At 42.4% G+C, this 119,239-nt stretch overlaps 2 protein-coding genes and 1 pseudogene across 3 annotated transcripts; 2 read left to right on the top strand and 1 right to left on the bottom strand.

Moving 5' to 3' along the window:
* The first annotated feature begins 25,567 nt into the window (after positions 1-25,567).
* On the top strand, positions 25,568-81,965 carry LOC115790035 (apolipoprotein B receptor). The gene is made up of 4 exons (XM_030743683.1): positions 25,568-25,715; positions 69,267-70,846; positions 74,485-74,988; positions 80,936-81,965. The coding sequence occupies exons 2-4, from the start codon at positions 69,487-69,489 to the stop codon at positions 80,956-80,958; spliced, it is 1,887 nt and encodes a 628-aa protein (XP_030599543.1). The 5' UTR covers positions 25,568-25,715; positions 69,267-69,486; the 3' UTR covers positions 80,959-81,965.
* A 5,782-nt stretch (positions 81,966-87,747) lies between these two features.
* Positions 87,748-87,922, top strand: LOC115791315 (uncharacterized; annotated as a pseudogene).
* A 4,301-nt stretch (positions 87,923-92,223) lies between these two features.
* LOC115790268 (transmembrane protein 87A) lies at positions 92,224-116,884 on the bottom strand. Of its 2 annotated transcripts, XM_030744051.1 has the most exons (20): positions 116,689-116,825; positions 114,643-114,751; positions 110,543-110,615; positions 110,176-110,273; positions 108,197-108,310; positions 107,689-107,727; positions 107,421-107,550; positions 106,542-106,603; positions 106,137-106,320; positions 105,955-106,054; positions 102,825-102,918; positions 102,658-102,735; positions 98,852-98,960; positions 98,710-98,768; positions 98,213-98,316; positions 98,057-98,130; positions 96,731-96,792; positions 95,937-95,989; positions 95,800-95,830; positions 92,224-93,037 (listed from the first exon to the last, which is right to left on the bottom strand). In XM_030744051.1, exons 5-20 carry the CDS (start codon positions 108,296-108,298, stop codon positions 92,996-92,998), a joined length of 1,323 nt encoding a protein of 440 aa, XP_030599911.1. In that variant the 5' UTR covers positions 108,299-108,310; positions 110,176-110,273; positions 110,543-110,615; positions 114,643-114,751; positions 116,689-116,825; the 3' UTR covers positions 92,224-92,995. The 2 variants fall into 2 exon arrangements, with proteins under 2 accessions (XP_030599911.1, XP_030599910.1); XM_030744050.1 differs by lacking the exon at positions 114,643-114,751 and having other exon boundaries at positions 116,689-116,884.
* Between the last annotated feature and the right edge of the window lie 2,355 nt (positions 116,885-119,239).

The raw sequence follows: 119,239 nt of genomic DNA on the forward strand, positions 1-119,239 counted from the left end.
ATGTGGTTTCCATTCTTGTACACAGACTAATATTAGATCACAATACTTAACATTTAGTTTTGACATCATTTAGTTTTTGGGGATGGGTGATGAATAAGGACTGTATTTCCGGGGCTTCTTGCGTTGCTCTCCACAACACTGCAAGCTGCGGAGAGGCCTTAGGTTGCAGTTTCTTTAACTGTCATTCAAAGTTAGCTCAAAGAAAACTCTCCTTGAGAGAATATGGAAAACTCACAGCTTTGATCACAAAAATAATCATTGAAATCTTTATTCCAGCAGGAAATTCCAATCTCAGATCCTACGTGGGGGGGGGGTCTTCTCAGAGGCCCACACTGACTTAGACAACATAAGCAAAGGGCAACACATACATGACACATAGTGCTGAATTAAGTTAAACTTCAATTTGGAGTCATAACATGCTGTTTTAGACTAATTCTGGTTGCTTGTTTAAATTAAAAAACAATAATTTGTGTCAGAAAATGTTTCCTTTTTGTGTGCACTGACATACAATTGTCCTTTTTTAATGTGTTTACCAGTAAAGTGCTTGCCTTGCTTGTATCAGTTAGGTAAAAAGAGTCCAACCGCTGTGTTGAGCTGCAGAGTTAGTGTTGAATCAAGTGACACTAATCTCAAACTTACCCCTTTATCCAGGTTAAGGCTTACGTAGAGGTTATTTGATGCCTCCAGGAAGCAGCTGGTGGCTCCTTACTCCTTTCACCTCAGCTTCACCCAGAATGAACTTTGTTGCTTTCCAGGATTTATGACATCCCTGCAGATATTTCTACTGTCACTTTGCAGGATATAGAGGATTCAGACAAACAGCACAGGTAGATGCATTTATGGAGGCCAGTGATGATCCAGGAACTCTGTGAATTTAAAGCTTTGGGGGCACAAAACACTGAACAGTGGATAACACAGATGTGGGATTTTTTATAACTTTGGAAATCATCCCACCAGTGACCAGTCTTCATGGTTGAGCAGCTTCCAAACTGAGAAACTTGATCAGCTTGTAAAGGCTGCCATGTCAACCCTGTTTCTGGGTCCAAGAGTCTCCTGTGTTGGATGAGGCTCTTGTCTTTTTGTCTTCTGCTTTTTAATAACAAACACGAACCCCCAAAACCATTCAAATGTCACCCTTGGTCTCTCCAGCTTCTTATTGACATTATTCATGTGCAGCACATCTTTAAGCTCAGTTTTTAAAAACTCCATGTTCACTGTGTGATGTGGACACTTCAGAATATAATTGCTCTCAGCTGACTAAGTTTTCAGTATAGACATTAGGTTTAGGACAGTGAACGTCAACTGGCGGCCCATGGACCACATCTGGCCCGCCAGAGCTTTCCTTCAGGCCCCCTGAACAGTACTGCCACAGGTACTATACGCCAATCAATCATGTTGTGTCAAATACCTGTTAAATACCTGTCTCTGATAGTATGAGTTATCAAAAGCCCCCAAACACCACTTCCCATTGCCCGTAAAAGCCTCCATGTCCCTAGAACCAATCAGAATGCAAAATCAGACCATGTGACTTCAAGTATTTTCAGCACGTGCAGGAGGCTTTTGTTGGTGCTGATCAGATTGTCAACACAGCTGAAGGTGAGTCTAACCTTGTTTTGTGTTGAAAAAATGTTCAAACTTGTCTAACTAAAGGAAGTAAAAGTTGTGATGAGATTTCCGTCGGTGAATCTGCAGAAGTTACTGGCTGCCGAGCATACTCCCCGGCCTGCATGGGGCTCCCATCTCCTTTCCTGTGAGGGTCTCTCACGCGGTCTGCTCACGGGGGACAGGACAGGTTGGTGGCTTAGCATGTACCCACATGTGGTCACAGCCCCCCAAAATGCATCCGTCCCTCGGTTGTCACGAACCCCGCAGCCTAGTATCTACTATTCTGTTATTGTTAAAATAAATGTGCTGCCATTATGTGCCATGCAGTTGTACTGTGGGACTCTATGTCAAAATCTCTTTATCATAGTCTGATATTTGCACCTTTTGCCTTCATTCACACTGGGCAGAGGACAAACCAAAGATTCTGCTCTTTTTGCCTCAAAACAAAATATCATTTATTAAAAAATAGGTAAATTATTATACTTAAATTTTTGAAAAAAAAAAGACAACCCACCATTGCCTGTGAAATGCAAGTACTAAAATTTATAGTAAGATCCAGATTTAAAAAAAAAAAAAAAAAAAAAGCTCTTTTAAAAGAAAAGTGTCTGGGCAGATTTAGATGGTTTTGCATCTGAACTCTTCATGTTTTTATATTCATTAAAAAAAAAAATCTACAACAAAAATGCCTTCTGAAACGTAGATTGTGCATAGATAAACTCATTGCTCTCGTAAAATATTTTATTATTTCCCATGCTCATTATATCTATAATGAGAACAACTACACACAATTGCAGTGTATCCATAACAACCATCAACATAACAGAGCAGAACATGTAAGTGCAAGATTTGCACATCACATCATTAAAAATAGTATAAATTTGAAAGGAAAATTGATATATCAAATGATAATATATTACTTAGGATAAATATTCATTTTATTTTACTTTACAAGAGCATCTGGCCCTCACAGGGTCTGCTGAGAAAAATTCTGGCCCTTGGACAAATATAGTTGATGACACCTGGTTTAGGATCAGTACTTTTTCATAGCGAGTAATCCAAACCATGCAGCATATTAATGACTAACCTCCCGTTGTGGATGGATCATCTCAGATGAATTTTCTGTGCAAAAGTCTCGAGACATCCTTTATTTCTTCATACTTTGCAGGAAAATGGGAAGTAGGTGCAGCAATTTACAGAAACATGTGCCAACATACATGAAAACACCATAAGGCAAAACCAGAGTCTGTACAATTCTAATGAGTTTGAAATTCAATATTTGGTTTGACCACCTTTATTCTTCCTCACAGCCTGAACTTTCTCAAGCAGTTTTCTTCTCATTTATTTAAGTAGTCTTAAGAATCTTTAAGCTCTTCTTTGGATGTTGGCTACCTTTTGTTCTGTCAAGATGATCCCACACTGCTTCAAGAATGTTGAGGTCCGGGCTCTGGGGAGGCCAATCCATGACTGATAGTGTTCAGTTGTTGTGTAATTTGGCATTCCTCAGTATTTTTTTCTCTAGTTCCCATCTTTAAGAATGGCCTCTTGACAGCCATTCTTCCACTGAGACCATTTCTGGCTTCAGTGAACAGTAGATGGATCAGCTGAAGGTCCAGATGCAGCTCTTAGGTCCTGTGTCAGGTCTTTGCTTTAGATAGTTTTTAGGCCTGTCACTTCTTCTTTAGTCCTCCACTTATCCAGTTTCCTCATGCTGAGATATTTTCATGGCTAATAGTTTTTTAAGAATCAAACTATGTAAATGATGTGTTTTTGTAACAAGCAGTGCAAAGATAGGCAATTTATTAAATTATCTGTTATGTGTAGATGCCTTTTTCATGCTTCAATTTCCATTCAATTTTCAATGTCAGTTTATTTATAAAGCCCAAAATCACAGCAGTGGCCTCAGAGGGCTTTCCATAATAAAATGAACTAATAAAACAAAGAAGCAGTATTAACTGTACGTTCACCCTTGATGTTAAATGTCCTGACCATAGGCTTTATCAAAAAGGAAGGTTTTAAGTCTGGTCTTAAAAGTAGAGACTGCGTCTGCCTCTTGAACATGAACTGGGAGTTGATTCCATAAAAAAGGAGCTTGGTAACTAAAGGCTTGACCTCCAACTATACTTTAGAAACTCTGGCAACCACCTGTAAGCCTGCATTTTGTGAGCGAAGTTCTCTATTTGGACGATATGGCGCTATAACATCATGAAGATAGGATGAGGCTGTACCTCTTATGACCTTGTGAGTCATGAGGAGGATTTTAAACTGAACTCTAAATTTGACTGGAAGCCAGTGAAGGGATGACAATACGAGGTAATGTGCGCTCGTCTGTCAGTTCCCGTCAGTATTAGAGCTGCTGCATTGAACATGTTGCAAAGATTTCAAAGCACTCTTAGGGCACCCTACCAGCAGAGAGTTAGAATAGTCCAATCTAGATGTAAGAGGTGCATGAATAAGCGTTTCAGCATCACTTTTGCATGGCATGTTTCTAATTCTGTCTATGTTGCATAAGTAAAAAAAAGGCTGTTTTACATGTTTGACTTATATGAACTTTAAATGATAAACCCTGGTCAAATAAAACTCCAAGGTTTATTACTATAGAACTTGAAGTTATATTGATGGGTGACTATGTGTTGCATAGAATATCTTTAGTATTTTTGGCACCAAGTGTAATAACTTCTGTTTTGTCAGAGTTTAGGAGAATATCATTTACAGTTATCCAGGTCTTTATGTCTCTTGCACAGACACTAAGGTTGTCCATTTGCCCATTCTGATAAGGTTTGATTGATAGGTACAACTGAGCATCATATGCATAACAGTTGAAATAAATGTCAGGTTTTCTTATTATGATTTCTAAGGGCAGCATGTGAAGTGTAAACAGAATAGGTCCAAGTGCAGAGCCCTGTGGCGCTCCGTAGGTAACTTTAGTGCACTGTGAGGATTTCTCGTTTACATTAACAAATTGGTATCTGTCTGATAAATCTGATTTAAACCAATGGAGGGCAGCACCTCTAATCCTTATGTCACATTCTAATGTGCTAAGATGCTGTGATCAATAGTATCAAGATCTAACAGAACCAGGACTGAAACCAGTCCGTTGTCTGCAGCCAATAACAGGTCATTGGTTACTTTAGTTAATGCTGTTTCTGTGCTATAGTGGGGTCTAAATATAGACTGAAAGAATTCAAATAAACTATTGTTCTGCAGGTTGATGATTCATGGGTCGGTGTGAAGTGGCTTAGCAAACAGAAAAAAACATTCCTGTGAAAATGGTCAAGGACTGGACTGAAATTGAGTGAAAAAGCAGCCAATGTATAAAGAAAACATTTGAAAGACCTTCAGAGAGCCTGGAGAGCTACTGGTCAAGTGCACTTTTTAAAAAATTAGAAGAAAGCCTGGCTCTTTGGAAGAAAACTAGAAAGAAGTGAGGGGTGGTTTGCGACATTTGCACAGTACTGTACTTCAGTCAGAACATGGAACATCATCCTCAGACAAAAACCAGCTAATTTTCTACCAACTTCTTATTCAGTTAAGCCTCACAAATGCCACACTGAGCATTTATTGCAGCTGAAAGAATTTGAATAGTTTTTAACTCTCAGTGGAGTCTCATTGTTTGTTTGAAGGAGCATTTGGACCTGATAATGGATAATGACGTCAGACTTAACAAGCAGATAGGTAGCACATTGGTTTGTCATTATCATGTTAGCAAGGTGACATTAGTGTTCAACCCAGTGCAGCTTTACAGAGCTGTGGCTGTAGGCTTGTAGTCTTGTTTCTTGTTTCTATCCACCATAAATAATTAAACTCAGTCCTTCCAGGTTCTGTGTGTGAATGAGACTCCAGAGATTTAGAAAGGAAAGAGAAGCTGGAGTTTATAGAAAATGAGGGAAATGGCATGGAATAGTGCAGAAAGAAGAAAGCAAGGGACAATACAGAGAGGACGAATGAGTAAGGAAAGATAAGGGTGTAAAATTAAGAGAGAAGAGGAGGAAATGTAGAGGAAGGAGAAAAGGAAATGGAAGAGGAAGGCCAAGGAGGAGAGAAAAAGATAAGAGGAGGAAAGGAGGTAAAACAAGCTTCAAACCTAATTACACAGATTAATGTGGCGTGAAGAGAGCAGTTACCCAAATGGACTAAAAAAGACCGAATGAGAGAGGGGGGGTGAGAGAGAGAGACTATTAGACTGCATGATGCTCCAGACTCTAATGTTAATAGATGACTTTCCAACTCTCCCTCTCTTTGCTTCCTCTACCTTTCAACCTCTCTCAGTCATTCTCGTTAGACAGGATGTGTCAGCACTATACTTTATAATCTCTCCCACTTTTTCTAATTTCCCCTCTTGTTCTTTCTCAGTTCAGTTCAATTCAATGGCTTTCAGTGAAATAAAGTACAGTTCAGCGTGTAGCATGGCTGATCAAAATAACACCTCATGGAAATGACTGAAACGATCCTGAGTGGGCAGATTTTCATTGACTTTTAAAGACAGATTAACACTTTTCTATTACACTGTTTCTTAAACAAATCACTGACATTACCAAGAATTGGAACTAATGAAATAAAAGCTCCAGAGCGTCCCATTTGATGGATGGATCCGTGAGCTTGAAGGCTTCTCAGATGCCGAAAGGCTGCACAGAAACTGTTTACAACTCCGGAGAGTTATCACTGCTACGGCTGGTTTATCGTCTGTCTCAGTGATTCTGAGGTAAACAGTAAATTTGGGAGCTTTCCGCTTCCACTGCTGCAATTTTCACCATTCTTTTATAATCCCTCAATTTTATGTTTATATAAAGTGCAACATTAAATCAGTGCAGAACTTTCTGAAATAACTTTTTCCAGTATTTTGTTATTGTTGACAGACAGCAAACACTGAGGGGTGGGCTCCTCACTCAGAACAGCACTCATTTTAACATTAAAAAAAATCAGTTTAAAAGACCAGAACTTACAATGTGTGTGCAACACCTCACAACAGCTTACAGTGCAGTACAGTTTTTAACTCAAGCTATGAACTTTTTTTTTTTAATCCCAACCAATTAGTGAATAAAAACCAAGCCTCAGTTTAAAACAGCATGTGCCTTGAACCTGAGTTGCATGGCTAAAACTCCCTTGGCCACTCAAAGCACAGACTGGAGTTCAAATCCCCCAAGGAGCCAAAGATTTTCACTCTTGGCTTGGTATTACTGTACACTGAAGTTGTGGTTTCTTTTGCAGTTTGGTTGAGTTTAGGCACCAAAACTACAGTGTTTATTTAAAATAGCTCATTTTTAAACATCCCAACCAACTAAACTATCATAAAGTCTTAAAAACGTGAAAATTATTGGATTTTGTTTTGCTGTAAGACCGGGTAAGACTTAAGTGATTTCTGTAGACTGCACATCACGTGAAACTCACCGAGGAATAAAAATGATTTATTGCATTATCAGCGAAAACGTCAACACCTTACATTTAGTGCCTAAAACTTGTGCACAGTATTTCATACACAGGTAATAAAACCTTGAAAAGTAGTTTTATTTTTCAAGGTTTTATAAACAGAAGAGCTCACAAAGCCCCCCCCCCCCCCCCCCCCCCCAACTTTTCATTCTTCATTTCATTTCGCTGCCATTACCTCACCTTGTGTGTTGTGTGTGTGTGTGTGTGTGTGTGTGTGTGTGGTGTGTGTGTGTGAGATGAGTCATACTCTTATTTTGTGGCAGTCTTTAGTTCCAGCGGATGGCTTGGACTGCTCGGGGTGACAATGACACACACACAGCCTTTAATTCATGTGAATGGGGGGAGTTGTGGGATATTTGGGGGTGGAGGCGGATGACATGCATCAGCGCACAGCCACTGAAAGGAGACCAGCTCCCCCTCTGTCATCGTCCCTCTTTTTACTCCTCTTCCTCTCTGCTCCTCCTCTTTTTTTCCTTTTTGCACTCTTCTCTTCAACTCCCTTTCCCGTGTTCTCCACCTCTTCCTCCTCCTTGCTTCCCTCCTCTTCCCGCTGTTGTGCTACCAGTCAACATTGATTAGATATTGAAGTTAATCTCAGCTAAACTCCTCCGCTTATAGCCTACATGTTTCGACCATTCAGAGAGCAGCTTGCTGCCAACGGGGGCTCTAAACTGTATTTGTATTGGCCAGCAACAGCTGCATCCCGCTGCACGTGCTCACCACACATCCAGAAATAAGCAAGCGGGAAATTAATTTGACAGGTAGCGCACACACGCGCGCGCGCACACACACACACACACACACGCCATATACATGAGCTCACTCATGAGTGCACACACACACACACACACACACACATACACACACACGTAGTCGAGCATGAAGGTGTGCACAAACGCCATACGTTTGAATGCAAAATGTGAAACAGCAAAAGAATCTCTTTGTTCATCTACACAAACACAAACTGTTCTGTCTTAGCACAACTTTGTGTTTCAAATGTAAGAATGTTTCATACCTTTTTTTTAGGCTTCTCTGAGAGGATGCATCACCACAGCAACCTAGAAAACAAAGGTCTGAAAAAGTGTCAACTGTTACATTTTGATCCAAACCATGATCTCTTTCCTATCACCAACCAACTGCTTTTTAGTCCAACATGTGTGTGTAAGCGAGAGTGTGTGAGTGAGAACGTCTGTCTGTGTGTCTTTGTCATGAAACATACTTGATAATGAGGGTGAGAAGCTGAAACAATGCCCCCCCCAGGAGTCAGAGCCAGACAGAGAAAGACCCAGGAGACCTGGGCCATCCACAGCCCCCACAAGAGCACTAAAGACCCGAGGCCACACATCCCGATGGCAACTGCATGTGCACCCAGCAGGAGGAGGAGGGAGGCCCCAGAAGGAGCCCTCACAGACAAAGGGCAAGAGCACCAGAGAACCAGAGGCAGCAGGCAGCCTACCCCGCCAGAGGCCGGCCATCCCGGCACAAGCCAAGAACACGGCCCGAGCCACCCAAGAGCCACCCGGCACTTCCTGCCATCCAACCCATCCACCTTCATTACCTCTACTCCACCCGTCTGTCATGTAACGTCTGTGTGGCAGGCAGGAAGGAGGACCCCAATGCAGGACACGTCAGGCACAGGTAAAAGGTAACTCGTCTTTATTTTTAGGTGCACAACCAGAAGGCCAAACTAGCAGAGCTAGTGACAAAACACAGAGCAAAATATGAAGGCAGAACAGGACACACAGCAGGAGACATAGACGACGACGCGACAACAGGCACTGAAAACACTGGACTTAAATACACAAGAGGCCTGATGAGCGAAGAGGAAACAGGTGGGAACACAGGTGACACTGATAACACTGACGAGACCAGGGGAAGCAAAACTAAACACAAGAGACCAGAACTGGATGATTATCAAAATAAAACAGGAAGTAACACGATGGAACAGAAACGCAGACCTGACACAGAATACAGAGAGAACACCAGGGACTAGAAATAACAATTAAACCTCACAACCAAAAGAAATCCCAAAACAGAACAGACAAAATGAAGCAAAACAAAAACACACGGGGTCCTTTGGACCCCGGACCATGACAGTACCCCCCCCTCAAGGGCCGGCCCCCGACGTCCCAACCGAAACAAACCCAAAACAAAACAAAAGCAGACCAGGGCGGGAGGAGGGGGAACCGGACGGAGGGACCGAAACAAACCAAACCCGGGAGACAAAACAGAAATCAAAAACAGTTCAGGGGGTCTGCCAGGGAAGGGATAAAGTCCAAAACAAAACAAAAACACAGAGCGAGAACAACAGGCGGCAGCCCAAGGCCAGATAAAGCAGTCCAAAACAAAGTCCAGGCGATTAAGGTGGAGACAGATGAAGCAGTTCAGGAGAGTCAAGGAACCAAAACAAAAACACAAAAAGCCAAAACAAAAAAACAGGGCCCAAACAAAAACAGCACAAGGCCAGAAAACAGTCCATAATGTTCAGGGGGCCGCCCCGGCCAAGGGGCAGAATTCACAGGCCAGGAAAAAGAAGGGTCCTCAGGAGGCCGACCACGCGCCCAGCGACTGCGGCTGCGAAGAGACAGGACTGGAGGCCGACCGCGCTCCCAGCGGCGGCGGCGGCGAAGAGACAGGACAGGAGGCCGACCGCGCTCCCAGCGGCGGCGAAGAGACAGGACTGGAGGCCGACCGCGCTCCCAGCGGCGGCGGCGAAGAGACAGGACTGGAGGCCGACCGGGCTCCCAGCGGCGGCGGCGAAGAGACAGGACTGGAGGCCGACCGCGCTCCCAGCAGCGGCGGCGAAGAGACAGGACTGGAGGCCGACCGCGCTCCCAGCGGCGGCGGCGAAGAGACAGGACTGGAGGCCGACCGCGCTCCCAGCGGCGGCGGCGAAGAGACAGGACTGGAGGCCGACCGCGCTCCCAGCGGCGGCGAAGAGACAGGACTGGAGGCCGACCGCGCTCCCAGCGGCGGCGGCTGCGAAGAGACAGGACTGGAGGCCGACCGCGCTCCAGCGGCGGCGGCGAAGAGACAGGACTGGAGGCCGACCGCGCTCCCAGCGGCGGCGAAGAGACAGGACTGGAGGCCGACCGCGCCCCCAGCGGCGGCGGCTGCGAAGAGACAGGACTGGAGGCCGACCGCGCTCCCAGCGGCGGCGGCGAAGAGACAGGACTGGAGGCCGGCCGCGGGACAGGACAGGAGGCCGGCTGTGCTTCCAATGGCGGCGGCGACAAACAGACGAGACAGGAGGCTCGGACTGAGCGGGACCCTCCAGCGTGGGCTCTGGATGCGCAGGCTGGGGCTGCTTTGCAGGGCGCGCAGTCGTCTCCTCCGACGGCTGGGGCTGCTTAGGGCATTGTTTGGGTGAGTCCGATGGTGAGGATGATGGTGACAGGGGAGCTGACTGGGACTCTGACTGGGAGACTAGAGACTCTACAGCAGCCGACGGGAGAGACTGGGGCTGAGACAGGGAAGCTACTGAGACTGATACAAGGGGTGCTGGCAGAAGCTGAGGGGTAGCTGCAGCTGGCCGAGACTGAGGGGAGACTGCCACAGCTAACACTGAAGACTGTGAGGTACCTGGTAGTGCTGACACTGGGGACTCTGACTGTGTGGAAGCTAACAGAGATCTAGGGAGAGCTGACACTGGGGAAGCTGACGTGACCGGAGGTACAGAAGGAGCAGGAGCTGACTGAGTGCGAGGCAGAGCGACTTGACCAGGAGCTGACTGAGTGCGAGGCAGAGCGACTTGACCAGGAGCTGACTGAGTGCGAGGCAGAGCGACTTGACCAGGAGCTGACTGAGTGCGAGGCAGAGCGACTTGACCAGGAGCTGACTGAGTGCGAGGCAGAACGACTTGACCAGGAGCTGACACTGTGGAGCGAGGCACAGCGACTTGACCAGGAGCTGACACTGTGGAGCGAGGCACAGCGACTTGACCAGGAGCTGACACTGTGGAGCGAGGCACAGCGACTTGACCAGGAGCTGACACTGAGGAGCGAGGCACAGCGACTTGACCAGGAGCTGACACTGTGGAGCGAGGCAGAGCTACCGGGGCTGACACTGTGGAGCGAGGCAGAGCTACCGGGGCTGACACTGTGGAGCGAGGCAGAGCTACCGGGGCTGACACTGTGGAGCGAGGCAGAGCTACAGGGGCTGACACTGTGGGTTCTGACTGAGTTTGCTTGGGAGCTGCTGGAACTGACTCAGACTGCGGGGAAGCTGACAACATTGACTGAAGTGGAGAGAAAGCTAACCCTGGGGGAACTAAGGGAACCAAAATTACAGAGGGAGCTGAGACTGAAGATAGAGAGACTGAAGATGAGGAGACCAAAACTACAGAGGGAGCTGGAGCTGAGGGCACTGGGACTGAAACTGGACTGACCGGAGGAACCAAGGGGGTTAAGGAGCTAACTGAAACACACAGTGTGGACCGAGGGAGAGCGACTGGAGCTGGAGCTGACTGAGAGCGAGGGAGAGCGACTGGAGCTGGAGCTGACAGAACGGGGCAGAGCGACGGGAGCTGGAGCTGGAGCTGACTGAGAACGGGGCAGAGCGACGGGAGCTGGAGCTGGAGCTGACTGAGAACGGGGCAGAGCGACGGGAGCTGGAGCTGGAGCTGACTGAGAACGGGGCAGAGCGACGGGAGCTGGAGCTGGAGCTGACTGAGAACGGGGCAGAGCGACGGGAGCTGGAGCTGGAGCTGACTGAGACAGGGGAATAGCTGCAGCTGTTGCTACAGGTGGCTTGGAGCGTGGCTGTGGCTTGGGGCCTGTTGCTGCTGCTGCAGGCGGCTTGGTGCGTGGCTGTAGCTTGGGGCCTGCTGCAGCAGGCTGTAGCAGCGGGGGCTCAGCTGCTGCAGGCGACGGAGACTGAAGCTGGGGCGGATGCTTAGCTGCTGCAGGCGACGGAGACTGAAGCTGGGGCGGATGCTTAGCTGCTGCAGGCGACGGAGACTGAAGCTGGGGCGGATGCTTAGCTGCTGCAGGCGACGGAGACTGAAGCTGGGGCGGATGCTCTGCTGCTGCAGGCGACGGAGACTGAAGCTGGGGCGGATGCTCTGCTGCTGCAGGTGTGGATGGCTGAAGGCGAAGGGTGGTGATCAGAAAGTCCTTTACTAACCCATGTAAGGAATCCAGAAGCCAAGGAGAGTTATCAACCAGCCCTTGAAGCTTGGCTGCAATGGCTTTCTGTTCTTCCTCACACGGGTCAGACAACAGTTCAAAACACAGAGTGTCCACTCTCCGAATGATTATTTTTTTCTTTTCCTCAAACAGGGCAAGAGCCGCTGAGTCCATAGCTTCAGGGTATGATATGGTTTCGGGTTTGTCCATGTGAGCCTTGCTAACAGTTTGTGGTTTAATAGTTCCTTTTGAACCCAAAACAGACTGACTCACTGTGTTGGTGGGCTGAGATACTGGTGGTGCAGACGGCGGGGAAATCTGCGGCGGCGATGGTGGCGATGAAATCCGCGGCTTTATACCGCACGGCGCCGGAGGGGATCCTCTCCACCGCTGCTGGGAGTCTAGCTGCCTGCCCTCCGGAACAGGCTGAGGCGGCAGTGAAGAGAGTGAACTGGGTGGCCAGGGACCTTTATATCCCAGGTACCGGGAAAACGCTTCCTCTGGCGTCATCCCACTTGGCTCCGGAGAAAACTCCCTCCGCTGCCGCCGAGAATTCCTCTTCCTCCGTTGTTGCTCTGACTGCGAGAGGGAAGAGGGGCGAGTGAGCGGAGAGGCAGGTGCGGGAGCGGCTGGAGCCAAAAACAGTCCGTCCCCATGATAAACCTGCGGCTTAGGCTGTAGAGGTGAGCGGCGTTGTCGGGGACCCTTCCAATATCCGGGTCCCCCCAGAGCCAGGCGAGAGCCGCTGTACACCTCCATATCCACGGGGTCCATTCTGGTCGCGTCGTTCTGTCATGTAACGTCTGTGTGGCAGGCAGGAAGGAGGACCCCAATGCAGGACACGTCAGGCACAGGTAAAAGGTAACTCGTCTTTATTTTTAGGTGCACAACCAGAAGGCCAAACTAGCAGAGCTAGTGACAAAACACAGAGCAAAATATGAAGGCAGAACAGGACACACAGCAGGAGACATAGACGACGACGCGACAACAGGCACTGAAAACACTGGACTTAAATACACAAGAGGCCTGATGAGGGAAGAGGAAACAGGTGGGAACACAGGTGACACTGATAACACTGACGAGACCAGGGGAAGCAAAACTAAACACAAGAGACCAGAACTGGATGATTATCAAAATAAAACAGGAAGTAACACGATGGAACAGAAACGCAGACCTGACACAGAATACAGAGAGAACACCAGGGACTAGAAATAACAATTAAACCTCACAACCAAAAGAAATCCCAAAACAGAACAGACAAAATGAAGCAAAACAAAAACACACGGGGTCCTTTGGACCCCGGACCATGACACCGTCCCCTTTCTTCCACCTGCCTCCCTCTCATTCACACACGTGTTCTGTTTTGTTTCTACTGACTTTCATTCCTCTTCTCTCCAGAGCACACCTCCACCTGTCCAGGCTCTCTACCTGCTCCCTGCACTCACTGGCTAACTGAGTACTTGATTTGCCTAAACTAACCAAGCTAACCAAGTTACTGACAACTATTAATGCAATTAGCACAACGGATGAGTGAAAAACTTTCTCATGAGGGACTCAAATCTGGTGTCTGGTGTGAGTAGCAAACTGATTCAGGGAACCACCTTCTTCTTCTCCCTTTGGGGGTGGTAACAGTGAATCAGCTGCCTCCATCTACGCCTGTCCTTCCTGCCACAACAGCTCTGCGTGTCCCCCTTCACTACACAACTTAACCAGCAGTGAATGTGTTAGTACATGTTACATCTGTTAGATCAAAGTCAATTAATAAATCTTGTATCAAGCGTTCTGGGCATCACTCCAGAGTCCAAAATTGTATCCATCAAGAGATTTGAATGTCTTTAGTTTTTGTTTGCAAGATTGCATAACTGTCGCCTTCTGCCACCAGTTCAGCTCCGCCCACATGACGTGTCACCCGAGCCCACAAACATAAAAAAGGTCTGTGCCAGCACTGGAACAGTGTGGTGGGAGGGGCCTATCCAATTACTTTTTCCTAACAGTTTGCCATCCCTAAGACCACTGACCGTTTCTAACACCATTTATCAAGCCTGTCTGTCTCTGTCTGTCTGTCTCTGCTGTATCCATTTCTTTCCTGACATCCCAATGACTGTTATTTATTATCCAGCAGTGTCGGCTTTAGCCGAGCATGCCAAGGCTGGGCGCTCTGTCCTCAGGCAAACTCTCTCCCTCTTTCATTACCCATCTTTCTCACTTTATCGATGCCACCCTCTCCCTCTCTCTTTATTCCACTGTCTGGCACATTCTGCATCTCATTTCTTCTTCCTCTGTCTTGCCGTCTGTCTGTTGTTATTCGCCTGTCGTTCTCCATCCTCTGTTTGTGTTTTTTCTTCCATCGGCATCACTGTTTGCACACATACAGACAAACACTGCTGTCACCAGAGGCAGGAGGCTCTCTCCAGACACCTCTCTGTCTGGTGACATCCAGACGACATTGGGCAGTGTGTGTTTGTCATGGGTCTGTGTCCGTCCTCCTCTCTTTAATGAGACAGATAGATAGATAAAAGGGAAATAAAGGATGTTTTCACTCATTAGAGAGGGGATGTGGTGATGGAGAAATGAAAGAATGGAGTCAAATTAGGTTGTGATAGAGAGCAAAGGGAAGCAAGAGGAGATGCGAGAGAGTTCACAAAAGTGGGATAAATGTGGAGGTGTGGATAGAAGGAAGAATGAGGGGAAGAAGGAAAAAGAGAGACTTAAGAGGGAATTAAAGATGAAACCATGTTGGCATGTTTGTCAACTTTGCCCTAAAGCTGTGTGTGAGTGTGTGTACAATTACAGCCACTTACAGCTGCGGAGCCCTAATTAGCCGTCAACACACACTCATTAGTCTACAGTGGAAGACCAAAAGAAGGATAATCTGGGCCAAAGTGGGATGGTCCCTTCACCATCAGAAGGTCAAAGTGGGAAAGTCTATTCTGCTCTAGAGGGGAACATCCTAATGAATGCAGCCAATTAGGATACAATACTTTTACTCATAGCATGCCAACCAATCACGACACAGCAGACATCATTCAGAGGCTTCAGGGTTCACCACAAAGAGGATTGAAATTATTAGAATAACAAGGATTTATTCTAATAACAAGGAATAACAAGGACATTTTTTCCTAAAATCGTCTGCTGCAACACTGACATCAGAGAGCTGCTTGAAGAGGACATGAAAAGGCCCAGAAGCATCAACCTTTCAGGGCTGATGAGCAAAACCAGCTTAAAATGCCAGAAACTGCAGTTCCTCTAATGTCCACATGAAGCTCCGGAACCGAGTCAGTCCCCATAGACTCCCATGTAAAACTGTGCAGGCTTACAGCAGAAATAAACGATGTTTACAGCCTGATATAAAAATTGTTTTGGTCACTATGGATACTTTCCCCCTTCATAACAACTGGACGGGGGTCACATGTTTTTATAACTCTTCCTTTTAAATCGTATTAAGGCTTAAGGTTTGAATTACTCACTGTAACTCGGTATAGCAATCTTTTGCTATAGTGAGTTAGTTTTAGCTTCTCCTGCTACCTTGAAGCCAGCTGTCTTCTGATTGGCTGCCCCTCATGTCCCCAAGATGACCATATTAGGGAGACTGCCACTCTGTGACATCATCCTGATACTGATTGTTTGGAGCAGTTTGAAGCCTAAGCTTTTATCTGACACAGATTACTTGTACATGCACTGACCTCATTATTAGAAACGCAGGCCATGTTTAATATGAACATCTACAGCTGGAACAGGAGGTTTGTGACAGGAAATGAGGAAATGCAAAATAGGTCCTGTTTAACAAGTCACTTGAAAACAGAGGCATTATGACCTGTATTAACTCTACCCAGAAGTCTGCCAGAACCATAAGTTTACCATATCTTGATGATGTGTTGGTGGATCCTTTTTCTTCCCCAGTCAGTCCTTCCAGGAATCTTCAATCCTGAAATCACATGAATGGAATTCATCATTGCCCCAGTTTTAATCTCCATGACAAATCTACACCTCGAAACAGTTTTTGTAAGTTGTTCTCATTCCAGCCCACAATAATACAAGCCTAAACCTCAACAAACCAACTTCATTACAAATACATAAACACCTCAGGGACTTTCTTCGCCCTGAAGTCATTTTCTCAGACACAGTGGAGTGCCAGACTGTGCGTCTCCCCGACTAAGTTCCAATTTAGATCTCACCTTATTTACTTTCCTTACCCAACAACTTTATTGATTGATTTGGTTTCTTGGGAGCCCGAGCATGAAACGACCCCAAAATGTTGATTATTTAAAGTGATTATTTAAGAAAAAAAAATCTAATTCTTTGTTATTTTGTATCTTTCTGGTGCTACTTTAAATCATAAGAAAGGCAGCTGAGAAATTATTTGAGTACCACAGAGCCGGTTGCGACCACAGACAGTTTATTTTACACAGTAAAACAAACATTTTGTCCATCTGAACACTAATGGAGACCATAACTGAAAACAATGATATCCCACTGTTTTTAATAAGACTAGTGATTAAAATCATATATTCAACAAGGAAGTGTTTAGTGAGGTCATCAGTCAGGTGAGCTGTTGGGTCGTTTTCTTACACGTCTATACAATCAGACAACCAGAGGAGTCGCCCCCTGCTGGACATTAGAAAGAATGCAGATTTGAGGCACTTGAACATTTGCTTCACTTTTAAGACCCCAAAACAACATTTCCCTTAACTGGCAGTTTTTTGCTTTTGATGCATCCTTTACGTTGTAAAAAGATCATTTTTGTTCAGTAGTTTCAGTGCCCAAATCTAACTAGACAGTGACCGAAAATGCAGAGTCCAAAACCAAAGAAAGACAGGACAAAAAAAAAAGTTGTTCCCGACTTGACTCAGACTTCTGGCTTTACTTTAAAGGTTGTGTGATTGTGCCTCCCACCACACAACAAGCCTCTTAACATGGACCTTTGTAGATTTTGCGGTCCCTCGTGTGGAAAATGAATGCTAACGGGGTGCCTTGCTGCTTTTTTGGAGCCAGAAATGACCACATGTGGATCATAGGGTCAAAGTTATCACTAAATTACTAATGCTAAGTTATCAACTAATGCTGACTTTTGGTGCTTTTTGTCATTTTTCTCATTTGTAATCCACATAATGGGTTATCTTTATACAAGGACAGAAGTGGCCCCTGTTGGCTATCAGAAAGAATGCAGGTGTAACGCACTTATGCAATGGCGTCCCTTTTAAACACGTCCTTCTTTTATATCCCGTGGGTTTAATGTGTCTTTTACATCCTGAAAGGTTGTTTTAACAAAAAGCATGATTTGTGCACCAAACCTAACAACTTCATTTGCCGTCTAATTTAGTGTTTGTTACCAGTGGACCCCAACAGGTTTCTGCTTGAAGGTTGTGCACCTGCGGCATCCACCGCCCAACCTGCCTCTCACTGTGGACTTTTGTAGGTTTTGTTACTTCTCATGTTGAAAATTAGCACGAAAGAGAGTCGCCCCCTGCTGGCCATTGGAAAGACTGCAGCTTTCAGTCACTCATATGGTGCAGAAATGGTGACATTTAAATATATTACTTCCCCAAAGATAAGATACAAAATCAGCCTGACAGACAGAATGACTCACATCTGGAACCTGGCAGATATTTCTGCCATAAACTGGTGCACAGAAAAGTAAAAATCGGTGCAGGAATTTAGGTTTCTGACACTCCAAATATTCTTAAGTAGGTCCTCCAGATTGCCCGCTTAAAATGCCCATCCCATTGCTCAAAGGAATCCCATGGTGCTAGTTGTGTACGGAGATTGCATGTGAAATTACACAATTACCTGAAAGCATCAGTGCCTATTTATGTGTGTGTGTCAGTGGTCTGAACTCAAAGGCTCGTTAGGTGAGCATATGGAGTGATCAGTAAAAAAAGGTCTGCTGGTGATGGGGAGCAGTAACAAGCCTGACTCAGCACTCCAGCTGCTGAATTACACCTCCATGTTTTTATCTCTCTACTTTTAATATGCTGAGTTTAGTAGAACACTAAAACTCGCGTGACTTACCTTCAGATATCTGAGATTTGTTTTATTAGTCTGCAGAGCATTTCATGCAGTCTTTAAAAAGGTAGAAATTAAATGGTTTTAGTTTGCCTTTTAACCTTTTCTTATATATAGACAGGAAGTGTCCTTCGAGTGGGAAGAACGTGTTACTGTGGGTCGCTGTGCAGGAGCAGTCAGGTGAAAATGATTTTTCCCCAGTTCAGATGGGGATTTCAGCATGCTGTGACCCTGCAAGCAGTCTGAACTACTGGTAATAAAATGGAGACACATTAATTCCTGAAATGTTTCGAGATATCAGCGCGTGCAGGAGAACATCAATATATCATTACCACTTAAATGTTGAGACAGCGGTGTAATTACTGCAGACGAGAAAGCTGCCAGCCTCTATCAGTTCAGGAGATGTTTATATTCCCTGATGAAGATGCCGGATCTTGAGAATGTGCTGTACATTTTAACCCCTTAAATTCTAGCCTGACGTCTTTCTATCATTATGCCAGATGGAGATTTAGAAAACATAAAGCAAAATCTGACATTTTTAACTCTGCCTGACAAAAAAAAAATGCAAATAAGACGGTTAATAGCAGACGTATAACACTCAGTAATCACTGAGTCAGTAATCACTGATGATACTGAACCAAAATTCTGGACTCCCACATTTGATGCAGCAAACGACAACAAAAGTTCCACCCATTTTAGCCACAGCAGTGTTAGGCAGCTGTTTGGAGGTAAAGTGTGCCACACAGATTAACTTTTTTGTTTCCTGTCAGGTAATTTGATTGCTCAACCAACGTCACACTAATTACGCTCTCCCCGTTTCACACTAAGATAGTGTATTACTTCTTAACAGCAAGGTTTATTTCTTGTTAGCGACATAACAGCCAAAGGAACACACAGCCTTTCTAAAAACATGAGAAGTTGGCTAAACTTAAAAAAAAAAAAAAAAAAAAATCATGCAAACTTGCTGCTTCAAAAAAGCATCCTCAACTTAAAATTCTGGCATTAAACACGACACACAGATCTCTGCAAAACACAAGTTAATTTTTAAAAAAATGACACAAAACTCATTGCCTCAAAAAAAATTAGGCAACCTTTATTTTCAAGGGGCAAGCTAGATGTACTTTATATTTTGAGTGTACATACATGCATCAGACATTTTATTAGGTACATCTGTTCAACTGCTCATTAAAGCAATTATCTAATCAATTCAATTCAGTTTTATTTATATAGCGCCAAATTACAACAGTCGCCTCAAGGTGCTTTATATTGTAGGGTCAGAGAAAACCCAACAATCAAACGACCCCGACAAGCAAGCACTTAGCAACAGTGAAAGAAAAAAACTCCCTTTTAACGGGAAGAAACCTCAGGGAGAACCAGGCTCAGGGAGGGGCAGTCATCTGCCGCGACCAGTTGGAGGTGAAAAAAACTTGCTGTGGAAGAGAGACAGAGATTAATAATAATTAATGTTTAAATGCAGAGTGGGGTATTAACAGAGTGAAAAGAGGTGAATTGCACCGTAACTAAGGGATGATTCAGGGTCATCTGATCCAGCCCTAACTGTATAAGTTTAATCATAAAGGAAAGTTTTAAGCCTAATCTTAAAAATAGAGAGAGTGTCTGTCTCCTGAATCCAAGCTGGGAGCTGGTTCCACAGAAGAGGGGCCTGAAAGCTGAAGGCTCTGCCTCCCATTCTACTCTTAAGTATCCTAGGAACAACAAGTAAGCCAGCAGTCTGAGAGCAAAGTGCTCTGTTGGGTTGATATGGTGCTATATGGTATTTGAGATAAGATGGGGCCTGATTTATTCAAGACCTTGTATGTGAGGAGAAGGATTTGAAATTTAATGCTGGATTTAACAGGGAGCCAATGAAGTGAAGCCAGTATGGGAGAAATATGCTGTCTTTCTAGTCCCTGTCAGTACTCTAGCTGCAGCATTTTGGATCAGCTGTAGGTTTTTCAGGGCGCTTTTAGGACAGCCTGATAATAATGAATTACAATAGTCCAGCCTAGAAGCAATAAATGCATGAATTAGCATCACTCTGAGACAGGATGTTTCTAATTTTAGAGATATTGTGCAAATGCAAAAAAGCGGTCCTACATATTTGTTTAATATGTGCATTGAAGGACATATCCTGGTCAAAAATGACTCCAAGATTTCTCACAGTGTTACTGGAGGCCAAGGTAATGCCATCCAGAGTAAGTATCTGGTTAGACACCATGTTTCTAAGATGTGTGGCGTCAAGCACAAGAACTTCAGTTTTAACTGAATTTAGAAGCAGGAAATTAGAGGTCATCCAGGCCTTTATGTCTTTAAGACATTACTGCAGTTTAACTAATTGATGTGTGTCATCTGGTTTCATGGATAGATAAAGCTGAGTATCATCTACATAACAATAGAAATGCTTTCTAATAATGCTGCCTAAGGGAAGCATGTAAAATGTAAATAGAATTGGTCCTAGCACAGAACCCTGTGGAACTCCATAAATCAACACTAGTGTGTAAAGAAGACTTCCCACTGACGTGAACAAATTGGAGTCTATTAGCAATCATATGACAGCAATGCATTTAGACATGGTCAAGAGGACCAGCTGAAGTTCAAACTGAGCATCAGAATGGGGAAGAAAGGTGATTTAAGTGACTTTGAATGTGGCATGGAGTATTTCTGAAATGGTAAATGGACTAGTTCTTATACTGTATAGCACTTTTCTACTCTGAGCACGCAAAGCACTTATACAACACATTTACATTTACCCATTCACACAAGCACTTCCATCTGAAACTAAACGCTTTTTACTGTCTAACATTCACACACGTTCTTACTCCAACGCCTGCTTCGAAGAGCAACTCAGGGTTCAGTATCTTGCCCAAGGATACTTTGGCATGCAGCCCGGAGCAGCCAGGAATCAAACCACCAACCTTCCGATTAGTAGGTGACCTGCTTTACCTCCTGAGCCACAGCCACCCCATAAATGAAAGTGATGTTTGACTGAGATTTTCACCATACATTCATCTCTGGAGTTTACAGAGAGTAGTCCAAAAAAAGAGGAATTATCTAGTGAGCAGCAGTTCTCTGGGAGCAAATTACTCATTGGAGCTGATAGGTAGTCAACAGCAACTCAAAAAAACCACTCATTACAATCAAGGTATGCAGAAAAGCATCTCTGAACTCACACCACAACCAACCTTGAAGCAGATGGGCTACAGTAGCAGAAGACCACACTGGGTGCCACTCCTGTCAGATAAGAACAGGAAACTGAGGCCAACATTCACACAGGCTCACCAAAACTGGACAGCAGAAGATTGAAAAAACACCATTAACACAATCTTGATTTCTGCTGCGACATTCAGATGGCAGGGTCAGACCTTGGTGATGTTATCATGTCAATATGGACCAGAATGTCTGAAGAATCTTTCCAGCACCTTGTTGAGTCTTTGTCATGAAGAATTAAGGCATTTATGAAGGCAAAAGTGGGTCCAACCCAATACTAGTGAGGTGTACCCAATGAAGTGGCTGGTGAGTGTATGGTGCATGTGGAAGTGGTTAAAGCCAAATAATACATCTCCATCAGGTGGTTCTTTTTAAACTAAGGAAAAACAAGTTTGATTTCATCCACCAGTATCCTCACTTCTCCTCTGTAGTTTCTGCCTCATCTTAAATCTCCTCTGTTCTCTGCTTAGTTCTCCTCCTTTGCCCATCCATTCATTTCCCATGCCTCCTCTCCTCAGAAGCACAGAGGAGGGATGAGGGCAGAGCAGAGGTAACAGGAGGAGCAGGAGAAAAGGAGGCTGCTGGCTGTCATGTCAAATCATCATCAGAATCAGACTGCAGACTCAACGGTACGCTGAGTGACACATCTCTTTTCTGCTCGCTCACTCTCTCTTCCTCTTCATGTCTCTTTTAAGCTCCTTTCAAAGGGTCAGTGTTTGTGTATACTATGTTTGCAAGTAAAAATTAACTGAGTCCCTGCTATTGTGTTCCGATGTTTTAAGCTTCAGAATAAACAGCTACATTTCTTCTTCTTCTTTGCCCTTCATTGGTCTGCAAACAACAAAATGTGCATCACAGTGCTGAGCAGTGGAGCAGACAGTCTGGTTACTCTGCAGAGTCTCAGCTGGTTAAATCTCTGCTTTGTCCACATCTGCTCAGGATTTGGTTGTTCTTGTTTGCATGTTTTCAAACAGGATTTATTTTTCTCATTCCCAGCTCCTTATTTCAGCTTTGCATGATTCGTAGTTCTTCTGATTGGCTGTCCCTCATAAACAACAGGTGGGTGGGGATTCTGTGTGCCTGAGATGACCCAATTAGGGTTACCCCTCCTATATGACATCACACAGAACCAAGAGTAGAAAAACCTGCATGAACTGTGTGATTTTACAAATCACTGTCAGGGTGAGGGTACCATTTGTTCTTGTGCAAGTGGTCTTGGCATGTTTTAAGGAACATTAACATAGCTGGGAGTGCTTCACCATTTCATCCACACTTCTGGTGAGAAAATAGAAGCAATAAAAGTTCATACAGGAAAAAATCTTAACAGACACAGCAGGGTCATTGACTTAGGTTATAGTGGACATATTGTTATCAGTTCCAGCTCCATATTTTCATTCTCTTGCTACTAGAGTAGCTTTGAAGCATGAATCACTGTTCAAAGGGCCTTGGTGCAGTCTTAAATAAATGGTTTTAGCTCCTCCCACTTTAAGTCAGTCCTCCCTTTAAACCAACTCTCTTCTGACTGGCTGTCCCACATAAACAGCAAGTTTGAACAGCAGGTGGGTGGGGCTTTGTGGTCTATTCTTAGGGGGTAACTGCACTCTATGACATCATCCAGAGCCAAGATTTTAAAAAAACAAAAGAGTGTTCAACAATATTCATTCATATCTGTTATGTTCAAATGATTGCCACTTATTTTCCAGTTGGCATGAATTGAATGTTTAGCAATGACTTTAATTTGGTTTCATCTCAGCATAAATTCAGATTTGTGTTACCAATTAAGTCTGTGAAGCAGTTTTCTCATGAATTTCCTACATAAAATAAAGCTGAGGTGTCACACTACTGCAGTAATTACAAGAAGTAAAGTGCTGTTTATTGCTCTGCAAAGACATTTGAATTGCTGTAAAACCAAAGTTATCATCAGTGAGCAATGCTACTGTTAGTCCTGCATCTTCAGAGTGGTTACGTCTCTAAAACTCAGAGTGTTTCAGTCTCAAAGCAAAATGTTAAACAATCATTAAAAAGTGATGTTTGTGTTCATGGGCAGAAACTGTCAAGTTCTCTCAAAATGATTCACACCACCATAAACCCCTCTGACCTCTACCCTTTAAAAGTGGAAAATAATCATTTAGTGTACATGAATGTGAGAGTGGACAAACTACAAATCGTGTGTGGGGACATGAAACATGAATTAATAAATTAATGAACTGCTGTGAGACTATATTGGATATCACCCCTTGTACCACTGTTATTAAGTTGACACTACCCTCGGAGTATCAGGCTGTAAGCATGTTTATTTCTGCTGTAAGCCTGCGCATTTTTACATGGGAGTCTATAGGGACTGATTGAGTTCTGGAGCCTCACGTGGACATTAGTGGAACTGCAGTTTTTGGCGTGGAACACTGGTTTTGCTCATCAGCCCTGAAAGGTTGATGTTTCTGGTCCTTTGCATGTCCTCCTCAAGCAGCTCTGATTTCAGTGTTGCAGCAGATGATTTAAAAAAATGTTCTTGTTATTCAGATAATTTAGATCCTCTTTATGATGAACCCTGGATGATGTCTGATGTGCCTTGATTGGCTGGCACACTCTAAATAAAGGTTCTTCCTAGTTGGGAGAATAGACTTTCCCACTTTGGCCCAGAATATTCTTCTTTTGATGCCAGCCTAATGCTTAATTTATGGTACCACAATTGTGTCCATTTGCATGAGAATTATCCTAAAACAAGAATGAAAAAATTAATTAAAGAAAATGTCGAGGCTCGCGAAGTTGTGGGCAACAGTGAGCACAGGAGTGCAATAAAAACAGAATTTCGGTGAGAATGCGCGCGCAGGAAGAAAGAAGATGGGGGGGGGGGGGGGGGGGGGGGGTGGCGGAAGGGGGGGTCTTTAAGCCAAAGAGGGGTTTTCAACCATCACAAGCATGCTCCCGCGCAGTCCTCCAAAATCCCAACAGCACAGTGCTCAACGTGGATGACGCTGTGCATCAGCTGAATGCTGATTGGACCGTGGAGTTCACCAGCAATGGGACAATGAAACTAAAATAATGCAGCATGAGAAGCACAGACAGCAGCTGCAGTGGACACTTTTCATTGTTAACACTCGCTTTCACTTCAGCTCTTACTCTTCTGCACAGCAGCAGCACAAGCAAGAGTGGCCCACAGACCAGCTGCACTACATATTTTTGACACTGCACCCTTCAGACACTCTGCAGGTAGACGTGCAGTCCGTATCTGCCAATGGACTGCCAACGAGCTGCCACCACCGAACCATAATTTCCCCTTAAAGTGGACATTAGAGGAACTGCAGTTCTGAGGTTGCCACTTGTGCTGAAATAAAAACTACACTCATGCTGCACATACAGTAACTAATGGAGTATGGACACAACTCCTACACAGTCACACAAAATGAGCAAATCCAGAGAACATCAGGAGTTGTTGTGCAGTGTGGTGAGAATAAAGAAAAATGTGCATTTTTTAAATTTACGATGAAGGGGGCCACCTCACCCTACTCCCTCCCCTCCTCATGCACCCCCCACCCCCTTTCTTGCATTGATGCTTTGCCCCCATTGTTCTCTGGCCTTCACACACATACACGCACACATACACACACACAGAGAGAGAGAGAAAACAATGCCTGAAGCGTGAATGGAGCAGCCACCGCAGGGAGAGTTGTAAGCTGCTGGCGCGCAGAGGAGTGCTGCTGACTCTCTCACTCCATCTGTTCCCTCTATGTCTCTCACTCATCTCTCTCTCTCTCTCTCTTTAATTTAAAGTTTGCACGCGCATCACTTGCTGTCCTCAAAGGCGGCGGGAGGAGAGAGAAATCATTTTTACATTTTCTGTGAAAAATCTTTTGGGGAAAAGGGGGGGGTGGAGTCGGGTGAGATGGTGGTGGTGATGGGGCTCCAGGACATGGGGCGCAGAAGGGGCGGTGGTCTTCATGGTTGCTAGGGGCAACCATATACCGTTGAGAGGTGTGTGTGTGTGTGTGTGTGTGTGTGTGTGTGTGTGTGTGTGTGTGTGTGTGTGTGTGTGTGTGTGTGTGTGTGTGTGAGGGGAACCTGCCAGCGTCCCGCTGCTGGACCGCTCGCGCCAGTTTCATCTCACACAATTGGCTGACAGAGAGAGAGAGAGAGAGGCGACGCAGGCAGACGCGCGAGCGAGCAACAGAGAGAGAGAGAGAGAGAGAGAGAGAGAGAGAGAGAGAGAGAGAGAGAGAGAGAGAGAGAGCGAGAGAGGAGGGGGGTGGCTGGTAGGATTTAGCCCCGGCAGCGTCTTTTCCCGTCCAACACAACAAGCTTATTACCTTTCTCTCCACGCGCCTGGAAACGGATTTACGCGCACGAAAGAAGGTTTGTTTGGCTCATTATTTTTCTCCACTCTCACCATTACTCGGCTGACTGCTCTCATCTCTGGCATTTTATTCATATTTTTCCTCCTCATCTCTTAATGAGTGAAGGTTTTTATTTCGGCTGCACTTGAAGGCTACAGGTCGCGGGAATGTGTTTAATGGCGATTAGTCGGCGGGTAATTAGCCTTTAACGGTCATATTAACCTGGTAGCAGCGCTGGAGGTGGGGCAGTGAGGGTGCACTGATTTGGGGGTCCTCGTGCGAGAGCTTGTTTTTGTCGGCGGTGACGGTTGCGGAGGGGGACAATGAACGGGGGCTGTTGTTTGGCGACGGCGCGCGGTTGTGCCCCCAAAAAATTGTTGATCTCACTGTTTTCTGGAAGCAATGAATAAACATGCATATAAACATAAATGTTTTTTTTGCATTGGAAAAAATGCAATCGTACAGGTTGGCTCAGGGTTTGTGCTTGGTGTATTTCTGTGACGTTATGGAGCGACAGAGGAGATCAGTACTGGTGTGATAGGTAATAACATTCACGCGTGATATTTTTGCTGTCATATGGAGCTGTTACAGTGTTTATGCTTACACGCTGCACGGAGGGCCGTTTGTTCCTCTCTGGGACAGACGGTTAAATCTGTCCCTGTGCATCTGACATGTGTGTCTGTCATCTGTTCATACATGCGCGCGCGCGCGCGTGTTGAGCGCGTGCAGTCTGGAGAATTATCCTACAACAAAAATGAAAAAATGAAAATAAAAAAATGTCGAGGCGCGCAAAGTTGTGGGCAGCAGTGAGCACAGGAGTGCAATAAAAACAGAATCTCAGTCAGAATGCGCGCGCAGGAAGAAAGAAGATAGACGGGAGGGGGGGCTTTAAGCCATTTTCGATGAAGCGCGTGTTTAAAAAAAATGGTGCGCACATGGTGACAGACAGACAGAATCACATCACAATCACAGCCAGGCGTGCGTGTGAGAGACGTAAACGAGGTCAGCGCGAAGAAAGCAGGAAACTCGCTTATTTACTGTTATTATTTGGTTTTTTTGCGTGATGTGTGGAGGCTGGGCGTTTAAAGTGAGAAGTATGCCATCCTTTTCTTTCTACAACAATAGACAACGGGGCTGCTTGTTGGGAATTTGGCGCTTCACTTGTTTTGCTCAGTGATGGCTCCTCTGTGAACCCCTCTCACTGTTGTTGAAGTTAAAGCCCGCCATGAACCCCCTCACTCGCCGCTGCTCATCTTTATCATGATTATGATTACCAGATGATGATTAATCGATCATTTAACGGTGTTTTGGGTGCCCATGTGCAATCTCACTCAGCCGTCCATTGTTTACCGTGGAAATCTTATCATAAAGACACATTTTATGTGTCCATGAACGTTTGCATGATGAAAAGCTGCTGATGTTTTTATATGTTGTTCCTACATTGATGTAAAGTGTGTCTGCAGCTGGTGGAGTAAACAGTGAAGCCTGTTGACCTCTAAATGATCATGTTTTTATTCCCTCTTCATATTTCTGCAGTGGAATTTCTGTTATTTATATAAAAGTTGCAAAATATCCTTTAAAAACTACAATATCATGATAGGATTTTTTTTTTTAATCCTCTTTCCTTTTTGGTGTGTTTGTAAGGAAAGACGAAGGGACACACGAATAAAAACATGTCGCCATATTAGAAGCTTTTTTTGCCCCCCAAAATGGAGGGGGAGGAGGCTCGGAGAGGAGCTCATTAGCAATGCAGATTGGTTTTTTTCTCTTCGTTGGGGGCTCGGGCACCTGCTGTCTCGAGCATGCGCGCGGCTGGCTGGCTGGCTGGCTGGCTTCCTCCCCTCATCCTCCTCCTCCTCGGACCTCGTGAGCGCGCATCCCTCCCCGCCTCCTTCTCATTAGACTTATGTTCCATTTTCTAGGGCGCGTACACGCTGCAGGAGCTTTGACGAATAAATAAATAAAATAAGAAGGAGTAGAAGAGGAGCTCATGCAGTCCTCTCTCTCACTCTGTCTGCAGCTTCTAGCGTCACAAAACATGGTGGAAATAAATGAAGGAAAACGGGGGAAATAAATATGTGAGGAGGGAAATTCAAATAAGGCAAGAAAAGAAAGAAGGGGAGAAACACGAAGCACAGGAGAGGAGAAAAAGGAAAGAAAAGTGAAGAAGGAGAGAGTTACTTCAACTCACAAATTTCACATTCACACATGATAAAGTGCAGATAGCTGAGGTATAACGCAGATTAGTTTATCGGCTTGTTGAGTCTGATCTCATCCATTTCTGGAAGTGAAAATGCTCCTTCAGGTCCTGAAATCTAACTAACCCTGAGGCAGCACTGAGAGTTAAAAATCTCCAAACTATTTCAGCTCCAACTGTGTCCTAACAGGGATTTAAAAAAAAACAACCTAAAACCTATAGCATCAATGCAACTCAGCAGATGATCAATGTTATCGGCTCAGCATTGTTATCCATTGTTACACACATGTTTGTTTATTTTAAGATGCCGTCAGGTGGTCTGGTGCGCTGCTCCCAACTAGATGGTGCGAGGACAGCCGAGTGCTTCGTGGTTGTTACAGTTCATTCAGAAAACTCACATGTGAAGTGACTGATTTATTACAGCAGCAGATTAAAGTTCCGTGTGATGACTTCATGCTCATCATTTTTATGGTACACATAATAATTGGAGAGTGATGAGTAAAAATCTTCATGAAGGCTTACAGGGGGACGCTGGAGTGGTGGAGGGGTTAAAACAAGTCAGAGAGAAAACCAGAGCAAACTGCAGTGTGTGTGCTTGGTCATGTGAGGAGAGTGAAGTGTGCTGTGATGCGTCTTATTTTTCATTCATTTTTTAAAAATTTCTCAGTGTGTTTATCTCTTTATTAAAAGTAAGTTTTAGTTTGTTTTTCATTAGTTTGATGGTAGATGCCATTTTTCTTGATTATTAGATTACAGAGGTGATGATACAGTGATGCTGAATAACCATAAACTGAACCCTCCAGGCTTGCTTTGGTGATTAAAACTAAAACTGTTTCTGTATATTTTTGTTATATTTATCTCTATTTTTCTTATTCAGTTAAATTATAGTATTCTAGGAACACAACATTCAGTTTACAGAAGTGTTTTATTTTATTAATCTCAACTTAAAGGTTTTTAATAACCAGATTTAAGTTTTAGTTTAGTCTCATTTGGCTAGATTAAGCTTCTCTCACACGTAATGAAAAATGAAACAAACACAAGACGTATTTTGATTCTGTACTAAAAGCAAAGAAGGAAATAAAGCAGAACTGCTTTGCTTTCAGACTTGAGCTGTACTTTGATCAAGCTTTATGTTTAATAGATTCAATTTTTATCCAAATAAGCATTTAACACACACCAAATGTGAACAAGTGTAATATTTGCTCTGAAAGTTCAGTAAAAGTATTAAAAATCATATCTGAGATCTGGCTTTTAATTAAATGTTTGTAGCTACATTTTTACAAGTTCTCTATGAACATGATTTGCACTGATGACGTGTTTCAAAAGTATTTGATAGGGATGCAACAAATATATTGATCCAATGTCAATAAAATGACATTTGCCAGTTTTAATGCACGATATTTATCTAATGTGACCTGGATTTTGTGCTGGTTATCAGCCCAGTTTGTGGCAGTTGGTGAATTCATATTTACATATTACAAATAGTTATACACAAAACCTGTGCTGTCATATGTGCTCAGTGGAATTAATCTGATTCTACCTGAATAATGGTATTATTATCGATAAAAGAACAGATCAGATATCAAAGGATGTCAAACATTGGTATCGGCCTTGTTGACTGATATTGGCAAATTAAGATTTACTGATGTCAGTAGCTGATATTTATCTGTTGTGTCACAATAATTTCACCCTTGATAAATATTAAAAGATGGTGTCATGAAAAGCTAAAAAAAAAAATTCAGCTAAATTTTACATAATGAAAAAAATAGGAATGAATAACTAGAGAAACAAAAGAAACCAAAAAATATTGGCACTGGTTATCAGTCAAATTTTAAATATCACCTCTGACCCCAGACTTATAGTATTTACATATCACAGATTTATTTTACTGATGCACAATGGACAAAAACTGCTGTAGATACCAATATAAATATATTAGCAGAATATTTGTATGTTGACTTATAAGTAACTGATAAGTGAAGAATAAAACTGATGTCAGAATCCAATATTTATCATCAGTTTTCATGAGCAAAATGTTTAAAGATCTGAAAAAGCTAAACTATTTCAATTAGATTTTACATAATGATCTAAAGGAAGAAAAAGGAAACAAATGTCATTGGCTGTTAAATTGTTGCTTTAAATATCAGCACTGATACAGAATTCACTGTAAACACTGAATCACTGATGCAGAGCAGGTGAAAATGTGGGGCCCGGTGCATTTAACAGTATTGGCCTTTATTTAACTGTTTCTCTGCAGGAAAGGAAGAATAAATAACTAGAGAAACAAAATATACTGTATCAGCTATTGGTCCAGTTGTGATGTTACAATCCTTAGTTCTGATTTCTTTTACTGAAATTTGAAATGTGTCTGTGTATAACAGGTCTAACATGTAAGTTTGACCTCTCTGACCCCAAACATAAATGTTTTACACACTCTGCTTTTCTTGGTCTCTGAATGAACTTTGGGTCTACTCGTCATCGCACAGCCAGTATAACGTTTAAAAACATGACATATTTCAAGTTTTGGCTCAGTACCAACAGGATATGGTCACCTTCAGCACACATGCAGTCCCAGCTTGTGTCAGAAAGAAGACTAATTGGCTGATAACCAAAGGTTAATGGGCTGAATGATGAATGGGAAATATATGAATGAATACAGGAGATGAGAAGACTGGGGGGACAAAGATGGACGATAGGAAAAAAGACAAATTATTGTTGAGGTTAAAACAGTGAAAGTAAGAAGAGAAATAAGCAGGCATGAAAGGAAGAAATGATGATGAACAAAAGGATGGATGATGCCTTTAAAGTGGAGAAACATGCATAAAGGAAAGAAGAGACAGAAGGAGAGGAAGGCACAATAAATTAAAGAGACAAAAAGAAGAAAAGGGTAAAAATAAGGAGAAGAAAAGAAGTTAAGAAAGAGGAAGGAGACACAAAAGGAAACAAGAAGATGTTAACAAAGAGAGATAGAGCAAAGGGAAATGAAGGAGCAGGCAGTAAGTGAGGAAAGGAGTAATGAAATGAGAGAGAAAGAAGTCAAGGGCTGCAAATGGAGCTAAAGAGGAAGGGGGGAATGAGAAGTGGTTAAGAAGGTCACTTTTAAAGGAAAATTAAAAGGCAAGTGAAAGGATCAGACAAAACAATTGATGGAAAGACTGAAGATGAGATCAGATGAAATATAAAAAAAGGTAAAATTATATAAGAGGCAGAAAGAAAGAGATAAGATGGAGGGAAAATACTGAAGTTCTGCGGCTACTCTAAACTCAGTGAGACAGCATTCAGCATCATGTATCACAGTTAACCGTAAAAAATCAGTGAGGGAAATGGATGTATAGATGCCAAACATGGCGGCCGCGCTGGGACCACAAAGGAGGGCATTGTTTAGGAACATACAGTGTGTTTCCTCTTGTCACAAGTGGATCATGTGGGTATTTAAAATTCAATGAAATGCGTAACCTGCATGTGCAAAGTATTCACTTTACTGTCATGCATGTTTACCAGGAATCCACGACTTTCCTCATATACGCTCATCTGCACTGTTAAAAGATCACGCCAGAGATTTTCCTTGGAAATTGTTTAGCATAGATGGGAAATCATTTTGATACAGTTGCACCCTGATTTCTGATCAAGTTAGCCACACTCATTTTTCAGATTTCTCACCTTACAGCCCAATTTTTGAGTATGCCCAGGAAATGTGTTTGATTTATGGAATGTTCTGCATGGCTGCTGTTAGTCTGAGATGAGAAATGATTGTAATGATGTACCGGCAACATCGCTCTGATCGCAAACACAGACCTTATGACGCCAAGGATTATGCAGTATAGAACTGTCTGACCAATACTGGATTTTTGGGTCTGATGCCAAGTATTGATATATTGGCTTATGCATTCCTTATTTATAAGGTATATTAGAGTAATTGTGTTTGCCAACTAGCAGGCACAACACACTCATCCTGAGGTGTGGCGTAATATATTTTTTTGTCAGACATCACCTGTGTCTTACCAAAGGTGTCAGCTGGCACAGCTGCATTGGATGCTGAGGAACCTACAAGGTCCACATTGGAAAACTGTAGTAATGGTGAGGGTGCACAATGTTCTGGTTAAGTTGTGGGACTAAAACCTTTGCGATTAGGTGGAGGAATAGATTGTGGCTGTATATAAGAAATGGACTAGTTCTTATATAGTGCTTTTCTACTCTTAGCTGAGCACTCAAAGCACTTTATACAACATGTTTGCATTTACAAATTCACACAAGCACTTCCTTTTACAGCTGAGTGCTTTCTATCTAACATTCACATACATTTATACTCCAACTCCAGCGCTGTCACTTGGTGTTGGCTCTCACTGCGGTATTGTATCACTTCCTGTTCCTGTTTCGGAGCACAGTGTTTTGCTGTCTGTTAGCTGTTATATCTGTATAACTCGATTTATCTGAATAATAACACATTTTAGTGTAATCTTCACCTACTTTAAATAGCATACTCTTTGCTGAATCACCTGTATTCACATTACTCACTTTATTTGTTTTTAGAAATTCGCTAGCTTAGCTCAGCTAGTAGCTTAGCCCTTAGCCGACTCACTACCAGCATGGCTTCTTCTCCTGTCTCTCCTGCACTTTCCTGCTCTGGGTGTCACATGTTTAGTTACTCCTCGGCCTCCTTTAGCAGTAACGGTACTTGTAATAAATGTAGTCTGTTTGTAGCTCTGGAGGCCAGGCTTTCTGAACTGGAGACTCGGCTCCGCACCCTGGAAAAACCTACATCTAGCCAGGCCCCTGTAGCGGGTGCGGACCATGGTAGCTTAGCCGCCGTTAGCTCCCCCCCAGCAGATCCCGAGCAGCAGGGAAAACAGGCCAGCTGGGTGACGGTGAGGAGGAAGCGTAGTCCTAAGCAGAAGCCCCGGGTACACCACCAACCTGTTCACGTCTCTAACCGTTTTTCTCCACTCGGCGACACACCCGCCGAGGAACAAACTCTGGTTATTGGTGACTCTGTTTTGAGAAACGTGAAGCTAGAGACACCGGCGACCATAGTCAAATGTCTTCCAGGGGCCAGAGCAGGCGACATTCATGGAAATTTGAAACTGCTGGCTAAGGCTAATCGTAGATTTGGTAAGATCATTATTCACGTCGGCAGTAATGACACCCGGTTACGCCAATCGGAGGTCACTAAAATTAATATTGACTCGGTGTGTAACTTTGCTAAAACGATGTCGGACTCTGTAGTTTTCTCTGGGCCCCTCCCCAATCAGACCAGGAGCGACATGTTTAGCCGCATGTTCTCCTTGAATCGCTGGCTGTCTGAGTGGTGTCCAAAAAATGACGTGGGCTTCATAGATAATTGGCAAAGTTTCTGGGGAAAACCTGGTCTTGTTAGGAGAGACGGCATCCATCCCACTTTGGATGGAGCAGCTCTCATTTCTAGAAATCTGGCCAAATTTATTAACCCTCCTAAAAACTGACTACCCAGGGTTGAGACCAGGAAGCAGAGTTGCAGTCTTACACGCCTCTCTGCAGCTTCTCTCCTCCTGCCATCCCCCCAAAACCCCATCCCCATAGAGTCGGTGCCTGCTCCCAGACCACCAAAAACCAAAGCTAAAATCAGCAAAAAGCTATTTAAGCATAAAAATTCAAAAACAATAAATAATACAGCTTCATCAACTGCACCAAAAAATAAAACAATTAAATGTGGATTATTAAACATTAGGTCTCTCTCTTCCAAGTCCCTATTAGTAAATGATTTAATAATTGATCAACGTATTGATTTATTCTGCCTTACAGAAACCTGGTTACAGCAGGATGAATATGTTAGTTTAAATGAATCAACACCCCTGAGTCACAGTAACTGTCAGAATGCTCGAAGCACAGGTCGAGGAGGAGGATTAGCTGCAATCTTCAATTCCAGTTTATTAATTAATCAAAGACCCAGACAAAGTTTTCATTCTTTTGAAAGCCTGACTCTTAGTCTTGTCCATCCTAATTGGGAAAATCAAAAACCTGTTTTATTTGTTATTATCTATCGCCCACCTGGTCCCTACTCAGAGTTTCTGTCTGATTTCTCAGACTTTTTATCTGATTTAGTGCTCAGTTCAGATAAAATAATTATAGTGGGTGATTTTAACATCCATGTAGATGCTGAGAATGACAGCCTCAACACTGCATTTAATCTATTGTTAGATTCAATTGGCTTCTCTCAAAATGTAAAGGAGCCCACCCACCACTTTAATCATACTCTGGATCTTGTCCTGACATATGGCATAGAAACTGAAGACTTAACAGTATTCCCTGAAAGCCCCCTCCTGTCTGATCATTTCTTAGTAACATTTACATTTACTTTAATGGATTACACAGCAGCGGGGAATAAGTTTTATTACAGTAGAAGTCTTTCTGAAAGTGCTGTAACTAAGTTTAAGGATCTAATTCCTTCATTGTTATGCTCTTCAGTGCCATGTGCCAACACAGTGCAGAGCAGCTACCTAAACTCTGCTCCCAGTGAGGTCGATTATCTCGTCAATAATTTTACATCCTCACTGCGTATAACTTTGGATACTGTGGCTCCTCTGAAAAGGAAAGCTTCAAATCAGAAGTGCCTGACTCCGTGGTATAATTCACAAACGCACAGCTTAAAGCAGATAACCCGAAAGCTGGAGAGGGAATGGCGTCTCACTAAATTAGAAGATGCTCATTTAGCCTGGAAAAAAAGTTTGTTGCTCTATAAAAAAGCCCTCCGTAAAGCTAGGACATCTTACTATTCATCATTAATTGAAGAAAATAAGAACAACCCCAGGTTTCTTTTCAGCACTGTAGCCAGGCTGACAAAGAGTCAGAGCTCTGTAGAGCCGAGTATTCCTTTCACGTTAACTAGTAGTGACTTCATGGATTTCTTTACAAATAAAATTTTAGACATTAGAGAAAAAATTATTCATAACCATCTCAAAGATTATTCTTCATGTTCGGCTGCTTTCAGCACTGCTGGTATTTGTTTAGACTCTTTTGCTCCAGTTGATCTTTCAGAGTTAACTTCAATAGTTACTTCCTCCAAACCAGCAACATGTTTGTTAGATCCCATTCCTACTAGACTGTTCAAAGAAGTCTTTCCAATTATTGATGCTTCAATCTTAAAAATGATCAATCAGTCTTTATTAGTTGGCTATGTACCACAGACCTTCAAGGTGGCTGTAATTAAACCTCTGCTTAAAAAGCCATCACTTGACCCAGCTGTCTTAGCTAATTATAGGCCAATCTCCAACCTTCCTTTTCTCTCAAAGATTCTTGAAAGAGTAGTTGTAAAACAGCTAACTGATCATCTGCAGAGGAACGGTTTATTTGAAGAGTTTCAGTCAGGTTTCAGAATTCATCACAGTACAGAAACAGCATTAGTGAAGGTTACAAATGATCTTCTTAGAGCCTCTGACAGTGGACTCATCTCTGTTCTTGTCCTGTTGGACCTCAGTGCAGCTTTTGATACTGTTGACCATAACATTCTATTACAGAGATTAGAGCATACTATAGGTATTAAAGGTACTGCACTGCAGTGGTTTGAATCATATTTATCTCATAGACTCCAATTTGTTCATGTAAATGGGGAGTCTTCTTCACACACTAAGGTTAATTATGGAGTTCCACAGGGTTCTGTGCTAGGACCAATTTTATTTACATTATACATGCTTCCCTTAGGCAGTATTATTAGAAAGCACTGCATCAATTTTCATTGTTATGCAGATGATACTCAGCTTTACCTATCAATGAAGCCAGATGACACACATCAATTAGTTAAACTGCAGGAATGTCTTAAAGACATTAAGGCCTGGATGACCTCTAATTTCCTGCTTCTAAATTCAGATAAAACTGAAATTCTTGTTCTCGGCCCCACAAATCTTAGAAACATGGTGTCTAACCAGATACTTACTATGGATGGCATTACTTTGGCCTCCAGTAACACTGTGAGAAATCTTGGAGTCATTTTTGACCAGGATATGTCCTTCAATGCACATATTAAACAAATATGTAGGACCGCTTTTTTGCATTTGCGCAATATTTCTAAAATTAGAAACATCCTTTCTCAGAGTGATGCTGAAAAGCTCATTCATGCATTTATTACTTCTAGGCTGGATTATTGTAATTCATTATTATCAGGCTGTCCTAAAAGCTTCCTGAAAAGCCTTCAGCTGATCCAAAATGCTGCAGCTAGAGTCCTGACAGGGACTAGAAAGAGAGAGCATATTTCTCCCATATTGGCTTCTCTTCATTGGCTCCCTGTTAAATCTAGAATAGAATTTAAAATTCTTCTCCTCACATACAAGGTCTTGAATAATCAGGCACCATCTTATCTCAAAGACCTCATAGTACCATATCACCCCAACAGAGCACTTCGCTCTCAGACTGCTGGCTTACTTGTGGTTCCTCGGATACTTAAGAGTAGAATGGGAGGCAGAGCCTTCAGCTTTCAGGCGCCTCTTCTGTGGAACCAGCTTCCAGCTTGGATTCGGGAGACAGACACCCTCTCTATTTTTAAGATTAGGCTTAAAACTTTCCTTTATGATAAAGCTTATAGTTAGGGCTGGATCAGGTGACCCTGAACCATCCCTTAGTTATGCTGCTATAGGCCTAGTCTGCTGGGGGGTTCACATAATGCACTGTTTCTCATTCACCTTATTTACGTTGTTTATACTCCACTCTGCATTTAATCATTAATTGATATTAATCTCTGGCTCTCTTCCACAGCATGTCTTTCTCTCCCCTCAGCCCAACCGGTCGCGGCAGATGACTGCCCCTCCCTGAGCCTGGTTCTGCTGGAGGTTTCTTCCTGTTAAAAGGGAGTTTTTCCTTTCCACTGTCGCCAAGTGCTTGCTCATAGGGGGTCGTTTTGACTGTTGGGTTTTTTCTGTATTATTGTAGGGTCTTTACCCACAATACAAAGCGCCTTGAGGCGACAGTTTGTTGTGATTTGGCGCTATATAAATAAAATTGAATTGAATTGAATTGAACGGTTGCATCAGAGAGCAACTTGGGGTTCAGTATCTTGCCCAAGGATAATTTGGCACACAGGCTCGAGCAGCCAGGAATCAAACCACCAACCTACTGATTAGTAGATGACCTGCCCGAGCTACAGCCACCCTAGACAATGGAGACATTAGAGGACCTGCAATTACTTCAATTTTCAGTGGTTACTGCTTGCTTAAAACCCACCCCTTCAGTGAAAAATGATGAGTTTGGAATGACAGCTCTGTCACCTTTACTCCCAAAAATGAAAACGGGCTCGTCATCAACTTAAGGTGAAGACACAGCTTGACTCTGATCATGGTCATCTGAGCTGTGCTGCAGACAGAGTTAAATGCATTGAAATGAACAGACAAACAATGTGACGATGCTACTTCTGAAGTACCCAAATAATAAGGGTTTTATACTGGTACATACTGCACAACATATACACTAAGTATTTTATGGTCTTTACCCTACAATATAAAGCCCTTTGAGGCAACTGTTTGTTGTGATGTGGTGCTATATAAATAAAATTGAACTGAATTGAATACAATGATGTAACTGGATATGGGCTATAAATAGAGTATTTTCAAAGCTACAGAATATATTACTGAAGAAATATTTAACCTAAGTATCCAAGTCCAAAACTTAATGCCTTTAAGGCTGCTCTGCTGTATTTAATGAACATCTGCTGCACGTGGTGGTGCACATGTCCCCGAAGTCTGAAATCTTAATAAGACTTCAGGTCTTGGCTATAAGCTGATTGAAGAGGTAACATCTAGATGGACCAATATTTCAGTCACCATCCATTTATCCATGCAACAAAAACATCTGGAAACATGAGCAAATGTTAAACAAAGTAAATAAAGATGTTTCCATGATAAATTGATGCATAAAAGGTACAAAATTCACCAGAAATGTCCAAAATTTCTTCCCAATTACTGCCCCCCCCAAAACAAAACAAAACTCTCAAATAATACCTTTGCCTGTAAACACAACTCTACTTTAAGTTCTTGATTTTACCTAAAAATGCACAGTGTATCCATGTGAACGAGCTGGAATCATTTTTATCTCTGGTTTTGCAGCTTTTGTTTCTTTTAATAGTTTTGGTTTTTGAGACCGTTCATCCAACAAAACAAGTGATTTGGGAAAGTTTTGACATTTTACAGAACTGTGAATCAAAAAATAACTAAAACAACAGCTCGCTGCACCTCTGCACTCATTTTTGGATGACTGAGGTGGTTGTTTACTTGCGTACAGTTACCTGTATGTGATCTAAAGGCTGCATTCAAGCTTGAGGTTTGATGCTGAGTGGCAGATATGAAGAGATTATTTGACCAGAAAATAAAATATGGAGAAAAAAAAAAAAGAAAAACTCTGCTGGAAAGACTTAAGAGATAACATCAAATCGGTATTAAGCTACACTGACAGATAGCGCTGCCATGGATAAAATATTTAGCTGGATTTCCAAATCAGCCTTTTCCCCCCACAGTACTCTGTGTGCATGTGTGCGTGTGTGTGTGTGTGTGTGTGTGTGTGTGTGTGTGTGTGTGTGTGTGTGTGTGTGTGTGTGTGTGTGTGTGTGTGTGTGTGTGTGTGAGTGTGTGTGTGTGTGTCCGTCCCCCAAATCTTACCCAGCATGCCTGCAGAGAACAGGGTCAGGCCAGAGAAAAAAGAAAGAGAGAGCGAGCACATGATGGGCAGATAAAGGCTCGTCTGTGTCTGAGGGAGAAGAGAGTGAGGAGGATGAGAAGAGGAGGAGGAGGAGGAGGAGGGCAGTGCGATGAAGGGGCCTCTCTGTTGAAGGAGGGAGTTCAGGCTCTATAGAAATCTCCCATGGTAGACAGAAACAAGGCATTTAGTCTGTGAGTCGGCCTCTGGAACGCCATAATAGGCTCTTATAATGATGCCACTATGGACAGGGAGGAGAAAACACAGAATATCCCTTTAAACTGAAGTTATTGTGAAAAATGCCTGTAGTATGAAGGAGGTGGATGGATTTGAGGGCTTGCACTAACACAGACTCAGTCAAAGTGGACCTAGTCTGCTTTTATTTACTTCATGGCCAAAGTTTTAAATAATGAGGTCAGAGTGTGTACAAGAGACTGAAGGTGAGGCTTCACACTGCTCTAAATACTTAGTTTTACACAGTTTTGCTCTTGGATATGTATGATGTCACAGAGACATCATACATTTCCCAACATGATCATGTCAGGCCCACCTACTGCTCAGACTTGTTTACGAGGGGGGGCAGCCAATCAGAAAAAAGGGGGAGGAGCTACACCAGCTCATTTCGGTCATAGGATAATCTGCGTCAAATCATGCAAAGCTACTCTAGAGGAGTCCAGGAATCAGAACAGATGGAGCAGAAAATGTCCATGCTTGTGTTTTTTGATACTTTTATTTAAGCTTCCTGTGAAATCTTAATTAGCTGCGATATTCAAGTTAAAATGTCAGATTTGTCTCACAGGATTCAGAGTTTAGGAAAATATGTGAATTTTTTAAGTATAGATGCCTGACAAATGAGTTTTGAAGTTACAGTGTGGAAAATGTCACCACTAGATGTCAGTAGATTGCAGGTTGCAGTCAACAGTTCTGTTTTCGTACCACTTCGAATTTAAGTGCATAGCCCTATGGTGGCTGCTGTAGGACAAGCAACTCTGGCCACCGTTCATCTCTAATGTCAGTTGTCAGCTCGCCGTTTATCTCAGCTGTCAGTACCTCGGGTGTCCGAGTCTATTTACTTTGCAGGAGGCTGTAAAACTTTGTGAAATTAGTCCAATATGGGTCGATGAGTCAGAGAAGCTCACTTCTGACCAATGACAGAGGTGATACTGAGGTGAGCTGTTGAGGATATCTCTGGAGCTTGAAAAAGGCGACTGGACTTCTTTTTGTTTCTTGAAGACGTTTCACCTCTCATCCGAAAGGCTTCTTCAGTTCTCAACCAAATGGTGGAGAGACCCAGGTATTTAAACCCCTGTGGAAGTTTCAGCCACTCTCTCCAGTGCAAGACTTCCTCCATCCAACCTCACCATTCAGGAGAAGAAGGCCATCACAGCCCTAAGCAAGGATCAAAACATCACCATACTGCCAGCCGACAAGGGGAGGTGCACGGTTGTGCTGAATTCATCGGATTACCACAACAAAATTACTACACTCCTCAGTGACAACAATACTTATGAGGTCTTGAGACGTGATCCCACAAGCAACTACAAGAAAAAAGTTGTTTGCTGCCTGCAACAACTTGAAAAGGAAAAAGCCATTGACCGCCCCACTTACTACCGCCTGTACCCTGGAGAAGCCACTCCATGCATTTATGGACTCCCAAAGATCCACAAAGAAGGAGTCCCACTTCGACCCATTATCAGCAGTATAAACTCGGTCACCTACAACATTTCCAAACACCTCGCCACCATCTTATCACCGCTTGTTGGCATCACACCCCACCACATTGAAAACTCTACAGATTTTACTAACAAGGTCCAGAATCTTGTACTGGATCCAGATGAAACCATGGTGTCCTTTGATGTGGTTTCACTTTTCACTTGCATACCTACAACTGAGGCAGTGGAGACCGTCAGAAGACGACTACAGGAAGACGATTCCTTACTGAACAGAACCAGCTTCACCCCAGATCAGATTTGTGCACTTTTAGATCTCTGCCTTACCACAACATATTTTAAATACAATGATGGATTCTACAGACAGAAGCATGGATGTGCCATGGGCTCCCCAGTGTCTCCCATTGTAGCCAACCTTTACATGGAGGAAGTGGAAAGTAAAGCTCTTGGTTCTTTCAAAGGGATGGCACCTAGCCACTGGTACAGATATGTAGATGACACCTGGGTCAAAATCAAAACCCAAGAAGTAGAAGCCTTCACTCGTCACATTAACTCAGTGGATAAATACATACGTTTTACCAGGGAGGACACCAGAGATAACAAGTTACCATTCCTGGACTGTGCGGTGCTTATCGAGGAAGATGGAAGCCTCAACATTGAAGTTTACCGGAAGCCCACACACACAGACCAGTATCTCCTCTTTGACTCCCACCACCCTCTGGAACACAAACTTGGGGTGATCAGGACCCTACAACACCGTGCGGAAAGTGTTCCCTCTAAGGCAGAAGGGAAGCATAAGGAACACACACACATTAAGAAAGCCCTCAAAACATGCGGTTACCCCAACTGGGCCTTCATCAAATCAGCTAAGATGCACAGGAATGAAGGCCAAACACAAACTACAGAGAATGGGAAGGACAAGAGGAACAACATTGTCATCCCATATGTGTCAGGCTTGTCAGAGAAACTCAGAAGAATTTTCTCCAAGCATGACATCTCAGTATACTTCAAACCAAGTCACACCCTAAGACAAAAACTGGTTCATCCCAAGGACAAACCCGCCAAACACAAGATCAGCGATGTAGTGTATGCTGTTCAGTGCAGTGAAGAGTGCTCGGACCTCTACATTGGTGAAACCAAACAGCCTCTTCACAAACGAATGGCACAACATAGAAGAGCCACTTCGACAGGACAAGATTCAGCAGTACATCTGCATCTGAAGGAAAAAGGGCACTCTTTTGAGGATGCCAATGTCCACATTTTGGACAGGGAAAACAGATGGTTTGAAAGAGGAGTGAAAGAAGCCATCTATGTCCACTGTGAACGACCATCATTGAACAGAGGAGGTGGATTACGTCACCAACTTTCCCCCGCTTACAGTGCTGTCCTGAGCTCCCTTCCCAGACGTCTCAACCCCCATTCACACCTTTGTTCCAGTGACCTCAATAGGCCACAGGAAACAATGGAGCGGAGTCCTAAGTTGGTTTCAACTGAAACCACTGATTAAATATGACCCACGCCCCCTTCACACCTGGGCACATGTGTTCAAGCACATGATCAATAGAGGGTCATAACCACCTCCAGGGGACTACGCCCACAGGGGTTTAAATACCTGGGTCTCTCCACCATTTGGTTGAGAACTGAAGAAGCCTTTCGGATGAGAGGTGAAACGTCTTCAAGAAACAAAAAGAAGTCCAGTCGCCTTTTTCAAGCTCCAGAGACTACTATGACCTGGATAACTGAGAATCTACACAGACATGTTGAGGATATCCTGAACTTTTTTGTCAGTAAGCGCTGCTGTTTATGCTGCTGTTAGTTTGCGTTAGTCTTTGAAGTGACTCTAACGTTGTTGTATTCTGACAGTGAATAAACTCTTATGCAATGTGAGAATCTAATCAGTTTATCAGAGGGAAAGTGTGATTTTTAGGATACTTGCACCTAACATTAGCTGGTATAACGTTAGCTTATAACCAGCTGTTGTTGTTGGTTAGCCAGGAATAAATAAGCATGTTTATGCACATTGTGCTCATGTGTTAGAGCCCTGACTTCAGTTCAGGAGATGAGGCTTGAGGTGAGGAGGAAAAGGATGAGGTTTTATCCTCTTTCCTTCACATTTGCCTCTTTGGTGAAGGGGACCCCTTCTTAGATGATAAACCATAGATATGATGCTTCGTATAGAGAGTCTGAAGGTGCAGATGTGAGCCTACAAGTTCTCTTTTCCTTTGCCTTTGGCATAATATGTGCACTATATTGCCAAAACAGTGTGTAGAGAGCTTCATGGAATGGGTTTCCATGGCCGAGCAGCTGCATCCAAGCCTTACATCACCAAACACAATGCAAAGTGTCGGATGCAGTGGTGTAAAGCACACTGCCACTGGACTCTAGAGCAGTGGAGACGTGTTCTCTATAGTGACACTCTTCTCTGTCTGGCAATCAATAGATGATTCTGGGTTTGGCGATTGCCAGGAGAACAGTACCTGTCTGACTGCATTGTGCCAAGTGTAAAGTTTGGTGGAGGGGTGGGTTATGGTGTGGGGTTTTTTTTTTCAGCAGCTGGGCGAGACCCCTTAGTTCCAGTGAAAGGAACTCTTAATGCTTCAGCATACCAAGACATTTTGGACAATTTGATGCTCCCAACTCTGTGGGAACAGTTTGGGGATGGCCCCTTCCTGTTCCAGCATGACTGCACACCAGTGCACAAAGCAGCTCCATTAAGACATAGTTTGGTGCAGAAAAACTTGACTGGCCTGCACAGAGTCCCGACCTCAACCCGACAGAACACCTTTGGGATGAATTAGAGTGGACGGTGAGCCAGGCCTTCTCATCCATCAACAGTGTCTGACCTCATAAAAAAGGCGCTTCTGGGAGATTGTTCAAAAATTGCCATAAACACTTCTAAACCTTGTGCAAAGCCTTTCCAGAAGAGTTGAAACTGTTATAGCTGGAAATGGTGGGCCAACATCATATTAAACCCTATGGATTAAGAATGGCATGTCACTCAAGTTCATATGCCTGTGAAAGCAGATGAGCGAATACTGTTAGCAATAATAGTGTATGTGGCTGGTCTCTGGACATAGTATACTTTTTTCTGTTTTTTGTGAGGTGCAGCCAATCAGAAGACAGGTGGCTTAAAGGAGGAGGAGCTCAAATACCTTGATTCACACAGAGGATGAACTGTGTGTAACATAATAGATTATTTTGAATGGTGAATCATGCAAAGCTGCTCTAATAGAGTCCAACCATTGTTTGAGGAACTCATCACTTAGTTTTGTCATTTTGTTTAAATTAAAAAAAAAAGTAAATTCAGACATGAGTTTTCATTTATTCACTCATTCAGTGAACATTTGTCCGTTATGATCCAAATTTTAATTCAAGAGCCTGGAATGATGGCTCATTCCCAAAGAAGTCAGTTACACTGTACACAGTTGTTCAGGGAAAATGTGCCTGTGCCTGTGTTGAGCCTTGAATTACTTATGAATATAAATGGTTTGGGCTTTAAAGAAGTGAAGCAGAGATGATGGTTAAAGAAACTTGCCTATTGTTCAGATAATGTGGGAAGTGGTTTCACAGTTGGAATCAAAGTGGATGTTTTTCATTGTCCACGATGCATCTGTGCTTCCAGTCGCCCACGCTTCCTTCATGCCAGCTTCAAACAGTAGACGCTGTCTTTTTTAGTCTTTTCTGCAGCTTTAGCAAACTCGAGTTTGAACATAAAATAAAAAAGCTGATTACTGAGAGAACATGACATCAGTACAGTTTGGATTGCAGTGGATTCATTATTCACTATTTTGACTCTGATGGTGATCATGTGGAAATACATGCTTTTAATTTGGAAATACTTGAATTACCTAGTTTTAGCTGTTAATTATGTTGTTGGTCAAAGAACATCAGTGGATTCCAAAGAGTGGTCCGTGAGGAAAGTCCAGGTGTACCCTGAGATTTTGTGACAACAGACATTATTGTTATTAGAATGCACAAAAAGTGATGAATGAATCTGTATAAAAAACCTTAAAGAACTTCTGTCAGAGGGAACCCTGGTCTGAGGTCTGGTTGTTGGATGGTGGAAATTATGGGACCATGACACTAGAGGTGTAACGGTTCACAATGGTTAACCAAAGCCACGGTTCAGTGAACTGAAACATGAACAATTCAATTCAATTCAATTCAATTTTATTTATATAGCGCCAAATCACAACAAACTGTCGCCTCAAGGCGCTTTGTATTGTGGGTAAAGACCCTACAATAATACAGAGAAAACCCAACAGTCAAAACGACCCCCTATGAGCAGCACTTGGCGACAGTGGAAAGGAAAAACTCCCTTTTAACAGGAAGAAACCTGCAGCAGAACCAGGCTCAGGGAGGGGCAGTCATCTGCCGTGACCGGTTGGGCTGAGGGGAGAGAAAGACATGCTGTGGAAGAGAGCCAGAGATTAATATCAATTAATGATTAAATGCAGAGTGGAGTATAAACAAAGTAAATAAGGTGAATGAGAAGAAACAGTGCATTATGTGAACCCCCCAGCAGACTAGGCCTATAGCAGCATAACTAAGGGATGGTTCAGGGTCACCTGATCCAGCCCTAACTATAAGCTTTATCATAAAGGAAAGTTTTAAGCCTAATCTTAAAAATAGAGAGAGTGTCTGTCTCCCGAATCCAAGCTGGAAGCTGGTTCCACAGAAGAGGCGCCTGAAAGCTGAAGGCTCTGCCTCCCATTCTACTCTTAAGTATCCTAGGAACAACAATTAAGCCAGCAGTCTGAGAGCGAAGTGCTCTGTTGGGTTGATATGGTGCTATATGGTATTTGAGATAAGATGGGGCCTGATTTATTCAAGACCTTGTATGTGAGGAGAAGGATTTGAAATTTAATGCTGGATTTAACAGGGAGCCAATGAAGTGAAGCCAGTATGGGAGAAATATGCTGTCTTTCTAGTCCCTGTCAGTACTCTAGCTGCAGCATTTTGGATCAGCTGTAGGTTTTTCAGGGCGCTTTTAGGACAGCCTGATAATAATGAATTACAATAGTCCACCCTAGAAGTAATAAATGCATGAATTAGCATCACTCTGAGACAGGATGTTTCTAATTTTAGAAATATTGTGCAAATGCAAAAAAGCGGTCCTACATATTTGTTTAATATGTGCATTGAAGGACATATCCTGGTCAAAAATGACTCCAAGATTTCTCACAGTGTTACTGGAGGCCAAGGTAATGCCATCCAGAGTAAGTATCTGGTTAGACAACATGTTTCTAAGATTTGTGGGGCAGAGAACAAGAATTTCAGTTTTATCTGAATTTAGAAGCAGGACATTAGAGGTCATCCAGGCCTTAATATCTTTAAGACATTCCTGCACTAATTGATGTGTGTCATCTGGCTTCATTGATAGGTAAAGCTGAGTATCATCTGCATAACAATGAAAATTGATGCAGTGCTTTCTAATAATACTGCCTAAGGGAAGCATGTACAGATCACAAGGTTATTGTACCGAAAATTTGAAAAACATAAGAAAAAGAAAGATCTAAATAAATTCAAGCTCAGTGTTTTAACCTACTGTACCCCATAGTGGCTACCACAGACCACCTTCTGGGTTCCCATAACATCCGTGGCCGGCCGGCGTGTTTCTGTTACTGTTTGTGTATAAAAACGTTTTTGTTCAGACTATATTTTAACATTTTAACAATAAACACTTGGCAATAAATCAGGAATAAAAATATTTTCCGTTTTTCCTCCCAGGTTCCATCAAACACTGGCTGGTGTTGATCTAGTGCGTGCAGACTGTAAGATCACTGTTTGCCTCATGAAGTGTCCGCGTCTGTTTACTGTGGAGTAGGTTGTAAAACTTTGTTACAAGACTCCGAAACGAGTTGATGAGTCAGAGCAGCTCACTTCTGTCCGATGACAGCGATACTGAGGTGAGTTGTTGAGGATTACCGGGACTTCCCTGTCGGTAACCACTGCTAGTCTAACACTGCTAGGTAACACTGTTAGTCTGGATTGCTGAAACTTCGAGGTGGGTCGAATGTTGTGGATGACTCAGACACTTAGCAAATACACTCTCATATGATGTGAGAATGTAATCAAACTGTTTATCAAAGTATGATTTTTAAGACACTTGAGCCTAACATTAGCTGGCATAATGTGAGAACAACAACAACAGCTGGTTATAAGCTAAGTAATTAGTTTGTTTTAGTCACTCGATCCAGAAATAACTGTTTCATATATGCCAATGAACCAAACTGAAATTCACAGAACTGTTGCTTCTGTACTGCAATATGAACCAAACCATGGAATTTTGTACAGTTACACCCTTACATGGGGGGGGGGGGGGGGGGGGGGGGGGGGGGGTCAACCCAGAAATAACCACTGGTGCAGACGATCCACTGCCTAAAGAAAAGAAATAGTCATGCCCATAGACATTAAAAGCAAAAGCTACAGTTGGCCAGCATCATTTATCAGGAGAACCTGGCTAGGGATGCTTTGATCTGATATTTGGATAGGATATCAGTCCGATCCTGACTTGAAAATTTGGATTGATTTGCATTATTTCACTTCATTGCCACAACATGTCTGTGAGGAGCAGCAAAAGGAGGTGAACTCAGACTGAGAGGAGGAAAGTCAATAACAGCAATCTCCAGTTTCCTAATGACTCTCACAGTGAGCTGAAATCAGACTGGCACAAATACATTAGTTGAATATCATGAAAACATTCATATTTCAAATTTTTTGGCTCTGTTGTCAGTTATCATCTTACTAATTAGTACTATTTCTTTATACTTTAACATAAAAGAATGATTCCCAGTCTCTTCTTCCCAGTGAGGATTACAGTTTATTAAGTTAACGCGGTTATCATAACACATTCGGTATAAGCAGAAACACAAAGGTGTCTGTATTGGACCTGGAAAAAATTGGATTGGTGCATCCCTGTCTTGGACACCAAGCATCCCTTCTGAAAGAAACTTGGCCTACTTCGGAAGAGAGCTGGATCTGAACCAGAGGCAGGATGATTGCTGGTTGGACTGTTTGAGGTGTGAGGTGATGCAGGCAAAGAAGAAGACATAAAATCTGTATTTTGCATAATGTGAGTGCTGGTGTGACTTGGTCAGGAAAGTTTCACCTTTGTTGTTGTTGTCGCATCAGTGTTTAATCTTAAAATATTGACAAAGATTAACAGTAAAGATCTAAAACACTGGGTCCAGATTAGAGCTGTGGCTATGGGTGAACCTTCACATATATATTCAAGGAGAACCTCGTACAGCTCTGACATCAATACAAATGATCAGACAGCCGAGCTGTGAACAGAGTGAAGCCACAGGTTTCGGTAGATTTGTGTTGGATTGTTTTCTGTGTCACTTACAGACACTTTGACAAATCTGGCATCAAATGGTGACCATTTTTTTTCTAAAACTCATCAGCCACTGTAAACCAAAGTCCCAAGGCTTTTAGCATGCACTGTATGACAAGTAGTATTTCATTTTTTCTACCAGATTGTGTGTTCATACTCTCCAGGTGTAGTGTGGATAAAATAAAACTCCTCACTGGCATCTGCAAGGGGAAAAAAAGCCTTAGTATTCTGTATCCAGTAGGGCTGCATAAAACGATTATTTTAGTAATCGAGTATTCTATCGATTATTCCAGCGATTAATCGAGTAATCGGATAAGAAATACTTTTTTTATTAACAGTTTATCTGCATATTTTAACTTCCGTAATGCAGTTTCTCGCCATGTGAACAAACAGCGGTGAATGGAGCAGCTACAAAGTTCTCTTTTCTTCACCTTAACACTTGCTGATCAGGTGCTTGATGAAGGACCTCCAGCTGTTTCACAGATTTAATGGTGGTTATAAAAGAAAAAGCTGCTGTTTTGGACGCTGGAAAAACGTTTCCTTTTTCACTACTTGAGCTCACCGTCACAGCTTCGCCTCTTTGCGCTTGCGCAGTTAAAACCGCTGCCTGCTATGAGTGTTTTGAAAAACTAGTGGCTGCGGGAGCCATGGCGCATGTGTGAGTAATGGTGTAATGCTTTGTATTCACAAGCATTCTCGAAAATACGTTTCTACTGCAGGTCTATATTTAGTCACTAATAAGGGATTAAAGTATAAAAAATATTTTGAAGGAGCCCCTCGGTCCTGGGGGGCGGGCCTTCCGGTACCGAACCATCGCTAGTGCTAATGGCCCGCGCCCGCTAGCAAACCAGTTCTGGTAGCTACAGCTGAAGTAAAGACAAAAATAGCAGCTGAAATTCTCAGCGAGCACAACACACACAGACACACAGAGAGCAGTGGAGGCGTGGAAATGCATGTCAGCGACAGTTGCCACCCGTCCCGTAATGTTACGGAGCCGTATTCCACGGAGTCCCGTAACATACGGGGTTCTGTATTTTACGAGACAGGTGGCAACTCTAGTGATGATCCACTCTGTGTTAAATGAAGTCCATCGCAGCGACGGAGAGCTTTTTAGAATGTGTGCTTGTGTATAGGTGAGTGATTCACACTCCAGTCCAGTAGGTGGCGGTAATGCAGTTCTATGTTGGTTTGCCAGCCCCCAATAAACCCACAAAAAAACGTCAGCACTAATGCTGCTAATGCTAGTGAGGAGCGCTGCTTACACCGAGACAGCTGAGCGCTGCAGAGTTTAAACGAAGCATCGACACAGTAAATTTGTGTCGATAAATTTTTAGAATCGATTTAATCGAGTTAATCGATGAATCGTTGCAGCCCTAGTATCCAGCTTGTTGGAGAAGCAGGACATAAAAACAGGTCTTAAAACTCAGACTTCCCTGTGTTTGGACACTTCCTGCACTTGGTTAAATTAATGAATAACTTCTTCTAACGGTAACTTTCACTGTCATCGGTTAAAATGTAAACGGTCCTGTTAATCAAACTGCAAGTGAAACAGCAGAGTCCAAAGTTACAGCAGTGCCCAGGGATATAAATTCATCTTAAATACTGTCCTTACTCTTTGCTTGGCATCAACCCAAATTAGACTGGATTAGTACTGTTGTCTCCATCCATCTTAAGATAGTGAGGGAGAGACTTCCCCCTTTTCAGGTTTTACTGGCTGTCAAAAGATTTTCCAGTCAGTTCAGGCTCTGTCAGTACTCTCTCCAAAAACTGCATTTTTCTTTTAGTGGGTGCACAACAGTGTAGCTGTTTCACTTTTTTTCCCAGATCCATATTTTTATTGTCCTGACAGCTAATATACAACAAAAATTCCTTATGTCTGCTTTTTTTCATTGAGTTCTTTGCCTTTTCTTCAGATCTCCAACTGAAGCTGATTGAAACACAGAATGACTTAAAGTTCTTGCTTTTCGGCCTCTAGTGTCAAGTCTCTGAGCAAAAAAAGAAAAAAAAAAAAAACGAACAAGACACAGATTTCTGTGCCACCTCAACATGAATACGGGTCTGAGCCTGGACACTAGTGACCTTTTCTGCTGCTCACAGGGTCACAGCTGCCACAAAGGACTTCACGTTTGTGTCCTCTGAATATTTCTGGCAAAGCAAATTATGCATCCAGGTTTTTAGAGGTGGTTAAACGTGAGCCACTTAAAACAAAAACTGAATACATTATACAAAAGGCATTTTAGTTTCCTTCATTAGGATGATAAACCTGGACTTGAAGACAAGCCTCTTCACATCACACATTGCTCAAAACAATTAAAGGAACATGTTGAAAACACATCAGATCTCACACATCTATACTGATATGGACTGGGCAATGTGTTAGGAACAAAAGGATGGCACATTGTTTGATGGAAATGAAAATTATCATCCTACAGTACAAAGGGCTGAATACAAAGACACCATGAAAATCAAAGTGAAAAATGAGGCGGCAGGCTAGCAACTCTAAATGATCCTTTGTAGATTGGATGGTCCCCATGTGCTTGTATGCGTGCATGACAATGTCAGGACATGCTCCTAATATGACGATGGATGGCGTCCAAGGAGATCTTTTCCCAGATTTGGACCCAGGGAATCATTGAGCTCTGGGACAGTTTGAGATGCAACCTGGTGGCATTGGATGACCTGATGACCCAGGACCCACTGCACCAGAGTAGGGTCTGACAATGGGACCAAGGATTTAATCCCGATACCTACTGGCAGTCAGGGTGCTGTTGACTAGCCTGTAGAGTTCTGTGCATCCCTCCATGGATAGCCTTCCCAGGCCATCACTGACCCACCACCAAACCATGTCATGCTGAATGATGTTACAGGCAGCATAATGTTCTCCACAGCTTCTCCAGACCCTTCCACGTCTGTCACATGTGTTCAGGGTGAACCTGCTCTCATCTGTGAAAAGCACAGGGTGCCAGTGGTGGACCTGCCAATTCTGGTATTCTATGGCAAATGCCAATCTGGCTCCACAGTGGTGGGCAGTGAGCACAGGCCCGCTAGAGGACATCAGGCTCTCAGGCCACCCTTAAAAAGTCTCACTGTTGCCCCTCTAGTGCACCTGCTGTTAAGTTCATGAACACCAATGTCACTGAAACTGATTAACAACCCCCTCTGCTACTTAACTGACCAGATCAATTTCCCAGAAGTTTAATTGACTTAGTGCTATACTCTGATTAAAAAAATGTTCCTTTAATTTTTTTGAGCGGTGTATTTTAACCAATGTCCAGAGCTGAAAAATAAAGCCAACATTAAAGTGCAGTTCCTCTAATGTCCACTAGACTCCAACAGTCATTCAGTCCCCATAGACTCTCATGTTAAAATGTCCAGCTCTACAGCACAAATGAACAAGTTTACAGCCTGCTACAAAAACAGTGTTGGCTTCTATAGATGGGCTTTCCATAATAACTATACAGTGGTGAATTTTTGTTTATAACACCTTCATTTGGTTTCCTAATGTTGCATTTCATGAAGTGCTGTGAGACTGTGTTGAATGAACAACCTGCTGCACAATTTTTTTATGGAAGTTGAGTCAAGGTCAGTCAAATGATTTGTTTTCAGCAGGAAGCAGTTCCGAGCAGGTGTTTGTTTAGCGTTTATTGGCAGTTCAGTTGAAACTTTATTAAACCAGCAGAAACCAAAGCCAAATCCAGAGTTAAAGGAGATTTTGTGTTGATGCTCTGAAGATGTGTGGCTGATGTGTTGGAGCTGCTGAGGGAACTTCCTTCACAGGCAAACCTGTGTGAGAACAATGTGTGTGGTCTCTCCTGATCCCACTCATGGATTTAACAGGCTTAAATCAAGTGCCATGTAACTTGAAACTTTATGGCTCAGCGAAATCTTCTCTCTTGACCCTTAGCACTCCATGGCCAGAGGTCAGAGACGAAGGTTAGTGGCAAAGCCAGACACTCACCTGAAGTTTTATTGTTTTGCCCTCAGCAGAGAGGGTAAAACAATGCGTCGTACATAGTTGTGCAACCCTGCCGTCATCTTAAAGAGTCATTCTGATGACAGTCAAAGGTCCAACACTTCCTCGTATCCTTCCTCGTATTTACATTCAGAGGTACTCATGAGGTGTCCTTTGGTACTGCTGTCTTGATGTTCCAGCTGCTCCAGCTGCAGATGTTCCAGCTGCAGAAATATTGGATGCCAAGCGATAACAATTTTCTTTTTAATAGCAATAAAGTATGCATTTGATGGCTGGAAGGTTGGTGGTGGAGTCAACTCACAACATATTTAATTTCTGGCCTTTTTACTTCAGTTTCACTTCCAGGTTAGGTTTAGGCACTACTTGGTTAGGGTTTTAAAAAGATTGTGCTTCGGGTTAAAATCCACCCTTTCACAACAGTAATCCTCCATGTTGGAAAATGCCAAGTTGCAACTGACAGATGCATCTTATTTTTGCCATTTCCCCCCCCATGTTACCTCTGTGTGTGTGTGTGTGTGTGTGTGTGTGTGTGTGTGTGTGTGTGTGTGTGTGTGTGTGTGTGTGTGTGTAGTTGCACACATACAAGTGCCGTGCCAGCAGCTCTGACAAAACATTTGAAACCCAAGAAATGAGAAATGGTGGTAGCACAGCTTTTTAACAGCCAGTTATATTTTTAACCAGACATGTACTGCAGACACTTATCTGTACACCCGTTTATCAGTACGTTACACCCACGTGGCCTTATGACCAGATTTATGTCTGTGGAACTGTAGTGGTCATAAACATATTCTCATACATTCAGTTTCTTTGGTAAAGCGTTGGCTCTGCTGTGTAAAACATATCTTAGAAATCCACTGGCTCCATCTTCTCAGATTTAATCATTTCTTACTGGGATGTGTTTCCATAAAACCCAACAACTTTGGGGTTAGGAGCAAACTGTTTAATATGTCACCATTCAGTGAACATTTGCCCTCTTTAGTAGCATATTTGAATTGATAAACCAGGAGGACAGCAGTGTCTTGTTTTACTCTGATCTTGTTGTGGTTGAATGGGTTGCCGTGTTGTTATTGCATTACTGCAGATGTCACGGCCCTGTGGAGACTTAACACTCTACGTGTGATCTGCTTTTAATCCACAGTAGTAATGTGTTTTTTCCTCTCTCTCTCTCTCTGCCTTGAAGCTACTCTCCTTTTCTGCAGCTCTCTGGCAGATTGAGCTGAATTGAAGGTTTTTTATTCAGCGTTGTGCCCTCATTACCATGCAGACCTATATTTTCAAAATACAATTCCCTAATTATCCGTGCTGTCGTAGTTCTGCATCAGGAGCAGGAGGGGTGCTCTGAAAAAGGCTTTCATGTGCAGCACTGTTAGGGTCCATTTATTCTCAACGCCTTCATCAAGAAAAGAAGAAGAAAAAAAAAAGGTGAGCGAGATTTGTGTGTGCCGGTTCAGATGAGAGTGTTTGTTCCTGATTATTCAGGGAAAGAAAGAAGAGGAAGCTTCACATTTTTGAGAGGATTGTTGAAGAACTGCTGGTTCTTTTTGAAGGGACCACCTATGAAAGCACATGTACAAATCAACAAAGGCCAAGCAAGCAGTGTGTTACAGTGCATGAACAGATGGTACTGATAAGTGATATTTAGGTTAAAACTGTTAAGTCACTGGCTAAGCTCCTCCTTCTAAAGCCAGTGTGGTTTTGCCCCTATAAGTTGCAGGTATACATATAAGACCTAAAGCTGAAAATAACTCATTTGACAAGGATGGAATCAGAGTGACCAAAGCATGGTGAGATGACCCCTGAAAGTTTCCCCAAAATGCACATTAGAAGTGAAAACAGATCAGACAGGGTAACGATGCTCGTTTCTGTTCCTCTGCAACATTAAATTGGTGCAGTTTTACTATTGAAACTACGATGTGTCCCATGATACTGATGCTCAGTCAGAGTTTGTCTTTAGATTGTGACTCTTGGAGAGGTTTAAAAAAAAAAAATTTGGTTGCAGTTTTTAACCGAGCTTAAATGTTTTTCAGCACTGAAAGTTTCACATTGATGTTCCGCTTTTATGAAGTTATGATGGCTCAAAAATGATCGAAAAAATAAAAAGCACTAAATTTCAACCCATCCCTGTGGACTTGGTGGGCCTGTAACTCAGACTCATACTAAGACATTTTGATGTTTTACATGACTTTATTAAATGTTATACAAAAAGCTGTTTCTGAGGGAAATTTCTCAGGTTGGAACTTTGGTTGGATTTGGTTTGAGTTTATATGGAATGACTCCTAAAGTAGCTTTACATGATTCACAGTCCAAAATAATCCTTATTTATCTTATACTCAGCTTCAGCTGTCTAAAACTAGCAGCCAAAGGACAACTTATGCTCAACAATGACAAAACAGCATTATATGACGGCCCGGGATGAGAACAGTTGTCAATTCTATCAAAAGATTGCATCACTTAAAGGATCAGACTGGTGATATTCTCTCATTTTTTTTCCCCTAACAAAAAGCCAAAACCCACATTGTGCTCCTCTCTTCTTCTCTGTTACACTCACAGCTAAGCGCTGGAATTTATAGACAGGATATCCCCACGCATGTCCTCATAGTCAAATAATAGAAAATAAAGGGAGTTGATGGAGTGATACATAAATGATAGACAGAAATGGAGGGAAATCTCAGACAGCAGCAGAGAGACAGAGATAGATGAAGTGATGTGTGGTCCCGTGGGCTGAATCCAGTTTAAATTGGCTGCTTTCCGAGCTCAGGATTAAAACTGGGCTTAATACCTTTACGCTAAAAGGCCTTTCCGTTCCCTCTGAGGGCAATCTGCTGCAGGAACACACCAGGCTTTTAATCCACAACAACAACAACAACAAGTTCATGGCTGAAGCTCACTGAGGCGAATCACACCACGACAGACTCACTCATCCTTGTTCCATATTAACGCCTCAAAGTCCAGTTTGGATCAAATTAGTTTAAAAAATAAATTAAAATTATTAGAATAAGGCAGGTTTTAAGCACATGAGGAGCAGTTTGTGTTTCTCACAGCCATCTTTGTTTGGGTCAGAGAAGAAGCAGCTTATGGAGTGGTTTCAAGTTCTTTAACAACAACTGATAGTGTAGACCAGTGCCAGTTTGATAAGTTCATTGACACAGATTGAATTAAGAACTGGTCTAAGAGCAGATTATTTCTTCTTTTCTGGTTCTTTAATGTGAAAATGCTGTTTTCCTCTCTTAAGCTGAATTGGTTGGACAAAATGGGAGAGCTGAAGACATCACATGGACTCTATTTTGATTTTATGACTATATCATGCATAAAAGCAATATCTCCAGCCTCTAAAAAGCCTATAAAGACACAATTAAGGAGAAACCAAAGGAGTATCAACACACCTTAGAAACAAAGGTGACCAATGCCATTTAATTTCTCCTAATTCAGGTAATTTGCACAACCTGGATGTTTTTAAATCTATTTTTATAGGTAAGAGGAAGGATTTGCCATAACATCACTTTCAGTTTTACTTCATGTCAATACTTTGTAATTCTGGCAAAAGAGTCCAATGTTCAATTTTATTTATAGAGTGCCAAATCACAGCAGTTGCCTTGAGGCACGTAATTCATATCCATTTTCATGGGGGCAGCAAGCTACAGTTACCTGCATTATCAAACAGTAGGCTGGTCTTTAAAACCAGTACTCTCACTACAAAACAACGTTAATGGGTCAGTGAGCTACATTGGACCTACGTTTTCATGAAGATGGCTCTGATTGTAGATTAAACTGAACACATAACTGGAGCAGGTTGTGTGTTCACTGTTTAAAATGAGCTTTTAGTGTTGTATAGATTCTCTGCTGAAGGAATGGGTTTTATAAAGCAACCTGTTGAACCAAATGGCACCAAATGCTGTGCGGTGAAGCTTCAGCAGTGCAAACTGTGTGCGTGGAACGCAACTTGAATTTGGATGAGTATGCAGCAGTCTTCTTAAACATAGACAGCAGAACTAGAAGCACTAAAATATATATCTCAACTCATGATTCGAGATTTCTGCAGCATTATTCTCATCTTAATTGCAGCACCTGTGTTGACTTGTTGCCGTTACATTTTTAGAGCTTGCGATGTCTCTGAAGTGGGCAGAACTCAATTGGCTCATATTTTGCAGCAAAGCTAAATGACATACTGTAGCCTTTACGTGAGCATGCTCAGAGCCTGAAGCCTGATACTCACCTTTGAGGTACACATTGGAGAAGCTGCAGCAACACAGTGTTAGAAATGTTTGCTAAATAAATGACCTAAATAATTCAAACCAATCAGCCTCAACTAATTATCATAAACAAATTGTTTCAACCCTCATAAATGACAAAAGTAAGAACAGGTATTAAATGAACTGTAACGATAATCCAACCAAAGTAAACTTTCAGATAACAGAGGCAGAGTTCACTTTCTGTTCAGACTTGTAGGAAACACCTTTGAACAGTCTCACCTGTTTTTAAACCCCTGTTCTCTGTAAAATCACCTTCTGGCTTTAGTGAGATCAATCAAAATCTGCTGCGTTGTGTTTTCCTTTGATCTGATTGGCCCACAGTCTGACGGTGTGGTGGCCAGCAGGGACAAACTTTACAGCAGGCAAGGAACAAAGAAGCAATTAGTCTCAATCAGGTAATCAAGGCAAACAGAGCAGGTTCTTTGTTTCTGATTGAATTTAAATTCTTCTGTCATTTGTTGGGATGCTGTGTGGGATTTTTAGGCCCTGATTAACCCACTGAATGCTCCACATATCCCTGCTGTAAAGGAACTTTTGGTGACTTTTAATGACCTCACCACCAACACATGAAACGAGGCCAAATGAACTCCTGAGGTAAAGTCTTTTTTTTTGTTGTTTTATTAAAATAATCCATTCATTGTGAAGGGATTGACGCTAAAGCAGAGGACATGAAATGTTCTCGATGCTTTAAGGTGCGGAGGCAACAGTGCAGAACGTATTTGGGGAGCTATCATTTCACAGACAGCTGCTGCATGTTGGGTTCAGTCCTCCCAGTGAAGGTGAACAGCAGGTGGAGAAACTCCGTCAGCAGTTTGTCTGAGTGCAGGATTTCTCTAAAACCCTCTGAACAGATCTGTGATATTTCACTGAGCGTTTGGCCTCGCACCAGGGAGCCATTGATTAGATTTTTATAGTGATTTGTATCTGGTATTTGCTCTGTAGCTATGAAGGGAGGCTTTTTGGTTTCAATTCCTGTTTCCAGCATTGATAGAATCAGTGAAGAAATATGACTCAAGTGTTTGGGTGCACCAGTGAGCTGGGTATTTGTGAAGTGTGATACTTTTGCTGCTCTGAAGCCAGAAATGAAATGACCAAATGTGTGTCTGAGTCGGATTCACACACACTGCAAACAGCACACGTTACTTTGGCTGCTGTGGTTTGTTTAAATCCAGATTTCTACCCATCTTCACTCTACAATAGATTTTCAGACCTTGTCATAATTAAAGGAAGAAAAACAAAGAACAGTGTCTTATTGCTCTGTGTATAGAGAAAAAAAAATCAACATTTCTTGTTAGTTTATCTACTGAGAGAAACATTCTCTCATTTGATGGTTTATTTAGATAGAAACAGCAGGGCATTTTCCCTTATTTAATAGCTTATTTATTGTGGGAAACAAAGACATTTATGGTGTTTAATACTTCATCTACAGTGGGGGGAAAAACATTTTCAGTTACTTAATGATTTATCATCTGTATGTTGTCCTTCACTACATCCAAGAATCTTCTGAGATCTTCCTCTTTTCCTCCTGCCTGGCTGTGTATCCACTCTCCCTCCTCTGCACATGTCCGAACCGTCTCAGCCTCGCCTCTCTGACTTCATCTCCACACTGCTGAACATATTCCTTTTTCTGTTATTTAATATTTTATCTTTAATGAAAAAAAAGGAAACTTTCTGGTGTTTACTGATGTATGGATAGTTAAAAGGGACACCTTTCTTTTTTTTTTTTTAATGGAATACTAACAAAACCCACCTTATCTTTCAGTTTTTCTATTGGAATAGAGTGAAAATACAAGACATGCACATGGTTGAGAAATCCACAGACTTTAAGTATGACATAATGGCAGCAGGTACCATCACATATCTGGAAACACTGGAAATTGAAAATCTTAAAATGTCTAAAGTTACGGTTTTGTCATGAGCTCTTGGACTGCCAACACTAGACATGTTCCCTCTGTAATCTGCATACTCAGGCTGTTGATTCAAACACTGGAAATTTGATGTCAAATGAGCTTGAATGTTGAATGAGTAATTTCCTTTTTATATGATCAGTTTCTAATCATTTCCACATTTCATGCACCGTGCTGCATAAAGCCTGTGGTCCCGGGGAAACCCTTTTTACCTCAGATCAGCTCTTTGTTGTAGTCTTTCAGCCGGTCATACAGTTTCTATCTGTAGGCTCGTCCTTCCTGAAGGCTGGTCAGTTCACTGATGAATGCCTGTGCTTCGTCTCAGCCTGTACACGGTTTCCGCTCTGCTTGGCCTCCATCTTAGGAGGTCACGGGTTCAATTCCCTCAGCAGCTACTGTGTCCTGGAGGAAGATTTCAGCTCTTCATCACTGTAATTCTGTCAGCTTCTTAAAGTGGACCTTTTCCTGCAGGCCTGGTTTCATTTAATGGTTTTTATTACAAAATGCCACAGACTGCTGGAGTTCAGGGCTCAATATTTCATAAGTATAACCTCACATCACCTGGAATGTCACCTTCACTGGTACTTTCACACACTGAAGCTTTTCAGGGTCATTATCACGGCTGCATGTGAAACTCTTCTAAGACTCAAACTAAAATCTTATGCTGCCCTGTGAATATATGCTTTTAATGATTTCTAAATACATGTAATAAATATTTTGTCATATTTTCTGACTAATCCAAATTGTTGTAGGAATAATTCTTACCAACTGAGATGAAAGGGGGCATTTGCTTTGCCTGTCATACCGTTAAAGTTGTTGATGCTCACATTAAAGTTTCAAGTGGTCAATCCTTTTGAGCAAAAAGCTGAAGCTTCACTTCTACCCCACAATCAGTGTGATATCTTAGACAGTGGATATGATCATCTCACACACACAAACCCTGCCCACCTGCTGTTCAGACTCATTTATGAGGGGCAGCCAATCAGAAGAACGATGGGTTTAATTGAGGGTACATTTTATAAAAATCCTTTTTGTTTTTTAAGTTTGGCCACCCCCAACATGTCCACTCAAAGAAAATACTTTGTGTTTTTGTCTTAAACGATTACATCTATCCATGTAAAAGTATGACGGTAACATGAATTCTGTATAAATGCTGAGCCACCACTAGTGTGAATAATGTTTGTACTGACTCAGTGGTTCAAAGTCATATTATGGCTCCATTTTAAACTTCAGTTTGTATTTGTATATCATAATAAATAGATGTCGTGGGCATAACGTCATAGCTGTTGTTTCTTCACATCCTGTTGGTAGTGTTAGATATTTTAGAAGGTTTTACACTTTTATTTTTGCAACAAGCCCCAGTATAGGATAAATATGGACTAGGTCCTCGAAAGTTAAAGACTAAATAGTTTACACTATTATAGTATACACTAATTATTTCACTAAACTCACGAGTTCATCTGTACCCATCTGCTGGTGACTGAATAAGCAATAGTTTTGAAAGGCTTTTTACTTCTGCTATAACTGTTGAAGAGTCATGTGTTAACATTACACCTGAGCTTAAATGAAGCTGTCATGTTTGTGAGCAGCAGGAGTTTATTTTTCAGGGAAATGTGACCTCCAGCTGTTGTAGATGTGTTCATATATCAGACATTTTCTTCACATTCAGCACAGGCACATGACGATGACTGCCCCTCCCTGAGCCTGGTCCTGCCGGAGGTTTCTTCCCATTAAAAGGGAGTTTTTGCTTCCCACTGTCACAGAGTGCTTACTCATAGGGGGCCGATTTGATTGTTGGGTTTTCTGATTATTGTATGAGCTTTACCTTGCAATTTTGCATTATATAAATAATATTGAATTAAACTGAATTACTGAAACTTCCAGTAAAACCAGAAAGAAATTAGGTCTGGGTAAAATCTATTAAATTACTAATAATGCAGTAAATTAGCAGTGTGATGGTAAACTGGTGGTATGAATGTCTTCTTTTGCAGGTGAAAGTTACTCCATGCCCCCTTTTAGACTCACCCTTGCATGCTGAAAGGACAGCTGCATACTTAAGCTTACAATAAATAAGATCCGTTTAAACTAAATCAGCAGTTTATCTGCATAAAGACAACTTTAGTTTTAAATTTTACTTTAGTTTTGCTGTATATGCATAAAACAAAGCAGCGGTGGATGTGAAGCACCAACCACACCGTCATCTCCACTGCTGCTGTGTTATCAACCTCTTTGCTGAGGAGAGCTGAGGCTGCTTCAGCTGAATCTTAGAATACTTTCTTTTCACACATGTGCTCCTAAATACATGTTATGGTCCATCTGTTTTAAATGCAAGTGACATGCTGTCCAGCCCTGAATCACCAGCGTCGCCTTCCTGCTGTGATTTCCACTCCATTAAGAAGAGCCTCTTTATTTCATTAACCTCAAACACTTCCTTTAATGTGACAGCTGGCTTTTGGCTGTAAGAAAAAAAACTACCTGTTAACAATTGTATGTAGCTTTGCTTTAATGTTAAGTTGGACATGGTTAAACCTCCTTCTATCCTGTCTGAAGAATTTCTCATTCTCTTTCTAAAAAGTTGCCGGGGGGGGTTGTTGGTTATGTACGTAAACAGTGTGGTGCTCTAAAGAGATGTTGCTGATGGGAAGTTTCAGCCTTTTAAATTTCTCTGTGGGCGCTCGTGTAACAGGAATGAAGCCAAAATCACAGAACAGCCAAGACTTAAACTCACATGAGCGGAGACTTTGTGAGATCATTGTTATAAAATCAAGATTTTAGCAATGAAGAGAAGCAAGCTGTAAAAATGGCTTGAAAGTAAAAGCAGGTTTAGTCTTTCTGGGGAGTATTTGTGTCATTAATGATGCTCATACAAATCACAATAGAATCAGATTTAATGTTAGCTGCATTAGCTAACCATAGGGGGATTTCCATATTTTTGTGGGGACAGTCCTCAGATAGTGCTTGTACTTAAATGTGGAGCTTGACACTGAACGTGAAACAATTGCTGCGTTTCCTGTGAAGGGTTAGATGAGGAGGCTGAGTGGTGTATTTGTGTGTGGATGCAGCACTGAGTGTATTTATGCGTCCATGTTGATATCAGGAAGGTGTGAAGAGGAGGACTATTATCGCAGTGTGAAGTGGAAAACAGTGATTGGCCATTCTGCTGCCTTCCCATTGACCCCCATTATAGCTGCATTAACGGGCATCCTGCAGGATTAGATTGCCATCACAGAGTGAAAGCACATACAGCTGGAAATGCACCCAAGAGACACCGAAGGCCCTCGCATAATGACAAAGTTATCTACTCCAGGGAGAGTTTACCTCCAGAACTTTATTCATATTAGAAAGTTCTGGAGTAAATGTCTGCTGACAGATAAGGATGAGGATATTATGTCCTGGAATGTAAATATTAGGTTTTTGCTTCAGTTAGTGTAGAAGACGGACTAGTTGTGGATGCATTTCTTGCAGTGGAAATGTTCACTCTTTGTTAGGCTACTCTACACCATAGACTCCATATTAAAGATGGACGTAGCCACTGGTTAGTGAAGTTCTGGTTTTGAACCTTTCACAGTCACTGTGTTAGTTTTTCTGAAACCAGCCATCAGGAACAAGGTGCGGATATGACTGAGAAACCAAGGACACTGCAGGCTCATGTAGTATCAGCTCATCAGTCAAAAACCAGGCCTGCCTTAAAACATACCCTGCTTTGTCTTCCTTTTTGACTCTGAGAACAAAATTTATAAAATGAAGATTGTTTTAAATAAACTAGCAACTGAGACACAATCATCAGCAAGGGGTTTATTGAGAATGACTCAAGTGAGAAATAGGATAGTTTTCTCATAGACCTCTTTTCACAACCAGAGTTGTCGCCTCCTGTAGCTTTGAGGCATTTCTGTGTAATTATTTTGTTGTTGTTGACTTTATTTACTTTTGCGAGTCAGTTTAGGAGTCATGTAATTTTTCTCCTCTCCCTGCTCTCAGCCTCACTGTGATGCACCTCCTTGCACACAGAGTGGAGCAGACAGGAGAAGTGAAATGATATTAATCGAGTTGAAAATAATAAGCGGAATAAAAGCTTTCCAACATGTTAAATCAAAGGGTGTGAGAGAAATCGACTGAGTCATCGGAGCTTTTCGGTCATGTAAGCTCGACAAGTACTACAAACATCCAAAGAAAAGCTGTTTATCAGTGTGAAATGCCTCCAAACTGCCTTAGCTTCCTCTGTGCTGTGTTAGCTCTCTTGCTGCAGTAAGTAAGTAACGAGGCGCAGCGTAGACTTAATCTGAATAGATCGACCAGTTCTGTCCTACAGCCATTCCCACTCTTTGAGACGTCATAGGAGCTTTAACCAGTCCAAATATGAGATGGATACATTCTTGCTCGGTTCCCTTCATACAGGATAATCATCACGCTGCAGTGAAAAATATTCCTAAACTTTTTGTGCACTTTGGGCAGAAATGCGGATCATCATTTAACTGTTGCATCCAGCTGTCTTTCCTTAACCTTAGCTGCACTTTGAGTTGCTTCCAAAATAAGATAATATTTTGATAAGATTATTTGCTGCAAGTTGCAAGATACTCCTGGAAAACAAATCAAGTAAATTGCCAGTGAACACAGCAGCTTTCAGATGTATTCATTAAAATGTTTTCTCATTATCTTAGCAAAAATGAATTCATTACATCCTCCCAAACTGCATTTGTTGTTCCAAATTGGTAGTACATGAATAAAAAAATATGGATCAGCTTGCAGCAGTATTGCTGTGTTTACTTTTGCAATACAAAGAGGTATCATGTCTCACGTCTCTCAGTCAGGCTGCATTATGCTTTGACTCAACACATTATTTACATATGAAGGTCTGATTGGGCAGTTGTGCTTAGGCTTTCTGTGGTAATTAAAACATGTAGCATCTGAAGTATAATCATATGCTTTTGCATCATGTTGCCATCACAGTGCAGACAGACACTGTATCATAGTGAGTCTGCCTGTACCAGCCCTGCGTAAAAGGTGACTCATAGCCTGCTGCTTCATGTGCCTTTGTAAAAGCATAAGTGAACATCGAGTTTAGATTTATTATTAATCCTCTGTTTAAACATCAGTGAACAATGCTCAATTTAACACGCAGCTGCCTAGAACATGACAAATCTCATTACCCGTTTGAGTCTTCACTTGACCTTGACAAACTACGTCATTTAGAAACTCAAAGCCACATCCATTCTCTGTTTAAACCAGGAGCTTATTTAGAAGACAGCCATTGTCCCATCTCAGTCAGGACCACTGTAGCCCAAAGATGACCCCTCCCCAATCCACAGTCGTTTTTATTTGCCAGCAAAGGACCTCAGCAACAGAGCAACAGAGCAATGAGTATTGATTATACTAGATTATAATATTTTTATAATATTTTTATTTTCATTTTAGAGAGTTTGATTTTCTGTTACATGGCACTGAACAGGAGTGGCCCTCCAATCTCATTGTATATCCTGTATAATGACAATAAAGGCATTCTATTCTATTCTATTCTATTCTATGGCAGATTATATTTATCAAGGCAGGAACTGCATGAAAAAGAGGAGCTGGGGTGGAGGTGGGCTACAAAGTGGATTGCAGTGCGACTGTAGGAAGGCTAAAGCAGCTTAAATGGTGTGTCCTGTGTGAGATTTCTCAACTGTGGCCTGCTTGAACCAACGCTATGGTCGAGTCTGTTTCTAGATTTGCTTCACTATCTAAGACAATTTATTTATTTATTTATTTATTAATTATTTATTGTTTCTTCAGATACTTTACTTTAAGGAGAGAATGCTTTAAGACTGTTCTGAGTTTCTAGAACGTTTGGCTTTGAATTTTTAGGCACTGGCACAAAATATGGGAGCTGGTGTGGAGGTGGGTTACAAAGCAGCTTGCAGAAGGAAGTGTAGTGGTTTTAGGAAGCTTAGCAGTGTGTCCTATATGATACTTGCCAATAATATATGTAGAAAGGAGTCAGCTGAGCCATCAGAGGATGTGGGCTGGCATTGAGATCAGCTGATCTGCCAAGCTTGACTTCATAGCCTGCCTGATCCAAGGTTATGCTTGATTTTTGTGTTTCCATATTGGCTTCCTTATCTAATGTATTTTTTTCCCAAGTCACTTCAAACAGGTTCCTTTCAGGAGGAACCAGGTTTAGGACTATTTTAGGTTCAAGAACTTTTGTTTTTTGGAAAATTGAGCCAAATATAAACTCTGCCCATTAAAAGTCCATCACAGTTATGCAGTTGGGGTCTGTGTGATATTTACTGGGAATGGCTCATTCTGTCTGGAAGTCCCCATAGCTCATCCATACAGCTTGATGTATTGATCACATTTCTTAATAAACAAATATATTTTAAGTGTCACAATTGAGGACTGCAATGTTTTAACATCTCATTGACTAGTCATGATATGAGGATGGTTTTATAGAAAGGTTATGGGAACATGGGTTCAGCTTTTTCTGTTACAATATGAAAATGGTGAAATTAGGACTGAGAATCAGAAAGATGGAGACGTAGGAAGGTGAACGAGAACAAATGTGATCAAAAGATACAGAAAGAAGAGGTTGGCATTACAAAAGACATGAAGGCAAAAACGAGGGAGAAATGGAGATAAGGAAAAGGAGACGGCAACAGAGATGGAAGGAGAGATCGAAAGAGTGAAATAACTGAATGAATGTGGCAGAGGAAAAAGAAAGGTGAATGAATTAAAGTGAAAAGGGTGAGACAGAACAAAACACGGTATGAAATGAGAGGCAAAAACACCAAAAGGCAAAGATGTAATGATAGGGAGAGGGAGGAGTATAAAATGCCTGCAAGGAGAGAGGAAAATAAACGAGAGCGAACGAGACAGACAAGGAAAAACCAGACAGACGGAGCTGAATGTAAGAGGCAGACAAACCAACAGAAAAGAGACGATTCACAATCAGCCCATGTCTGCACCACTCCTCCTCCTCCTCTTCCTCACTCCCTCCCTCCATTTTGTCGTTGTCCTCTGTCTGATGCTGTTCCAACACCTCTGGGCTTCATCCTTACATCCACCATCCAACACGCTAATGCTCCTCTGCTGCAGCGTAATCAGACGCCAAGAAGTAAAACAAAAAACAATCCATCCAAAATAAAGAGCAACTGAAACAAAGACGCAGCATATCTCTTGTGGGCGAACGTGCCTCAAACAGTGAGGTAGAACCCAGTAGAAACTTGCATCAACTGATACTATGTCTGTTTAAAGCTGCAGTGATGAGGATTTTTATTCCCCTTTGTGTCACCATGCAATTAATCCTTAAATCCTGTTTAATGAATCAGTGGTTGAGATGATCAGTCACCTCTAATTCACACCAGAGCAACATTTTCTCTAAATTAAGACAACATTTTTCATCAGTCCTGTTGTTTTTCAAAGCACCTTTCCGCTCTCTGAAAGCTTTGGCAAAATCCTGATGTTCAGTCTTCTTTGGATGCACTTATTTCAAAGCAAAATGTTCTAATAAAAAGCCTGGTTTTATCATTTTTGAAGCTAAATGTTAAGGCAAATGAGAGGTGTGAGGAGAAGAGTTTCAGACTTTGTTAGATGGTTTAAAAACAGGATTAAAACTCCTTCCAGATGCAAACAGCAAAGGTTTAGAATAGAATAGAATGCCTTTATTGTCATTATACAGGATGTACAATGAGACTGGAGTTAGCTGATATAGTTGATATACTAATTTCTATTCTGCTTAAACAATGATTAAATAACAACATTTGGCCCAGACACGGCCCATACGTGCTGTTTTCTTAGGCCAATGTTTAGCCTTGACTGTTGGCTGCCTCAGCTCAGCCACAGGTCCACCAGACATGAGCTAGATGTTTGCTGTGTGTGTAACTTATGGGCCACACCTCATCTACACAGGTGCCTCCTGTAAACTGTCGAGTCCAGCTCGTGACTTTCTGGGCCATGTCTGACCCTGCTGTAATCCTCATGAAGTCTGGGCCAGATGTGGCCCACACAGTACTAATCATGACCCATGTCAGGCCTCAGCTGGTGACCCCTGGGTCACATTTGGCCTACAAAATGCAAAAAGTAACCTGGTAGTCCATGTAAAACACAAAGCCAGTAGAGGCTGACACTACTAGTCTAATTTGTTCAAAGATAAATCCACCGGATTTAATGTGGGCCAAAGAGCACCCCTAAAATCCTGCAGTTTTGATACCTTGGCTTATTTGGTGAGACTCACTGCAGTCTTTAATGATAATTAATCAATATTAAAGTGATCCACAGCTGTGACGAAAAGGCCTCAAACTGTTTTACATTGGAAAAGCAGGAAGAAATGCAATGGATGGTGGTGTCAGTAAGACCATCAGTCTGTATGACTGGTTGTGTTTTGGCATCAATCAGTGGTGCACCAATGAAACAATGCCATTTTTTTTTTTCATCCTACAAAACAGAACTGATATGGCATATTGAAATAAAATAGACCAGAGTCGATGCTTGCTTGGGAAGTATTTTGATGAATCCAAGCCCATCAGTGTCTGAATTATTGATAAGCAGAATATTTGATCAAGGGCTTCATAATCTCTATCCAAATTCAGCTGCTAATGTGACTCTTCCAAACAGTCTGAGCAAACGCGTCGCTAGATGAATGAAAGCAGCAAACAAACCAATTATTGGAAAAATGGGAGCCAAGGTGGCCAGTGTTTGACAAACCCTGGTGAAGTCCAGTGAAGTGGAGATAAATAAGTCAGTTGAACTGAGAAAAAAATGGCATAAAGGCGAATATATGGACTGAGTGTGATGTAGCTGCTAGCATCTCTGCTGCTGTCAGTGAGACTAATTTTTGTTTTGTTTTTTCCTGCAAAATAACACTGATTTTAATATTGTGATAGCTGAAGTGTGTTTGTGTCCTAAGGCTATGCACACACGTCAACAAGAGGCAGGAACAACCTTCAGGGGGTCAGAAAGCAGCCACATGGTCACATTAATAACTGCAAACACTGACTTTTTCCTGTTTCTCTTGTATTTTAACACAACTGTTTTGCTGCTTTTTTTTTCCAGTCAGTTTGTGTAATTTGCGTAGATTTTGTGTTTATCGAATGCTGCCCTTGTGGGACTTGATTTATTTAATTTGGTCTGCTCAACTCTCGCAAAGCTGGACTCAACTCACATGTGAAATGATATAAAACTTGTTTCCAATCATGTTAAAGTGTAGTACAGCAAATACATAAAAAAGGCTAAGAACTGGCCTTTGGGGTCAGGACTACCCACAGCTATAAAAATGATGTATTCACAGACAGTTTTGCATAATTCAGGGCCATTTTTATTCTTTCACTGTAGCAGTGTCATTGTGGCATCATTATCACTTCACGCATATATTTTCTTCCTTTTAATTATAATGCAGTAATTTGTTTGATTAAAGGGGGCTTTTATTGCACAACCTGGCAACACTTTCAGCAATGTAACCATAGCCTAGCGTACAGCTGTTTGGGTCGCTGGATTATTTTGGCGTCCGTTGTCACAGATTAGATAATAAAGTTTTCATAGTAGGCATCGTCAGACTTCCAGGTGTGAGGCCATGGTGGAGGTCTGGGGGTCACTGCTGCTCGGACCTGAGTATATATGACAGCTGTTTGGGGCCTAGCTGTATTATGTTGGCATCAAATGTCACAGTCAAGATAGTTAGGACTTTATAATCTTGTCATTTACATGTTGCACTATATAACTTTAAAATTCAGCCAGTAAAACTTTGTAACCTTTGATCTCCTTTCACAACTTTCTGGTGCTTGCAGGTAGTTCTTTGGCCGTATTTCCTTCGAGCAATGTCAGCTGGTTGGTGAAAGTCAGATGTGTTTTAAAAACAGTTACAGAAATGAAAATGTGACTGTTTGACTGACAGAAACACCCGGAAGGAGTCACAGGGGTGCAAACGTGCACATATCACTCAGCCATCCACTCAGCAAGTCCTTAAAGTCCCCAAATCTCACCTAAAATCTAAAGGCAATCGGGTTTTTGCCGTTACTGCCCCCAGCCTCTGAAGCAATCTGTCGCCATCATTTTTGGTTGCTTTCTGTTTGCTCTGAGATCCTCACAGTTTTCTTGCTGCATTGTTTTGTTTCTAGTTATTGTTATTTCTGCTCTACATATTTAAGTATACTAAATGACTGCATCAGATACAATGTTTCAAAACAGGATGTGTAAAAGTGACTTGATTTGAAGTAAAGCCAACAACAACTTATGGCATTGAATTTTAGAATAAGATGGTTGTAACTGAGGTACAAAGGTTGAAGCAGTGATGCAAAATTATGCAAACCCTCAGAGAAGTGTTTTTGGTGGGTGGACAGATGAACGAACCATCCAACAAGAGAGACAGCCGTTCATAACGTCCTGATTATCTCACCGTGATTTTTACCTAAATCCAAGTCTTTACTACAGAGATGTTGAACAACAAATCAGGCAGCCTGTAAATCTGCTTCTCACACCGCTAACTGCTCAGCCATCAAGGGATAATGAGAGTAAGTCATCCATCCCATCAGCAAGTCAGTAAGACTGCCAGTCAACCAGTAAGTCATCCAGTTGGTCAGTCAGTTGTGTCAACAGCATAGTGTGCGATTATCTGGAGCATGTGATGTATGTGTTTACACCTCGCTCCCTCCGTCTGCCTCTCCTCTGTGTGATTGTCTCTCCACCTGAGTGCCTCTCCGCCTTCTCCAGTCTGACTCACTCTTTTCACCTTCTCCTCTGAGAGTGAGCGACTGTGCACACTAAACGTCTGGACTGAGAGCTGAAAATTATTCTGCATTGGCGCGTGTGCATGTGTGTGTGTGTGAGTGTGTGTGCGCGCGCGCACGCAATTCATTGATCTGCTGATTCATTCATTAAACTGTCAAAATGTGTTACAACCAAGCAATGTTTGGAAGCAGCAGTCTGGCTGGTTTGATACGTTTCCTCAATGAAAGCAAACCACACCAGCAACAGATTGATCTTAACAGCAGCTGCTTTATATACGTCTTGCAAACCAAGACAGATACCTGCTAATTGCTGCTTATATACATTAAATACATGATGATATGACTGTTGAAAGTTTACCCAGAATGTACTTTTGGATGGGGTTTTTTTTTTTCCCTCTTACTTTCCTTATTTAATTATCATAAAATAGATGAAACAGCCGGGGTACCAATGCTTCTTTCTGTTCCTCTGTATCATAGACATCAAATTGGTGCAGATTTGTTATTGAAACTATGCTGTATCCTGTGATATTGATACTTAATGCTGTTTATAGCAAAAAATTGTGGTGAACACAACAGATGCATGATAAAAACTTGGGACTGTGACACCCACCAAGGCCTTTTATTGCTTCTCTGCAGGTTTTGCATTTCAGACTTTTAAAGAGGTGTTTGTGTCCCTCATCAGATCACACAGAGGGGGAATTTTGGAAGTGTGACTGATTAGGAAGCATAACTGCATTTTATTTCCCGCTGAGATGTTTTATCATGTTACACTTCATTCCCCATTCAATGCACAGTCTAGACCAGACTCATTGGTGTCGCTTCAGACTATTAACCATCTGTCTCTTCCTCTTTTCTTTTTTTTTTTTTTTTTTTTTTTTCCTCTGCAGGAGTTTGGAGGACTAGTAGGATGCTGAGTATCTTTCCTCCTCACTACTGCTCTCGACCCTGCTCTCCATGACCTGAGAGCGCCGCCACAGCGGGAGGAACGAAACACGAGAGAGAGAGAGAGAGAGAGAGAGAGAGAGAGGAAGAGGAGGACAGAAGGCCAGGGAAGAAAGGCAGGAAGGAAGAGAATTTTTTTGTTATTATTTGTTTTCCCTTTCTGAGATGGCGGCAACGGAGGCCAGTGCAGTGCCAGTGGTCCAGGAAGATGGAAAAACTGCCGAAAGCAAGCCAGTAGAGGTGGAGCAAGCACCCAAAAATGCCAACACAAGCTCAGAGACTGTCAAAAGCGAGGCTGTCAGTAAAGACGGTACAGCCATCAACAGCGAGGTTGTTGATAACAAAGAGACTGTGAATAACGACACAGCGGCGGCAGACGCAGCAGGAACTGATGAGGGAGGAGCCGTGGCAACGAGCGAGGATGCAGCACCTCCTCAGAGCTCCGAAAACATCACCTCCACTGAGCCCAAGACCTCGTTCCTGGATTCCTTCCTCAACAAGAGTGGCCTGGGAAAGGTCATGGGTGGAAGGAAGAAGAAAGAGCAGAGTGCCACCACAGCAGGAGGTGAGGAGAGCGCAGCTGAAGGAGCGGAGAAAGAGGGTGAAAAAGGAGGGGAGGAAACTGCAGCAACTGAGGGAGGAGCAGAGGGAGGTGCAGAAGGAGAGGCAGCGACAGAGAAAGTTGCAGAAAATGGAGAGAAAGAAGATGAGAAGAAAGCAGAGAAGGGTAAACCAGCAGAAGCAAAATCCACAGTTCGAGATCTGATTAGGAAGCCTGTGGCTAGGATCTTCTCCCATCGTAGCACTGAGAAGAAGGAAGGCGCTGCTGCAGAACCCCAGAAACAAGTAAAGGTCCGGTCCAAGTCCCTGGACCGGCTGGAAGATCCCGAAGCACTTAATACCACTGCAGACTCCATCGTAGAGGAAGGAGGAGCAGCAGGAGGTGCAGAAGAAGAGCAGAAAGCCTCTGCCTCTTCAGCAACCACTAAGCACATGAAACGCTGGCACTCTTTCAAGAAACTCATGGCTCAGAAGGCACACAAGAAGAGTGGAGGGGGTGAGGATGGGAAGGAGGAAGGCGCAGAGGGCGAAGGAGGTGGGGGAGATTCCTCCACGCTCGACTCCAAGGAGTCAGGCCAGAAGAGGTGGAAGCTGAAACGTTCCTGGACCTTCCAGGGCCTGAAGAGGGACACTTCCATGTCCGGCATCAGTGGTAAGGCCAAGGGCTCCGACAAAGACTCCGCCGACAATGCCAAGCCGGAGGAGCCTGCGGGAGGAGCTGAGGGAGGAGAAGAAGCAGCTAAGGTGGAGGGAGGAGCAGAGGAGGGTAAGGTGGAGGGAGGGGAGGAAAAGGAGAAAGCAGAGGGAGGCGAGGAGGAGAAGGCAGCAGGAGGTGGAACGGTGACGCAACATGCCAATGAGATCTGGACCTCCTTCAAGAAGCGTGTCATCCCCAAGAGCAAACGCGCCAATACAGAGTGCCCCCCTGGCGGGGAGGAGGATGCACCTCCAGTCACAGCCTCAGGTGAGACAACAGTCAAGCACATAAACCACAAAACTGGACCTTAAGTCTGGATTTCATGTTATGACCAGAATGGACTTTGCCAAACTTTATCCCAGTCTTCACCCAACCTGTACTATGAAGCAGGTTTGACATACTTTAACTTCATCTGACTTCATTTACCCCAACATCAGTCACACGACAGTGGTTATCCAAACTATCTGAAAAACATGACAGGTCTAATGGCAGCAGATACATGACCACATTCTACAGGCATGTGGGCATTAACCTCAGAAGAGCCAAGGCTGCTGTTCTGAGTGCTGCCAACATCAGCCACACTCGGTAGACTCTTGGTTAAATTTGGGCACCAAAACTACACTCGGTCAGGATTAGGAAAAGATCATGTTTTGTATATAAATGCACCCTTCTAACAGCTTTAAACCTGCTCATCAAAAAAGTTGCGCTAAAGGGCAGTGAGTGTGTTAAAATGTGCCACCAAGGGGTTCTGACTGAACATCCATACATGATGAGTGAAGACTGTAGCTGTGTCCAAATTCAGGGGCTGCATCCTTCGAAGGATCTGGTCTACGTAGGCCGGGTTCTTCGAGGCCCGCAAAGGCCGGAAGCGAGTGGCTGTGAAATTGGACGGTCTAGCCTTCATATCAGCGTCACCTACCCTTACCTCAGCGGAGCTCCTGTCGCCTAGCAACCATGACAGTGTAAAGCACAGTTGTAGAAAAGAAGCTGTTATAATGGAGCCTGAACTTTTTTTTTTTTTTTTTGCGTTTTTGGCCACAGCGGCTTTTGTTAGCAGTGGAGAGAGACAGGAAATGGAGGGAAGATACAGCGGAAGACACGCAGGCAAATTGGCGACAGGCCGAGACTCAAACCCGCGCCGCCCACACCGCAACGCGCGGCATACCTATGTGGTCGCCAGCTTCACCACTAAGTCACGTGGGCGCCCCGAGCCTGAACTTTTTTTAATGGATTTATTTAATGACAGCTCTTAATTCAAAATAAGCTGTAAAAACAGGTATAACACATTTCCACATCAAGGAATAAAAATGAGCAAATGATTCATTTCCAACTGCACTGACAGCTCTCTATTAAGACATTAAAGTTAGATAAAACTATCCTGTTATAAAGCTTAACTTTAATATCAGCCAAAACGTTTTGCTCAGGAACAAATGAAACACTGAAATAAGCCAAACATCAACCGTTAGAGATCATCTAAGTGAATTTTATCTGTTTAGCGAAAGCCAGCGGAGGTTTGAAAAGGAGGTACCGGGAGTCAGACGTTCTCTCCGAGTATAGCGAGCCGTGACTGCCTGGTCAGCTGACAGCTGGCTAGGCCAGCTGGCTGGTAGAGCAGTGGGAACGGACATGTCAGAAAACATCGGAGTACTTCTGCAGTTAACAGATATCTTGATAAATCAAGCAGATATTTGAGGTTTACACATCTCCATTCTCACCTGAAAACATCTTAAAGGTTTATTTTGTCAAGGATTACGTTTGAGTATTGCTGTGCTATGACTTGAAATCCAGGAAAAGAAGGACGCGTTTGTCGGCCGCATTTGTTGGAGCCTTCAAATCTGGACAGCCTTCATCGCCTGGCTGTGATGTAATCAGTCTACAAATGTGGCCTTTGAAGGATGCGGCCCCTGAATTTGGACACAGCTAGAGACCGTACTGGTGGTTCCCTCCTTTGTAACCCTTTTCATAAGGTGATTTCTCCTTGAAGCTTTACAGAAGGTTGCTTTTAAAATAACAAGCAAATATTAAACAAAGGTTAACAAATTTAGTTCATTTTTTAATCTCAAAAATTATCACACAACCCTTCACTGGGTCCTTAGCATTTAGATTGAGAGCCACAGCTCTGTGAGTGTCATCATTTCCAGATTTATTGTCAGACTTTTTATTTCATGTTATTTTAGAGGAAGCTTTAAATGAGCAGACATGTAGTGAAGAGTTTGATTGCAAATCTTAAACAGCACAGTTTATTAGCACCACAGTTGGACACCATTTAAAAATTCAGCTTCTGCAGCCGGCAGCTTGTTTGCACTCATTTCAGTCTGTCGCTGTCCGCCGAGCACACACTGCAGTTAAAGGCTTGCTAACTCTGGGGGAGGTAATGTAATTGAACATTCTCCCAAATAAAATATTCAGTGAGTGATGTGAAATTCAAATTACAGCATAGCTTAGGTCAACAGGAAAGCCTAAATTAAGCTTTTCTTTCTGCTTTTGGAAAACACAAAACAGAGCACATCAGATATTAGGGAGGAGATTTCTTTAAACTGGTTTACACTCTAATTGCTCATAAAATATTCCACTTTCCTTGATTCAGAGTAATAAATAGTGTTATAATTTTAAAAATTATAACACTGGCGTAATATTGATTTCCTGCAGTAAGATAAGGAAAACTTTATTCATTGGGAGATTTCTGTGTTACAGCAGTTGAATAAAGAATTTATAATTGATCAGGTAAAAAAATGTTTAGGTGAAGAATAGCTATGAATTTAATTTGGTGCCAAAAAAATGCATAAAGTAACTGTAAGAAAGGACTAAATCTGCATAATTAATCATTAAAGTATAAAACAATAAAGGTTTGGAAAAGTCACACTACATTTTTATCAGTAGGTACATCCAAAGATGCATTCCAGTTATTAACATAAGAAAAGTTGTCCTTTCTAAATTATTGATTAAACCCTTTAGTTACCACGGGCCCACCAGCGGGCCTGTTAACATCAAAAGTGACGCCATTTGTGGACTTCCTGCAAAAATTACCATAATAATCCTATGTTGGGTGTGAAGCGAAATTCCTCAGCTTTCAGAAACCGTTTGAATTTTTCCGATAGGACAAACAGTCACGTAATTACGGTAATGCAAAGTGCGTTTGATCAGACGTGTCAGCGGTGATATGCTCAGTGTTACCCAGCTGTTCACAGCAAGTAAGTGCAGATAAAAAGTGTATCGGCGGTGATCGCCGCTGTTAAAGGGTTAAGAAAGAATTTTTTACATCACCTGCGGGCAAGTATAGGAAACAGGTGCGAGGGAGGCCCCTCCCACTCCGTCTACCCACTCATCAGGGTTGGGGGTGATATGTTGGGCATATGTGTTGGTGTCTGAGAGTGTATGGTATGAAAAGGATGTGTATGACTGTGTGAAAGCTAGACTGCTATTAAAATTGTGAGAAAAGATGTGACATGAGAACTGATCAACAGTCCCCCATCCATACCGCCCCGCCAAAACCCTCAATGTCTAAGGTGCACATGAAATTAAGGAGTAGGCTGGAGTGGGGCCACATCAGCAGCCCCACCCACTAACCACCGGGTGACACACCTGCCCCCCACGACCCTATGTATACTGTGATGTGTCGTCAGCCATAATAACTGTAGTATAATTACAAGGATAGGCGGGTCACCGCGCAGTACAGGAAGTAGAGCCACGTGAATGGCACTACCCACTGTGGCCTATGCAGCGCATGACAAACTGGCCTGAGTCCAAGACCAGCTGCCCTCAGCATACCCAAACTACTCCACACATGGGAGACAGCCACTCCCCCACCTGAGCAGTGGAATGCACATTTTTGAGTCACATGTGTAAAAGTAATCATTAGAAATATCCTGATGAACTTTAACCTTGAACTCTCTTCTCCCCTCCAGGTGAGGAGGGAGCAGCAGAGGAAGGCAAAGATGGCAAATCAGCCAAAGCCAAGCGTTCACATTTTGGCCGTGCAGTTTCCCTGAAGAACTTCCTCATGCGAAAGGGCAAGTCCACCAGCGTGGACACGGGTGAGGGCGCCAAGGAGGAGGAGGAGGTCGCAGAGGGAGGAGAAGCAGCAGCAGAGGAGGGAGGCACCGACGGTGAAGCTGCCACAGCGACCGAGGAGACCAACGACAAAGATGCAGCAGCCGAGAAGACACCAGCAGAGGAGAGCGGAGCAGAGGCGGAGAAGGAGACCGAGAAGACGACGACCGAAGCTCCAGTGACCAACGGGGAGAATGGCTGCTCCAACGGCACAGAGGAGGAGAACGCCACACACAATCACCAGGAGGAGGAGGAGAAGACGACGGGGAGCAGCCCCGTGAAGAAGAGCAAGGATGCAGGAGGGGTGAAGGACGAGGCCAACGCCAAGATCATCAATGCCACAGCGGCTGTGAACAGCGGTGAGTTAGAGCACGCCAACCGGGACTCTGACGAGCCTCAAAACAGCAGCAGCAGCAAAGATGGAGAAACTAACGGCAAACAACAAGAAGCACTAACAAACAATAGCAGTAAACACAGCGCATGCAGCGGCCACCCACCACAGATAGCATTAGCTGTTAGCAGGGAGGAGGGAGAAGGGCAGAGAGGGGAGGCAGAGTCTCCACAAAATGGAGGTTGTCATGAAGGGTCACATGGCCAGGGAAAGAGAGAGGAGGAGGAGGAGGAGGAGGAAGAGGAGGAAATGAGGAAAAGGGATCTAAGAGAGGCAGCAGTGGCCATAGTTCAAAATGTGATGTCAGCAGCAACCAACCAATTAGAGAGGGAGTTGTGCGTGGATAATAGGTTAAACGGGTGTTATGATGCTGATGTCAGATACTAAGAATACACACACACACACACACACGTGTAAATGATACAATTAAACATGCCAAATGTAAAACAGCACACGTTAGCACTGATTAGCATAATAAATGTGGTGATTATGGAGCTGTGAGGAGAGAAGCATATCATGGTGTGAAGACTGAAAGCAGGAGGAAGAGCAGTGATTCTGACTCTGTCCAAAAAAATATTTATACACCTCCCAGTGTCACAAATTAAGAAAACGCATCTGATGCATTTAATCTGAACAGAAAATTAAAGAAATTAAAAGCTGGAACAACAGCAGGAAACGGCGGCTTCATTGAGTCCTTTCAGATCTGCAGAGAAGCCGTAAGATCCAATAATCAGCAACCATTTTAATTTAATGTAGTGATTTTTGAAGAGGCAAAAGGCAAACTATTCCTGGTTTACTTATGTCAGTTCATGAGTCCACGTGGATCACTGTGCAGACGTCTACATGCATGTCAAAGTTTGGGACCAGAAACATAAACAGCTGCTTGTTTTGTGCACGTAAACCCGTTAAGCTGACCTTTCTCTGTGTACGTGAACATGAGCGTGGCCTGGGCAACAGGTCGTTAATTTAATAATCATCATTCAGTTAAAACTTTCCAAAATGTTTTTTGTACAGGGGATTTCCTTTTTAATTTTAAATTCAATAAGGAGAGACCCTGTGAAAGAACTGGACATCATTTTGAAGTACAGAGTTTGAGTAACAGATTCTTTGGCAGTTAGACTCAGATGAAGCTACACAGCAGATCCGTCCCAGTGAACGAGTGTGAGAGGCAGAGTGACGGAAGAGCACACAGAACAGAGGCCGACTGGCTCGCAGAAGGTGGGCAAGAAAATGACTGGACCAGAGTGATGATGACAGAACCGAATTTAATAGTGTGGTAAAAAGAGGACGTGATTATAGAATAGTCCAGAAGCCCAAATGCCCAGCACTGGAGGCTGTCAAGTAAATATAGATGTTTCTTACCGAACCTGTCCATACGCGTGATTCTAAATACAATAAAGGTTAAAAGGTTGGAAGCTGTTGATGGTGTTACACTCAGAATTGCGCTAAAGGGCACAAGGCCAGCTGCTGGTCGCTGCTGACTGGGGCAAACTGGGACAAAAGAGCCCTGAACAGGAGACCTGCACCATCACTGGGATAAAATCTAGTTTATGGTCATCACATTGTTTGTGTTATTCTCTGTGACATCACCACAGCCCTGTAACCTATTATACAGGTGCTTGAGGCATGCCTTTTTAATTTCTCCAGAAAGTCTCGTGTTTTCAGGCTGTTGCAGCGCCTCCCTCTGTGTAATCTGAGAATCTCTGAGCTCCTGCACTGATACATCATTGAAACAGTGGTAAACATCGAGTCAGTTGTACGCTCATGTCTACAACCTGTGCCGGGTTACAAAAACTGAAAGGTGCACAATAAACTGAAATGATGCTAAAGCATGGTGTGTGCCATCGGGGGGGGGGGCATTACTTCTGGTGCACGCTGCCATTGATGAGGGCGACCATGAAGAGCCTGAACTACATGTAGGAGCGACGGAAGGATGAAGCCGACAGTGAGGGGATGCTTGACGAGTGCTGGGATTAATTCCATCATCCATGGGGAAAAAATAGACTTCCTCTGCACAGATCATGTTGACTGTGGGATTGCTCTGTCATCTCAGCTCAAGCTGAGCTAAACAGTGAGTCTTGGAAAAAGGTGTGCTTGATTTATAAGACAAGACAAACTGAGAATTTTTTTTTTTTTGCCCTAATGCAAAAAGGTACTGTTTTATCCCAATTGGTTTCCAAAGTCACAACTGAAATTAGGATTTGATCTAATTGCCCGGGTCTACTCTGTGTTTGGAGATTTCACACATGTGATCATTGTGTTTTATCTGAGGCTGGACTTACAATAACTGTGATATTTATTTAAAACTGAAATATCAATATCTAATTGTTACAGAGTCTCTCTCCACCTCCACCTATGTATAATTAGTTTGACAGAAAGGAGACAAAAACACAACAAACAAGTTAAAGATCAGATTTCCATAAAATTCTAATTTTCTGTTGTATAGGCATTCGTTTGATTGTCCTGAATTCTTTTGGCCACAGTAATTGTGTGAAGGAAAAAAAAAACTCGTTTTTAAGATGTTCTTTCAAACTTGAAATTTGATTTTAAAAAACAAAAAAAACAAAAAACAACTTCAAAGAAATTACTTTTTCATGCTCAGCCAAATCCCAACAAAGCAGGTTCTTCCTGGATTGTGATGGCAAACCAGATCTGCTGATTTTTGGACTGATGGTTCAAAGATTACTGAAAGATTACATTTCACCTGCTGCATTCAGTCTTTATGCTAAGCTAGGCTAACCATGACCAGCTCCATGTTCAGCCACCACACTGACATTGAAAACTTCCCAAAGTGTTTACCCATAGGGACACGCACAGACCCACACACTGTATTTATAGGCATGCCAGCTTTTCTGGGTGATTGCATGCTAAATGTGATGCATTTCTTCCTGAATCCCTTTAAGGAAGTCGTAGAGTAGATGTTTGCTCAGCAGTGAATCAGCAGAGAGAGAGAGAGAAGTTTCCCTTTCATTTCACTAAGTTCATGCACAGATGAGCAGTAAAAGCTTTCAACAACGACCTGGACTCAGGTGGCGAGCAGGAAGCTGGCTGCTTATGAACTTGTATGAGAATGTAAATATCAGATTATCTGCTCTGCGGCACATCCTGTTACTGTGCAGAGCTAATTTGATTTTGAAGCCGCTTTGGTAAATTTTGACCCACACACAGGAGTATCGAGGATGGACATGAGGAAATGTGATGATGGAGGTGAAATTTAGCATCTCCTGACATTTTAAGCCTTTTCTTTTCTTTCCATGAGGGTGGTCTGCTCAGTGGACTTGCTCTTTTCCTTTCTGTTCGTACCGCTTCCCACATTCCCACCAGGGAGCCGCCGCGAGCTTCTGGACGCTGAGCAGTAGGAGGTGAAGTGCCTGTGAACCAGAAGGTGCTCTGCTTCCTCCTCCATTATTTATCACTTTCAGCCTCCTCTTCATTCAAGTGCTACGTGAGGCTCGGTGTCCAGCGACCGCCTCGCTTTGATCTCTTGCAGCCCGACAGATGCTCGCGGAGAGAATCGCAGCTCCTGCTGCTGCCGTGCAATTCACAGGGAGTCTCTTTGAAGCTCCGAGTCTTTTGCTAAAACGAACTCTGTTTAACGCCCAGTGTTTAGGACATTCTGCCAAGCTCTCTGCAACACTAGCAGCCCATTTTTACTAACAATACAAGCTAAAAAGCACACCAAATATGCCACCATACCAGGGGCGTTTAGGCGGTTGGTTTTGTTTAAAGTGCTGGCACAAGAACAACCGAGAACCAGCTCGGAAATGAATACCAAATCAGACCAACTGAAAATTTCTAATAATTTTAATAGCAAACATATCTCCTTCATTTTGGGCACCAACTTATTGGATTTGTTGGAGCCAGAAGTGACCATTTAAATGAGGGGTGGGGTAACAAGCTGCATCCACAATGCATATACAATGCACAGACAGCGGTACCTACTATTAGTGCCAGCAAAATCCCAGAATTTCACTCTCAAAAACTGGAGTTCAGACTTCTTGGATGGTAATTATTGTAATAATTGCATTAAAAAGACTCCAGCAGCACAAACATGGCCCAGGTGAAGCCTAGCAAACAGCTAGCAGCTACAGCCACCTGTGCCACCAGTCAAAGAGGCCACGCCCCTAATAATGCAAACTTTAAGCCTCAATGAAATTTAAACATGTGAGTTATTAAAAAATTCTCCCTCCGTTCAGCTGTTACAGAGGGGGAAATAGGCTATAGAGACCAAAGCAGCTTTTCGTCCAGGCTATAAACACGTTTACTTCTGCTGTAAAGTTGGACATTTTAATGGGAGTCTATGGAGACTGGCTCAGTTTTTGACACTTCAGTGCTGTAAGGGTCAGTTTTCAATCCTGGCTGCTTGGTTGACGGTTTTGAGGGGCTTCCAAATGAAAATGGTGCAGCAATTTGGCAGCTTTTTATGGCCCAATGTATGATGAGCAGATGAGTAGAGAAGGGAATAGACTTGGAAACCAAATAGTTATGATGTGGCCAGTGGCACAACTCTTGTAGACAAGAGAGTTTGTTGAACTCTAACTTTAAATGCCTTTACATCTTAAGCGCTTCCTTTTAGAAGCAGTTGGTTAATCGTGCATCACATGTTTACAGATAAGACCACTGCCATTTCTGTGCATTTAAACATCCTTTCCTCTGCAGCCACAGAGTCACCCTCTTTTCTTGTTGTGGATGCTGTGCAAGTCCAAGCAGCCAAAATGATCAGTAACTCAGGAAGATTAATTTGTGGAACTGCTCAAGTTCAGTGTGTGAATTACTGTAACATTAAATGCATTGATGGCATAAAAGTTGGACATGTCTTCACAGACTGAAGTGAAGCCAGTGCAGAAGTGCCTTAAACCTGCATTCTTTCTAATAACCAGCAGGGGGTGCCGCTCACACTTTGGGAAGCAGTGCTATAAAAATCTTTCTCAATGAGTTTATGATTGCAGTCAGTACTCTTAAGTCTTTGAATTGAATAAAGCATGAAATTAATTTAGGCCCCATTAGGGTCAGAAAAGAATGATAACCAATGAGCTTGCAGTGCCCCTGAGTTTGTCTGTCAGAACCGCCCCTCACTCATCATGTCCGGTCTCAAAACACTGTGATGGCAACAGTGAAAAATTGCTCGAGACTTTAAAACAGGACTTCACAGTAACTGACAGGCGGTGACAGAGTGGCTGTGTCCAGCTTTCATACTGTATGTGTGCTGGATTCAGGTCAGATTGGATGCTCTGCTGACTCACTGCTCCATCTCATGGTTCAAATTGGTATTACACAAAAATACAGCCCAGCCCTAGTTCAGCATCAGTTTATATATGTGCAGCACAATACACAGTGTTCTTTGTATTCTACTGGTAGTTTTACAAGAATCACTTTTAAGGCATTGGTCTCATCACAGACCTTGATCCTCTGGTGGTTGCTAGCTCTAACTAGCTGTAGCTGAGACAGTTAGCAGTGGGAGTGAAAAGCTGGTTTAGCATGCATCAACAGAGATGAGTCCATCAACGGATTAGTGGGCAAAATCAAAGATTAAGTAGCCTCCTTCCTCTCTCTGTCTCTGAGGTGTGTGTGTGTGTGAGTGTGTGTGTGTGTGTGAGTGAGGCAATGACAGAAATGCAGAGAGTGGGTTGTTGGGTTTATTTATTAGACATCAAATCTCCTCAAGGTCAAGAGCACAAACCACAAAGGGCACAGGTAGAGTGGTTATCATGTGATCCTCCGTGATGTGACGACTCTTTGTTTTCCTCGTCAGCTGTTGTTGTGTTGTTGTTCTGTTCTGTGTACGTCCTACGAGACCAACCTCCGTACTAAACCACTGAACACACATGCAGCATATAACCCTTTTTATGTGACTGTTCTTCTTTTTTCCAATTTTTTAATACATTTTTTCAATCTCTTCTGTTATCATTTACCAGACAAAAAGGCGGGAAACGTGTGAGGCCACACAAAGAGGATTAGAACTGCCCGGGATTCGCTGAGCAAGGAGCTCTGAGCCCCACCCCCAACTCCTCCACTTCCTCCTCCTATTTCCTCCCTGTCCTCCTCCTCCTCTCTCCCTTCATCCCTCCTCCCGATAAACGGAGTAATCACATGTTAACAGACCGACATGGTGAGAAACAAGAGACAGAGAGAAAGATGCAATTCATGTAGATGAGAAGAAAAATAATCACTCAGAAAGCAATAATTCAAGCCCTTCTTTTTGTCCCTCCATCCATCCATCCATCCATCATCATCCATCCACCCATCACCTCCGTCCAATACAAACATCCAGTGTTTCCTTTTTTAATCCTTTCTTTGCTTGTCTGTGAGATTTTATATTGTCTACAAGAGAAAATAAAAATAAAAAATGAAAATCGAGACATTCCACTTCCCTTCCCCTTCTCTCCTGAAGCTCTACCGACTCCGGATTGGTGGATTATATTAAAAAAAAAGAGGGAAAAAAAGACTGTTAGTTTTATAATGACAGCCATTTTGGTTTGTAGTCCCCCTCCTCCTCTTCCTCTTCCTCCCCATCTTTGCCCCCATCTGCCCCCGTAGATATTTGACAGTACAGCAGGATCATGTTGCTACCGTATATAAACTGCCCCAAGGACTGCCACTTCCCCACCAACACTGCAATGTCTTCAGCTCTGTGTGTTTAATGTTTTTAGACTGTTATATTGTGTACATGAATTTAAAAAAAAAAGAAAAGAAAAAGAAAATCCATCATTGAATATTAAAGTCAGACTTTTTTCTCTTTTTTTTTTTTGGTTCCTGTTTGGTTTGAATTCTCTTTTCTTTTTTGTTTTTATTTTTTAAAAACATCTTCTCACTGTTACCGACGATTATGCTGTAATTAAAATAATAATAATAATGATGATGTTTTGTTGGTCCAAGTTTTCACATGTCCGCTAGCAAATTGTCAAGAAAAAATAGTACAATAAAGACTAAAATCTAACAACTAAACTGCAAGGTTTCTATTTTTATCTGCACAACTGAAGAGTTGTGTGGTTTGAGGGGAGGGCAGGGCGTTACGCTGGACTATGATTGGGCGCTCATTAATCTGTGTATCGATAATCTCATCCCTTTACGTAATGGGTGGAATAATACGAGATTTCTTTGTATTAAAGTAGATCTACGTGTATTATCTGGCAGCAGGCGGCTGCTGCTTCCTGTAGACAGTTAAGGACGTCCATATGCCAGCCGCCACCAGCACTTCATGAGGGTTTCTCACAGCTGGATAAAAACTTTAAAAGGACCCTGTGACCTCTGACCTTTTAAGGTACAACATGTTCATTCAAAATAATAAAATAAAATTTGAGTAATGGAGAAAACAGCTACACCTGGTTCCAAGTCCAGGTGTAGCTCCGTTCTTTGTAGTGAATAGATGTCATTAGATATTCACATTAGTACATTTAATGAAGCCATGCAAAGTTTTACCTTCATACTAGGACTATTTTCTGAGTTGTAAGCCCTTGAAATCCACAGGGAGGGCTGAGTTCAATTTTAGCAGTTTTACTAATTTTAAAAATTTTTTTTTTTTTTTTTAGCCCTGTTCAACTCCTCATGAAAGCAAATCTCTAATCATCCAATCACATGGCAGCAGCTCAACGCATTTAGGCATGTAGATGCAGTCAGACCACCTCAAACTGAGCATCAGATTGGGGAGAATGATTTTAAGTGACTATGAATGTGGCGTGGTTGTTGTTACTGGTCTGAGTAACTGCTGATCTACTGGACAGCAGTGCATCAAATCTGTAGGGTTTACAGAGAAGGTCCAAAAAAAAGCAAAAATATCCAGTGAGCGGCAGTTCTCTGGGAGAAAATGTCTTGCTGACATCAGAGGGGACTCGCTAGACTGCTTCAAGCTGACAGGAAGGGACAGTTACTAAAATAACCAATCGTTACAACCAAGATGTGCAGAAGAGCGTCTTTGAACACACAACACACCAACCTTAAAGCAGATGGGGTACAGCAGCAGGTGCCACTCCTGTCAGCTAAGAACAGGAAACTGGACAGCAGAAGCTTGGGGACGTGTGGATGTTGGATGGTAGGGTCAGCATTTGGTGTAAACATGAAAGCATGGATCCATCCTGACTAAATGGATGTCTTTATTCTCAACATCTAGAAATGTTGCAAGGTAGCGTTCATTGTCATAGATGGCAATCACATACTGAGCAGTTTTAAGTTTAGCACAGTGATATCGCCCATCTAGACAATAATTACACTTTCTTCACCAGAGAACCTGCTGACTTTCAGCTCGGTTTGATCAACTGGATCAAAGCTGTGATGGCTGCAGGTTCCTGTATTCAGTGAACGAAGAAACGCCCAAAATCTCATCAAAAGGTGAATTTCAACATATCTCGTTGTGAAAATGGCTCCAAAGCTCAGAAGAAAGGAGGCAGAGTCTCCAGGTCTTCTTCACAAATTCAGAGTCAAAGAACATTTTTCCCTTCTTCTTTCATCTTCTCAAAGTTACCCTCTTTTATTATTTGGAGGCTTGATGTCCTCATAGCTGCTGCGTGGGTTTCTTCTCTCTTCTGGAAGGTGTTGAAAAATTTGTTGGGCATTTCGATGAACTGCCATTTCCCTTTCTTAACACAGCTTCCTGTGAGGTTGCAGAAATCATGTTAACATTAGTAGCACCTCACTTGCCTTAAAATGACCCTCTCTGATGTTTAGGAAAGGAAATTTATTATTTTATTTTTTTTTTGCCTTTGCAGATCAGACTAACAGATCCTCAGCTATGTGAGGGCTAAAGCATCATTACTGAGATCATGTCTAGCACTCAGCAGGGAGGTGTCCCATCAAAGTGTCCTTGACCCAAAACGCTGAACCTGCTCACTCGGTGTAAGCAGAACTGCGAATGAGCTGCTGACGCCTTTAAAACGAACAAAGGAAACTGCAAGACGTGTCAGGCAAACGCTCGACATCAGGAGGACCTGAAGAGATCAGAGTATTTTTCCAGCAGATACATCACAGGCTTTCAGAAGAAACCAGCAGAACAACAGAACAATCTGAGGCACTCAATTTACATTTTCTGCCTTTTTACACTGAATGAAGTTCATTTATTCTATTTAAAAATTCTATTTGGACTTCATGTACAGTTGTGTTTAAAATAATAGCAGTCCAACATGACTAACCAGATCAATCAATATTTTTGGTAGAAATCATATTACTACATGGCAAACAATTTACCAGTAGGTGAAGTAGAGTGATAGAAAACCAACAGACCCAACATTCATGATATGCATACTCCTGAGTCTGTGTAACTGAATAATTAATTGAAAGGGGCATTTTCAAAATAATAGCAGTATAGAGTCCAATCAGTGAGGTCATTCATTCTGTGAAAAAACAGGCGTCAGTCAGGTGGCCCTTATTTAAGGATGAAGCCAACACATGTTGTACATGCACTGAAAACCTGAGAAACATGGGCCTTTCCAGACATTGTTCAAAAAAAATTATTTGATTAAAATGTTGATTGGAGAGGGGAGAACATATAAAGAAGTGCAGAAAACAATAGGCTGCTCGGCTAAAATGATCTCCAATGCTCTAAAATGGAAAGCAAAGCCAGAGAGACATGGACGAAAACGGAAGACTACCATTCAAATGGATGGAAGAATAGCCAGGATGGGAAAGACTCAGCCAATGATCAGCTCCAGGGTGATCAGAGACAGTCTGATGTTACCTGTGAGTACTGTGACAATTAGAAGACACCTGTGTGAGGCTAATCTGTCGGCAAGAAGCCCCCATAAAGTCCCACTGTTAAAAAAAGGCATGTGCTGAAGAGGTGGCAGTTTGCCAAAGAACACGTCGACTGGCCTGTAGAGAAATGTAGAAACATTTTGTGGACTGATGAAATTAAGATTGTTCTTTTTGGGTCCAAGTGCCCAGACAGTTTGTCAGACCACCCCTAAACACTGAATACAAGCCACGGTACACAGTGAAGCATGGTGGTGCAAGCATCATGATATGGGGATGTTTCTCTTACAATGGTGTCGGGCCTATTTATCGCATACCAGGGATCATAGATCAGTTTGCATATATCAAAATCCTTGAAGAGGTCATGCTGCTTTATGCTGAAGAGGAAATGCCCTTGAAATGGGTGTTTCAACAAGACAAAGACCCCAAACACACCAGTAAGTGAGCAGCATCTTGGTTCCAGATCAACAAAATTAAAGTTATGGAGTGGTCAGGCCGATCCCTGGACCTTAATCCGATATAAAACTTGTGGGGTGACATCAAACATGCTGTTTCTGATGCAAAACCAAGAAATGCAGAGGAATTGTGGAAAGTTGTCACATCATCCTGGGCTGGAATACCTGTTCACAGGTGCCAGAAGTTGGTCGACTCCATGCAACACAGTTGTGAAGCAGTTCTCAAAAACAGCAGTTATACAACTAAATATTAGTTTAGTGATTCACAGGAATGCTAATTCCTAAAGATTTTTCAGTTCATAAAGTGAATATTTGAGTTTATAAAGAAAAATGCAGACACTGCTATTTTTTTGAACAGCCCAACATTAATTTTTCTTCATTTCCTGTTAAGTAATTGGAAAAATTATACATTTTTCTTCATGTTTTGATTTAGAATATAATGTGCAGTGTCTCCAATGCCTGGAAATAAAAACAATTTAAGGATTCCGAGCTTTACTGTTGCTTTTAAATGCACAAATATTCACCCCCCAACCTCCCCCACTCCCCACACCTCAGAGAAGCCCACATCATCAAGGACTCCCACCCCAGAGTCCCCCTCCTCCCCCACCCCCACAGTCTTTTGTATTCAGGAGGACCAGGTGCTAAAGCAGTTCAGGAGTGTCAAAGCTCGCAAAGCTCCAGGTCCAGATGGTGTCTCACCTGCCACACTGAGACACTGTGCTAACGAGCTTGCCCCATTGTTCACGAACATCTTCAACTCCTCACTGGAGGCTTGCCACGTGCCTGTCTGCTTTAAAACCGCTACCATTGTTCCTGTCCCCAAGAAGCCAAGGATCACTGGACTAAATGACTACAGACCTGTGGCACTGACTTCTGTGGTCATGAAGTCATTTGAGCGTCTGGTGCTGTCCCACCTCAAGTCCCTCACAGCCCCCCTTCTGGACCCCCTGCAGTTTGCCTACAGAGCCAACAGGTCTGTGGACGACGCCATCAACCTGACTCTGCACTTCATCCTACAGCATCTGGACTCCCAGGGAACCTACGCCAGGATCCTGTTTGTGGACTTCAGCTCTGCCTTCAACACCATCATCTCTGATCTCCTCCAAGACAAGCTGTCCCAGATGAACGTGCCAGATCCCATCTGCAGGTGGATCATTGACTTCCTGATGAACAGGAAGCAGCACGTGAGGCTGGGGAAGAATGTCTCGGACTCCCGGACCATCAGCACTGGCACTCCTCAGGGCTGTGTCCTCTCTCCTCTGCTCTTCTCCCTGTATACCAACTGCTGCACCTCTGACCACCAGTCTGTCAAGCTTATTAAGTTTGCAGACGACATGACTCTCATCGGACTCATCTCAGATGGGGACGAGTCGGCCTACAGGATGGAGGTCAAACGTCTGGTGTCCTGGTGCAGCCACAATAACCTGGTACTGAACGCCCAGAAGACAGTGGAGATTATAGTGGACTTTAGGAAGCACACAGCCCCTCTACCCTCCATCATCCTGACTGACACCCCCATCACCACAGTGGACTCTTTTCGCTTCCTGGGAACTACCATCACCCAGGACCTCAAGTGGGAGCCCACCATCACCTCTGTCGTCAAAAAGGCCCAGCAGAGGATGTACTTCCTGCGGCAGTTGAAGAAATTCAACTTGCCAGCAAGGACCATGGTGCAGTTCTATACTGCCATCATTGAGTCCATCCTCACCTCCTCCATCACTGTGTGGTACGCTGGAGCCACCACTAGGGACAAACAGAGACTACAGCGCGTTGTGCACTCTGCTGAGAAGGTGATTGGCTGTAACCTCCCATCTCTCCAGGACCTGTACACCTCCAGGACACTGGGGCGTGCAGGTCGGATCACAGCCGACCACTCTCACCCTGGGCACAGACTTTTTGACCCTCTCCCCTCAGGCAGGAGGCTACGGTCCATACGGACCAGAACCTCCCGCCATAAGAACAGTTTCTTCCCCTCTGCTGTTGGACTCATGAACAATTACCCTAAGACTGTTACCACCACCCTCCACAAACGCTGATGACCCTATGTCTATGCACCTGTCTGACTGCACTGATGTACATATTAGTGGAATATAGTTTACATTCTTTTATCTTTTAATTAGTCTCTGCACTGTATATTTTGTAATTTTGTAATATTGTGCTATAGTTATAGCTCTAATATCTCTGTATATTTGCAATTTGTATACTTGTATATTGTCTCATAGTTTTTATACTTATTTGTTTTTTTTCTGTAAGCACGAAGTACCGCAGCAATTTCCTAATGCTGTGAACCTGTTCACCCATATGGCAATAAAACCTTATGATTCTGATTCTGATTCTGATTTCTATTATTTTGAACATAATTGTATATCCACGCATTAGAAAAATGTAAATGTTCATCATGCTTTCAAATACAAGGACTCAAGTCAATACATGTAGTTTTCTTCTGTAGTAAAACAACTTTCTATTCAATTCAATTCCATTTGAATAATGAGTATTAAGGACATTGCATTGCCATGAGTTGCTTTATGGCATCCTCCATTTTGGTTTGGGGCATGAAGCAAGCCGCAGTGCAGAATTTGTAGCAGCAGCCTCCTGATTCTCGGCCTTTTGGCTAAGATCAAGTGTAGTATCTGTTTTTATCAGTTTAAATTTTTTCTGACCTGGAGTGGTGGCCTAGGGGAGAAGAAGAGGGTTCATCACTGAGAGGACCCTGGTTCAAATCCTCGGGCTGGCATCACTGTGGGTCCCTGAGCAAGCCCACCCCCCCAGGTTGCTCCCCGGGCGCCCTTTGGCTGCCCCCTGCTCCATGCTGTGCTGTGTGTACTACATACTCCATGTGTGTGATGGGTTAAATGCAGAGAATGAATTTCACTGCATGTAAATGTATGTGACAAATAAAGCTCTTTCTTCTTCTTCTTCTTCTTCTGATAGCATCACCTTTAACCACCACAACCAGCTGCTTCTCTGCACGCATGGACGCTTCTGTTGGGCATTAAATTCCAACGTCTACTTCTGGTTTGGAGACGGGCGCCACTGGGGTGCGAAAACCAGACAAAAGACGGGAAGACTTGGTGAAAATCTAAATCAACCAATGTGGGTTAAGTGGCTTGCCCAGGGACACAACGACAGCGTGCGCTCAGATGGGGACTCAAACCAGTGACCCTCTAGTTGCAAGGTGAGGTGAGCACCTACCCACTGCACCACTGCCACCCACTTTACAGGGTTAAATTTCATTTATAACTCCCTGATTGAGCTTAAAGTTGGCTGCTGTGATGCTCCCATTTGAATCCAGAACCAACGTGTAACATGTCCATGTTTAATATGCAGTTTGTGGTTTCAGAGACAGTGAGCTGCAGCATGGCCCAGGATAAGATAAAGAAGGATTATTTTGCACTGTGAATCATGTAAAGCTACTCTAGTAGAGTCCAAGAATTAAAACAATGAGCAGAACAAGTCTTCTTTAAATAAAACATTCAAATTGACTTATATTATCAGTCCTAGAGTCCTAAACTAAATGAAAAAGGTTTAAGAGGGTGGGGGTGGGGGCTTAGAGATGCAAGGGGGGGTTAATATTTTTCTGAATCTAGAAACGGGGGAGGGGCATGCAACAGAAAAAACATCTACTATATGTATTTAAATGGAGCTGATGGTGTTTATATAGTCGGAGCTTCCACTCCTCCTTAAACTGCTGCTGTCAGCGTCCGGGTGAGGGTCCACAGGCCAAACGTTGACACTCACAGCAGCAATAATAACACGTCTCGCCGTCTGTGAAGTGTGTGGTGACGATAATTCCCCACTGTCAGTTAAAATCGGCAGCATACTGTCTTGCTGTCAGGCCAAATCTGTGGGATTATGTTATTACAGCCATAATGCTGGAGTACAGTAGCTGAGCATGCACACACGCACACACACACACACACACACACACACACACACACACACACACACAGAGAGAAATACCCTGAGGAAAACTGCTGCTTTGCCATTTAAAGACATCTTAATGGGCGAAGTGTGATAATACCCGGTCATGTCGGAGCAGCTTTGAATAGCAGATGGAGAAGATGTTGGGATAACACCTCAGCGGTTAAAGTCGTCTTCAGACGTCGTTCTCTGGGCTGCAGTTCAGGTCAAAGACGGAAAAAACAGGCAGAACAGATGGATTACAAATCAGGATTATAACGTATAGACATCAGCTGCTAATTGCAGAGCAACACCTACATGAACTGGGCTGACAGGTCTCTGCTTTTATGATTAGATTAAGTTACATCAGCAGAATGAACAATGAGCTCGAGCTTAAACTGGACATATTCTGTCCTTTGTTTCTTTTAGGACTGATAACATAAGACAAGACCTGCTCTGCTCATTTTCAGCTCCGTTTTTTAAAATTCTTGGGCTCTACGAGAGCAGCTTTGCATGATTCACAATTTAATGAATCCAGTATCTTATCCTGGGCCTCAGTTCATCAAAAAAGCTGCTTTACAGCGTCCCCCTTAGACTTTCGTCTGATTGGCTGCTCCACTTAAACAGACCACTGGGTGGGACTTCTGTGCATGAAATAATCATATTAGGGATATGGCGGAGACCATAAACTCACCAGGAATGTGTTCATTGAGGTCACAGGTCATGGGAGAAGCAGGCTCATTTTCTCACAGGCTTCTGTACAATCAAACTTCAGTGGAGTCACCCACTGCTGGCTCAATTAAAAAGCATTAAGGTGCTTCAGAACTGGCTTCACTGTTCAGACTGGCGGCTACATTCAGCCATTAAATACAGTCTGTGTGTACAACATGCAGCTGCAAGAGTTTTTAAAAGAGAAAAAAGTAAGAATTTGGTGCACAAGACAAGAAATTTATTTACCGAAACCTAAAACTGTGGACACTGCAAGCCTGCAGCTGCACACAGAAAGCCTTCAGGTCTGTGCACCATACATGTTTGACATCCCATTTTTTGTAAGTCTGGAGAAAATCAGATGTTTTTCAGGCTTTTTTTGTTTTTAATAAACACACACAAAGCTCATAATCTCATTTCCTGTTTTTTTATTAGCAACTTCTGATTTATTTACAAACCAAACGGCAGAATTTACAGAAGGTGAAACAGAAAACAGCTTCTCGCCAACATTCACCACCGGTACAAACCCACACTTCAGTGTATCACACTGATTAACAGTGAAGGGGATCACCACAGCCTTTTAAATGTAAGTAACAACTCTGAGCGACTCCTTCAATCACAATTCGGCAGGAGCAGCAACATTAGTTTTTACTTTCCATCTAAATTTAACAGCCCTATAATCACACACTGCTGCGTGCACGCTGCGGCAGATATTCAAGTGTAATACTCAAAGCCTGCATTACATGGATTTTATTTATATCGCCATCTGATGCACTTTTAATCTGTAACAGTTCCTGCACGCTGGATTTAAAATGAGACAATACTCTCTGTCAGACATGTCTTATCTGCTCTGGATTTGCTGTAGGTCCACTTTATGAGAGCAGCTGCATTATGTAAGAAAATACAAAAACTGAATATGACTCAGGATCAGCAGCCCTCCAAAATAAAACTCCAGCCTTAAACCTCACTGAGAAAATGCACACATTTAACGTGATTTCTGTGAAAGCGAGCCGGCGCTGCAGGCTGATGGGAGCAGACAGCACACAGGGAGAGTTTTCCTGCAGCCGACCCGGGTGATGTATGGAGCATTTAGTCCATCCAGACAAGTCAGCATCAACACTTTAACTGAAACACACACATCGAGGACAGTCTGTATGTTCACATGCATGCATACACGTATGCACACAAACACATGCGCGCACACAGAGCTGGCTGCAGAGGCCACTCAGAGCCATAATGCACGCACGCACACACACATCCACACACAAGGCTGTCAGGAATGTGTATACGTGAGAGACTGCAGGCGGCTTCTTTGTGCTCAATCACACAGATAAAAAGATGGTGCAAAGCTTCAGTATGAGAATGACCTTTTCCTCGGGCTGAATGATGGCACAAGCAGCCACTGTGACATCACTCATTACTGAAGTCCTGCTTTTGAAGCCAACCCTTTGCAACTTTAAGGATGAAAATGAAGTGAGGGTCCAAAAGCCGCAGCTCTCCAATTTCCCCCCAAGACTCCAAAAGCGAGTCAATCCTGCAGACTTCCATGAAATTTACAGCCTGGTTTCCACCTTCATAACACCTTTGACAACTTTTCCAAAAGCTTTTCTTTATATGTTTCTGTGATACAGTGAAGATCGAGTACTTCATGTTTCAAAGATTTTATTGAAAAATAAACCTGCTTTTAAAGGATGGAGAAGACCTTCTTCCAAGCATCCAGGAACAATTTGATGACAATCTGTGCATTTTTCAACATGATGGAGCTTCACGTCACAAGGCAAAAGTGAGAACTGAGTGGCTCCGAGATCTTCAAATTAATATTTTGGATCAATGGCCAGGAAAACCTCTGGATCTTAATCTAATCCAGAATCTATGGTGAGCGGGTGGACAAGCAGGAGCCTACAAACCTGAGCCTGGAGCTCTGATAAAGCAGGAATGGATCGAGCAGGACGTCCAGCACGCCACTGCAAATACTGAGTCTTTGCAGAAATGGGATTTATTTGCCAATAAAAATCTTTGAAACTTATGAAATGCTTATGACTGTTTGTCACCAAATCATAGAAACATGTAATAAAAAATACATAAAAACATAAACATCAAACTAAATTTGTGCCGCTGGTTTTGGACTAAATATTAAAAAAATAAATCAATTTCTAGAAATCTGCTGATGCAGCCAGCCTCTGGAGGTTTTACTACTTTGGTGAGTCTGTGTGTTTGCAGAGCTGTTTTAAACTTCTTACAATCTGACTCCACGCAGCTGTGGTCAATACAGTCATTTGGCAAGTGAAAGGTTGCTGGTTCAACTTCAGCCAGAGACACAAATTCCCTTTGGGGCCAAATGGAAACATGGAGCTGAAAGCAGCTTTAAATTTACTATCTAAAAGTACCACTAAGACAAACACATCCAGCCCACGCTGAAGTGAAACAAGAAAGAAAAAACTCACACAGGCAGCTGCTAGCAGAGTCCAGAAACCATCTTTTATATACAGTCTATGATTTTTAACCCACAGTCAGACTGAGTCAACAGGGTCTGTGCTTGAAGAATAAACTTAAATTATCACTCGGACACAGAGCTCTGTTTGTTTCTGCTCACGTCAAACTCTGAGGAGAGAAAACAAGTCATCTCAACACACATCAGACAGGAAGGACGTGACGTTAGAAATTTGTATTGAGAATTAAATGAAGGCGACAGCTGAAAAAGACAAAACTACCATGAAAGACAAACATCACCCAGATGAGAAAGATTTAGACACGTACTCACATTTTTCCTTTCTGATTCACAAGTTTCTGCACGCTGAACAAATCCAAACACACAAACTCATCTCTGAACTTAAAAAACAAACCAAAGAGCCCCGAAATTTACCGCTGTGACAACACAGGAACATCTGCACGTATAAACCTGAAGAGTCAAACAAGCTGCTCTGAAGCACAAAACATGAAATCTGTCAAAATATACTGTTTATGTATATAGAATATATAGAGATATAAATACAAACAGGCAATAAAAAGAACCAAATAAAAAAGATCTGCTGTGATCAATTCTGCTCCCAGTCTATGTACAGATCAAGGCTTACAAAGCTCATAAATTCAGGGATTAATCACACGGCGACACCGAGCGTTTGCACCTTCTCTCGGCTCCCTCTTCCATCCATCAGTTCCTCTCTCCCTCCTCACGTGGGCGTACTTCCCATTTACTCCACAGTCTCTCATTTTTAGGAACACTCCTATGCTTCAGTCCATCTTGGACATCTCAAACTTCGTCGTCATATTTTCCTGCAACAGAAAACACACCGGCGCACTCGTTAGTTTGCACATCAGTTACAATAAAAGCCTCCACGTTTGTAGTTTGGTCAGAAATCTGCTCCCGTTCAGGAGCTTTGAGAAGGTGGAAGTCGAGGCTACGTGCAAACTAACCGAGCAGCAACCAGCAGGGAGGAAGAATGAACGAAGCCCCGAAAGCTGCACTAAAGGTGAGTCCGACTCCCGTGTTAAAATCTCCAACTTTACAGCCCAGCCTGAGATGTCTTGAAAATATGATTATTAAAAGTATATTTTACTTAACAGACCCCGCAGAAAGGCACAGAACCATTTCCAAAATGACTTTTTGGAAATTTGCACCTTTTTTAAAATCATCCAGGAGGACAGACCGGCCCCTCTGGTGGTTCTGGCCCCACGTTTGACCCCCACTTTACATTCTCCAGCTGTAAGAATATGTAGCTTATACACAGTCTATCAGCCTGAACGCGCTTTCCCTGCTGTGCTGGTAAGAAAATCATTTTAAAAACAAAACAAAATTTAAAGCAGCAAACACTCATAAATTACCAGTGCAGGGTAGTCACGTGTGGTAGAAGGTTTGACCACATTTATACTTAATAAGCTTCATTATACAGGTCCAAAATGTTTGGTGGCTCCATGCACACAGTTTTGCTCATAAACCCTCTTTTCTCCTCACAGAAAATGTTGCCTACATCTGATGCACTCTGAGTGACACAGAAACTGCACAATTCATCACCATCCACAAATAAAAAGGTGTTTTCGATCGACTCGGCCGGCGCTCGGTCTGTGAGGTAGATTTCAGCTGAAACTCTTAACACAAAAACAGAGACGTTTATATTTGAGGTGTTTTTAAAGGAACCAGCAGCGGTTAGGAAAGTGAGAGCAGACTTCTGCCTTCACCTCTATCTTTTCATGGCATTTGTTGACAACAAAAACACTGAAGAGCTCCATGTGTCACACAGAAAGGAGGGCACAGGGAGGAACCTTCAAACACTGGCTCGGCTACCAGAATCCAGGTTAACAGGATTTATTCAGGTTGCAAAACAACACAAAGAGAGAGACCTGAGCGGTGGGGTGACGACGAGGTGAGGCAGCATTTCCTCCTCGATCATGAAGAACTCCATCATTTACCATAACAGGAGGTTAGGTTCAGATTTTGCCTTCATTTAGCTCTTAAATAACAAGAACACATTATATAATCTGCCAAAAGGAGGTGAAGAGCAGGGAGTTAAAGGTATTATTTCCCCTTAAATTAACCCTTTGATGAGCCAGATTCATTACATACACTTCCATTATCCTCGCCAGAAGAGCGAAGCCTCCTCTCACTGCAGAGACCACAGAGGGTGTGCACACTTCATATCGTCTATGGGTTTTAATATCCCTCTGCGTTCATACGGCAGCTTATGTAAGAAATTGATTTTACATAAGAGGCACTTTGTTGATTGCTGGATGCCTTAAAGAGGCTCGGTTAGGAGATGAGAGTAAATAATTTGGAAAATGGTCTGAATAACCAGCCTTCAGAGGGCACGGGTAAAAACAGAAACATATTAAACGAGCGCAGCGCCTGCCGGAGGTCAACCTGAACCAGCTCTGGAGGATTTTTTGCTGATTAAACAAACAATCAATGATTTTTTTAAAAATATATTTGTTGTTTTTATTCAGTGGGATCATTAACAGCTAAGAACTGATGAACTGATGTACATATTAGTGGAATATAGTCTACATTCTTCTATCTTTTAATTAGTCTCTGCACTGTATATTTTGTAATTTTGTAATATTGTGCTATAGTTATAGCTCTAATATCTCTGTATATTTGCAATTTGTATACTTGTATATTGTCTTATAGTTTTTATACTTATTTGTTTTTTTCTGTAAGCACGAAGTACCGCAGCAATTTCCTAATGCTGTGAACCTGTTCACCCATATGGCAATAAAAACCTTCTGATTCTGATTCTGATTCTGATTCTGAACAGCTGCAGCACATACAAGCGTGTGCACACACACAGACACACACACTTCCACACGTGCGCACACACGTACGTGCATCGCGTCACATCTTTCTGCTCACCATGACAACACAGAGGAGGATAAACAACAGTGTGATGTAAGCAGCAGCAGCAGCAGCAGCAGGGTCTCTGCTGAGGGTCTGTCGCCCCCTGCTGCTCACAAACAGAACTGTGTGTGTGTGTTTGTTTCTATCTTCTGTCATTCACACATTTTAGCAGACAGACTTTTATCATAATTTGTGGAGAGAAACCATCAGGTTTTTGTTTGTTAGGTTCCCGCCTGAGTCACTCCTGCATCCCACTGAGCCAATGAAGTGCTGAGCAGTGTTTAAACTGTAACAGGAATTAAAGTGTCCTTTATAAGAAGGAATTACTGCAGTCATATTCGATGTGGAGGCAGTTTGAAGTGGACAGTGTTTGAGCTTTTTGGTATTCTTCTCTAACAAACTCACAGTATGACAGCTTCATGAGTTTTGAGTGGTGGGGAAATCGCAAAGCCACAGCCAAATTTCAGACCTCCACAGCTTTATTTTACAAACTAAGTTCTTCAGAATGACAAAATGTGAGACACAATCAGGGTCAAAAACAGGTCTGAAAATAAAGCAGTATTTAAACCCCGTGGCTGTGTTTCATTGATTCAGTTTCTTTTTAAAAATGTGAATATTTCAAAGAAATTTTACATTCAATTTGAAGACCAAGTTTAATTTTATGTGTGAGAGGATGTCACATTTTTCCAGTTTAGTGCAAGTTTACCTCATCAGAGTCCAGCAGGGGCGGCAGGGCGCTGCGAGGAAGAGAAAAAGACGTTCAGCATTACGCGATCCATGATATTCATTTAGGATCTGCAACAATCAGTACATTCACACTGATTAATGCTGGTGATGACTTACACATCGGCCATAGATGACGGGATGTTCTCCTCAACCCACTTCAGGTCCTCATCCTGAAACACAAGAAAACATTTAGATTTCATATGAATTTCTGCAGAAAACGATCTCACTGCATGCTGCAGATGGAAGATTGTTCATTAGCTGTTACAGAAACTGTAACCGGTAAAATATGCAGCTAAGGTTACTGAACAATAAACACATAAAAAAATAAGACATTCTGAGGAAACAGCAAAAGCAGTAAGATGATAATAAAAATGGAAAAAATATAAAATAAGAAAGAGAAAGTTTAGTTTTTAATCCATTTAACGGGGTCCTTAAAAAAAATAACATTGAAGCACCAAGAGCTGCAGTTCCTCTGTACTCCAGCAGAGGCGCCACAGTGAGTCAGTCCCCATAGACTCCCATGTTAAAACTTTACAGCAGAAATGAACGGCTTTGCAGCCTGACACATTTCCTCCTTCATAACAACTGTACTTTTTAAATAACTCATCACTCTGAATTTTATTAAGCAACTTTTCTGGACCTCTGGATCCTGTTTATGCTGTTGGAGCCTTGTGAAGCATTTTTAATGCAATTATCTGACCAATAATATACAACAAATTGTACTAACAGACCGTCCAAGAAGGCTGAGCTCCAGTTTTGGTGAAATTCTAGGATTTTATGTGGTTACTAAGCACTGATTCGCAGGTTTCTGTGTGATAACCACCTGCTACTGTTAGATCTAACTAACACTGAAGTTCACCACCACTAGGTGGCGTCTCTGTGGTCTAAGCATTTGGAAGTCATAAACTCACCACTTTGTTGGCTCTGGCTGAGCCGTTGGCCTCATTCTTCATGCCCCTCATCTTCATCCCCTCTGGAGACACAAAGGAGTGAAAAACAAAAAAATTAAATAAAAACATGGAGGATCATACAGTGGAGATACCTCATACACATACAGTATAGCTCCTGTTCCGGTGGTAGAAACTTTGGTCATTAAACATGATCAAAGTTTCTAATAACGAGTTCCGACTACGTACAGTACTGTGCAAAAGTCTTGAGCCACCCTTCATTTCTTTATTCTGTTATGAAAATGGGAAACAGGTGCAAACATACATGAATATACAGTAACAGCTTGTACTGTTCTAACCAGCTTCAAAGTGAATATGGCCCCTTCTATTCTTCAACACAGCCTGAACTCTCTGAGGCAGCACTGTCTCATTTCTTTAAGCAGTCTTCAGGAACAGTTCTCCGGGCTTCGTGAAGGACATTCAAAGCTCTTCTTTAATGTTGGCTGCCTTTTGTTCTGCTCTCTGCCAAGATGATCCCACACTGCTGCAATACTGTTGAGGTCCAGGCTCAAACTGTGTTATCTTTGGCATTTTTCATAGATTCAACTATAGATACAATTTTAAATTGGTTCTAAATTGACTGTTATGTCAAAGTATGTCAGGTACAAGAACTGGACTGAACCTGAGTTAAAAAGTAGCCAATCAGAAAACATGGAGAACTATTGCTCAAGATCACTTTAAAAAACACACCAGAAATCCTGGTCACTGGAATGAAAAGTTGAAGAAATGGGGGTGACTCAAGACTTTTGCACAGTAACGTACAAGTAATCCCTGTGAACCAAAATCTCAAACTTCAGTTTTTTTCTACTCTTGGAAATGTATGGTAAATGGACTTGTTCATATATAGTGCTTTTCTACTCTGAGCACTCAAAGCGCTTACACAACACGTTTACATTCAGCCATTCACACTTGCATCGGAGAGCAACTTGGGATTCTTGCCCAAGTATACTTTGGCATGCAGCCGGGAATCGAACCGCCAACCTTCCAATTAGTAGGTGACCTGTTCTACCTCCTGAGCTACAGCCACCCTATCGTTAATGAGGGGCATCTGTCCAATAGAAGGTTGGCTTCAAGGTCTAAAGCTAAAACAGCTTATTTTAGACAGGATGAACTGAGGATGAGTATAAGGTGAAGAAGGATTATTATGAACCATGGAAAGCTATTCTAGTGGAATAAAATAAAATAAAAATGTGGAGGTCAGAAGAAGCAGAATGAGTCCACTTTAACGGATTCATTTAATCTCGGGCTAAAAAGAAAGAGGAATGAAGTGAGGCAGGTGTGTGTCCTGACCAAAAGCCTCGTTCATCATGGGCTCCTTCTCCTCTTCTTCACTCTCTTCATCCGCCAGAGGACTGAAGGCATACCTGTTACAGAGACAGAGAGCATGGCTTTACACTACAGACACAAACTGGAAACTGAAGGGGAAAAAAAAAAAAAAAATCCTACCTCTGGTTATTGGCTGACGGTCGCCATAGGAACATTATGACCAATAGAATGATGGAAAACAAGAAACGCCAGAAAGCGTCATCTATCCACAGCTCCCTCCAGTCCTTCAGACAGACACAGACACAGAGAGAGAAAGAGAGAGAGATTTAATGACGAGGAAGAAAAACCAAACTCATGGCAGGAATATTTTTCCTGACAGCTCAGAGAATAAATCACTTTTAGTCAGGAAAGAATCAGCAGATGAAGTCTCACGTTTGAAGTCCAACAGGTCTACATCTCAGGTGAGACAGGAAAGGTGACAAAATTTGGCAGTGAACATAAATCAGGTATAAATTGTAGTTTTCTCTTATTTGGGGGGGGGGAGTCAACTGCAAGTCACGTTTAATATTTTGCCAATTAATCTTTCAAGTAAAGTTAAAAACTAAAAAACTAAAAATAATGAATGCGAGAGGAGCTGGAGAGCAGCTTTAACTTAATCCAAACTGTGAAGTACTTACAGACTGACATTTAGACATCGTGAAGGTCCTGGTGGTCCAGATGATGAAAATGACTGACGCTGAAAAGCACACAAACACGAAAGCCTTAAAGACATGAAATAAACCTCAGGAAATATTAAAACACAAAGAAAACTTTTAATACCTATGACAGCAAAGATGAGTGTGTTGGTGAAGTGTCTGTAGAGCGAGAGCTTCACCACGTTCCTCCTGAGCCGCAGCAGCTTCATCGTCTGAGCCAGGCTCACAAAGATGTGACGGCATAGTCAAGGAACTTCACGAGCAGGGAAAGAAACACTGAAATATTTCAGGCGAGAATCCATTTCACAAGCATTGTTGGGCATCTTTAAATTCCAGGAGCCTCTCCACTGGACTGCACATCCACAGTCTGATTAAAGTAAAGTGCAAGCTTCACATTTCTTCCAGGTTATTAAATTCATTTGTTGAGCTTCTTCCTCTGGTCGCTCCCTCCAGCTTTAAGAATGCAGCTATCCCTCTGTTAGGGGTCTTTCTAAGCGTGAACTACAGGAAATGCCTGAGAACAGCTCGTGTTTGGGGATATCTGTCGAGCTCCATTTGAAACTAGCCGCCACGAGTATAACAGGAAGGATGGCTCGTCCATGCCATCTGCAGCTGAGAGCGACTGGGTATTAGACTGGGCCACTTGCACAAAATGCAAAGACTGCAGGCTGTCGGATTCAGCTTAGCTGAGAGGTTAACGGAAAGCTGTCCACCTGCAGCGCTGCATGATGTGTTTGTCAGAACAACGGTGCTGTGCCGTATGTCTTAGTGCAGCTCTCAGTGCTTCAAATTCACCACACGCTGCTGGTGTGAGGAGACAGCAGTGAACCTATTTTAACCTACTTTAATTGCTGAGCATAAGTAGACAAATATCAGTTGAACTCCAGGTATATGGTGTTAAGTGAGAACACTTGTCCAACTATTTGTTTTGTTGTAATAACTTTTTCTGTTCTGTTTCCATATGTGCAGATAATGCATGAGCTAACTTAAGCCCCAGTCACACAGCCATCAGCAGCCATCTGGAAACCACCAGTGCTGAGGCAGAAGTCTTTAGTCCACATTGGTCAGTGGTTTCTGGCAGTCACCATTGTGAAACGGGTTGTAAAGAGTTAGAAAGCACTGCACTGCAAAACAACTCCTCGCGAGCAGGTTAGAACTGTTTCCATGGAAGATGCCAATTTGTCCACAAACACTTGCTAACTACTCACTGCAAACCAGAAGACCATTGGAGACCATTCACCTTCAAAGTAAAAGTTACACCTACTGAAATGTGTTGGTTGCAGCACTAAGTCACAACTTTTACTTTGAAGGCAAACTGTTTCACTACCAGTAAACAGCATGTTTGCAGACAAGCCAGCATCTTTCATTCAAACTACAGGTGACCGCAGCAATCTGCTGACCAAAACAATCACATGGAGGTTTTTGGTGCAGCACCCTCTTTCCAAATATTTCACTTGGCGAGTGCCAGCAGCCTCCACCAACCACTCACCCACCAGCTGGGGAATACACATTTTTCCCTGAGCAACCAAACGCTGCCAAGTGGTCGCCAAAAAGTCTCCTAAGCGTGTGTCGCTGGGCCTTCATGGTTGTAGCTTGTATCAGACAAAATGTCTTAAAAGTTGCTTTAAGATGCTTTAAACCCAACAGGGCTGTAATGCACACTGGTTGATTCTGCGTGAAACTACAGGGAAAGATTTGAGTGACTTTGACGAGGGCCAAATTGTGAGAGTTAGACAACTGGGTCAGAGAATCTCCAAATCTGCAGCTCTTGTGGGGTGTTCCCACTCTGCAGTGATCAGTATCTATCAAAAGTGGTAAAATGAAGGAACAGTGGTGAACATAAAGTACAGGGTCACTGATACACTGATGGTTGCTGATACACGCAGGGACGAAGGCTGGCCTGTGTGGTCTGACGCAAAAGATAAGCTACTGCAGCTCAAACTGTCGAAAAAGTTAATGCTGGTTCTGATAGAAGGGTGTCAGAAGACACGGTGCATCAAAGTTTGTTGTGTATTTGGCTGCATAGCTGCAGACCGGTCGGGGCGCCCATGCTGACGCACGAGTGTCAGAATTGGACCACGGATCAATGGAAGGAGGTGGCCTGGTGAATCACGTTTTCTTTTTCATCACCTGGGGAACACCTGGAACCAGGATGCACTATGGGAAGAAGGCAAGCCAGTGGAGGTAGTGCATTAGGCAATGTTCTACTGGGAAACCTCGGGTCCTGACATGAATGTGTTACTTTAACATGTACCACCTACCTAACCATGTGCACCCTTTCATGGAAACAGAATTCCCTGATAGCCTCAGACATCCCAGATACCTACTGTCATATAGTGACGATATCTATGTGACTGCTCAGCTGCTAATTTAGCTCTTTCCCACTTGGCTAACGACATCCACTCCCTGCCTGCCACAGCACAGGTAGCTGCAGCCAAACAACAAGAATGAGTCCTTGATGAGTCCTGGACGGAGCAGACGGACCTGCCTGATGTTCTCTGTGCCCAGGCACACTTTCATTTCTCCTGATGCTTCGAGGACAACTCTTGAGAAAGACTCTGATGTTTAAGGTCACCTCTGATTCAAGAGGTCCATGTATTATTCAGCTAGACCTGGCTAAATATGCAGCAAGATATCAGGCAGTATGGCAAACAAAGCAGCAAGATAGAAAAAAAAATGTGAAAAAGAAAGGGACCAAAAGCCAAACTTTCACTAAAAGGGGGGTGGGGGTGGGGGTGGGGTTGCAGCAGTGGATATCCACCAGCAGAGGGTAGAGTCGAGCACAGCCAAAGGTATAGCAGCCAGGAGAACTACATCATCTTCAGCCTGGAGAGAGAAAGAGAAGAAAGACAGGAGAAGGAAAGGGAGGATGAGGAGGAAGGATGGGGTTGAAAAGAGACAAAATGAAGAGGAAGAGAAGGGAGGTGAGAAAGCAGGATGTGGAAGGAAAGGAAGGTAAAGAAGGATACAGAGGGAGTAAACAGAAACGAGGAGGATGAGAGGAAGAAGAGAAATGCAGACACAGGCCACCATACTCAGGTCAGGCAGCTGCTTCTGTTCAATCTAAAAGGGTTTGTTTTGCTGGGTGTAGAAGGTGGGTGGAGTTTACTGATCATCCATCATGGTCCGACATTTTAGAGTGGTCGGATGCACCCAGCAGACAAAAACCAGCAGGAAGAGATAAACAAGAGGACGAGGAGGGTTTACAGCTTCATCGCCCTCTGGTGGCCACAGCTAAACCAGCAACTTTTAGTTTGGAGTTTCAAAATTCAACTGTGGCAGCAGAAAGGTGTCAAACATTTATTCACGTGCAGACGTTTTCATCACCGATATCTGCTCTGCTGCTTTTACTACATTTCATAAGTCATTTTTAACTCTAATATTTTGCTTTGTTGAATTTGAGATATTTTACTTGATTACATAATTCTGTCCTCGATTAATATTTACATTTAAATTTCTGTTTATTTTATTGTATTGATTAGTGAGATATTTATTTTGTCATATTGTGTGCATCTCACAGATGCCATTCTACTTATTTCAGATATTTCTTACATGTTTGGGGTGTTTAACTTCATTTTAACTGCTGTAACTTTTTCCCATATTCAGAGACTTTATGACTTTATCACTTCCCTGCTAGAAAAGTTTCCAACTATAAATGTGAATTGGCACTGAGGAGATTTACAGGACAGAGCCAAAGCTTTGGCACGGTGCTCACAGCTTCGAGGCATCCAAACACTCCATTTACGCACAGACATCTCACCCTGGCATTTCAAATAAACTAACAGTCACACGATGGATGGATGGAAATTCCTGCCACAAACGTTGCCCTCAGAAAGGAAAACTGCTACAAACACAAATGCAAAAAGGCCAAAAATACACCATCCTATGCCTCATGAGGAGAAGCTGGTCTCAGTACATGTTAAAGGATATCCACCAGGCAACACAGGAGTCAGTGAAGGCCAGCACTATGTCACACAGAATTCTACTGCTGTTTTTGTCTCCTCGATCCTGCAAAGAGAAAGATGTCAGACACACACACAGACACACACACACACACACACACACACACACACACACACACAGCTTTTGAGACTCACAGATTTGACTCTTATGAGTCCCTCGATGATGGAGAAGGCCAGGTAGAGCAGACCAACCCCGACGACTCTGTGTAGCAAAGCGCCCAGCCTCGGCCTGTGGGAGGGACCAAGAGCCAGTATCACTACTGATCATCATTTCCAGACCGTCGTACATGTTCATAAGTTCTCAGAAACACTTTGAGTGGACTGACGTTTTTTTCTGATTACCGCTCGTCGATGTTTCCACAGCAGTGAGACGGCAGCTGTCTCTCAAAGCACCAATCAAACTGGGAAACATGAGCAATTTTTGGCACCTACTAAAGAGTTCTTATCAGGCCAAAAGGAAAATTACTTCCTGTTTGTTTAAAACTGCAATAAAATTTATTTTTAAGCCAACTTTGATCATTCAAGCATAACAGATATTTGTGTTTAGCAAATGGTCCAAAATAACAGGAAAAACCAATAATGTTGCTGCACTGATTGTGTGTAATGTGATGTGATGGGCATATCTGAAGGTAGAGTATAGTATAATGTTTTTTAATAATTTTTCTAACTTTACTGGGTCCACGATGTGTTGGAGTTAATTCTGTCCTCTGGTTGGATCTCTGCACACAAATCGAACTTCCAGGGTAGAAAAAAAGCTTTTGAGCAAAGCCGGTTAACTTTAGCCTGTTTTAGACTTAACTGGTGATTCAGTACAAGCAGGTCTTACACCCTGTTAACGGTGTACATTTAAGTTATGGCTTTCTCCTTTCTCATTAGAAAACTGGATTCAAAATAAATGTCTGTAGGAACTGAGCTGTGCTCATGTCTGGGACTTTATAGAGGTCACTTCTGGGTCTGCGCAAGTGCCTTAAACCTGCATTCTTTCTAAAGGCCAGCAGGGGGCTCCTGTGGTTCCAAGGTTTTCTGAGAAAATGAGTTTACTTCTCACTTGATCTGTGACCTCAGTGAACCATTCCTGAACCATTTTCCTGTGTGGCAGGGCACATTATCCTGCTGAGAGAGGCCACAGCCATCAGGGAACACTGTTTCCATGAAAGGGTGTACATGGTCTGCAGCAAGCCAGAGTATCATTCACGTGGATGGTAGGACCCATGGTTTCCCTGGAAAACATTGCCCAAAGCATCACACTGTCTTCTTCCCATAATGCACTCTGGTGCCAGGTGTTCCCCAGGTAAGCAACGAACGTGCTCCCAACCATCCATGTGATGTAAAAGAAAACGTGTCATCAGACCAGGCCACCTTCTTCCATTGCTCTGTGGTCCGGTTCTGATGCTCACGTGTCCATTGTTGGAGCTTTTAACAGTGGACAGGGGGTCAGCATGGGCACCCTGATGCAGCCCCATACGCAACAAACTGATGCACTGTGTGAGCCTTCACTCCCCACCAGGGTTATAATAGTTTTGGATTTTACATTATAGATTAGTTTTAGTTAGTTTTTACTTTTTTTTCTCTAATTCAGTTAGTTTTAATTAGTTTTCAGAGTGGTTTTGCTCGTTTTTATTAGTTTTTATTTTTGGTTTTATGCTTAGTTTTAGTTAGTTTCAGTATTAGCTTTAGTATTTTCATACTTAATCAGGTACGCTTTAAAGATACCCTTTAAAGAAATATATTCAGCAACCAACTGTTCACAGACAGCAGAACTACATGTTAAATGTGTGTAATATTAAGGACACACATGAACATCAACAGGGAGAAACAAAGAACAATATGAACTCCAAAACTCGATAAATTCTACAATAAACTCCCAATAAAGTTCAGCCTCAGTGCAGCAGATTAACAACAGCTACATGTGGTGTTTGACAAAAACAAACTCCTTGAAGGAGTCAAAGCTCAAATCCAGCTGCATCCTGATGTTCTCTCCACCTGATGCTGCTTCTGTTTTGGAGCTAGCTTGGTTAGATGCTCGCTGATTAGACTTGCAGGGTCTTTGCGGCCTATGTAGCCTACGGAAGTGTCCTACCTCATGTCCGCATTTATGCATGTATAGCTGGATTGCGTGTGTTAATTACCTTGTGGTTGTGTGCTGGGGGTTTTTTGGTCCTCGCTCTTTGTGCTCAGTTTTTAGGGTGCAAACATATTTGTCCCTGTTTTTTCACTTTCTTCATTCCTTCACGTCCATTCCCATAGTTTCAGCAGCTCCCTCCAGGAATTTGCTGACATTTGTGAGTCCTTATATTGATGCTTTGATTATTAGTCCTGATTGTTATTATCTGACTGATAAAGTAGCCGGAAACGCACAAGGACTAAACACAACGTTGTGGCTGCGTTGACCCGACGAGTAGTCACGTTTCTCTGGAGGTGCAGGCCGGGTTGCCTTGTAGGATGAGAGCGGTTTCCGTAGCTGCCTTGTGTGCGCTTCTCAGGTCTACTTTGATGTTGGTGTTTTTTTTCCTGACTAAGAAGTGTTCCGTACATTTTTCATCATCCACAACAAGAAAAAAAAAAAAACACTCCACATGGGACTCTCTGAGGAGCAGCGCGGTGTGCGCACGCACGCACATGCGCGCCCAATTGCCCGACGGCGTTCCGAGCTTAAACTCGGAGAGAGGAAAAAAATGATTTCATATCAATCCACAAGACTTTTGAAAAAATAACAATATCTATAATTTCAGTTAGTTTTGTAAACTCACAATTCAGTTTTAGTTAGTTGTCGTTTCTTCCTTTTAATTTTAGTTTTTATTTATTTCAGTTAACGACAATGTTTTTTCAATTTCAGTTTTCGTTATTTCGTTCGTTTTCATTAACTATAATAACCCTGCTCCCCGCGTGCATCACTGAGCCTTGGCTGCCCGTGACCCTGCTGCTGGTTCACTACTGTTCCCTCACTGGACCACTGCAGACTGGGAACACCACACAAGAGCTGCAGTTTTGGAGCTGCTCTGACCCAGTCGTCTAACTCTCACAATTTGGCCCTCATCAAACTCGCTCAAATCTTTACACTGACCCATTTTTCCTGCTTCTAACACATCAATTTTGAGGACAAAATGCTCACTTGCTCTCTAACATATCCCATCCACTAACAGGTGCCAAGATGAAGAGACTACCAGTGTTAATTCACTTCACCTGTCAGTGGTTATAATGGTGGTTCTCACAGTGAGACTGCACGAACTGCCTGACAGTCGTCAGTAACACCCATGAAACTCACTTGACGATGCCGTATCCCAGACTGGCAATGATCACCAACACTCTGGCCAGAGTCCTCTTCACCGCAGAGAGCACCTCAGCAAACACCACTGCCCCCTGGACTGCAGGAGGACACACAGGTGTTATTTAGCACAGCTCTGTGGTGCACCACCGGGGCCACCATGTGTCTGCGTCTGCATTTACCTGATAGGCCGTCATATCTGAGACTCTGGAACTCGGCATAGTAAACAGCTTTCTCCAACATGCCCAGGAAGATGACGCCTCCAATCCAGAACTGGATCCTGAGCAGGTCCCTCCAGTAACACGCAGACAGAACCAACCACAGCACGGCCAGCAGCACGTACACGATGCACATCACCATGTAGAACTGGAAGATGGAAAGAAAGGCAGTGACAGGAAGTAAATGTGAGTAAGAAAAAAAATTCTTAAATCAATCAGAAAAAAAAGGACCTAGATATGAGCTTCAGAGTTTAAATTATTTTACTCCTTATTTGTTTCTGTGTGCAAGAACATTAAAATTAATCCTGATGAAAACAAATAATTTCCCAGATTTCTCGTGTGTGTGTGTGTGTGTTTGTGTGTACTTACCACCATCAAAGGCCATTCGGAGGCTGATATAAAGCCATGTGGACCCATCATTCTGATCTGGACTGTAGATAAAAACAGACTGTTAGACTGTATGAGTCAGCACTACACCACAGACAGACACAGCAGCTCCACGTATATCCACATCTGGACTGCAGGACTGGTCCAGCTGTTTTAGTTGTCCAAATTTTGAATACTCATTTGGTTGTTGAACAAAAAAAAACAAAAAAAAAAAAAGCCCTCAGTCTACAGGATGTGGTGATGCTCAGTCAGTCATGGGCAGACTTTTCTGCTTCTCCCTGTCGTTATCACATGTGTTAGGGAAGTAGCCATGCAGTTAACATAACAACTCCCACTCTCTGGGCTTCCTGTCATCAGGAATCAATCATCCTGCATTAGCAAATGCTCTCTTTTTATGGGCAGAATCAGCTTCACTCTAAGAAAAACTGAAGGAGATAAGAGTCACTTTAACTTCAGTTTGGATATGTTATGGATGCTGGATTTGAGAAAATGAGAATAGTGTGCTTTTTTTTTTGTCTCAAAGCAGGTTTAAATAATTGCTTCAGTTTAGCTTCATTTACTCATATTGATGGAGCGCTATTTCTGCTGCAGCCCCAGATGAACTGCAGCCAATTTCTGTATAATGGGAAGTTGAACATGTTGCCTAGTTCGGCTCTGATTGGAGTTCACAGGCAACTTTTTTTTATATTTAAAGCTTGTTATTGTGATTATGAATTATTTTATGAGTCAGACTTTAGAGTGCAAATAAATATTTTAATTAATATCACAAATCTGCAACTCTGACTAGCTGGCAAAGGCAGCCCTGAGAGTGTGCGTGCGTGTGTGTGCGTGTGTGTGTGTGTGTTATGAGTGTGCACTGACGCTGCAGACTCCAGGGGTTGTTGTGATCAGGGGATGTGATCTTTTCTTTGATCTCGATGATGTTGAGGATGAACACGTAGGGTCCGTCCTCCCAGCTCTGAGCCACCACATCGAAATCATGATTACCAGCCTGAGTAACAGCAGAGAGAGCAGCTTTTTACAACAATTTAAAGAAACCATGATGTGTATCTCCTGGGAGTCAAACCACAAACCTGCTGGTCACAAGATAATCTTTCAGTAATCAGCAGGTTTAGTTAGTGAAGCTGACCTGTTTTGGCTCTTTTTGGGTTTCATTCGTCTTCGCTGACTGTGAGACACAAGTGGAACGAGGTTAGTTAAACTCTCTCAAACACACTTAAACTCAAGAGGAAAAAAAAAAAATTGTATGGATTTAAAATAACCAGAATAACTTTAATCTATGAAGTGAAGTGCTCTATTGGCATGATAGAATCAATCAAGCAATATTTGAATCAAGCTGGGGCCTGATTATTCAAGACCTTGTATGTTAGGAGAAGAATTTTAAATTCTTAGCCATGAAGAGAAGCCAATATGGGAGAAATCTGCTCTCTCTTTCTAGTCCCTGTCAGTACTCTAGCTGCAGCATTTTGGATCAGCTGAAGGCTTTTCAGGGAGCTTTTAGGACAGCCTGATAATAATGAATTACAATAGTCCAACCTAGAAGTAATACATGCATGAATTAGCTTTTTAGCATCAGTCTGTTTCTCAACATCCTTTCTCAGATTTAATTAATCTGTCTTTAGACCGTGCTTGCTCACCTTGCGTTTATGTGGCTCACAGTGGATTGTATCGTACTTGTGGAGAGAATAGTACCCTTTTCCTCCTTCTCTTAAGATGGAAGGTGACCCAAAGTATTGCATCACCTCCTTTTGCTGCAGACAGCACAGATGTGATCATTTGACATGATGGATCCCAAGACTGGAGTCAGTGATCAAACACTGATCACAGTACGAGGAGTACGAGTTTAAACAAAGAAAAACAAACAGCAATTTTTGTTCATTCCATTAAACTCGAAAGGCAACTAAATGATAGGGAAAAACAATCCTCACATTAAAACTGAATACTCAATATTTTGCTACTGTCCTGTTTTGAAGGGACATTTATCTGTGGAGTGTAAATAGAAAAAGGAAACAGAGAGCAGGACAGACACAGTTAGGTCCAAAAGTTTTGCACAGGAACACCGTTTTGCACTTTTTGCCTCAATACGTCACCACAGAGTACCCAGCCTTCTTGGAGTCGCTGGGCGGGGTGTTCGAGGGTGCTCCATCATCCTACAGTGGGGGTTCTGTTACTGGACTTCTGTCTATAATGAACACCATGTTCAAACATGAGGATGTCCATGAATGCACGTGGCACCAGAACACGCTGGGCCGCAGGATCGTGATCTGGTCATATGTTCTGGAAATGCACGATGGATCGTTTGTGCGCGTGGCTGCTGAGTTCTACACGCGCGGGTTGTTGAATTTACACATGAGAAATTAATACTTGCACCCGCAAAATGAAATTATTTGCTCAGATTAGGTTTTCTTCTCATGCATGACTTTTGACATACATTTAATTCCATACCTCAGCATCTCTTTGGAGCTCATACTGAGAGTTCAACACTTCAAATCAACTTCAGCCTTTTACCTGTGTTGGGAAATATTTTTATCACCCAATGCTGACATTTAAAGTTATTATTCCTACTTCTGTTTATTTGCAACTAAACTGCTTTCTACACTGTAATAAATGCATATTGTGTGTCTAAAAGTAGTAGGAAGATTTGAGGCCTGTTTGAATTGCTCTTATTTGTGTTCAGGCCCCAGAAGCTCTGCTACCCCTCCCTAACAGTCTGCTGTGGCCAAGCAGGCCCTCTCAGATCATACTCAGATCATACTCATCTTCTGCTCAACCCTGTGATTTGTTGGTAACTATGGTTTTAATTGGGTTTTAATTTGCGGTCAAAAAGGAACATGGAGACCCCTAAAATGTATCCTACACCTGCTGACTGTGAATGCAGTGGTCCTTCGCTGTATCACGGTTCACTTATTACGGCTTGACTGTATCGCAGATTTCTTTAAAAAATATTACTAACTCTGTTTCGTGGAGTTTTCACTATATTGCGGGATTTTCCAGAATCTAAGTATTTCTGTAACACCTCATAACTATGTTCATAACTTGGATGAAGAGATAAGTCACACCTACGCCTTTAGCAGAAATAGAAGTTAGGGCTGAGGGGAAAGATACTGCACCACCTTCATCGCCATCAGTACTGCACAGCTGCATAATTCATCATCTTCATCATTCAAGTTGTAGTAAGAGTGTGAGAAAGGTTTATAGGAGTGTGGGAAGGGTTTATAAAACTGTAATATATATATATATATATATATATATATATATATATATATATATATATATATACATATATAAAAATAATAAAATATAATGCCGCTACTTCACAGATTTTCACCTATCGCAGGGGTCTCTGGAATGTAACCCCCTGATATTGTTTGACTTACGGTGGTGCAAAAGCCAAAACTACTAACAAAGGTGTTACTGCACAAAGATGCACAGACCTAACTAAATTAGCGGCGCAATAATGTTCTAATCTATAATTAAATGTTTTTGCAACCAAAGTTTAACATAAAGCAATATTTGAATTAACAGTAGAAGTTCATGTTTACAGACTGCAAACACAGGGAAGCAAAGAATACTTCAAATATGTTGTTTCAACAGTGAAGAAAGCGGAGCGTCTTACATCCAGGTTGAAGACTTCGTTGTAGCAGTGCGAGTTCCTCAGATACCAGGAAATATTCAGGCTCAGGGGAGATGAGGTGTTACATCTTTCTGACAGAACTGCACGCACAAACAGACCAAATTAGCTCACTTTAGAGCAAGACTGGTGTGTGAACTGGACAAACATCACATTTTAAAGGGCTCCTATTAGGCTCATTTCCTGCTTTATATTTTTATTCTTGGATTATCCTTTTAATGTTAATGGAGCCATCCCTGCAGTTTCCACCTCTGCCTGCAGCCCAAACATACACTGAACATATCTCTGTGCGCACATATGGACCCACACTTTCATATTCTCAAGTTCTGACAGTGAAGAAAGGTCTGCTTACATCTGAGACTGATCGAGCTGTTCTTGAACAGAGTTTTAGGGAAGATGAAGAATTTCTGGTTCTTCAGGATGTCCTGAAATAAACAAAGAAAACAACATTTTATTCTCTGACATTTAATACGACAAAGTTGCAAAGAACAGTAACCCGAATGATGACCAAACCTTTTTAATAGTTCATATGTCACCACGATAACTTAAAAAATAAAAATAAAAAATCTTAGAACAAATATAAGTTTCAGACTCAAAATATGCAGTCATGGTAAAAAGAAAGTACACCTTTCAGTTCTAAGGGTTCACGTTTCATAAAACTGAACTACAAAACATGGCATATTACACCCTGCCATTATTTAAACAAATTTTCCAAAGTCACTTTGGCCATTAATAATAACACCAATGGTTAATATGTATATTGTTCAGATATTTTTGTAAACGTGGCTTACAGTGTCTGTGGACCTTGTGTTTTTGATTTCAGACTATTGCCGGTTTTGCAAAACAGCAGTACAGTGTTGTCTTTGTGTGTCAGCTCTGATATAGACCCTTTTACTGTTTGTAAACAATGATGATGTACGTAGCGATGCGCGTGCATTTTGGAAATGGAAGTATGGCGTTGTTCAATAGCGTTTCAATCTACGAGGAGGGATTATCAACGAAAGATCGTGAAAACTACCTGCAAAAATTAATTTTGACCACCAGCAACCGACTCCCCAATCCCTGTGCTACGTTAGCAAGTGGCCCAGTATCCGGGGGGGATATATACGTATATTTAGTGGAGAAACCCAGCGTATACACCAGAGAGAAGTTGCGTGCATACAAGTCACTGGATGCTTATAATTATATTGTCTGCGGCTGTGTACCGAATGCCAAATATCATGACACAGACTCTGAGTTTTGTGTCTTGAAGGCAGAAGTTCTTCCAAGTCAAAGATAAGGAAACAGGAGCGCTGTGTATGAGGCTCGGGTCATTGTAAACAAGTCAGAGAACTACGTGCTCACAGCGAACTGTACCTGCATGGTAGCGTGAGTACTTCGTCAAACTGCTTTTCTAGCTTGCTAAGAGTTTTCCAACTGCAGATATTACTGATTTACAATGAAAAAAATATATATATACTGTTCCAGTCACACTGTGAGACTGGCTCAACCATTCATATGTGAGTCTGCTCAGACTTGTGACTGACACTGCATATTGGAATCTATAGTGCGATTAAATATTAATTTAAAAATCAGGACTCTCTGAGTCCAGCAATGTCTCACCTGTAAATAGCCACACTACAGTTTAAAAGCCAAACAGCTTACCAGCTAATGCTGTTTACTTTAGATACCTGACATCCCAGTATAACCAGAGTAGATAAATAACTTTAACTGATATAAAATGGGTGCTTCAAATGCGAGCATTTCTGATCGTGTCCTCAGTCCAATTTTTATCAATACATTTAATGGCTTGTAACCACAGACGTCTCCGTTTTCTCTCAAACAGCCTTGATCCCGTGGGATTCAGTACAACTTCAGTCCACTTTTGGTAGAGTAGAAATTCTGACAGCCAAATACGCCACAGCAGACATTTTGATGCTGATATCGCTTTTAAATCACGTTTAAACCTGCGCAGTCTCCTCGTTCTTATTGATTTGAATGGAGTAGCAGTTCACTTCCGTTGCCAAAATGCACGCGCATCCTTTGATGACGTAGGCTGTAAAAGGGTCCATTAAACTACACTGTTTGTGAGTCTGGTTTATCATTAACCTTCATGGTGCAAGTCTGGCTGTCCTGTGACCCAGTATCCAGTCACTGTGTCTGTGCAGCCTCTGTCTGTCCATAGATTATGCTTTCATAGACCAACATTTTGGTTTTATTGAAACAACTTACTTTTAGAGTAAAAACGTAACAAAATCTTTCACCACCAGGTAGAAGCTTCATGTTCTTCCGTATACAAATGATTGTTTTGCTATTTTGAAAGAAAACGTTGAATGAATCCAGGGTTTTCCTTGAATTTGTCTGACCCCGAATTAAAAGAACACACAGACTACATGTGTGTGAATACTCCTACCACACACCTCACGCTGTCCTCATACATGTCCTACACCACCCTCACATACTTCTCTGCCACTCTGACTTTCTCCTTCAGTACCACACTGCCTCTCTCAGCACACCATCATCTGCTTTCTCTGGATCCAGAGAAACAGTGAAGCTCCTTCTGACCTCCTCTAGCGTCTCCATCAATGCTCTCAAAGCAAACATCACATCTGCAGTGCTCCTCCTCCGCATGAAGCCACACTGCTGCTCACTGATCATCACCTCTCTTTCTAACCTAACTTCAACAACTCTTGCCCAGATCTTCATGCTGTGGCTCATCAGCTTTATCCCTCTGTAGCTCCTACAGCTCTGTGCATCACCCTTGTTTTTGAAAATCAAAAGCAGTAAACTTCTTGGTTCCTCTCTCCCTGCAGTCTAGTTAAAAAGCCCTCTGCCCTCTCTCCTATGTCATCTGGACCATCCGCCTTCCACTCTTCACCCTCTTCATAGTAGGGCTGTGCAATTTATGGAATTTCAATTTCTGCTCTAAACGATCACATAAACAGTGTAATTGACAAAAAGCGATTATTAAATTATTAATGAGTTTGTCACATTCTGCTCTGCAAGTATATTCTTAGGCCTGATTTATGCTGCTGCCCTGAGTCTTTGTGGGGCCCACAACGTAACCCACGTGAGTGGCCAGTGACACTGCCATTAGGCTTGTGCGTGGTCCAGGAAATCTACGCCGTAACCTACGTCACAACCTGACATGCACCTCTCAAGAAACGCAGCCCGCAATGATTCTGATTGGTCTGTTTGGCGCTGTCAAGCCCTCCCGTTAATTTCCCGCTACTTTTACGCCACAGTTTATTCTCTCAGTTATAAATTAAAAATAATCATCTCAACATAAGGAATAATAATCACAGCATCAATATAAGGACAAATGTCTGCAAATTCTCAGGGAGGGAATTTGCTAGAGGGACAAAGATGTTCAGACCTATAAAAAAGCCGACCACAAACAGCGAGGACCCAGGAGGGAAAAAAATGCCACTATTTTATTTGTTTCTATCGGCACCGCATGTAAACCACCGTAAGGCGATTAACACATAACATAGATTTGCTGCACAGTGGTGTCTGCACCATCCAGCAACACCACCAATCTGTTCAACCAGCTGAACCCCCGCAGCCCTGCCAGCATAACCAGCATAACCAGTATTTGATGTTGGCCTGAATAATTCAGATTTAGTCTGAAGCTCAACATGTTTTCTGTTTGCTCTGGACTAAAATGGGCCAGCCCCCATGTTCTGAGTTATTGACTGGAATTAACTGAATATAAATTTTACATGTATGTACAGGATCAAATTTATTTGGTTTAAATAACTTGGTCCTACTTCTTCTTAGTATTACTAGTCATGATAACTGGCACTACCTTTCTATTTATTTATCTATTTATCATTTGTGTTTAATTTATAATGTATTTTGTAATTTACTTATAGTTTTACTATTTTATTAATATTATTATATTTATTTATTTATTTTTTCAATTTTGTATTTATTTTGAAAGGATTGGGATTGAAGGGTCTAAGTCTAAATGTTTTAGTCTAGGTACCTAATTATATTAGAAATTATTGTACTCATGATTATTTTTGTCCATCCATCCATCCATTTTCTTCCGCTTATCCGGGGCCGGGTCGCGGGGGCAGAAGCCTTGTATTTAAGAAAATGTTTTCTTTAAAAAATATAATTTTAATAGATGTAAATACAGTGAAAGACTTTAGTTTTTTATCATCAGATGTATGCAGTTAACTAAAAACAGCAATTTTTTAAAACAGAAACTAATGAGTAGTTCATTTTAAAAGACCTGTGCTTTTTCTCTTTTGAATATTTATCATTGCTCATTAATAAAACAAAAGTATTGTGTATTGATGGAATAATCAATAAGAAATAATCACTTACTAAAATAATCAACAGTGCAGCCCTAACTGTTCTTTAAGTGCAATAACTGCAGTGTGTTTACAAAGTCAACGACTAATCGTGTTAAATAATCGTAATTACAATTTTTCAATAATCAAGCAGCCCTGTTTCATAGCTGACCTCACTTCCTGTTCACTAATCCTCTTCCTGTTTCACCATCATCCTCCTCGCTCTCTCATTTTCTTCATTCCTCAGTTCCTCAAAGTCCTCCTTCAGCACTCTAAACATGCTTTTTATCAAAAATGAGCACAAACATGTAAGAAGACCCACAAACCCACGGACATGTTACAGTGAGGTGGGAAGTAACGAAGTACAAATAATTTGTTACTATACTTCAGTAGATTTTTCAGGTATTGTTACTTTACTTGAGTATTTATTTTTCTGACTACTTTTTACTTTTACCACTTACATTTTTACACGAGTATCTGTACTTTCTACTTCTTACATTTTCAAACAGACTCATTACTTTACATTTAACGTGTCTGAGAGAAGTTTGTATTTCCGGTCAGTGCGCCTTCAAACATCAAACAATCTGCGCCTAAATGGAGGAATAACAACACATATCAGACAATCCTACGTGAGTATCCTCCATCACCGGGGCTTAAAGAGGCAAAACCATATACTTTATGTATCATTTTTAGGGCTATAATCAGGGGTTACAGAGGGCCGGACCGAGGGCAGATGTTCAGAAGTTGTGCTCGCTGTAATTCAGCATCTTAGCTAGCGCTACTGAAGAGGAGCGAGCATAAAGGGAGTAACGTGTGGCAGGTAATTTTATATGCAATGGTTCTAAATGCTCAACAAATATCAGCTAACACACAAGGTGTGTGCAGTTTGTCACACAGTGTGTCTGCTAGCTAAAAGAAGAGCTGCTGTATTTCCAGCGAGAGCAAAGAGAGAGAAGTTCACTCAGAGATGCAGAAAGAGGACAGGAGAGGAAGAAGAGAGGTTAGGTTTAAAGGGAAGGACTGGAAAACAAACTGAGGTATGCTGACTCTGTGTCAATCAAAGATTGTATGAAAATATTGCAGTTTAGTGTGTGATAAACAGGTTAGCTTGTTGTACTGTATTTACAATAAAGCTGTGTTGGTGCACAGAGGCTGTGTTCATGGTCAGAGTTACATCAGTGCAGCAGAGATGAGTTTGAATCAAAGCTGCTGATGCTGAGATTCATTCACTGAATCCAACATTTCTACAGCCTGTATGCTGTCAGTGTAGGGGATGGAGATCAGCTCAGATAGCTGTGAAATACTGGGTTACATCTTTGTGAGTTCAGTTCATCCACACAGAGCAGTAAACCTCAGAGCAGCAGCAGCAGGCCAGCTGATCACAGCCTGCACACCAACATCATTTACTGCAGCTACAATAGAAAGCTGGGATACTTCTCCCCATGCAGAGCCACTACAGCTGATCTTAGGGTTCCTCCACCTTCTGAATCCCACTGTAACCCCTGAGTCTCCTCATGATTGTGTTTAGGTGGAGGCAAATTCCCTTTCACAGTTTGTGTCCTACATAACAGATTCAAGCTGAGTGCATTCACTAGGATTAAAATTTAGATTGGAATAATGTTTCTATTCTCTTGTTATTTTATATATTAGAATAATATATAATGAGGTTCAGTTAGCTTTACAGAAAAATAGCAGGTAGCAACGTCCTCCAAAGAGCTACTTTTACTTTCTTACTTTGAGTACATTTTAGAGCCTGTACTTTTATTTTATTTTACTTAAGTAAAGAAGTTGAACCAGTACTTTAACTTTTACTAGAGTCGTTTTTAACACAAGTATTTCTACTTTTACAGAATGTCAGTACTTTTGCCACCTTTGTCCCCCCCTTTCTCATTTATCGGTCTGCCTGTGGTTCAGTCAGTGATGCGGAACTTTCTCTGAAGTAGCTGATCTGGTTGCGTTGGTATTTACGGTCTTTATGGCTCTGCTGTTTATGCCAGGCTCATTAGTTTGAGTCTCTCACAGACTTCACTGTAGCTAACGTTAGCTGTTAGCACCGTAACGTCTGTGGCGCAGCGCAGACTGAGCGCTGTTTCCAGGTCATTGTCGCCCCCGAATCTGCGCCAAACCCCTTTTTAGTGGCTCAAACCTTGACTCTAACCCGGGTATCAGAGCCTGTCAGCTGGACGAACCCAGCTCATAATCCGAGAACAAAACTCACGCTCTCGATGTTCTGGACCCACTTCCCCGGCTCCGATACGCCCACCACCGGTCCGCTCACGCCCACCAACACCAAGAGGACCAGCGTCCAGGACCAGAGTCCCGAACCGCTCCGACTCTGACCCGTACAGCACGCCATTTGAGCCAACAGGCAGAAAGCCACCGTTGCAACTCACAAGTTCCCGGACACTTCCTGATTCCTGATGACGTAACTCGTAGAGCAGCGACGCTTTCAGGAAAGGCGTTATTTTAACTAAATTAAATTAAATTAAATTAGTTAGCAATTCTGCATGGGTCTTTTCTAGAACACGCAGCTGTGGCACAGACCACCTCAGCTTGGTCATCAGTTACGGAATCCATACATTTTCTTTCACTAATATTAACATTATTTGTCAAATTGCAATAATAAAAAAAAATACATTAAAAATTATAAATTAAACAATCGATTTACTGACTGATTTACTATATATATATTTTTTCTTTTTTAAGCACGATTATTCTGCACCTATTGATAATAATGGACACAGGTCACAGCAGTGACCTTCCTTACTGACAATGCTGAGGGCAGTGAACAACACAGAGTTCATCATCAGCAACTTTTTTAGACCTGCTTTTTATTTATTCTATTGATTTTTTGTTGTTTATTATATTTTATTGCTACTAAAATATCACTAAAAATAACACAAACAATGCCATGAGTAATATCTAATATTTAATGCTGTTATACTGAAATTTGTACTGCACAAGGAACAGCCGTAGTTTAAAAAACACAATCATAGAATAAATAAATAGGAAAAAAAATTAAATTAAATTAATAAAAATTAAATTACAAATCATAGAATGGAATTATATAAATAAAAATAAAAACAAACTTAAAATAAGATAAAATGGATGATCAAAAAATAAAATCATAAAATAAAAATGTATGAAATATAAATTCAAAATCAAATAAAAGTACAGTCATACAATAAAATAGCACACAATCATAAAGTTAAATAATACAAAATACATAAAAAACACATCGGAAAATATAGCAACTTAAATGAAATAAAAATACACAATCATAAATTGTATTAAATTAATAAAATCAAATCATAAAATCAGATAAAACACATAAACAAAAACTAGTAATTTAAATAATGGTATTATCATGAATCATTATTAAATTAATTCCACACTTGGCTGCTCTGAGGTCAATCAATAATGCCTTTAAATAATATGTTTATCAGGGGGTCGATGTCACGCTGTCAGCTTTAGTAACATCATTAACATGATGATATGTCCTTCAATGCACATATTAAACAAATATATAGGACCGCTTTTTTGCATTTGCACAATGTTTCTAAAATTAGAAACATCCTTTCTCAGACTGATACTGAAAAGCTAATTCATGCATTTATTACTTCTAGGGTGGACTATTGTAATTCATTATTATCAGGCTGTCCTAAAAGCTCCCTGAAAATCCTTCAGCTGATCCAAAATGCTGCAGCTAGAGTACTGACAGGGACTAGAAAGCGAGAGCAGATTTCTCCCATATTGGCTTCTCTTCATGGCTAAGAATTTAAAATTCTTCTCCTCACATACAAGGTCTTGAATAATCAGGCCCCATCTTAGGTGGGAGCATCACCACCTGGATGGGAAACTGCACCAAGCAGGACTTCATGGCCCTAAAAAGGGTGGTTTGTTCAGCTGAACGGACCATCAGAACCACCCTCCCCAACCTGCAGGACATTTACACCAAGCAGTGCAGGCTGAGGGCCATGAAGATCCTAAAACAGCCCAGCCACCCCGGACACTCTCTCTTCTCCCTGCTCCCATCAGGCCGGCGTTACCGCTGCCTGAGGACTAAGACTGAAAGGTTGAAGAAGAGTTTTTACCCACAAGCCATCCGTCTGCTCAACTCTGAGCCCTAACTGGACCATTATTGCACAATGTAAATATTATAATTTATAAAAGTGTGTATAGTGTATAGTATATAGAGTATAGTGTATAGTGTGAATTACTTTTTTTTTTATTTTTATTCTTCTTATTTATATGTGTGTGTATATATGGTTGCAGGTACAAAATACATTTCACTGTGCATTGTACTGTGTATAACTGTGCATGTGACAAATAAACACTATCTTAATCTTAATCTTAATCTCAAAGACCTCATAGTACCATATCACCCCAACAGAGCACTTCGCTCTCAGACTGCTGGCTTACTTGTGGTTCCTATACTTAAGAGTAGAATGGGAGGCAGAGCCTTCAGCTTTCAGGCCCCTCTTCTGTGGAACCAGCTCCCAGCTTGGATTTGGGAGACAGACACCCTGGATCAGGTGACCCTGAATCCTCCCTTAGTTATGCTGCTATAGGCCTAGGCTGCTGGGGGGTTCCCATAATGCACTGTTTCATTTCATTCACCTTATTTACTTTGTTTAAACTCCACTCTGCATTTAATCATTAATTGTTATTAATCTCTAGCTCTCTTCCTCAGCATGTCTTTTTTTCTCTCCCCTCAGCCCAACAGCAGATGACTGCCCCTCCCTGAGCCTGGTTCTGCTGGAGGTTTC

This window comes from Archocentrus centrarchus, chromosome 13, assembly GCF_007364275.1.
Source record: "Archocentrus centrarchus isolate MPI-CPG fArcCen1 chromosome 13, fArcCen1, whole genome shotgun sequence".
In the NCBI taxonomy this organism is placed as follows: Eukaryota; Metazoa; Chordata; class Actinopteri; order Cichliformes; family Cichlidae; genus Archocentrus; species Archocentrus centrarchus.

What these genes read in the sequence shown, in the direction of transcription:
- LOC115790035 (XM_030743683.1), top strand. Translation starts at nt 69,487, where the DNA reads ATGGCGGCAACGGAGGCCAGTGCAGTGCCAGTGGTCCAGGAAGATGGA. An exon ending in ACCTCCAGTCACAGCCTCAG is followed by an intron (nt 70,847 to 74,484) that starts GTGAGACAACAG and finishes TCTCCCCTCCAG; the next exon opens with GTGAGGAGGGAGCAGCAGAG. An exon ending in CACAGCGGCTGTGAACAGCG is followed by an intron (nt 74,989 to 80,935) that starts GTGAGTTAGAGC and finishes ATCATTTACCAG; the next exon opens with ACAAAAAGGCGGGAAACGTG.
- LOC115790268 (XM_030744050.1), bottom strand. Translation starts at nt 116,826, where the DNA reads ATGGCGTGCTGTACGGGTCAGAGTCGGAGCGGTTCGGGACTCTGGTCC. An exon ending in CCGAATGGCCTTTGATGGTG is followed by an intron (nt 106,321 to 106,541) that starts GTAAGTACACAC and finishes TCCATCTTCCAG; the next exon opens with TTCTACATGGTGATGTGCAT. An exon ending in CTGGGATACGGCATCGTCAA is followed by an intron (nt 102,919 to 105,954) that starts GTGAGTTTCATG and finishes TCCCTCCCACAG; the next exon opens with GCCGAGGCTGGGCGCTTTGC.